Below are 102,856 nucleotides of genomic sequence, written 5' to 3' on the forward strand. Positions count from 1 at the left end.
GTCGTATTGTATGTATAATTATTTGGGTCCAACAGACGGCCAGAAGTCGCAGTCAACATGTTACTTATTTTCCATACTTCCCCTCCTTCACACTTCCCGGCCTTCAAGATAAAAGCATACCAGCAAACCACTATACACAGCAAGTTTGCTACGCCGTATTTCCGGAAGAAGGGAAGACGAGACAGAAGAAGTGCATGAACTCCACCTTGATGCGCCGGCGTCATCCTTGAGTACTGCGCGCAGCTTGACTATACTTGTGGACACAAATTGTTTTGAAACAGTTAGGTTCCAAGTCGGGGGGCATCGCTTCAAAAAGACAGCGACAACAATGGAGCCTGCAACAACCATAAAGGGACCGAGATGACTAGACGATGCATTTAATTTTATTGCGAAAACAATCTGGAAGGTGGCGGCTAAGGGGAACGTGGGTGAGTAGCTTCTCTTTACACACACATACGTGACATAACACCCACGCCGCTGCCAAACTAGTTTGCTTTGCAGCAGCAACAAGCTGCATGGTGCATCCTCTCCTCTGTGGAAAACTGTATGTCATCGCAACATGTGACATAATGGACTGATCAGAGCAGCAACATTTCCTGATGTGCATGGCATGTGTCGCAGTCCTGTCACCAACAGCACAATGCGTCGGTCATGTGAATCAATGCGGCAGTTGTCGCTCTCGCCGTTGCGGGAGTAGAAAGAAGCCTACAAAGAAGCCTTTCAGTAGGCTAAGATGAAATTTGGCACGTCACACGCATGAGGGCCGGTTAGTGCAAATGTATCTGACTGCAGATGGCAGACCACGGTACGGAACTCCCCCTACGCCCCCGGTACGGAACGCCCCCTTGACAAAACGCCCCTCCGGGAACGTCACGTGACGACCCTTGCCTGCCCAGTCACGACACACCCCCATCCTCGCTACAGGAAGTCTCAAAGGACAAAAGGTTTATGGCAAATGCCACATGTGTACTAAATGCTGCATGTATGATCAACCCAAGAAAAACATTTTAATCTGTTTTAAATACTGTATTTATAAAAGCAAATAATCATATACAAAACTACATTATATTTTGCATGACGTTATTCCACTGTTTTTATTCCTTATGCAGGCTTACTATATTTGTCAGCCCCCACCCCCGCCCCAAAAATGGGCATCCAGCCAGGCCAGAGGGTCTAGATAGATAGATATGCAGCGTCCTCGTCATTCGCCTCTCGGGCCATGAGGTGTTCCGATAGTTTTACGTGAAAAGAAAAGAAAAAAGGAGAAAATCTTCTTTTTTTGTCCATACAAACAAAGCAAGAGGTAATAGAAAAGTATGAAAAAGGGATGCGTTTGGCCACGTTATTAAATAAGTTCTTTACAAAACGCCAGGCAAAAAACACTTCTGAGAGAGAACATGAACCAAAGACAGCAAAAAGCAATGAGGACAGCAATAAAAACTTAAATGAACATCATTTTTATTCTTTACTCTATTCTTTGTTTTTTACATTATGCACAACTCTCATTTATTGTGAAATTATGTAATTGTAACATGTATTTGTTACATGTTTTGATGCATTTTTATGCTTTGTAAAACATTTATGTCTGAATTTTGGGGAGCTTGCAACAGATTAGGGCATTTACATGGAAAACGCGTCCCTACCTAGAACATTTTCTACTTAAGAAATTTCTTCCAGAACCAATTAATTTCATAAGTAGAGGTACCACTGTATCCCAAACACATGGAAAAATATATTCAAAGATTTTTTTTTAATCTGTTGAGTTGTAAAGTTTACAAGCCAAAATAATGTTGAAACTTGTGATTCATATCTTATCATATTTATTTAAAAAAACTGGCATTTGAACACCTTAATTTTTCACTTGTTCATTACTGTTGCCGTAGAATGATCTCTGTAAATGATTACTGTATTAAATTTCAAATTTTGCTTATAGGAAAATTTTGGACAAATATTAATAAAAGTGGTCGGCTGGTTAGCACATCCGCCTCACAGTTCAGAGGTCGTGGGTTCGATCCCGGATCCGGCCTCCCTGTGTGGAGTTTGCATGTTCTCCCCGTGCCTGTGTGGGTTTTCTCAGGGTACTCCGGTTTCCTCCCACATTCCAAAAACATGCATGGTAGGTTGATTGGACTCTCTAAATTGCCCCAGGTGTGACTGTGAGTGCGGATGTTTGTTTGTCTCTGTGTGCCCTGCGATTGGCTGGCAACCAATTCAGGGTGTCTCCTGCCTACTGCCCAAAGACAGCTGGGATAGGCTTCAGCACACCCCGCGACCCTTGTGAGGATAAGCGGTATCGATAATGTATGTATGTATGTATGTATGTATGTATGTATGTATGTATGTATGTATGTATGTATTAATAAAAGTTGTTTCATAAGTCTGTGTCCCTTTATGTTACCTCATATCTCAATGACTGCTGAAGATAAGAAACCCCAACTTATACAGTATTTCTCAAAAGCTATTTTTGAAAAATTTGAACACAAAAATTCAAGAAATTAATGTTTTATTCGAATTTTCAGAAATGTTTAAAATGCGAGCCCTTGGTTACATGGCACACATCAAAACAGTATTCCATTTCTTGCCAAACGTGAACAAGCAAATCATAATTGATAGTTGACAAGGTCTTAGTTATCCGAGTCTTCACTTTCAGGGGGATGTCGAGTCCCTGATAGTGTAGTGGTACACACGCCTGGGTTGTGTGCGCAGCGTGGGATCGATTCCCGCTCAGTGACAGTGTCTATGTGTGCCCTGCGACTGGCTGGCGACCAGTTCGGGGTGTAGTCTGCCTTCGCCCATTGACGGCTGGGATAGGCTCCAGCAACTCCCCGCGACCCTGTATAGGATAAGCGGTTTGGAAGATGACATGATGACACTTTCAGGGGCTCCACTGGAAGGTGTTTTGAACTGCTGCGTTGAACACGTGTGCACGATTCATTCTTACCAAAGTCAAAGACACAAAAGGCCTTCTCCTTTTCAGCGAATGGCATTATTAGTAAAAAGTAATGAAATCAGTGCAAACCACATATTACGCAAAAAATAATGATTGTGAAGAAAACTTGAAGACTTCACCTTTCAAGCAAAACGGGTTTCATCTTGCTCCCCCACAGGTAAGATGTTCACTGACAAGGAGGGAGAGTCGTTGGTGGAGGCATTGTTGTCGTCGGCTTTTTCAGGCTTAGTATGATCAGATCAGAGACTTAGTCCCTTATACCACTGAGTCGCAGTTGTGGGCATTTGTGTAGGCGGGGTTCTTGGAAAGTAGGGTGTGGCTTTTCAGGAGGCGCTGGCTTTTATTGTCTGAGAGGTCTATCCGTGGGTGTGGCTAGTCAAATTTCAGCACTTTTTTCACACCCACAACGTCACACCAAAAGCGACTGCTATGAAATAGGGCGGTGATTTTCTTTCAGTACACGCCCATCTTCTCAACCATTTGCGCCATTGGTAGGTGAAGGATCTGGATAAACAATCACTGTTGAAAGATTCCAGTATAAAATCCAGATCATTCTGGCGTATACATTCCCCCTCCCCCCTCTCTAGACCCACGCAGAGTTGTATCTTCACCTTAAAGAACCGGCGTCCACATGGCGAGGTCGTCGATATCCAGATGAAGTTTAAATTTTGCCAGGTTTCACACGGTCGCCTTTATTCCTGTGTGACCCCGGGCACCAGATGGTTTAATACCCCCCAGTAATTCGAATTCAGAGTTCCTAAACGAGAAGGTATTTTCACTCTGTCTTTTATTTCTTCTTTCTTATACAGGCACAGCTGACCCATCTCATACAGGAATTTGAAGCCCCACGTTTCAGAGGAAGTCAAAAGCCAATTCTGCTCCAAAACCTCGGTCAAAGGGTGCTGAACACGACGCAAAAACATCTGATTCTTGCACGGTTCATCCGGGATTGGACCGGGTCCTGATCGGCCCACGTGAACAGTAATGCTCCTCTCGTTGATCATAATGTTCATACCCGCTTTTCTTCCCCTCACCAAGATATGACCAAATATCACTACACAATATCACTAGAATTCGCCGTCCCAATCAGACCTCTCCCCCCCGATCACGTAATTTCTCTAATGATCTATTATTATTTGTTTTAGGGGGCATGTACCTTAGGTGCAAACTCTTTCGAGCAACAACTCTAAGTCATTATTAATCTATTTTGACGTTTATAAGGCCATGAACCTGTGTCAACACCAGCAGCAAGTCGTAAAAATGCCATAAGGGTCTTAAATCCTCGTTAATTGTGACCATTGACCTTACTTGGAACATGAAACCTTGTCAACAACAGCTGCAAGTCATCAATATGCCGTTAAGGGTCATGAATCATCGCTAATTAGTAACCTTTGACCTTCAATCAAAGTTATAAAAATGCCATTGAGGGTCATAAACCATTATTAATGAGTAACCTTTGACCTCAATTGGGGTGTAAACACCAGCTGCAAGTTGTTAAAATGCTATGAAAGGTCATAAATCACCGTTAATTAGTGACCTTTGACCCTAACTGTTGCATAAACCCCAGCTGCAAGTCTTTAAAATGTCATTAAGGGTCATAAATCATCGTTATTTACTGACCTTTTGACAGCTGATGACATCATTAAGGGTCCTAAATCACCATTAATTACTGACCTTTTGACAGCTGATGACATCATTAGGGGTCATAAAGCATTGTGAATTAATGAAACTTTGACAGCGGATGACATCATTAGGGGTCATAAATCATTGTGAATTAATGAAATTTTGACAGCTGATGACATCATTAAGGGTCATCCATCAAATTTTGACAGCTGCTGCCTTGTAAAATCCTCCTTATAGTAAAAATAAAACGAGCACAGTGCTTTTAAAAGCAGTGTTTTCATTTCGAAAACATCTCTCAGCACGTTGCCACAGAGAGTAATGAGGGTTCGTCTGTGTGTCTGTGTATGTGCTCGATTGTGGGCGGTACAAGCTAGCAATTGCAAGAGCAGCGTGTCAGAAAGTGCAATGAGTCCTTCAACATTCTTGTTGGATGGTATAGGCAAGAGAAAGAAGAAAGCACTTCTTCCTTCCAGTTGGCAGTTCATGCTAGGAACGGGCATTATGAAGTTAGCGGTTTTAGATTTTTTTTTTTCCTACATGACTCCTAATTTTATTTAACAGTGCTATTTACTTTAAGTCATTTCAAGCTGTAGTGGTTCTTAAAAGGGGTCCGCAGAGCTGTAGTTTGGTTATGTGCTAAATAATTTGCAACTAAAGGTGGAGTTTGCAGTTTTCCAGGTTTTAGCAAGATTTCAATGTAGCCTCACTTCATTCTTTATTATTCATTATTTATTAGCCCAAATAACCTGCACAAATGTTTCAGACTACTGTTATCAATTTCAGCTTCATCTGTCTTCTCATTTTCTGCAAATGCACACGCTTAATCCACTCTCTCTTTGCATTACCTTCGGGACATACCTGAATGTGTATCTTTAAATTTTGTCGTTAGCCTTGGTTGTTGACAGGAGCTGCACAGTAAACACTCCAGTGTACAGTATATGTGTTTTGTATACAAACCACAGTGCAAGTGGAAGTGAGGCAGGTGCACGGAGGAATAAAGTGCAGTAATTGGGCGTAGATTAATGGAATACTTGAAATTCTGAAATCAATAAGACATAAAGAAAGGGTGATAAAAAAGAGGTGTGCTAGTTGTGGCAATAGCAAACCAAGAATGGCAATTGGGCCTTAATAAGGAGGGAAAGATGGGAGATGAAAGTAGAAATCAACCTGTGCTTTGCTGACACCTGCAAATGCCCCCCAATACTGAGACACATAAGAGAGATAAACATGCTTAGGAAGAGACAGAGGGCTGAAAATAAGAGCGGGGGAGTGGTGAACAATTGAGCAGTGAGGCTGAAACGATGAGGGGAGAACATAAATGGAAGAGATGGGTGAGGGGGAGAGGAGAGCAGTGCAGCTGCAACAAGACTGAAAATAGAAAAAGACCATGGATGTACTGTAGGAAGAGAAGGAAAACTGTCATGTAAGAATATGATTGCAAAAGATGTTGGAATACAGACTTATCATGAAGGTTTACCTGTAAATATTTTTAAGAAGACTACAAAATGTGATGTTTCCATTCCAACTCTGTGACTTTGTGAATGGTTGTGTGTCTCTAATGTACACTGTAGTATGCCTTTCACCAAATACTGTATCAGCTGGGAGAGGGTTCCTGTGACACACAGCGGCATGAATGGTACAGAAAACAGGTGGATGGATGTTAACATATCTACATTAAGTGGAAGGATGTTACAGGTACAAATAACATAAGGCTCATTGCTTGGAGTGTTGCCTAAGCAACATTTGCCTTATTTTGCTACTACAACCACTTGACAAAATAAAATTGAGTAAATTCAACCATCATTTTTTCAGTGTATAAAACAAGCAGAGAGACACATATGCTGTTCACTGAGACATCTCATCTCCTCTTTAGCTCAGCAGTTTACATGTGTTGCCACACTCTTTGTGTCCAGTCCGTTGCTTAAAAGGTTATAGCACTGCAGCATAGATTCCATTTAGCATTAGCATAAAGCTAGTGGACTGAAAGGCTAAGGATGTTTTAAATACAGGAAATGTAATTCTATTTTATTGATGTTCTGTCTGACAGAACTTTAACTGGAAGAGGAGATAACTAGCTTGAAACCAATTCCTACAAGTACTGTTCCATAACAGTATGAAACAGCTGCTTGTTAAGTGAGTAGAGTCACTGCCACCATACAGTGCTCGTATCTAAACTGCGTGCTTGAAAGTAAAAACAAAGAACTGGTTCAATGTTAACACGTGTATCAAAAGTTGAGTCATTTGTATCTCAAGGCATCACTAAATCGATAATAATGACATTTTATAGATATAAAGGTAAACATTTTTTAATTTTCTTGATTGGGTTTACACAAAATAATTTAAAATAATAGAGCTTGGAATCACACCCAAAATCCTGATTTGCTATTGGTGTTGATGTCGGTGAATGAGTTCTGATTATATTTGTATCTTTTGCATTGTTCACCAAAAAACACGACTTAGGCCAACAAATAAAAATTCCAATTTGATCAAAATGGGAAGTGCCCAAAGTGCTTTTCAAAGCATCACATTTACTTATTTGAAAATGTAGCTAGGGAACTCCTGAAACATCTAAAGTTTTCCTTTTGAGTTTAAAATGTCTTACTTTAACCATGAGCCCACATTGCATTGTAGCCAAAGATAGAATCTGGGTCACTTATTGCGCCGATTGGTGCTGTACATAATAGCTAACCCTCATTCTTGCGGGCAGGCTACATCCTATATTCAAGCTAGCTAACCAGCTGGGGAGACAGTCTTTCCTGGGTTGAAGTTGTCAATTCATTTGTTGCTCTGCGTGATGGAGTGAGTGAGTGGCTGGCAGCAAATTAACGACAGAGGTGTTGATACAATGTCGAGATGGGGTTCAATGACCATATATGTAACTGATCACATACGCACTCATCCACTTCCGGGAGTATCACTCAAAGGAGCCCACCTGCCTCCACATGACGCATGCATGGGCATTTCCTTCATACCTACATCACACGTATTGAGCTCCACATTCAAGTGACAACACTCTCAAAAATATTATAAGATTCTTTCTGATCCGAGTCCAAGAATTATGATTTAATGTTCACTTTTCCACGCCAACTGAAATCCCCATTCGAATTACTACCAATTCGAGCACAGCCCTTATAAATATTCCATGCTGGAAGCAGAGTCTGAGATCTCAGAGGTGGGATCCACTATTTCTGGGACTAATTCACTGAGTTAGTTCAAAACACTCCTTGGCAGGGCCCCTGGCTGGATGAGATCTACCCGGAGTTCCTCAAGGCTCTGGATGTTGTGTGACTGTCTTAGTTAACGCCTTCAGCAACATCCCAGTGTTCCCAGAACTGTGCCTCAGAATTAGCAGACTGAGCTGGTGGTCGAGTTTTATAAGAAGGGTTTCAGATAAGTGTTTCAGATCTATTTTGAGGTAGAAAGTCTTGTGTAAACGTCCGTTTAAATAATGGTATCTAGCGGGTGTTTAGGGGAGATGCACACCCTCTGCACTCCAAACACACACACACACACATGCACATGCATGCGTGCACACGCATTCACACATGCACACACACGCGCACCCACACACACCCACAATGGCCCCTCCCTAGCAGATAGCCTACTAGTACAACCTAGCAGAATGAAGAAAACGGCACAATGTGAGGTTGGAACCAGACACTCTGAGACGATAAGGTCCAGGGTGCAATATTACTGGTAAATCCACACCCACATGTAGGCCTGGAATTTGTACAGTGTTTGGCGCTAAGGCTTATGATAAGCACAAACAGCGAATCATTTCCTTGTCCTCACCTTCTTTCAGCAGAACTCCCCTGATTCCTCCGTGAGAAGCATCGGTCTGTACAGTAAATGGAATGGTAGATGGAAGTTTGGACTTTGGAGAACAAGCTCATGACACAGAGCTTCCTTGAGATCCTGGAATGCCCTCTCCTGCTCCTTCTCCCACGTCCACTTAATCTTGCTGGCACAAGTAAGGTCCGAAAGGGATGCTGCACGGGAGGTCCCTCATGAACTGCCTGTACCAACCCACCAGGCCCATTTCACTGACTCAACCCATTTCCCAGGATATGGCCCAAGTGCTGTAATTCTCGCCTGGCCAGAGAATACTTTTTTGGGTTTATCGTTAGGTCAGCTTGCTTGATCCGGTCAAGAACAATTTTCAAATGGCTCAGATGTTCCTGCCATGAGTGGCTGTAAATGATAACATTGGCAAGGTCGACTCCGGAAAATGACTCCATACCTTACAAAACCTGATTCATCAGCCTTGGAAATATGGCAGGAGCGCCATAGAGTCTATATATATATATATATATATATTTATATATATATATATATATATATATATATATATATATATATATATATATATATATATATATATATATATATATATATATATATATATGTATATGGAAGTACTGTATGTATGAATGTATAGTGCGTGAGCTTGTCTTTGCGCAAAACAAAAGCATATTACCGTGACGTGCGTATGTATGTGTTGATGGCCAAATTTTGGTGCAATACATAAAAACGAGCTGCTAATCACACTGTGGCTTTGTCAGCCACTTTTTGAGGTCAAGCCAAGCTGAGTCTGGTCTGTGCTGCTCTGTGTTGACGTAAATGCATAGTAACGTTGTTTAGGCACTTGAAAATGAAAGCATCCTACCAGAGTTTTTCTGTGATGGGCGAACTTGTTTCAAACTATTCGTAACTTGTTTTTATCAAGACATTGTTTTAATAAGTGTTAAAGAAATCGCAACTACTGTGCTAATTTTTTTTTTTAAACTCCACCATTAGAAATCACGTGATGTTTACATTGATCTGCATGTGTCACATCACTGTAAAACAGCTGTTCTGATTAAAGTAGTTGAGCATGTAAACAGCAGATCAGAATAAATCACATGACATGAAAGCAAAGTGTCAGGCGGAATAATTTCAATAACAAAAAAGTCTCCATGCAAACCCGGCTCAGCGCAGTTGTGAGTTATAATTTATAATTTAAACCTCTTTTTCCTGCTTTTGAAATCAGTTAAAACTTACTATCAGGCAGATTTAAGTTGGTTTACTTATATTTACCACAACTGATTTTTAATTTGAATATTTTTCACCATGCGTCAGTGATTAAGGCGCAGCAGTGACAATTACTTCCAACACAAAGGGAGCCACTGATCTACTTCGGAAGTCAACACATTTGTGGGTCAGCAAGCTGGAGCCCAGCAAGTCACGTTCATACCTTCTGGGAAATTTCTTCAAAGAAGAAAACCTACACCAGAACTGGGAGAACATGCAAACGCCAAACAGAAATGCATGGAGGAATCAACTGAAAGTATATCCACATATGGCATCATTGTAACTGAATGTGTTGATGTGTCCATGTCCCAATTTGCAAAGTTTGTACAAAGCACTGCACAACAATGTCATTCGCACGAAAACGACATAAGTCTCTACAGGGTGGTCCTTCACGTTTAAAGATAGCAAACATAGGCGATGCTCAGTTGCCATGGCAACAAAAGAGGTGCAGTTCTATTAATTTGCTAGTGACTGTAACTGAAATGATTTTAAATGTTAAATATGTTATTTTATGAGACAATATTACACATTTTAACTTTAATGCTCGATGCTTGTTTCTCACTGTCTGATATCTATGGGCATATGGGCACAGGTGTCAAACTCTGGTCCTCAGGGGCCGCTGCCTTGCATGTTTTAGATGTTTCCCTCCTCCAACACACCTGATTCATATGATCACAATCATTATCAGGATCCCACAGACCTTGCTGATGAGCTGATTATTTGAATCAGGTTTGTTAAAGGAGGGAAACATCTAAAAGGATAGCGGCCCTCGAGGACCGGAGTTCGACACCCGTGTTTTAGAGTCTCAAGTGATCATTCCGTGACGATGCACATCGGCTTCTTCATCCTCACAGGCTTCCATCTCGTGAGGGGAAATCTTCATGAAAATGAAGAAAAGCCATCATAGCGGTAACAGATTCATCTTAGCAGAAAGCAACCTCCTCTGGAAGACAAATGAGTCGCCCTCTGCATCAAACCTTCATCATCCAGTGAAAACATGACAATCAGGTGTCTCGCAGTCAAAGTTGCTCACAGAGCTGCCACACTCCCCTGCCTTCATCCTGTATGAAAATAAATGTTTGGGCGGGCTCTGCAGGGTATGAAGTCACTTTCTCCTCAAGGGGAGAATTTAGGAACAGTCACAAATTACTAATCAGACTGCAGAAAACTAGGGCTGTACTGGCCTCTACAGGTTCAACACAGGTTATTGCACTCATTTGGCAAGCATTTCAACCTATGATTGATCTGTAGAGGCCACTGCAATGCTGCTTTCAGGCTCTGTGCCACTGAGTGGATTGCTCAGTCAGTGTGGGCTCTCTTCCGCACTACAATTTTTTTTTTTTTCTGCTTTGACGTTTATTAGTATATAGTATCCCATTGACAAATACAGATCTGTGTTGTTTGGTTAAATGATTGCACTGCTGATACCTTTCAATCAGCCAAATCTGTGTATTGATATGAAAAGTCATAAACATAGGTAACTTGTAAGGGTGGAAAGTCATTTCATTTTTCAATGTTGTCCTTGAGTCAACTATATACTTTCATTGTATGGCAAATGTATTGTATTTCAGAAGAATACAAATGATAGAAAATAACAAGACAGGGGGATTTTTATGGCGCTAGTATGAATGTCTGGCATGCATGTTAGAATGCCTTGGTGCTGTTCAATCATGTGTGGTTATTGTGAAGTGATGACAGTGGGGGTCAACACACTGTAAAATAAAATAAAAAAAATAACACTCACTTCCCATATAGCTATTAATACACAAATGTCACAGATGCTGTAAAACATTACTAACACTTGTAGTCATGTTTTCCACCTGATATGTAGACATTCAACGTTCATGAATTTTCAGCAAATAAAATATACATTGTGTTTCAAAGAAGGTCATTAAGATGATGACATAATCCCGGTAGCCTCTATCGTTTCAATAATATGCCTGAACTCAAATTTCTCAGAATCAAGCACAAAAGAAAGGAACTCTTGACTGGAACTCTGCAGTATTTTCTCCTCCCCCCAAGCCACCATCTAGTGGCCATATGGGGCATTCACGTGCTTCGTGTCCGCAATAGTGTGGCCTTAGTGTACAAGTGTATGCACTCTACAGCCATGTTCTTGGGAAGAACGCATATTGATGGGAATTTTTCCTCCAAGGCACTTCAATAATTTAAATAAGTAAAAAAATTGTATCAGTTGTTTTGTGCTGTTCAATTCGAGCTCTGCGATTTGCTGGCAACCAGTCCAGGGTTTACCGCACCTCTTGCTTCAAGTCAGCTTGGATAGCTTCTGCTCGCCCTGATGAGGATAAGCAGTTTAGAAAAGCAATGGAGGAGAAGTCTTTGGGTGAGAGCTATACACCCTGGACTGGCCGCTGGCCATTTGCAGGAGTCACAATTTAATGTCAGCTAAAGTTTTGATGAGGTATGAACAACAATGGCAAACTGGTGTAGAACTGCACTGCTAATTAAAGTGGAAGTCAACCCCCATTTTTTTTTCAAGAGTATGTTCTATGCAGTTGAAACAAGGCATTCTGATTAATATTGCATTTGTGGAATATGAGTTAAGCAGCAAAATCCACCTTTTTTAGCCATCTCCGGGGGCGGCCATTTTGTCATTTTCAGTCGACAGAAGTGCCAAAATGGCTGCCCCCTGAGATGGCTAAAAACGGGTGGATTTTGCTGCTTAACTCATATTCCACAAGCTTAATCAGAATGCCTTGTTTCAACTAGTGTGTCTGCATAGAACATATTCTTTAAAAAAAAGTTTGGGTTGACTTCCACTTTAAAGGTGGGTTACAAATAAAGTGATTACATTTTTTAAAGTTGATCTCAATCGCATTTTTCTACTTCTACTATTCTCTTTGAAGTGATGTAAAATCATCAAACAGAAAGTATATTTCAATTCAAAGACTGTTCTAATAGCTTCCTTTGAACCTTGAATATAATTTTTCTCTTGGAAAATACAACTGTTGAGCAAAACAGTCAAAACTGACTCAGCTATTTCTTATATTCTTATCATAGAAACAATTCTCAAAACTACTCTCTTACAGGTTTTAGTTTAGCACCACACTCCAGCAGCGTTGATTTGCGTGGACCCGTGGAGGTAACTTGAGTAGGGTACTTTGCTCTGAGAGGAGATGCCAAAGACGTAAAACTATTTGAATTTGGCTTTACAAAGTGCGCAAATTGCTTTTGATTTCTCCAACAAGTGTCGAACAAGTAAATTGAAAGTAAAGCCACCTACAGTATGTAGTCCGTGTTTGTCTATCTTCGCACCAGTTTGATTGCCCATGTGGGCAGGGGTTAGAGGTCGCCACAGTACGTGAATAAAACACTGTTAGGTGAATACATTATTTAAAGGCTTCAAATAATTAAAAATAATCTGCAAAGTTAATGGTTTAATTTTGACTGCCCTAATATAGATAGATAGATAGATAGATAGATAGATAGATAGATAGATAGATAGATAGATAGATAGATAGATAGATAGATAGATAGATAGATAGATAGATAGACAGATAGACAGATAGATAAACATTTTGTACATACACGCAAGCAATATTCATCATCGTCAAGTAAATGTTGCCAGATTTTGCTTACCCCTTTGGTGATAACAAATACAGTACAACTTAAATAATTATCTGCTAGGTTGACACTAATTTGTGTCGGCAGCGGTCTTAGTTGGATTTATTACAACATGTCTACCCGGAACAGCCGGTTCATACATATCCAACGACGAGGAAGTGACTGCTTCTTGGAAGTTTCAGTTATGGGGCCGCTGAAATGAGGACATTCCTGTTAGACAGCCTGCGTGGAATTTGAATGGTACAGAGGAACCGCCAGAAGCTGATTGGTCGGGAGCGACATAGTTCCAGCGTTGAGTCATGTCACTCAACCAACTCTATGCCCTGGATTGGCTCACCATGCTGGGGGCGGGACATGTTCCTGGCTATATATATATATTGTGGTTTCACAGCATCTGCAAATGATTGCTAGCTTGCGCTCAGAGGAGGGTCCTCGTTTCAAATGTTTCTTCACAGAGCTGACTTGAACCTTTCTCCTCAGTCGAAAAGAACCTTCCCGAGATAGTTGGAAGTCGGAGTTCGCTGAAGGAACATAATTATGATCAACACCATGGAATGCGACGTTGACGCGCAGAGCTTGATCTCCATTTCCCTCATGAAGATCCACAACTCCAGGACTCAGAGAGGCGGCATCAAGCTGCACAAAAACCTGCTGGTCTCCTATGTGCTGAGAAACGCCAGGCAGCTTTACATCAAGGAGAAATACGCGGAGATTTACAGGATGCAGCAGTACGAGGAGGTGATGACGGTTTGCAACGAGATCCAGGAACTGAACCCGTTGGATCTGGACGCGGAGGACGCCGAGAACGAGGAGCAGACGCGAGCTGCTTGCTGCGATGAAGAAGCGACTATCCACGGCCGCCCAGCGAGCGCGCTCTCCGGCTGCGCCTCTCCGGGGGACGCCTGCAAAGAACCGGAGCCTTCTTACTACAGAAGCTGCTGCATGGAGGTCTCCAACGTGTCACATTGTGAGCAATTCCCCATCAACAACAACGCATACTGCAACAAAACCACCGTGTTGGACTTGGACACGCATGTCGTGACAACGGTGGAAAACGGCTACCTCCACCAGGACTGCTGCTGCGACGCGCTCCAAGCCGGCCAGGGCGCGCAGTCCCCCGGCAAGAAACGAAAGGTTGACTTTGGATGCTGCTTGTGCGACGTTGACGAGGTGCCCGATTTTCCCCTCTCGCGTAAACGGGCAAAACGCGAAGAGTACACGTACTGTAATCCGGACTACACGGACACTTCCAACATCTCCAACCTGATCTCCATCTTCGGCTCGGGGTTCACAGGGCTGCTGAGCAGGCAGGCAGACTTGGAGCAGATCTGTAGCAAACAGGCATTGGCCAGTCTGGGCGCGTGGACTCGAACTATTGTGGCATTTTGAATCAAAAACTTTATTTACGGGAGATCGGGCTCAACTGTATCATGTTCCCCACACATCACAGATGGGGAAATACTGCTAATGCTTATTTATTTGACAACATTGAAAGGTCCCAAATGTGAGTAGAGTGATGTTCCCTAAGGAACAAACAAAACAAAAAAAATATGCAGAGTGGTTCTACAAATGTTCTGTAGATGGAGACATTTTAAAAGGACAGGCTTTCGTGAATGTTCACTGACATCATTATGATGAAAAGTTATCTGGAACCTTCAACAGGTAAATCAGCAGGAAACCATAAATGTTCTTCTGAAGGTTGTAGAACTTAATACAACCACACGATAAAATACCGTGTCGGCCAAGTAGTGTTCCATATATTGTTATGAGTCAGTGGCATCGGATGTGCTTCTTGCAATACATGATGTATGCACCCACAGAACATTCTGTGCCTGATCCAAATGTAGATCCATCTGAGCTACAGATAACATGTATTAAGTTAACAACCACCACTCATAGCCATGTACTACAAGACATTTGTATCCTCAGTGTATTGAATATGAAGGGAAGAAGAATTATACCTCATTTTCATCATTGGTGTATACGGAATGACATCACTCGCACTTTTCTGGTCGCCGGTATTTGAGCTCAATTTCCCCTACAAGGTCAGAGTGGAAAGGACTTTATTTTTGCAGGAAAGACATATTTAAACACTGAGAAATGTATGAATATAGAAGTCGTGTCATATACAGTATCACATGCAGGCGTTCATGTCTTCACATTGGGAGATACACGCACGTGGACGAGTCTGATGGTGGATTGACTTCTGTTGCCTTAAAAACAAATGCACACTATTGCTAGCTATTGTCAAAAATGGCAAGCTTAATGAAAGTGACTGAATGTCTGCTGTTCTCTCTTTTGCTCGCATTTTTTTTTTTTTTAAATGGACCTCGCACATTCTGAGCAATTTAGTCATCAGATGGAACATCACACTCTAAACTCTTCCTGAGGTGCATTGACTGTGATCCAGGCCAACAATCGAATCCTGATAGGAAACAGTTACACTGGGAGGTTGACATACAGTATATCTTTATTAATCCCATTATTTGAAACATTCAAGGTCAAACATGATTCCAAATTGTCTTGGTTTTGTGAGTTTTACTCTGTTTTGTAAAAGAATAATGTTAGACCTTTTGTTTTAAAAAAGGTAAATTTTATTTAGCCATAACCTGAAAACCATGCATTAGCTTTATGAGCACCATGTGTACCAAAATAAAGAGAGTATTCTGCCATTCTCTGCATATTTTGTTGTTATTCTTGTATTTTTGTGCTTAAAAATTGTATATTGCCGGGTAAAACTGTTGCAGAAAGTATTTGTAAAAAACGAAAAACCACAACAAAAAAAACTATAATACCAATAATAAAAAAAATAATCTCAGGTGTGATTGTCAGGACTGTTTTGTTACACATACATCATTAGTCTCAAATATTCATAAAACTACCAGTATTTTAACTTCTTTTATTTAAGGTTTATGACTTGTTCAAAGGGATAGCATGTACCAATTTTTCAGAGATTGCATGCTCTTTTAAAAAGAATAATTATTCAATGAATAGATGGATGTAATACACTTTGTGGTTATCAAATACATATATATATATATATATATATATATATATATATATATATATATATATATATATATATATATATATATATATATATATATATATATTATTTAAGAACTTTACAGCAGGGCATAGTCAATCAAGAAAACAAGCTTTTTGTTACTGATTATTATATTCTAAGAAATTACACAACTAAGTTAACAACTACAATGACTTTAAAAGTTTACATTTAAAAACAGATTACAGTGGGTAGGTATCTCAAACAAACTAAAGTGTTAATATCACTACAGTGTAAGGTGCATTTGAGACTTCCCCTTTTCCCCCCAAAATGAAGATATTTCATTGAACTTCATTGAATTAAAGCGGAGGTCAACCCCAAAATGTTCATTACAAGAATATGTGAAGAATAACTTCTATGCATGCCCACTATTTGAAACAAGGCATTCTGATAAATATTGCGTTTGTGGAATAAGAGTTAACCCACCCGTTTTTAGCCATCTCTGCGGGCGGCCATTTTGTCACTTCTGTCGACTGAAAATGACATCACAACTGCTCAGGGATCAGGTAACGACCAATCACGACTCAGCTTCAGAAAATAGGTCAGCCATGATTGGTCGTTACCTGAGCCCTGAGCAACTGGGATGTTATTTTCAGTCGACAGAAGTGACAAAATGGCCGCCCTCGAGATGGCTAAAAACGGGTGGATTTTGCTGCTTAACACATATTCCACAAATGCAATATTAAACAGAATGCCATGTTTAGACTAGTGAAGGCGCATAGTACATACTATTGCAAAGATTTTTGGGGGGTTGACTTCATCTTTAAGTAGATGCTGTTATATTATTGTGAAGTACTTATTGGTCAACCTCCCACAGTTTTTTATTTAAATAACTGAAATACAAGCAGGCAATATACATGCAAACAGCATCATATGAAAGCTTGCTAACAGAGTGAACAATGACAGGGTGGACATTAATTAATGAGAACATGCTGGACCTTCACTAAGCAACATGATTCAGTCAGAAAGTTGACCGTTAAACAAATATTATATATATCAATTTTCTGAAAGCGTTTTTATATCAATTGATTTAATATGACAGTGTGGACATGTTAAGTTTGACAACATCCAACTACTCACAAAATACACAGAAAATTATGAAACAAGTGCAAATATTTTTTTCTGCAACTGCCTACTGTTTTTGTTTGCATTGAAGAAAGACATAATGCAGTCATAATGTCACTGAAAACATCAGATGATTTTTTAAAGGGGCAGTCAACCCATAATGACAGGGAAAGCAGTTCCAGAAGTAGTGTTAAAATGTTCAACACGACTGGACATACGGAATATACAACATCAAAATGGTTCGATCAAATAACATTTTGTCAACAAAAACAAAACATGTTAAAAAAAGATTGGATATCATTAAAACAACCACTTACATACAGTATAGTTAGCAGAGTGGTGCGTGGAACAAGCTAAAATCACATAAATCCAATCATTTACAAAATGGTATAAAATGAAGGTTTTCACAAGACTTCTCATTGTACTGGTATGTGTGTGGATGTTTGGCCACTTATATAATAAGATGCCAGAGTTTCATTATTCCAATACATTTTCATAATGACTGAAATTGTTCTGATGAGGACACCAACGGCACCTTGCAGTGATATTGACACAAAGAAAAAAACTGCAAATACAGCATAAGTGCTAACTAAAAAAGTATAATAATATTTTTTTAAAAGTAATTCAGTTGCTTCAGCCATGGTTTAACATGGGTGTTTTGTGACCTTTAAAAAAAAAGAAAAAAAGTCGTCCTCCACAATGGATTATAAACAGTATGATGTTTTCTTGAGTTAAGATTCTTCCACACTTGGGTCACATGATGATCATCATAAAAGCTGAGGGGGAAAAAGAACACTCAGATGAAGAGATAGGAACAAACATTACAAACATTGTGTGTACAGCTTGGCAACGTCTTTCCTTAAAAAAACTTAACATGGATAAAATAATGAAGTTGTGATATTTAAAACTCACATAATCAACGTGGAAGTAATTTATTGTTTGTATTGTATTATCATTTATTGTTTTCATGTCAAAACACAGTGGATTTTTCACTCTTTCTATTCTAAAAGACTTTTGTCATAATTTGCATTTCCAGACATTTGTCATAATTATGTTTCCATATACAATTGTTAACTTTAGCAGAACATGTAGAAATGCATAAGACATTTCTCTCTTGCAAAATCTTGGAGTCCTGTTATCTCTGCTCTGTGCCACTTGGTGGTGTTCTTTAAAATCAATTAATGCTGATCACGAGGGCTCTGTATGCAGAGAAGAGGCACCTCTGACAGGCCCTCCCTCAGACTCACCCTCCTAATCTACACCTCTCCTCCTCCCTCTTCCTACTCTCATCCTCCTCCCTCCTCTTGGCTGGTTGTTCTGCTTCTCAAATGGGGACGCTGCGTTCTACCACAACACATCACGTCTCCACTATTGCACTTTGCTCCCTCAGCTGTGCAGTGTTTCCCCAGCAAAACAAAATAAGATAAGAATAAGGATAAGAATAAGAATAGGAACATACAGGAAGGAGAAGAATAACAACATCATCAAAAACAACAACAACAACAAGTGAAAGTGGGTCAACATGGAAATGCAGGTGCTCTTGCTTGTAATGATACCTTATACGTGATACGTGATTCATTCATGGAGCTGAGATAAAAGTGAGCAACTAATGCGCCAAAAGTATACTAGAAGCATTTCATAATGTCATCCTCGACCCTGCGCTGATAAATGTGTGGACCGTGTTTTTGGTTTGTGGTGCACAAATACAGCTCCTCCATCTGGTTCGGAGAAGATTGACACCCACATACATGCACACGCACTGACATTGTTAATTTCAGTTTTTTTTTCCAATTTACATTTCTTTATCCCATAATGGTTACTGGCCAAATATTTTGATTATAGATTACTAAGATATGTGCACATTTTCACATTTTATGAATTATTGATATATATATATATATATATATATATATATATATATATATATATATATATATATATATATATATATATATCCTCCGATGACAAAAGAACAATACCAGGTGGCACAGTGACGTGACGGACGTGGATGGGGGGGTGACTAGCGTTGCTTTGAGGGTGTGTGTGTGTGTGTGTGTGTGCGTCTGTGTGTGTGTGCATCTGTGTGCGTGCGTTGGTGTGTGTTGGGTTGTGTGTGGAGCTGGAGGTCCTGGGAGGAGGGGAAGGCAAGAGAACAGGGAGAGTCTGGAGGGGTGGTGTGGGGGTGGGGCATAGCAGGAGGAGCAGAGGAGGGGGGGATGCTTTGTTAGGAGAGGGGGTAGATGTGTTGGGGGTTGCAGAGACCACATGTGACAGCAGAAGGTGGGTGTGTGGAGGGTGGGGGGGTGGGGGGGGGTTCTGGGGAGCTGCATGGAATAGGTGCACTAGGAGGGGGGAGTCAGACTGTGGCAGCAGAGATCGCACAGGTCATCGGTCTGAGATGTGATGCACACCAGAGCCTTTCTAATGAAAATAAAATTGCTCAATCCTAGAGTTGCAGTGGTTAATGGAACTCTGTATGGAAGAGTATAAAAGAAAATAACACACACACAATCTATCCATTAGGCAAATGACAGGAATAGTGATCAATTATGTTTATTTCCAGTCTTGTTGGTGGCAGTGATGGGAATGCCCGAGTAGGTGATAACTGCTAAGTAACTGAAAGGAAAGAAGTTACGTCCGCCATCTAACATGGATCAGAGTCGATCTAACATGTTCTAATGGCTTAGTATGATTGAAAACTGTAACAAGCTACATAGTCCAAAAATAATAATAATAATAATAATAATAATTATATGTATTCATCAATAACAGTGGCAGGAGGTGCATTTGGTACCTGGGCATTTTTAACACCACCGCAATGCATGCCGCAATTACACCACTAACATGCCGCAATTATGTGGCCATTATATTCGCCATAAAACCTGCAAATTATAGTTATAAAATGGTGTTAGAATGACATAGTACAATCAAAAGTAATGGGTCAGTATTAATCCCATGAGTTATGGCTTGATGCATCTTTAAGGAGCAAATGAATGGGACATCTTCACAGACCGCTTCACTTTGCCACATTCAATATGGCTGTGACATCGACATATGATTCATTTATACCAGGGCAATTGGTTGAGGATTTGACCCAGCATGTTGGGTCAAGATTTTCATCTAACAAGGGGTAAAAAATACTCGTAGAAACTGTGAAAAAGTTTAAGTTAGAGCATAAAGATATTTGCTAGGTGTACATAAAAATACTTCTAAGTTTGCTTTATATGGCGACATGGACCAGAAATCATACGAAGTGAGATATGTTTGTTACGTGGTAGGTTTGTTGAAGAGGTTAATCAACATGTCGGACACTAGACTGAATGAACACATATTTCATTGAGACCTATCTAATAAAAAAAAAATTGGAGCATGCAGATGATGAAAAAGTTGTTGATGGTGCTATCAGGTTTATCTCTAGAAATACAGTGAGCTGTAATTAAATAAATGAGAGAACTTTATTTTGAAATAAGATCAATTAAAATACTTTATTTTGAAATGTGTAAGCACAAATGGTGAAATGAAGTGTTGTGAGAAGTGAAGCTGAGAACCTATATTTTGTTGAAAGATCAGTTTGGTCCTGAGCCGTACGTCATATTGAACTTGACCAGAGCTCAGGGATCAGTGTGTGCTTAGTTGACGATTGGTACTCTACTCCTGGAGATAGATGCTTTCATTCCATCCCAGAGAAAGAGCGGATTATGCTGCTTGTGTCATGTCCGCATATATACTGTAGCTGTGTATTTGTTTGCAATGTCAAATGAAGAAAACAGACAATGCCATAATATACAGCTAAATAGTTCAGGGGATCAACCAGAAACAGCAAACAAGGTGCACACTGGCATGTTATTCCACAATTTTTACAAAAAGTGTACTTACACAGGTTTTGTCGAGTCTCCGTGTGCACGACTGCGAAGAACAGGCAGGCACGTGTGCACTTGCAGTGAACATTTCCGGGACAATGAGTGATTTACAGTTGGAGAGGAGTCATGCCACGCGGGTGACATTAAAAAACAACGCCGTGCCGAGTTTTTTTAACAAGCAAGAAGTGGGAGATGAGCTTAACTGCCTGATGGGGTACCTGCTTTGTCTCAACCCTTTACGATTCCTGGCGGGCGCAGGCAGCAACATTGTGTGTCTGCAATGCGAGTGGACTCTAGGCTCATAAATTAAGCCACTGAGACACCGGACCAAAGCAGCACTCTAACCTTCATGCGGGTAAGGTAGGAGGACATATTATTTAAAGCATTGTCCAATGCGTGTGCAGAAAGCAAAGACATGGCAGACATGGTGCTGCTTGCTGAACTTCCTGGTCTTCTCATTCTCCAAAGTGTATTTTGTGCCATCAAAAGACAATCCGGCGCTGCATTTTTCACATAAAAAGTGCAATCTGACTCGGTAACTGTATATCATATATTGGTTGGTAATGATACGGCTTCATTCTTTCAGGATTAATGCTATAGATGCATTCCAATCGGCAAAGCTGTGTGTGAATATTATTGTGCAGTCTCGTCCAACCTTTACACATACGTGACAGTTATCTAGTAACGTGTTTAATGAACAAGGCGGCCAGTTCTATCATTTTAAAAATAGTTTTTAAAGTTATTAAATGAACATGAAAAATAATGACGATACCAAATCAATTACAGACAAAATAATACCTTTTAACTTCTCCAAATGGTGTACGTATGTGAAGTATCCTTTTAAGTTCTTTTTTGTGTCACTAAAACTCAACTAAGCTCATACTGGTGAATAAAAACTAATTTGTTCCAAGAAATGGAATAGCAGTTTATCATGAGTATAGCTGATGTGCTTAAAGTGAAAGTCAACAAAAAACATGTTTTTTTTCAAAAATATGTTCTATGCAAGCCTACTAGTTGAAACACGGCATTCTGATCAATATTGTGTTTGTGGAATATGAGTTAAGCAGCAAAAATCCACCTGTTTTAGCCATTTCTGGGGGCGGCCATTTTGTCACTTCTGTCGACTGAATATGACATCACAGATGCCCAGGGCTCAGATAATGACCAATCATGGCTCAGCTTCAGAAAACAGGTTAGCCGTGATTTAGCCGCAGGCATATTATATTAACTGAAGACCTAAATTGTTCATAGGTGTGAATATGAGTGTGAGCAGTTGTTTGGCTATATGTGACCTGCCACTGGCTGGCGATCAGTCCAGGGCGTAGCTTGCCTCTCACACAACACAGCTGGGCACCAGCTCACCTGAGGGAATAGAAACTACATATAGTACATGTATGTATCTTACAATGATTTGTAAACATTGGAATGGTAAGTGATAATTGCACCATTATCATTACCGTGTAAAATCCAAAACAGTCTCTGCATTCTGAAGGTGGAGTCATCCATTCATGCTCAAAAATTCAAACCACACCTACACAAAAAGCCCATAACAGGCTGTATGTTGTTGAATATTCAGTAACCGTCTGACACGCCCCCAAACAGAATTTCAAAAACTAGGCCAAGGTCATTTGCATAATTTCATAGAATATGCTTTCTCTCATTTGCATAAAATGAGAACGATGGACAGTATTTCACGACAATGAGGGCTTGGCAAATGCATGATGGTAACTTTTAATGACTGTGTTTTTTGTTATAAATAAAAATTATTAATGACACATGAATACAAACATTAAAATAATTTCAGCAACTGGCAAATCCTACCATAGCACCCTTCACAAACCTGGTACACATGTTGTAATAAAAATTATATTTTACCAGAATTTAACAAGGAGAGAGTTAAAGAGCAAATTAATATTGCTGAGTCAATTTATATAGTGCCTATAAAGAATATCACTTTTTCTACTATTCTTTTGTTGAAGCTGTATTCCAAAATGGTCGGGGAAAAAAAAAATCCCCCATATGTATTTTTCGCTTTGTCATATTGTGTGTAGGATTAAAAATATTTTACATTTTTGCCATATGGCCTATGATGTAACAAAATGGAAAAATATAAAAGGTGAACACTTATTATAGACACTGCAGGATTTTCCATTCTTTGTCTACAAATTACGGTATGTATTATTAAAAACACAGACGTTACCACAGTCTAGTATATTCTAGCCAACCACTGGAGGATGCTGCATCTCTGACAAAAGGCATATTGCTACACTTTGGACAAAAGTAAACAATTGACAGAGAACTTGATGTTCACATGCAGGCTGTCCAAGCTACTTCTCTCCACCATCTTGAGTTTGCTTTGGTATTCTATTTCAGAAACCTTCCTCCAGTGAAATCACTATTTCAAGACCTGACATGTCAGTACAGGTAAACGCAGCTACTCCATTCCTAACATTCTTCCAAAAGAGTCAAAGATATTCAGTCTTACTCAGCTAGGACATTGTGGACCCTGGGAATTCACTTGTTGATGGTGACTCCATTCCTGTATAAATCTACGTAACCTTCTATTATATAAGCTACTTTTGTTGGAAGGCTCTTGCGATGCTTCAGCAAAACCCAATGAAAACCATCCATCAATTTCTATACTCCTCAGTCTGTTTGGGGTTACAGCTAACTTTGGGTTGATGGTGAACTTCACACGGCATTGGTCGACAGTCAAACGATTATACACTGCAACTTCATCAGGAGAAAATAATATTCCAAAGTACAGCACAGGTATTTGTTGCATATTGTGTCTTTCAGAAAGTGATATAAAGTGCATTTTTATGAATTTTGGGTGTATGGATTATAAATTGTTAGTTATAACCATTTTAAGCAACCTAAGGTTTAATTTCTGCGTTTTTAAATTCCAATGCTAGACTCAACAGAGACGTGGTACACTGTGAGCAGAACAACACAATTCAATGTTCCACTGCTTTTTGTGAATCAAAGTGTTTGTGTTACAACAGTGATTTATCTGTAAAACATCTCATCTGTGGCGACTTCAATTGTCTAAATAAGACAACATTTCAATTCCTTCCATTTAAACAATAAGAAATCAGGACTAAGTGGTTGAATTTTTTTCGAAGTCCTTCGGTAAGCTTTGGGCTGCTTGGCGCTCACTGCAGTCTAACTTCCTCTATAAGTGGGGATTTCCACCTCCATCCTTCAGAGGGCTCATTGTATGAAGAAAAAAAACTTTTGCACTGGAATTGTTGATTTGCATTTTGCAGTTTGTAACAGAAGTCACATGCACTACTTTACGGACAAATTAATTACACTTGGGTCTGAACCAGAACCCATAAATACAGGAGAAGCCTCAAATGTATTTATTGCCCGAATTCACTGGTTTGCAACAGGCAGCCAAATTACATTTCGTAATTCGTCTCCATGCGTGTAGCGCATTCCTCATAAGTTACGGTTAAAGATTTAGGGATAGACCAATTATTGGCCGGGCCGATTATTGCCGTTTTGACGAATATCGGCATTGGCCTTCTTTAAAAATCTAATAAATCTATTTAAAAATGGGTTAACTACATGTAACTATTTATTTAAATGTTCAGCTAACTTTATAAGAGATTCTACTATCTTGGGAACACTCTGCACTTTGTATTTGTTTGAAATCAAAACAAAGACAAGTGGAAATTTTAACATTTCTGTCATTTTGAAATTTTGGAGGACTTTATTTACTGTAGAAAATTACCGGTATATGGAGCTCTTACTTAAGTTTTTGTTTAACTTTTGAATACATGCTGATGACCCTGAGAGCTCGTTTTTGGTAGAAGTTTCCAACAAAGCTGTATCGTATATTGGCATAAAATATATAATTACATTTTTTTTAAAAATCAACATTATGCAAATCTGAAAATAATTCAATAAATATATGCTTAAAGACATTTCAACAAAGATAAAGAGTTTTAATTTTATTTATTTTTTTAGATTTTGATGCCAATATTTTCCTTTTTGATGAAAATGAATATCGGATTCAAATATCAGTTATCAGCCTCCTTGACTAATTGGTGTGGACCCTGAAAAAAACGTTTCAGTCTCTCTATATTAAAGACTCATTCACATGCAAACTACCAAGAGTCATCCAATAATGAAATCTAAATCTAATTTGTTCACTTCATCAAACTCGAAATGAAACAAAAATGGTCTGGCAGAATAGTTGACCTGTTTACTCGAATGACATAAGAAGGTGCAGACACCAGTTTATTAAATCAGGACAAGTTAATGCATAAATAAGCACAAGAAACACACAAATTTGGACAATATGGAGTCATTTAAAACTTTGGATTGAGTGAGATGAGGACATTATTAGTGAGATCAGAGGCAGACTAAAGACCAGTTCCTTCAGCCCAGGTTTTATGTACAATACTTTTCCCTATCATTAAAATAAGATGACAAACCAAAAATGATCATGCCTCATTATTCATGATTACTTTTTGTGCCTTAAATGTTAAAGACGAATGGGACAAATAAAAAAAAGTACACTGGGAAAGATATTAAAACGTTTGGCTTTGAAAGCAACACAATGAAAATATCAAAAATCTGTCCAAAAAAAGTATATTCATTTTTTTCTGCCATTACCTGCCTTAAAGGATGCACATCTGAAGTCAGCTCAAAGCATTCATCCAAAAACAACAACAAAAAAACATTTCCTTTCTTCTAAATCAGAGTCTAATCCAAAATGTATCCAGGATATAAATACAATAACAATAATAGAAAGATGATCCGAAAATAACAAAACCACAACAGATGGACGGTTCAAACCTATTCATACCTAATACACAATTTGGGTGCTCAGGCCACAAACTGGCAGCTCTTAGATGAATAAAAGCACAATCCATTGCTACTGATTCAAACATCTGGATGTGGTCAGGAGTGCCCAGTGAAGGACCTCACACAATTTTTCTTCCAATTTGGTTAGCCTGGAATACGACGGGAATGAAGAAGTGCGTATCGCTAATTTCAGAAAGAAGTGTTCTGTTATGCGTAAGGTGCTGATGCCAGTGCAAGTTGGAGCTGTCATGTGCTCAGAACACTCATGTTGCATTTCAATGTGAGGTCCAACAAGCCTTTATGACCACATTTGGGAGAATGACGCTTGTGTCCGGATCTGAGGTGCTGTAAATCCACAACAGGATGCTCGACAAAGGGAAAATGGTCCATCTGATGTGCTGGGATTGTGGTCTTTCCATCATGTTCCTTGGATTCATCCATGAGTGTCAAGGCTTTGATGGCTGGATTGACAGCAGGCTCCCAAATTTGAAGTGCTGGATCACAGGGAACTTGTCCAAACACTAAGAATGGTTGCAGATAGAAAAATGTTAACGGACAAAAAAATTGGGGAGGAAAAGTAAAACAAGTGTATTTTTTGTTGGTAATTTTAAACAGTGTCCTCTACATCAGGGACGGACGGATGAGCAACGGTGGCTCGAGCCCTTAATTAATTCCCCCTCCATTAAAAAAAATATATACCGGTATATATTATTATTTTTTTTTTTTACAAACCCATCCAAACTGATAAACATTCAATATATCTTTTTCATGACAAATGGGAATAAAAATCGCAGGGGGAAAAAGTAAAATAAAATACTGTAAATATATATATTTTTTTCTGGGTATGGAATGATATACATGACAAACCTAGAACCTCAGTAATACTAAAATAAGGATATCTAAATCTCATTTGTTCACTTCATGAAACTCGAAATGAAACAAAAATGGTCAGGCAAAATAGTTGACCTGTTTACTCAAATGACATAGGAAGGTGCAGACACCAAAGTGTATTAAATCAGGACGAGTTAATGCATAAATAAGCACAAGAAACACACAATCTTTGACAAGATGGAGTCATTTAAATCTTTGGATTGAGTGAGATGAGGACATTATTGGTGACGGATCAGAGGCAGACTAAAGACCAGTAATATTTACATTTTGAGTGAGTTGATTTTGTTGCATCAAACCCTTTGTTGTTGGGAAATAGTGGATCTTTTATATATGCATTCAGGTGTTTTATTAAGAGCATGTATTTTGCATGTAGGCACATATTTGGGCCATATTTCAACTGCATTTTTGTCATACTTTGGGTTAGGAATTGTGTTGTCCTATGTGTCCGTACAGTTGAAAGATTGTGGGCCCCTCTAGCATTTAAGTTGCCCATCTCTGCTCTACATTCATCTTTCATACTCAGATTTTACTTTGTACATTATTCTATTATCAGCGTAAGTGGATATTACTCAATTGGTTCAGCTTTCACTCTAAACAATAACCCTTTTATTCCTCGCCCGTATAAAAATGGATGAGTTGCGTCAGGAAAAACTGTGACAATCAAATCAAGTGAGTCAGTCGCTGCGGCGACCCCTGAACAGAGAAAAATCAGAAAGTCACCTTTTCATAATGTTTGTTTGGTGACAGACTGCGAGTGACCACCACAGACCTAAACTGAAATCCATGACAAAAACTTGTTGCATTCTGTTTGGTTACACTTCCAAATAGTACTCAAAAGTTTCTGGTACTTTTGTCCAAGGAGTGAGCTCAAAAGGGACAGACTGGGAACTTCACCTCCCTCCAAGGTTTGTGGAGGGAATTTTCTCAGTTATGTATAAAATTGACATAACACAATTTTATACATAACTGAGAAAATTTCTTCTCATAATTTTCTCAGTTTCAGTTTCTCAGAAAATTCCTTCTCATAATTTTTTCAGTTATGTATAAAATTGACGTAACACAATTTTATACATAACTGAGAAAATTTCTTTTCATAATTTTCTCAGTTATGTATAAAATTGATGAAACTGAGAAAATTATAGTTAAGTATAAAATTGTGTTACATCAATTTTATACATAACTATAATTTTCTCAGAAATTGATGTAACACAATTTTATACATAACAGAAAATTCCTTGAGCGTTTCTTTGAGTAATTCAGCAAAACATTGGGTTTTAATAAAAACACAATTTTCTACATAACTGAGAAAATTATGAGAAGGAATTTTCTCAGTTATGTATGAAATTGTGTTACGTCAATTTGAGAAAATTATAGTTATGTATAAAATTGACGGAACACAATTTTATACTTAACTATAATTTTCTTAGTTTCAGTTTCTCAGAAAATTCCTTCTCATAATTTTCTCAGTTATGTATAAAATTGACGTAACACAATTTTATACATAACTGAGAAAATTCCTTGAGTGTTTCTTTGAGTAATTCAGCAAAACATTGGGTTTTAATTAAGATCAGCTCTAGTTTAGGCAGTGCTAGTGCTAGCTAGAATATGACAATTTACTGCCAAAATAATTATTAGCTATTTTTTGCACAAAAAAAACAAAAGCCATTAATTGTTCAGCCCATAACTACGTTTAAACTATCAGCATGTCTATGTTTGCATCAACCTAACCGTTGAAAATGTAAATTACGGCTGGTATCCAGTCCCTCTTTCAAACTTCAATTACCGGTATTTAAGCTACAGTACAGCGGAAGAGAAAAAGGCTAAAAATAGTCATTAAGCCATTTATCGGTTTATTCATAGCTCTGTCTTGGTTACAGTATATGACATGCCACCTCAGGTCAGTTTATTGCTATCTGGAAGTATGTGCCGAACGCGTGTTTGCCATGGTGAAAATGTCTATCACAATTAGGGTTGGGCATAGTTTGAATTGGACGATTCTGGTTCCGATTCCGGTTCTTTGATTTGATTCCGGTTCCTAATGATTCTCTATTCCGATTCTTAAAAAAAAAAAAAAAAAAAATTGACTTCTTTTTGGGCAAATCATATTAAACTTCACTGTTCATCACTTTCATGAACTTTGTACTATTTGTGGACTTTACCATGGATTACTCAAAGGGCTGTTTTCAACCAGTATATCTATTTTAATACATTTTTTTGGTCATATTATTTCGTATTATTTTTCACAAGAGCTTTCTTTTTGAGAAGTTCAAGACAATACAAGAATGCAGCTGTTACTGAAAGTATGCTACTGAACATCAATTGATTGGCTAACCTTGTCTTGCTTTATAAAGAAAATATGACAAACACAACGCTGCATTTTAAGGGCAAGCAAGTAAAGTATCTAATTCAAGCAGTCGCTGTAACCATATGCTGTATATGTACAGTATTTATGTATATGCTGCAGCTGCGTATGCTATAAGCTAAATATTAGCTGGAATTTTGACCTTAACCCCAATATTGACAGCATGTTTGCATAGTCAGTGGCCGCTCCAACTACAAACAAATACTTATCCCATTGAGTTGACCTTGACCTCAAGGGGCACCTAACCCCGGACCTCATTTTTAACATTTTGAGAAGTCCAGTAGTTCAATTTACAAGGTCTTTGTGTGAGTGACAAGATCTATTGTGGAGTCAGGGTGGAGTTTTTGGGTTAGCTGCTGTGTAGGGTAACACTGGTTATACTGCAGACCTCCAAAGCAGCCCGTGGACCCGTAGTGGTTGGGGACTCCTGATCTATAGGACCATAATTATTGAGTCACTCAATGTGCAAACTCATCATGAGATCATATACAAGGCGAGTAACGTTCAACACTTTGTGGGCAATATGACTCATCTGGCATTCTAAATGTAACCTTCTGGCGCTGTGAATCTCCACTTGGTGCATGCAAGAGAATGTATGTAAAAATCTCCACTTGATTTCAGAAGATGTATTTTGTCTTTATTTCACACAACCTCTTTTTACTGTGTATTGTACAAAAGGCAAAGCAACATGAACAGAAAAGATGATTACCTTCACTTTGTTTTAATGAAACAAGTGTTGGAAAGCTTAGATTATGAATGTGATTTTTTTAAGCATATGACTCACAATAAAAGTACATTACCGCTGAACAAAGTCTGATTGGGCTAAATTTGCCGATAAACTTTGTATTGTGCTGATTTCAATGAAAATTGTAAATGCACTGCTATGATTTCATTGTCAGCTTTGTTCAAGCAAGTCATTTTTCCTGGCTACACATTAATACCCACTGAAAGGAACTTTAATGAGTTGTAAACAGTGTCATGATTACACTTATTCATATTTCCTCGCTGTGGACACAGAAGCTATTATTATCTCTGCTTCAAAATACGAAAACATTAACGTGCCAGCACGGTAGCTACAGAGGCTGGACGGATGGATGGGTGGGTGGACGGACTAACGGACGTACAGGACACAGTCAAGGCTTAGAAAACATTGAGCAATGTTTCTCATTCGCTAGTCTCGTCCACTATTCAAATGTGCAGTTGATTTAATCAGTCAAGCCGGATACTTTCTCCTCCATATTTTTAATGTGTTTGCTCTAATAAAGTTTTGTAAAAATCCGATAGTACAGTACAACAGCTGTGTTTATAAGTCGTGAGCGCAGCGCGCTCCCGGCCGGCCAGCCGGCCGGCACGGTCGATTTAAATATCGCCAAATAAAGGGTTTGTTAGTTTTGTTTTAGGTCGCTTAAAATAGCTTACCTTAACTACAATCCCGCTTTGCAATTTATCCAAAGGACTTTATTGATGTTATTGTGCAAAGATAAAGTTAATGCATGATCCCCTCCTGTGGCCGTGATTCTTCTTCGTTTTTAAATGAAGTATGAGGCAACAAAGGGAAGAGGAAGAAAAAGCATGAAAAGAAGGAGGGAAGAAGAAGCATCCGTTTTTACTTTCACTTTTCACGACGACAAGCGTTTTAAAGTGCAGGTTTGGATAAATTACACTATGGCATTCTAGTTAAGGTAAGTCAATTTTATGATAACAAAACTTGTAATGTAGGTTTTAGCAAACGTTCCGACGTGATCGTCAGCTGCTGCGGTCGGTCGAAGCTAAATTCTAATCACAGCCTGCATCTTGGTATTTATTCTTCATTTTGCATTTTTAAAGTTAAATTGATTGTTTAACAAGTATTTAGAAGTGTGGGAACCATGTCGGGGGTTCACAACAGCGTAACAGAGGTGCAAATCCCCCCCAAAATAAAACTGTACAATAAATATCATATAAAATAATAATAATAATAATAATAATAATAATAATAATAATAATAATAATAATAACATGTCTTTTTGACCTTTTCAGGTTTTGGATGTAAGAAATGATATTTTTTTATGTGTTTGAAGAATCAACACAAAGTGGGACACAACTGTGAACGATTAAAAAAAAAAAAAAAAAAGTTGCGAAATTATTCACCCCCATTTCTCTATCTGCAGCCAATTGACTCCAGAATTTCCCTGATGATTTCCAATGATCCAATGTTGACCTAAATGACTGATGATGACAAATAGGGGCCACCTATGTCTAATGGAATCTCAGTATAAAGAATATTGGGGAGCAAACAGCATCAAGGAACTTTGGAACACCAAGGAACATACCAGTTAGGTCCGGGATAAAGTTGTGGAAATGTTTAAAACTGGATTAGAATGTAAAAATATTCAGCGATCCCTTTAAAAACTTTCAGCCCAAACAAGGAGAGGACTGATCCGAGATGGGAATCTGTCCATAGGACAACTATTAGTTACACACTGCACAAATCTGGCCTTTATGGAAGAGTGGCAAGAAGAAAGCCATTTCTCAAAGACAACCACAAAAAGTCCAGTTTGAAGTTTGCCGAGCCACCTGGGAGACACAACAAACATATGGAAGAAGGCGCTCTCGTCAGATCAGACCAAAATTGAACTTCTTTGCTCTAAGGAAAGAGCCTCCGAGGGGATCGAGCCTTTTCTGTTGCCGGTCCTTCCCTCTGGAATGACCTCCCTTTAAATGTTAGGCAAGCCCCCTCACTGTCCATTTTTAAAACTTGTTCGAAGACACATTTCTATTGCTTTTGACCCGATGTAAGACTGACACATTTCTGCTGTTTTACAGTGTCTACTGTATATAATAATTTGTGTTTTAATTTATTGCTTTCACTGTCTTTGACGCTTTGTTGTTGTATTATTTCTGTTTTGTTAATGTAAAGCGGTTTGTTACAGCTGTAGCTGTTATGAAATGTGCTATATGAATAAAGTTGTACTGTATTGTATAAATGTAAAACGTTATATTGAACGTAAAATTAACACTGCACATCACCCTGAACACACCATCCCCGGGGTCAAACATGTTGGTGGGAGCTAGGGCTGAACGATCTTAGGAAAAAATTGTATTGCGATTTTTCTGACTGATTTTGCAATTTCGATTTACCTGTAATTTGCGATTTTCTTGAAATCAAGGTTCAGTGCAATAGTCACAATGTACATTACCATGTACAAACATGACAAAAAATGCCATTATACCATTAAAAACATTCAATGCTATTACTCTAATAATGCAAGGACACTAAAGTGGTTTTGTTAGGGAAGCAGTCCTTTTTCAAATGTTTTAAAATGGTTCAAGTATTACTGTACTTCTAGCCGTCAAGTATAAATATGCATTTATGTGCAATTGTGTGTATAAAAATACATTTTTAACCCCCAAATGGTTTACATTTTGTACTAATGTACATGTTCTTTGTACATAAGTCAATATTTTTCCCGTAGTTTTGCTAGAGACTTAACTGCTTCAAACAGAGACTGAGGGCTTAGAGTATGGCTTGAAATTAGTGCTGGCAAATTTACCGCGTTAATGGGCGGTAATTAAATTTTGTAATTGATTGCGTCAAAATTTTCGACCCATTTAACACATGCGCAGAATGACCGCCGATGCATAATCCCACTCGGAAGCGCACAGTGAGCAAAGCGGACGCGTGCCGCCCGCGGGAGTATAAAGAAGCATTTTGAAAGAAGATGGCAGCTTTAAATCTCAGAAATGTGAATAAATTGGTTTGCCACAGCGACTGAGGATGAGTAGAGCAGAGGGCTGTCTTGTTTTGTGTGAATAAAGTCAGTTTAAAGGTGGAACACACGACGTGCTGATACCAGCTACAGCATAGCACAGCATAACGCCAAATGAGCCAATCAAATTTGTGTGCCCTTCGTGGACCACTCGGAAAACATAAACTCTAAGAATATAAAGAAGCATTTCGAAAAGAGGGCAGCTTTAAATCTCAGAAATGTGAATAAATTGGCTTGCCTCAGCGACTGAGGATGAGTAGAGAAGAGGGCTGTCTTGTTTTGTGTTAATAAAGTCAGTTTAAAGGAGGAACACACGACGTGCTGATGCCGCCTACAGCATGGGTCACCAACTCCGGTCCTCGAGGGCACCTGTCCTGCAGGTTTTCAATCTCTCCCTGCTGTAACACACCTGTTCAAATGATCAGGATCGTTATCAGGCTTCCCAAGAGCTTGCTGATGAGCTGATCATTTTAAGTACTACTGTACTACTTGCCGTCAAGTATAAATATGCATTCATGTGAAATTGTGTGTATAAAAAATTATTTTTAACCCCCAAATGTTTTACATTTTGTACTAATGTACATGTTCTTGGTACATAAGTCAACAACGCCTGATAACATTCTATATGTATATGGTGGAGGCCAAAAAGTTTAGGAGGACTGAATATTTTCTCAAGGCACTGTATACTTTGGTAGCGAAGCGCTATCAAGCTCATGATTTTTGAGCGGCACACACACAACAGCCCTGTGTGCCAACCTTCATGAATGAATGTGATGTCTTGCACATATCTTCTGTTTTAGCGCTCTAAGCTTTGCAGGGTTCAGTGTTTGAGGAAATATTTGTGGGGTTTTCCCCCCAAAAAATTGGAGGCAGGATTTTAAAAGTTCGCACCTAAAAATACAGTTGTTGAGTAAACATGGGATCCAAAACAGCACAATTTGTACCATATTGTGCAAGCAGCGCCTGAGTCTGATAACACTCCAAACAATACCCGCAGTGTGTATTTATGGCACCACTACTGTGGCCAGTGGAGACACTTAACTTTTGGATAAACTCTTGGAGAACAAGCAATTGGTGTTTCCTGACAGTGATATTGTCAACTACTGGCAAGGTATTCAGACTACAGTAGTGCTCATCATTGTTTTTGCAGAATAAAAGTTTTTCTTATCATCATCATCATCTTCATCTTGTAAAAGTACACGGGATGACCCGATCTCATTTGTTTCCATCCGAGTCCAAGTCACTTAGTCTTGAGTATATTCTTATACTGAGCTCTGATCTCACACCGTATCTTGGCAAATGCATTGAGAAAATAAGAGCAGTTCTAAATTGGCTCAAGTGTTTGTTTGTTTTTTCATTTGAATAAAGGTATATCGACTTGATACCTTTTTAAATGGCTATATGTCCAGTAGCATTAGTTCAAACAAAGAAAGCAAAAATATTTTTGTATCTTATCAGTGGTGCACAAAATAATGATGCAAACAAATTTCATTTAAAAACTTGTCACAAATAAACTCAAATCTACAAAATAAAATCAGAAATTCCACTCAGTATGATGGCAAATATAGCGCTGAACTGGTCAATTATTCCGTTTCATAGAGTTCAAGATTGCACCACTAGCTCGCTTAACTCCATTTCAACCAATGAACACTGTGTCCGTAGTTCTCTTATGCATGTCGCCAAAGGGTGACGTCATCAAGCAGCTTGATTGGCATGCCTGCTAAGAGATGAACACATTTGTACACGGCCTCTTTTCTTTTGTCACCCCATAATACTCCTTTTTTTGGTTCATCTACTTTCTGAAAATCTAGGTTATGTACAAATGGTCTAAAAAGTTGCAGCTTCAATAAATGACAAAGCTTTTTGTGGAACCCCAGCACTCATGTTGGATGTGATTTTCTGTATCTTGTCTACGTTACACCATCACACAAACTCAAAACTTTACTTTGTGCAACATAAAACACAAAGGTTATTGCTGTTACATTCACAATATCCTTGTTCCTCAGGATTGTTTTGCCCCTTTATGACCTTATAAGAATTAAGTACATATATATATATATATATATATATATATATATATATATATATATATATATATATATATATTAAAAAAAAAAAAAAATTCTGGTCTTTTTCACACAATACCAATCCTCTGGAAATTACGTGATCGGAAGACACCATTAAAATACCAACGTTTTGGCAACGTATGACTGTGAACCTTATCGTTATAATGGCTGGACGCTGTGGAAAAGTTTTTGAGGGGTTTGCGTATGCTGGATCTACTTGCAGTTTCAGAAAGACATAGTAAACTGGGAAACAGAGGCACAAATTCACGAGCAGGGGGTCCTTGAAATGAAGAGATCATAGCTCACAAATGAATCCAAATCTTGAAACTATCTCCATCCAAATGTGTCATTTCATGCCTTTAGAAACATTAGCCCCTTTCAGACAGAATAAGTGCTGGATCCGGCTTTCCCCAGGCCAACTAGAACTCTGCCCGAAAACCTTGTGTGGGGCCAGCAAAAGGGAGTGAGGAATGCGAGTCTGCTGATGGTTGCTCCAGGCTTGGAGGAAGGTCAGGAGAGAGGGAGGGGTGGATTTAATGAAGGGAATGGCAGTGGAGAAGGAGAAGGGGGAGGGGGAGGCAGACAGTTTGGCCCCTCAGCTCTTTGGGAAGACTCGCAGGCTGCTCTGGAAAACACAGGATGTGGGCATGCAGGCGGGAGAAGGCTTAGACATCCCCCCCATACCCCACCCCCTACCGCCCACACACACGCACACATGCACACAATTCCATTCTCGCCGTTCCTCTCTTAACCCTTTCCTGCCTCTTCTCTTGCTTGCAGATTGTAAATGTCTTTGGTTTCTCTTAGGTCTTTTTCTTTTTATAGTCAATAGGAAAATACTGCTTCCTTAACGTGATTGAATCAAATCTACACAGACACCTAAATGGAATTTTCAACAAGAAAGAATTACAAATTTTTCTAGTAAAACAATCCAAATAGTACAATAACTATTTGCAGTAACATTCTCTCTCTGATTTAAAACCCAAATACAAGACATTATTCGTGCAGTATTTATATATAGTATTTATATGTAGTGTAAGGTTTATTGGCTGCATGTAAACTTAGTCAATATTCGGGTTAAGGTCAACGTTCCGATTTCTGAAACAATCGGAAAAACCCGTTTACACGTGTAAATAGACAGACGACCACCCACATTTGACTAAACCGATTGAAACGGCAACGCACAGACATGATTGTTAACACTGCTTGTGTATTTCCGGTGTTGGTGTCAGACATAGGGACTTATACACACGCATATGTGTCTCTATGCACATAGTGTCATTTTTGCCGTAGAGACAGAAAATAATGTGAAAACGCCGCAGAGAAATCAATGCATTCAAGTTAGGCTTGCTACGACGAGGATGCCTGGCATACAAGCATTTCGTCTACTACAAAGAGCAAGATTCCTTGTGGTTGAGCATGTGCAGAGTGTCCCATGCAATAGGGGTATTCCGATCGGCGTATACATGCGCACATATTTGGGTTGGAAAATGAGTAACGCAGGCATGATATTCGGAATTTTAAAAACATGAATAAGCACATATTCGGGTTACTGCGCGCGTTTACATATTTATTTATAAACCCGAAAACTGCCCATATTCGTGTTTTATAAGGGTTATTGACTGCATGTAAATGTAATCACTGGCAGTGAGTCTTGGGTGTTACACTTCACACTCTGCTCGTGGCAGTCCGTATTCTGCCTGTTACTACGCCAGAAGTCGGCAAAATCCTGGGACAACTTCGGCCCTCCCTAGCCCTATCAGTACTTACACACAGGACAGAGAACCGGCGAGTTGTGAAAACGCCGGCATTTATGGCCAGAGTTGGGTATACATAGTCAAGTTTCCACCCACTTGCCCAGTTCAGTTTATTTTGCGGCATTTTGGTTGAGATCTGTAGATTCTGGTCAAACTTGGGCTTCCATCACTGGGTGCAGAGTTAACGGGGTGGAGCTAACATCATCGGAACATGTCAATGAATTGTACGGAGAAGGAAAACCCCAATAAGGAGCGGTGCAATGTCGACCAATGAATCGACTGTGTCTAGCTCAATCTTCAATGGCAAACCATAATGCAACAACCTGGGACACTATAAGCTGTATATTATAGCAAAAGAAAGCCTGTAAGATATGCAAACGAAAGCCCTTTCGTGGAATTACATGTTATGTGTGTCTATTACCGACTACAAACATCTTATCCAGTATTTACATGTGGCTAAATAGTGTTGAAGGAGAAGGGCGGCTCCTTTAAGAGAGCGAGGCATGTATGCTATGGGTGAAACCAAAAAAGGGAGGGGGAAGCAGACAGGAGAGCAGAGTGGAGCAGGGAGTAGACAGCTACCAGAAGAGCAAGTCAAAGTTAACAGTGAATGTGAGCACACTCTGGTCTGGAAAATCCGACATTCTAAGTAAAGTGACCTGGAAGTTAGCGCAACTGCCCGTTCAAAGACACACATCAGAAATCTGTGGACTGTTCTTCCTTTGTGGTCATTTCAAGGAAAATGTATTCCAGTAGGAAATCTGATCACGCCTTTGTCTATGTTTCCATTAAACTATACATTTCAGTTCACTATGGTGTGTTTTGGAAACAAAACACAGAAATCTGAGCGTGACATCATACATACTACGGTAGATTTCTAAAGGCTTGTTAAGTGCCCCCCCCCCCCCCAATACATGTACGTATGGAAATGAGGATTGAAAGCTTGAAATGTCTAACTATGGTGCTGTATTCTGCTAACTGAATCAACAGAAGGTACCAGAAACAAAGTATGGGTCAGCTCTAGACCATGTTTCCACCAAGTGGGGCAGTTCCATTCTGTTCCCAATGGTGTGACTTGGATCGGTTAATTCTATGGCAAAACCTAAATGACATTTCAATAACGCACGATGGATTCATTTACTATCTCTAAGATTATGAAATAAATAAAAAAACGACGTTAAATCAGTAAACCCACCTCAGCTTTGTACATTCTAATCAGACCCTGGTTGACTTTAGACCAGGAAGGAACAGCACTGATGTTCCACAGCTGGTTGGAGTGTTCGGCAAATGGACCTGTCTTCATCTAGAAAGAACAATGAAAGATGGAAGACAAAACATAAAACATTGCTGGTGTGGCCCTGATGCAATGCACTACAGTTAATACAGTTTAATTATAACATTTCAAGGAGTGGTGGTTGTTTTGGGCTTCTCTTCTAGGCTTCGTCAAACTCACAAGATGCCCTTCCTGAGGCAACGTTCACATTAATCCGAGCATGGAACAGGTATAAGGTATTGGAGTGCTCTAATGGCTGCGTGTCAGAGAAACGTCCTGGGATACAAACCAGCACTTGGCCTCATACCAGGCAGCGATGTGTACCACTAAACTACCAGTTCCCCTTCAAGCAATGCACAACACATTTAGTGGATGTAAAAATTCCACACACCCCTGTTCATATGCTAGGTGTTAGTGATAAAAATGACACCAAGATAAAAACATTTCAAATGTTTTTCCACCATTAATATGACCAGTGTAGTCACTGCCTTGAAGACCTCTGCTGGTCCAAATACAACCAGAAGTACGAAAGTACAGTTACAACTAACATAAAAGAAGCTCAGTGAAATTCGCTCTCTGCGAGGCTACCACCATTCCAAACGAGGATTCTGGCGTAAAACACGTACTGATAACAGAGTTATCAGCGAAAAAAAATAACAGAAGTTGTCAGTAAGGCAACGCAAGATGGCTGCCCTCTGCCTTCAGCCGTGAGAGCCGACAGGCAGTCCAGGTTATTACATACGCCCGTGGATTAGGTGCGGATGAGAATGAGAACACAAACATGATTGTGAAAGTAAATAGGAGGGAATTTAACTTTATGTTTACCTCTTAGTCCCACAGACCACAATAATATTCCATATTGTAACACTGGAAACAAGCAGCCAGAAACAGTTAACTGTCCAACATTTATTAAAAAACAAGAAACATGTATTTGTTTGGATTCGTTTTTAAAAATGTGCTCATACTCCTACGTAGACTCTTATGTTTATGACTTGAAAGTTAAATTTGAGTCTTTGTACTCTCCTCAGTTGTGACTGAAATGATTCACATTGTACAAAAACAGGAGTTACACAATAATATGTAGTTATTTATGTTTGTTTTACAATTGATAAAATACAAGTAGTACAAGAAGTACTTTTATGCCTTCGCACAGACAGACTCTTGTAAGCAGAAGCAGGCTCAGCTCCAACACAGCTACCAACAAAGGAACTCGACTTTCCAGCGCGGACAAGCACAGACTAGTTGGCTACATATACAGTATGTATTTCAGTCTGAGGCCCTCAACTACTACATCACATAGACTATATATGTGAACCTGGTAATTGTACCACTAAACTGCGGCTTTTTAAAATATACTGAGAGGGTGTATTCCAGGAGCACTTTAAGCAAGCAAAAGCCAGTAAATAAATTCTGTCAAAATGGAAATCTTAATAAACATAAAAAAGTGAATCTGTGAATGAAGTTATATGTTGTTTTGCCAAGTATCTTTCCCCAAGAGCAAAGGAACCCAAACCCAGACCCTGGGGCATCAATCTAACAACCCCCTCCTTTTTCCATTCCACCCCCACCGCTCTCGAGACTTTCCATGGCCTCGCATGAGAACACAAGGGGGGAGGGGCATGGAAGAGGGAGGAAAGGGGGGAGGAGACAGCCCATATTCCCTGGAGGAAGGAGTGATTCACAGCAGCATGTGGGGAAGGAAGTGACTCATGTTTAGGCTGATGCATGCACGCACACACATATCCTTGTGTGTGAATTAAAATCTGAATTTGCGTTGTGTTCAAGTGCCCACGTGTAAAAAAACAGGAATATAGTCCGGTAGACATATGAAGTTTGTATGCCAACAGCCAACAAAGTGTAATACAGGTAATGGACCTAAACAAAGACAGTGATGCAATTTCTTCCTTTTCCACATATAAAGACAGAGATTTAACACTTGGAAATAAAAATCAGTTGCGTTAGAGCATGGACAGTGATTTTAACATTGTACATTCAGGTGATATTTTTAACCTGCAGTAATAGTCACTCTTACAGAGGAACCTCAAGTTATGACATTAATTGGTTCCGTGAGCCCATTTGTAACCTGATATGTTCATAAATGAAGGCAATGTTTCCCTTTTAAATGAGTGGAAATGCAATTAATCTGTTCCCGCCCCCCAAAAAAGTTATACTTAATTTTTTTAAAGTTAAGTACGGTTAAAAATAAATACTGAGATTCATAGATCAGTGAAAACACAATCATAAAGAAATAAAAGACTTAAACATTTAATATCTATTGGTCATTAACTTTAACTAAGGAGAGGGAAAAGGGGAGTAGGACTTGTCATTTTCAGTCCCAAACCCCCCCCCCAATCATAAAGTGGTATGTCACGTCATTTAAAAGGTGTATTCGATAAAAATCTCTTCATCATCTTCTGTTTTCTTAGGAGCCATTTTGACTTTTTAGCGCTTTATGTACTTGTTTGGCAAAAGTTCAACGCGTCGACATGGGACCTACTGCCGCATTTATTCAGAAAACACGGTTGCTTCCACAGGTGGGCATTTTATTAAATTTTGCTGGTCCGTCAATCATTATTGGTCAGTGGCCAGGGTACCAGTCCGGCATTTTTCGTAACGAACCGAATCGTAATCGTCAGTCCGTCAGTCAGTCAGTCCATTGGTCCGTCAGTCAGCCCCCCCAAAAAAAGTCAGAAAAACTAATGGTCCACCCGTGACGGCTGACGGATGCATTTAGTGACGATTAGACTAATGAAAAACCACTTCCGTCTTTCGTCAGTCCGCCATTTTTAAAAGGCGTCCCGTCGTTCGTCAACAAAACGGGCGTTCGTCAGTGACGGACTGACAGACTGACCATCTCTGACTGCTTCTGGCATCTGTAATTGGGGGAATATACGTATTACCACTAGGGTTGGGCATCGTTTGAATTTGGACGATTCAGGTTCCGATTCCGGTTCCGATTCCGGGTCTTTGATTCGATTCCGGTTCCTAACGATTCTTGATTCCGATTCTTAACAAAACAACAACAAAAAAAAAAGAGTTATTTTTGAACTTCTCTGCTCTTTAATTTCATGACCATGATCTGTGGGCAGGATCTGCCCACGCCCAAAGTCGCCGGCGCCGCGGCCCGCGCTTGCAGAGGGGCTGACCGAGAGGACCACGGCAGCTCGAGTGGGGGCGAGCTTCCGTGCTATTGCAACGCAGCTTCAGCGGCAGGAGGCCGGGGGAGGGCTTGCACGCCTTTTTTTTTCTTTTCCCTTTTCCGGTCGTACTTCGTTTCGTAGCTCTTCGGTGCGGCTAACTAGGAATCAAAACTTAGCATCGACATTCTAAAATCTGAATGGTTCCGGGAGAACCGAAGTGATGGATCCGGTTCCACTCGATGCCCGATTCTCGGTGCCCAACCCTAATTACGACTAGGTGTAACTTCCGCCTCTCGACAATGTGCGTGGATGGCTATTTTGACGTGCTTGTGTCGCCGACATTACCCGATTGCTGTCTTAATTACAGATACGCATCATTAAAATACATACACACAATTTTTTTTTATTGGACACACATAAAATTAGTTTTGGACTTCTTTCAACACATTATTCGCAAACCGCTATTAGATTTGTGACAGGATGATCAAGGATGCGCAGGTGGAATTTCCCCCTACACTGCAAATCGGCCATTATTAAAAGTTCGGGAACAGTGTTAAAAACAGAATGGTAGTGTTGCATTGACACCATTCAGTAATAAAATAGCCTGTGTAAACAAGGATGTACGTTGTTAAAATGGAGTGTCACCTGGATTCAACCCTGATTGGCGTCTATTTGAAATTGAAACCACGCCCTTATGCAATGACTGAAGTTGACTGGTTAGAGCTGAGAAAATTCTTCAGCAACATTTTCCTCCTCGTTTGCACGATGGAATGAATTAAACTTCCCTAAGGTAGGCAAAATTTTCACATGATGTTACTTTATGGAAAAAAATGCTTCATTACTTGGTTTCCACTTGAGTTTTCTATTTCATATTGTTTAAAACCGATTGGCCAATAGTTAGCTTTTGTGTGACATCACTTGGCCACACAGGCTATACGGACACTCGGGTTCATTAACACTGTATTTAACGTGTTTTGGTTGAACCAGGTGTAGGCAGCTAGAGTGACGAGGTGCAAGTGACTTTTTTTGGACTGTGAGTAGTCTGCACCTGACTCCATTTAGTCTAAAGTCATTTGTCAGCTGCTTGACAAACAATATGGCTTTTATCCGAAATGTACAAAGTAACATGTAAATAAGCCAGGTGTCCTTAGGGGAATTTGATTGCATTGTCTGTGTTCGTAGGAAAAGTTAACATCGGCATTATCTATGTCCGTAAAATTATCACACTATTCCCCAGTCTGGAAGACAAGACTTCATCAATTTATGTGAGTTTTGAGTTGCAAATAAAAGAAAAAAAAACAAACTAATGATTTTTCATTTGGCCATGTAGCCCTACAGGAAATGGACTTGAGGATTTCATTTTAATTGTTTCGTGTCCATATTCTTCTGTCTGTTTTGCTTCAATTTTAATTTTGTAGGTGGCCCAAAGACTCTAAGATCACTCAACAGCTGAACTGCCATTATGTGATAAGTTAATGTCAATAATGAAACGTTTGGCCAATCAGCTAGTTAGTGAAGTGTCAAAATGAAGGCAACGTTGATGCACAGAGAGATGCTACACTAACCAGACCAGGTGTAAGGGTCTTGTCAAATATGTAATTTCCAGTGTTGCCACTATCTCCTGGGCGAAAAACTATGGAAGTAAATGCCAGAATGGAATGTTTGTTTGTGTGGGTACTGAAAATGAATTCTCTACTTTAAGGAAAATTGTTAACATCTTAATGACGGTACGGCATTTATTTTGACCACAAATGTTATGACTATGGGTTGTGATGACTACCTGAATGCATTTAGAATTGAGGATCATTTGTTCACTGTTATTAGTGTGTCTGACCTGATTTTATGATTGGCAGTTTTTGCGTGAAAATGATGTTAGAACATACTGTACATTGAGCCCTGCTGCTTTTTTGTATGAGCTGCCTGAAATGGATTTGATAAAAGAAAAATGTTTAGAATCTAAATTTTGTAATGCATTTTATTTAAGGTAGTGAGGCGTGGTGTATTTTTCCCCACAAAGTATAGTGTTGGCATGAATACTCAGTTTTAATCCAAACACTCAATAGTGTCATTATTACTGCACTTTCAACACTACATTTTGCTGCTGTAACACATTATTGGGTGTTAAACATTTAACACTTTAGAGAATGTTACTTTAACATCCGGTAGCTAGGATGCATATTGACCAGGCATGTCCAGCTCAGGTCCTCAAGGGCCGCCGACCTGCTTGGTTTTCCATCTCTCTCTGGTGCAACACACCTGATCCAAATAATCGGATCACGAGCAAGCTCTGAAGAAGCATGACAACGATCCTGATCATTTGAGTCAGGTGTGTCGCAGCAGAGAGAGACGGACAACAGGTAGGACGGTGGACCGAGTTTGGACACCTCTGACATAGACACTTTGCCGGTGTTAAAATTAACACAGTAGGTGTTGAATTAGCATCAGGAGCTTTGCAGTGTACATATGCAACGGCTTTCCACCTTACGGCGAGGAGGGATAAAACTAGTTTTCAATTAACAGCAAAGTGTTATGCATGTTGCCAATGATGGTAACCGTATTTTCCGGACAATAAGTCGCGTTTTTTTTTTCTTCTTAGTTTGGCCGGGGGTGCGACTTATATACTCCGGAGCGATTTATGTACGAAATTATTAACACATTATATCGTATCCCTTTCCTTTTCAAGGTCAGCAAACAATACACCAAACAACCACATGAGGGCGTTCTAAGGCTGCATATAAACCTGCATTACATATTGACTTTACAACGGGCAGAATAACCTGTAGTGCAGAGCTGGGCAAACCTGTATATCATTTCACATAAAGAAAAAAGATAGATCCTTGATGCTATTAAAATGCATGGATAATTTAAACAGTTAAATCCTAATATTTTGTTAAATTTTGCCATCCCTGTGGTGTTACACACACGTACGGTGCGGAAACAACAAAGAGATAATTACGACCGAATACATAAATACTTTTGGAGACTTGAAAACATTCTACATGGTCGGCGATAAATAAAATACTTATTTAATCGATCTACGACCGTTTTTGGTGAGTTTAAAGTTATCTTACCTTGTAGTCTTGTAGACACGGAAGAAACGCACCAAGGCGGAACTAAACTTTGGTTCCCCCCAGTCTTTCTGACATACCTGTTGTAAATTCCTCATTAGTGCTTTGTTTATACAGGCATTGGTTTACTGTTTAACTTGTGTGTTTTACACCAGACATGTTTTCGGGCAGCCAATGGGTCCTTTCTTTACGTTGATTTATGTCGGGTATATTGTTGGACAGCTAAGGGGTCCTAACGAGAGACGTTTGGAGTCTATTCGCCGTTAGCGGCTAGCGGCAGATGCGCGCCGTCTTCGTGGTCGTGTGCGAGCCGGGATTGAGCGAGTTGTTGAGCTCTGTGGAATGGATTGGAGTGCTATTAAAGCCACGTTGTTCGCTATCACTGTGTCCGGTCACGCTCTTTGATTCAAGTGACTGTTTGGATGAGGCGCACCGGGGAATCCCCCCAAATTCACATAAAGTCCTAACTTTCTTGTAATTCTACATGTGTGAATGTAAGCTAAATGTTACCATCGTAGCTCAGTGGAAATGATGTGTACTAAGCACACAATTTTATTATTTTGATTTATATGAACACATTTATCAGCGTTACACGACAGAGGCAACTTGGCTTGCGGGTGTTGGAGGCGGGGCGTTGTGTAATGTAACGTAAGCATACTGTTCAGCCTGTTGTTGTCTCGATTCTATTTTTATTTCAAATTGTTCGTTATTTAAATTTTAAATGACATGTCTCTTCTTGGTGTTGGATTTTATCAAATCAATTTCCTTAAAAAAATGCGACTTAAAACTCCAGTGCGACCTATATATGTTTTTTTTCTACTGTATAATGTATTTTATGGCTGGTACAACTTGCACTCCGGAGCATCGTATAGTTCGGAAAATACGACACTAAAATTAGGGTGATACAAAAATGAATACACCATACTGAAAGTCTCTAGACCAAAGCTAAATTTTGATGACGAATGTCTACAGATGAGTAATTATTCATTACACAGGTATCAAGCAGACATTCAACTACAAATGGGTGTTACCTAAAGCAAACCCTTTCCCATCTCATGTGTATATAAAATGTGTTCTGGAAATCCGGCTGTGATGTATGGATGAATCTATGAAAGGTGTTAAATATACAGAGTAACATGGAGGCAACTTCGACACACCAGCAGCACTCTTTCAGAACTGTGAGGAGGGCGGAACAGGTCAAACGGGAAGGAGGAGAGCGAGGGAAGGAGGCAGCGTGTCTGAGTGGGAAGGAGGAAAAGGATGTAGCATGCTTTAGCAACACCCCTCCCCTCCTTTTCCTCCCAAAAACAAAAACAAAGCGTACAGTTCCTGCTCTGGCACATGACCAACAGAATCCATCTGCTCTTCCCTGAATCAATCCCTGTCTCCTTTTTCATGAATATCCTATTTAGCGGTTTCCCTACAATCTATTTGCAACAACTCTATTATGCAGTTTATTGATTTAAATTATTATAAATGATAAAATAAGTCAGTTGGGTGAGGCATTGATGGAATACAAATAAAACAATGTAGATACATGTAAAGAAAGCTAAATGGCATAAATGAATGAATAGGGACCTCTATGTTTTCTGATCCCCATTTGAAAGAGAGTGGGGCGTACCCACCAACTGTGCTTGAGAAAAAAAAAACTGGCCCATGGCTAGGTTTTCATTGACGCATTTGCTGGGCTAAGCGGATTGGTTCTCACAGCAGTCTGGGCGTGCACATGTAGCCAGCATCACAACATTGCAAAGCATTTGCCATCTTCATACCAGTATGCTTTATCAGTTAAGCTTTCATCTTACAGAAAACACACTTGGGCATACTTAATTTAAAAGAATTCAACATGATTTTTAAACAGTTTTGAGCCACTACTGGCATGACCAATGCATATCTGTTGTTCTGTACCTGCAATTAAATGGTGATTCAAAACGACAGTTATTTTATGTGGATTTTATGATTGTTACAGTCATTGATTTTGCCTGTTTTGCTGTCTCTGAGTGCGTGTGCACATGTATGCTCGCAAACCCTGCAGTCTCATGTCCATTTATGGACATTAACAACTTATCTACGAGTATGTTAATCAGAAGAACCTGGCACACACTTGAAATGAATTAGCACAATGACAAAAGAACACAGTACAAACAATTCATCTAGTTAAGAAATCATCACAAATCACTTTGGACATTAAGACCAATGTCCCTTTAATATGACAAAACACACCTATTGAAAACAAATATTTTGCCATAAAGATTATGGTGATGTACAGTGGCTATCTCTCCTGACAATTTCTCAATTTGGGTTCAGGAAAGTTGCAATTTAGCATCATGCTTTGGATGGTGTATTGTTTTTATGAGTGCTCCAGAATATTAGAAAAATAAAGTATGAATATCAATTACCTGACAACAAATCAAGCTACATCTAGAGGAGTACTTCAACGGTGACATGAGTTGAGCTCCTGTACTGAGGTGTAAAACTCTGCCTTAAATATAATTACCGAATAAATTGTAGATTCAAAAATCACACCATTAGCGCATGCTCAATTTTACTGATTGTGGAAATTATTGACAGCTACTAAGGTGTTATTTTGGTCAAATGTGTGCATGCTTGTAAAAAATGAAAAAAAATTCATTGTCCCACCTCATTTATGAACTTGATGCACTCCAGAAACATGTAGTCCTGCTGATATTCGTTTACCACCCGCTCATCAACAAAGTGCCGAGGTTCTAGGGTTGGGTGATCTATGGGAGACAGTGTTGCAATTTTATATATTCGCCATCAGGTGTCACTAGTTACCTTGTCATGCTCTCACTTCAACACTCTTGACACTGCTCAGGTCATGTGGGAGAGGCACAATGCACCAAGTAATCAGAAGCCTAACTTTATCCCCCACATTTGCTCGGTTGCAGCATTATGTTCCCTCATGACTCTACAATCAGCAGCCGATCATGTCATGAGTAAAAATAAACAGGCATTGAACAAGAAGAATATACAATGTAAGAATTTTTAGAAGATGCGACACTAAAAATAAACGCTGGTCCTTCCATTACTTTTGATTTAAACTTGCACCACTTGTGCTGCACATGACTTAGAATGGCACAATAAGTACAGTACAGTAGATCACAGCAAACAAAACAAAAAAAAAACGGGCATGAGGTCGAAGGAACTGCCTGATGGGCTCTGAGGCGGACTGTGGAAGGCACAGACCTGGGCAAAAATCTGCCTTATCTAATTTTTCCACGAGCATAGCAGTCTCTATCCATAAAAGGAAGCAGTTTGTGACAAATTGGCTCTAGAGCAGGGATGGCCAAGATTGATGATTACAGCCTCATAGTCTATGTTCTATTCATCAAGCTTTTTTTTTTTTTTAATAAAATATGCTTAATTTCTTTGCAAGCAGTTGAGTAGTGTTGTACGTTGGTGACTCAAGAGTGAATCTAATAGACACCGGACTTCGGCACACGTCACCATCAAGCAACATTGCCCGTAACCAAAGGACTAAAGCACACATGACGAGGGGATAAAAACGGCAAGAGCGTGCTTACTGTTCTTTTAGTGACGGATTGCTGTACTACCAAGACTGACCTGTGAGAGGCAGCAAGGCCACAGATCATAGAAGCCGTTGGAAAATACTAAAAAATAAAATAAAATACTGTACAAGCTAGGCAAAAATTTTAGCCCAGATGGTAGCTAGATTGCAGTGGCAAATTTTTCCCCTTGTCATTTTTGCGTGAAAATAATAATCATTCTATTGAAGAAATTACATTTCTTCAAGTGGTTGCACGAAATATAATCATCTGAATTTAGATACATGTTTTAAGTAGACAATACATCTACATAAAAAACTATCTGGATCCAGATGATTTTATTTGTGCAACCACCTGACAAAATTTGATTGAGTAAATTTACCATTCCATTTTTTTGTGTAGGTAGTATAAAAATCACTTGTTTTAAGATATCTGGTTTTTTTTTAGCGCAGCCAAATTTTCCTGGTCTCATGGCACATCATTTTGCTATATTAGGTAAAAATGCCTCATTTCCATTTTTTAACTATCCATGGGCCACATTGAGCACAGGTGGGGAATGCAGGTGGCCTGTCGGTTGCCCATACACATGACACTAGGAAAATGCAATATGAACATTTTTAATTTCTTAGTTGAAAATCTTCATACCAACAAATTGTGAGCTACCCCATATGAAAGGTAGAAACTGGAAGTCATCTAGGCCCCATACACCTTGGCTTCCAGCTGGTTCCATTCTGTAGGTCCTCTGAAGTTTCCGCATCACTGAGAGATACCTAGGAAAAAAGACATGGTAAACTGGTCATGTTTTAAAGTGACCAGAGGTAGGTGATGGACTGGGGCATATGAAAGGCAGTAACACAAATGATCGGAACACAATGTTGTTGTTTTTTTATCCCAAGTTGAAATTCTCATAAAAGAAAAACACAATTGGAAGCTGTGGCTATGGTTTATTGTGTTAAATGGAATAATGAAAAACATAAAAAAATAACACAAAGTCCACTGTAACCACTTACTTGTTAAAAACTTTGAAAACAATAGCCAGCTGATCATCTGCTTTAAGAGCTCCAACCTTACAGAGACAGCAAAGGAAAGCAGCAAAAGCAGCTTCATGACCTGAATAGGAAAACAAAACGTGAAATGTGACCAGAAACGTGTCATGTGCAGTTTACTATTATAATGGAGTGATGATATTTTTTTCTTTTACATATTTGTCAGTTATTACCAATGGAGTATGTCATTATTTTCATTTATACACAGTACCAATTTGTTTTATGGCATGTTCACATAAAAATCAAGAAAGGAGGTTCTATGAAACCCTCTTGGTGAACAATGCAAAATCAGTTTATCCAACAACAGTAAAACCCCCAAAGTCTAATTCAATTTGTTCAGATTTTGAAAACATTTGTTTCCCTTGGGAAATAATAAAAATGAAAGAATGTGCCTCCAACTATTCATGATTTCATCTGATTAACCCCAATATTTTTATTAGGAGGAACCTATTCTGTTAAGTCGCCTTTTCAGTTTTTGTGCTATTTCTGAAACACCATAAAGTGCCACATGATGGCACTTGAAGCTCTTTCTAATAGAAAAGTGGTGCTTTGGCGCCATCTTGTGGCATCTTGGTGCCAAGGAAATATGTTATAGTGAAGGGAGGAGCTTGACTCAGACATGCCAAAGACCTTTCTAATAGAAAATTTGTGCGTTGGCACCATCTTGTGGTATCTATAGAAAATTATGAATCTTTTTAAGTGGGGGGGGGGGAAGGTTACTATTTGCAGTAGGGCCGTATCTCCCGCGAACAGCAGGGAGTTAGTCTATTGTGTTTCAGCAAACTGACTCACATAACCTTTAACTGTACTGTGAATCCCAACATGGGGACAGTGGCTGAGACGGTGGGGACTCAGTCTTCCCCACAAAATCAGCAATTATATCAATTGTCGAACCGCAAATACACGGGGGGGTCACTGTGCAGTAGGGTGGTCCTTCCAAGGGAGTAAATTTCAAAATGTATATTTTTTCAGCTCCAACCCCGTGAATTTGTTGGAATAGTTGGGAAAAACTCCTCTGGTGAAAATTTTCCCAGTTCTGACAAGATTTACCCCTATCTCGATGATCTCAAAGTTAAGCGTCATCTCATTTTATGGCTGACAAAAAGACAACATATCAGTACTGAAGTTTAAAATGCTCCTTGTTTCCTCAATCCCACTGTGACCAACTCAATGAGTTAAGGAATGTCAAACAAAACAAGGGTCAGGGTGATGCTCAGGAAATCCCTGAAGAAGTCTTTAAGAAATGCTGCCAATGCCTTAAACATTGTCACAAATGAGGATAAGGCATTCTACAGAATTCCTTTTTGGACTCCAAAAAGAAGAGTTTTGAAGACCATTTAACAGTTTAACATACAGTTTAACAGGCAGTCCGACAACATTTAACAGTCAGTGTTAAAGTTTATCAGACAATCTAATATTTTGATGTCAAAACTGGGGAGGCACGGGGTTCGACTGGTTAGCACGTCCGCCTCACAGTTCAGATGGGTCGTGGGTTCGATCCCGGCTCCGGCCTCCCTGTGTGTAGTTTGCATGTTCTCCCCGTGCCTGCGTGGGTTTTCTCCGGGTACTCTGGTTTCCTCCCACATTCCAAAAACATGCATGGTAAGTTGATTGGATACTCTAAATTGCCCCTAGGTGTGATTGTGAGTGCGGATGTTTGTTTGTCTCTGTGTGCCCTGAAATTGGCTGGCGACCAATTTGGGGTGTGCCCCGCCTACTGCCCGAAGACAGCTAGGATACGCTCCAAGCATTCTCCATGATCCTTATGTGGATATTGGATGGATGGATGTTAAAATTGTTATTTTAATACAAATTTCAATCATTATGTCACAGTTACCTCTAGACAAAAAACGCACCACGTGTGTCTTAAGGGCAAAATTCAAGGTCATTGAGGCAGGGGTAAATCTTGTCTGAAATCGACAAAACTTCAACAGCAGAGTACTTTCAACTATTTCAACAAATTTAGAGGGTTGGTTTCCAACTTTTAATTTTCAGGACCACCCTACAGTGTGCAGGCTATTTTAATTGTTTTAATTTTGATATTCTTATCATAAGAGCAGACACTCAATCTTGACTGAAGTACAAATGACAAAAATGGAAAAGATATGCTTTAACCATAATTATTACCCAAAGTTGAAACAAGTTAATATCAGGAAGAACTTTTTAAAAACACTAATCGTGGAACATTATGGTTGGACATTTGGTGTTGCTTTAGATGCTTAATTGTACAACCTCAAGGGCATTTGACATTTAGAGATCCCATGTTATAACCCATTATAACATTATATATATCCATTATACCACTGCAGTGGCATACATGAATATAATCACACTACAGCGCAGTCCCATAGTTTTGGCACATCAGTGCATTTGTAATGAAAAAAAATTAAAAACAATAATAATACCTGTTCCATAATCTATCCTGGTGGAGTTCCCAACAGACTCTTTCAGGTAGACAGCTATCTCTGGAGCTGCGGCTTGTTTGTCAGCAGGTAGCACTGCTGACACCAAGACTTCTGCTTCCTGCCGACAGCAACAAAAGATACTGAACATCTGCTCAAACCCGAGTGGGTCATTGTTGAGCTTTGTGAATAGGATGGTTGACTGTTTTCATACAAATTTATTAGCCTCATCTAGTTCTGAGGATTCATAAAATCTCTGCTAAAACTATTTGCTGGATGAGCCTTTAGTGTTCCATCAAGCTGGGACATGGCTGTTGGGACATTGCAGATTCACACAAATCAATTGCACGTATGAAAATACTACACAACCACATTTCAGATTTAACTTCTATATATAGTGGTACCTCTACTTATGAAATTAATTGGTTCTGGAAGAAATTTCTTAAGTAGAAAATGTTCTAAGTAGAGACGCGTTTTCCATGTAAATGCCCTAATCTGTTCCAAGCCCTCCAAAATTCAGACATACATTTTTTATAAAGCATAAAAATGCATCAAAACACGTAACAAATACATGTTACAATTAGATTATTGCACAATAAATGAGAGTTGTACATAATGTAAAAAACAAACAACAGAGTAAAGAATAAACTTGATCGTCATTTACCTTTTAATTGCTGTCCTCACTGCTTTTTGCCCTCTTTGGTTCATGTTCTCTCTCAGAAGTGGTTTTTGCCTGGCGTTTTGTAAAGAACTGATTTAATATCGTGGTGACTGTCGATACATTACTGCCATATTCTTTGGCAAGATCAACCAAATGCATCCCTTTTTCATACAGTTCTATTATCTCTTGCTTTGTTTGTATAGAGAAAAAAAAAAAAGATTTTCTCCTTTTTTTCTTTTCCTCGTTTCTAATTCACATAAAACTATCGGAACACCTCATGGCCCGAGGGGCGAATGACGAGGACGCTGCATAGACATCTATCACATACATATCTATCTACCTGTCTATCTACCCGTACACACACAGACACATACTCTAGAGGTCCCTCTTAGCCAATTGGATGCCAGGAAGATGATAGGCAATAGCGAATGGCAAAGCAGCTATGAGTATGTTGCGTTCAGGAAACGCTGGAGCTGCGGGTAGCAGCCCATACTGTATTTTTTACCTTTCGTACCCTGAAATTTCTTTCGTAACAAGAGGCAATATTTTCCTGTTGAGGCGTTTTGTAACTTGAAAATTTTGTATGAAGAGACGTTCGTAAGTAGAGGTACCACTGTAGTTGATTACTAAGTGTAGATTTCTTGCATTAACATAGAAATAAAGCCCAAATTTGTTGACTTATTCACTGCCAACAATTTTTTCATCACATTTCCCCATACTACAAGCTGTTTTAGTTTTCTCACTGATCTTTCCAAATGCACAAAATATTGTGTTCTATAACCTACTTAAATATTATCACAATATAAGATACCAAAAGAGTAAACTCTCTTCTGTTCTTTCACCACAAAAAAAGGACTGTTTTGAGATTAGAAAGGAACGTCAAGCAGAACAGTGAGACGATGGTAAAGAGACAACGATGCACTTTGGTCTTCTTGTCTCATTATTCATCGCTTCTCCACTAATACATTTATAATTAAGAGTGGCTAATTATTTATTTAAATGTGTTTAATAGGTTTTTATATATTATCAATTTGATTAATTACTCTAATAAGCCTAAAATGTCCCTGCTACTCCTCTGTGGAGCATTGACAAGTGAAATTTGTAAGAGGAATAGTATGGAGCCCCATATAAGAAACTATGCAGTATGGGTGAGTGTTTTGTGAGTGTGTGTATGCTGACTAACCTGGTCTAATTGAGCAAACCAGGTTCTGAAGGCCTTATTACCAAAGCGGGATGGCTGGTCAACAGGAGGGGTCTCATTTATCCATCGGTCCAGAGTCCCCAAAAGATCTAGTAACTTCTCCACCGACTGTCATAAAAAAAGACAACAATGACTAAAAAGGTGACCACAATAAACGCCACCACTTATTTGTTCCACATTAAGTTTGGATGTTAGTCTTGTAAAACACAAAGAATGTATCCAAGCCGTAATCCCCAGAACAGAAAATGAACATCATATCATGTCATATCACATCATCATTAGAACATCATAAAACCCATTTCGCTGGTTAAAAAAAGACAGCATACCTCAGACACTTTATAATCACATGTTAGCTTCTTTCCCTTCACACTTTCATTAAGAGTCAGAATGAATCCCACGTAGTCCGCGTAAGCCTGTAATAAAGGATACAAATCTGCAGTGAATACGCAATCAGGCAACTGTCTCTAACAACTGATTATGATAGAAAATCCATTTGCAAAAAATGACATCTATAGCCTCTTTCAAACTGATCATCTGAGCAAGAATTTCCAAGTTGTTTCCGTGTCCAATGTCTATGGGAATGATGTCGGAGTGGGCTTGAGGGGCTTAAATTCACCCAAGAATTTGCCATCTCCTGACAGTATGAGATATGTAACAGAAGCAGAACGCCACCAGCTGCAACCAGTTTAACACTACTATCCACTTAACTGTTCTTGACCCTTTGGGTTAAGAGCAACAGTCACAGTTGCGCTGTGAAACACATTTAATTTCTAATTAATGCATTTCTTGATACTAGTTGCTCCTGTTCTGATGTGCAGTACTTTTCTTTGCACATTGACTTCTGAAATCTTCTTCATGGTGTTGTGATATGCTAGACTTCTGTTGCTTTGTTGTGCTTGCATTGTGTACATTTGGTCTGTATTTACTGCTCCCAATTCTGGGTGGATGATTATCTATTGACAGTTTTCTGTGTGTAATTGTATTGACTTCTTTTATGTTCTTTTATGTTTACTTAAGTATGCTTTGTTCTTTTATGTATACGTCGTTATTGTTATTATGTGAATTGTGCTCCACCTTCCTGGCCAAATCACCTTTGAAAGAGACTTGTCAATTTCTGGTTAGCGAAATGTTTTGATTCATTGAATTAGATTAATGGAACAACCTGCATCGATTGTGTGAGTGTGCAATTTGCTTAAGCGATGTCTGAAAGGGACAGGTGAATAAATACAAGCTCTACTGTTAAGCATCTAACGTGACAATTTACTGGCAATGCTGTCTACCAACAGGACATTCACCTTAGACCGCTTCCACTTGCCCATGTCAGGCACCATGCTAATTTCCTTCTTGGGTACCATGAAGGGCGTTGTAAACTCAAGTGCATCATCCTCGGAAATGGCTCCTACAAAAACATGAAGTCACATTGAAATGTGCATTAATTTAATGTTGTCTGCTTGGCCAATATCATGAGCACAATCTAAAAACATATACTGTGAATAGACTGAATTTTGGTGCTAGTTCATTTAATTTTTATCAACTTTACTCTGACAAGGATCTATGATGGTGATAATAGTGAAACGCAATCTGACAAGCACGTCAGCTTCACTGAGGTTATGGACTCGAACTCAGCACTGACCTTTTTGCACAGTTTGCATGCTCTCCCTGTGTTAACATGGAATTTTTTCGAGATACTCAAAAGCATGCATGACAGCATAATTAAAGACTATAAGATTAAAACAATATAAATAAAATACAATTCAAAGATGATCACAAAGTACAGCTGACATGCTCGTGGTTTATAGGAGACTTTATCTAGACACTAAGCGAACAACTACGATTAACCACTGGTCCACTTGGTATGAGTTACACAAATAGTACTTCTTTAAACATGCATAACGAGGGAGGGGGTGAGCTTTGTTTATGGACTGCCCAAGATTTGTGATTGTAATAATTATACAATGACTTATCGGTCACATTTTGATATGCAATGCTAACATGCTGTGACATTCAGTTTTTCATAAATATTCGAGATACATGACCAGTAGAGAAACAAATTTCATAGATGCTGACAACAAACATTCTACTGAGTTTTACCTGTTTGCTTCTCTGATTCCGCCATGTCGAGGCTGTAAGTCTTCTTCGCGGATTACAAGGGGAGAAAATACTGGAGATATGACTCACTACCGCCATCGTTGTTGGATAAATATACAAAACAAACATTTGACCAATGCTGTTTATCTGACTGCCGTGCATATATTTGAGCATGCACACACATGGCGATTTTTACATTCGTTGTGGTGTTTAGTCATAAAAGTATAAACTCATAAAATAAAAATTAAAAATGTCGCACTGTACTTGTTTCTGGGGTTTAAATATGCCGGAAGTGCTTGGAAAGTGCAATTTCCGTTACTTATGTACCTAAAGCCTGTTTTTGTTTTTTTGTTTTTAACCTGGATTTTCAGTGATCATCATATCTGCATGACATACATTTGCTACTCCCTAGTTGTACTCTGCATAGTGGTTCGGCATCCGTCCTGTGCAGCTGCCGTGGCGTGTTTATAGTTTGCCCTCTCGCTATTTTAACGTAACGTCAAAACAATACTTCACTAAATCGAATCTTTCCGCTGGACTTCGGCCACTGACTTTGATTACTTAGTGGGCATTTCCAAGCCTGAGAATGTGGGGTATTTGCAGCAGAATGGTAAGACACGTACCTTTAGTTGAGTCTTTATCATGTTGCACATCTTTCAGTGATGATCATAATTGTGTGATTGTTTGTGGCATAAATAACACATTTGACGTTCGACTGATGTAGTCTTTGGTCTGTTGCTGGTAGTTTACAGCAATATTTACTACGAGTCGCTGTTAGTGCGTTGGCTAGCAGCAGTATAGGTCAACGCACGCTAACTGGGTAAAAGGTTAGTAGTGGTTATGTTTGTTTGCAATTTTAAACTTCAGCATAGCTAGCATACAAATTGAAACAATTAGAAGGCGTTGCTTTTCTTGTGTGTTTCCGTCTCGCTAACACAAGATTTAAAATGCCTTCAAACTGAGCCGATCCCAAGACCAGAGTTAAATCTATGTTAACATGCACAGAATCTTGTTGCCCATTCCCTCTGGCGGCACAACGCTGTTTATCTGCCAGAATCATCGGTGTTTGTTGTTCAATCCTTACACATATTTGTCAAAAATAGTTAGAGTGGGTTAATATTTACATAAAACCAAGGCGACAAGAGAACATTGCGTTCTTTTTCTTACTTATGTAATACAGTCAACGTCTTTCGTCACTGTTCTTTGATTGTAAGTGCAGTTTGCCCTGGCCTCTACAGGTGACAATTATACAGTAGAGTACTGTACTTCGAAGAAGAAGAAGAAGAAAAAAACATCCAATCAATCAATTTCATCCGTCCATATTCATTTGAATAATAGTAATGAAACATTATGGAAATATCTGTGGTGCCTCATCATATGTTGACCATACTTAAAAATATATGTAAAATACAGCATTTTAGATCTTTGTTTATTGTAATATTTGGATTGCTCAAGGTGAGTTTTGCTGTGTCAACCAACATAAATCAATTTTCAGTCATCTGTATCAACTGACTTTGAGCAAGAAGCGGGATACAACCTGGACTGACGATCCCCAGTCAGCCACAGGGCACATCCATCCATTCACACTCATATTCACACCTACTGTATGGGCGGTGATGTGAAGAGGGAAGGCAACCAAAAGCACACTGAGAACATACAAACTTAAGACGTGCTAACCACAAGCATCACCTTGCACTACTCAGGTGGTCTTTTTATTGATCATAGATTAACATAATAAACTAAATTTGCAAGATAGGTCTCTGGAAGACAATGACCAAGAATAGTATTTTTAAAGTTATGAAGATATTCAAAGAAATGCCTTAGTGTGCTTATTCATATGATCGTTTTGCAGATATGAGGGTCACTAAAATAATGTTTTTTGAACAGCGCAAAAAAAAAAGCAAGACCATGACACGCAACGTTGGCTTTTTCCACATTTTAACTGTAACGTCTACATCTGTATTTGTCTATAAGAACAAGAAATGAAAGTGGATGCATCAAAACTGGCACTTATTTCATCTTATTTCATCTTGCAGGTGAAGGTGGGGATGGCGAAACCGGGTGGCTTGGTCAAACCCTGCCACTTGGTGAAGCCAGTTTCAGCAACCCGGATCACTGGGAGATACTTGACCCACCAGAAAGGGTTGCCTAGTCTGCCTGTTCCCCCTCTGCAGCAGACCTTCGAGCGCTACATAACAGTTCTGGAGCCCATCGTGGAAGTGGATGAGCTGATGCACACAAAGGAACTAGTGGATGACTTTCAGAAACCTGGAGGGGTTGGTGAAAGACTGCAGAAAGGCCTGCAGATGAGAGCGCAAAACACAGACAATTGGGTGAGCTTTTCAGAAAAAAAAAAATGACCAGAAGTTTAAGACATACTTGTTGACAGTGACACTTGTTGTTACCACTATATTGATGTGTCCTATTAGTTGTACAATATTATTGATTTGTGATTAACTTTTGTTTGGGGATCTATCTGCTCCATACAATTTTAAGTGTTTGACTGTGTCTTTCTAGTTGTCAGAATGGTGGGTGCAGGTCGCTTACCTTGACTACCGTTTGCCGGTGGTGATCCATTCAAGTCCCGGGTTGATTCTGCCTCGAATGAACTTCAGTGATAAGCAGGGACAAATAAGGTGATCACACGATGCTTAAAATATTAAAACTGACTCATGCTATCAGTTGTGTTATGAGAGATAGGATTGGGTCAAGTCAGCTTAATCTATTCACAGTGTTATGCAGTATTTATATTGCGAGAGCCACAAATTTTTTATCCACACCGAGAAAAGGCCAGAATGAACATGCACCCCTTCCCACCCCACGAGATGAAGAGACCTCAAACAGAATCGTCACAATGTGGGTCCGCCGTATGCTTTGAATAATTGTGTTCGGACTGAAACATCTAGAAAGAGACAACTCAACATTTCTCCACTCTTGACTGAAGCTATGATTCTTTTGGTCAAATCTTCACTTCTCCATGGGCAGTGAGAGGGCCGGGTATCGCATGCGGCCCGCGTGCCACCAGTTGCCCGAGCTTAGTCTTGAGCTGTTGTTTACTCATTCACTGCCATTGACATTTCCTGAAGAATACACAGATCATTTTTAACTGTGTATGTATTTATTTATTTTTTGGTCTACAGGTTTGCTGCCAAACTGATTGCAGGTGTTTTGGATTTCAAGACAATGATTGACAAGTGAGCACATGTAATGAAGTATCTTGTTTTTATTTGTAAAAAATATTTTTATAGTTTTGTTTTACTACTAAATCCCTTCAACAAATTAAAATTTGTATACTTTTTGTAGCTATAACAATTAAATCAACAGCAACTGTAAATTGCACTCCTTATTAATGCTAAACTGTGGCATACTACTTCTCCAATCAGGGTTACGGTTAGGTTATTTTCGCAAAACATTCAAAAATATGTAGAAAATGTTTAGGTTATTTATATGATTAAATGTGACTTGCTGTTGTCTGAATTTGTTCTTTAATACACACACATTGCCATAAATACTGTGTCCCTGTTGTTGAAATCAACAAGAGCTGTTGTACTTATGCAGTGAGACCATACCGGTGGAGTACCTGGGAGGGAAGCCGCTGTGTATGAATCAGTACTATGAAGTGCTGTCGTCCTGCCGTATCCCTGGTGTGAAGAGGGATGCTGTGGTAAACCATGCAAAAAGCTCTAGGCCCCCTAAACACATCACCGTTGTCCATAATTTTCAGGTGAGGAGCACAAATATGATTTGCTCTCATCTAGGTTTTGTCTACTTGACCAAGTGGGCGCTTCTTGACTCATATTTGTGATCCTGGATGGTTCAACAAGCAAAAAAAAAAAAAAAAAAAAAAATACTCTGCTAAACAGACATTAAAACAGGATTTTTTTACTACAGTATTAGGAAAAAATGTCAGTTTAAGTCAAGCTAAAATAAAAACAATGATTCATTTGAATGTTGTTCTGCATAACATGACTCTAAACTTGATTGCATCGTTATGAATGAGCACATGTTGACCAGTAAGAATCTTAATGGTGCAACTGAGTTGAAGCACAGGATTGAGATTGTCATTTGAAGATGGAACTGCACAGCACCATATCAAGTATCCACTTACATGTAGCCAAATTAGGTAGCACGTTTCTCTCTGACAATATCAAGCAGAACTGAGCAATTTTGTAAAGACAGAACAATTGATTCAGTGTATAAACTGCATTGAGTATCTCACCGTATTAATATTGTTGGCTTTTTAGTTTGGGCCTGTTTGTTAGTTAGATACATAACAGGGTTTTTCTTTCTCTCATTGTGAATTTAGTTCTTTGTGCTGGATGTGTACAACAGTGATGGGACACCACTGACAGCTGAACAGCTCCGTGTTCAGCTGGAGCGGATCTGCAGCTCCTCCCTAAAGACCAACACGGAGCCTGTGGGCATCCTCACCACCCAACATCGTGACACCTGGGGCAAGACTTACGTTGACCTCATCAAAGGTAATACAATGTCAAACATGTGCCCTTTTTTGTTTGTACATAATTACTTGAGAGGTCTTAACTGTTCAGTACTAATATAGCAACTCATCAGCTCAGCCAAGCATGAGAGGGAATAGTGTGAGACATAACATCATTATCATGTAAAGTCTTCCCCTGGATTCCTTAAAGGGCAAACCAACCCAACATATGTTTTTCAATAATATGAACCCAGTAGGCCCACTAGTTGAAACACGACATTCTGATTAATATTGCGTTTGTGGAATATGAGTTAAGTAGCAAAATCCACCCGTTTTTAGCCATCTCAGGGGGCGGCCATTTTGTCATTTCTGTCGACTGAAAATGACATGACAACTGCTCAGGGCTCAGATAACGACCAATCATGGCTCAGCTTCAGAAAACAGGTCAGGAGTGATTGGTCGTTACCTGAGCCTTGAGTAGTTGTGATGTCATTTTCAGTCGACAGAAGTGACAAAAGGGCCGCCCCCGGAGATGGCTAAAAATTAGTGGATTAACTCTTATTCCCCACAGATGCAATGTTTATCAGAATGCCTTGTTTCAACTAGTGGGCTTGCATAGAACATATTCTTGAAAAAAAATGTTTGGGTTGACTTTAAACTTTGACTTCATAATTATTTTGTTTATTTAGATCGGACCAACAAAGAATCCGTGTCGGCTATACAAAAGAGTATATTCACACTATGTTTGGATGGGCCGATGCCTCAAGTGCCAGAGGATGCTTACCGCAGCTGTGCGGCTGTGCAAATGTTGCATGGAGGAGGAAGTTTGTGGAACAGTGGCAACCGCTGGTTCGACAAAACACTGCAGGTGACATGCAACTCTCAAACTGGGCCTTCAGCCTGAAAAAGATTTCCTGTATGGAAGCCTTTAACATGATGTGCTCTCAAATTATGTTAATTGTAATGAAAATGATTTCTTTCAGTTTATTGTTGGGGAAGATGGGACATGTGGGGCCAACTATGAGCATGCCCCAGCAGAGGGCCCACCCATTGTAGCTCTGATTGACCATGTTGTGGAGTACACGTAAGTAGTCTAGTCTATAATTACATTGTCCAGGTGTAACACTGCCTGATTTACTAAAGGTTTGTATGTGCAAAAACAGGCACAAACCTGTTTCCTCATTCAAAGATGCAAGAGCTGATCAACCCAGGATTGCGTCTATCAAGCGCACACATTTGCCTTGTACATTATTGAAGGAGAATATGCAAGTATGTAGACGAAATTAACACATCTAATGTGAGTTAACAAACTTGAAACGAATTGTGATGGCTGATTTTGCATCTCTAAATACCACGTCTAAAAAGCAGGTGCAAATTCAGCAGTGCAATTTTAGAGCTGATTTGGAGCTAGTCAAAAAGAGTCATGCCATATCACCTATGACAACTTTGCATTTCCTTGCATCTGGGTCATTTCAGCGCACTGTGACAATAAATTGGTGCTGGCCTCTCCTAAGTTTTAAAAGCAAAATTACGCGGGATGGAAAGATGCATCCTATTTCCAAACTTTTGAGGCAAGTAAGCTCAAACAAAACATGTTTTTTTTCTGCAGTTGATATTTTGTCTAACTCAGTAATATGTTTGTCTTGTTTGTCCAAATTAGGACTGTACATATTCAAACTTTATTGTACGCTTACTGTACTGTCCCAAATTTTCCTAGGTGTGAATATCATCAGAACTACCAAAAGCAACACCTTCTTTTAAATACTACTGTCTCCTAATGATGGAAAAATGAAGCTTCAAATATGCTTCATGAACTAGTTGTTGTATTTTTTGACTTCTCTAGATGTCACTGTTGGTTTGAAGAGGAAGTTAAACCCAAACATATTTTTCTTCAAAAATATGTTCTATGCAGGCTCACTAGTTGAAACAGAGCATTCTGATTAATAAAGCGTTTGTGGAATAAGTCTTAAGCCACCTGTTTTTAGCCATCACTTTTGTCGACTGACAAAGAAATCACACTTGCTCAGGTAACAACCAAATACAGCTCACCTGTTTTCTGAAGCCGAGCCATGATTGGTCGCTATCTGAGCCCTGAGCAACTGTGATGTCATTTTCAGTCGGCAGAAGTGACAAAATGGCCGCCCCCCTGAGATGGCTAAAAATGGGTTGATTTTGCTGCTTAACTCATATTCCACAAACCCAATATTAAAGGGACGGTGGGGCCGGGATGGCCACGTTTTCACTAACAAGTTCATTTTATATATATTTTTTTTTATCAGAAAAATGAAAAAAGTTGTCATTTTCTATTTTATCAATAAATTTGGGAGAAATTAGGAAATAAGTGACTTTATGAATAACGCCCCTTGTTAATGAGCAGAATGGCCGCGCCCCCTACCATTCTATCCTTGTTTGGCCGGAGTCACGCGAGGGACCGATTCCAAACTCTCCATTGAAATCATTGTACTGTCATTGCTTATAACGTCCAAAAATGGCGATCAATTGGCACCAAAATTTATGTCGACATCTCTACTAATGCCCACTTCAACATATCAAAAGGATTAACCTCTCCGTGGCTGATTTATATGAGAATGAGGAAATGTGGAAGTCAGCAGAGCTACATAGGCTGGAACCAGCGCACACTGCTTCTTTGCTTGAAAAAAAAAAAAAAAACACTGCTTTCTTGCTGATAACGGTTAGGACGGGCGAGGCATTAAATACCAGTCAGGATATTTACAGAGACTGAAGTGGAAATGAAACGTGCACATTTATTTGGATGAGGAGTGCCCCAGATTTTCGGCTTACAACGCGACGTCCAATTTGGAAGGTAACAGCCGAAATGGCACGTTCCAAAGCGGCCACACTCTCACCTGTGCAGTCAGCCTCGCTGGAACTTTTCGTTCGCTGTTCGATGAGGGCTTTTGTCACTCTCAAGCCGCTTCACTCAGGCAGAAGGGGGCTGCAAGCAAAAAGCAGAGACACCGCGCGCAACTGCTTGCAAGGCGACACGAAGACATGCTCATCTTCACCTCCACACGCTGGGCGGACAGTAAGGAGCTAATGTTGTGCTAACGCCTTTTGTTTTAACGGCCTGAAGCTAGTTGTTGCTAAACTTCTGCTGTCCCAATCCTACCTTTAACCGGGGAGGGAAGCGTGGGGCTCCAATCTGCCTGCTGCAAGCCGTGTCTCTCTCCCTCCTGAGACATGAGTTTAGCGTCGCTAAATGTCCGAAATATAACCAGTCGGGGTTCGTGTGCGCTTTCATGCTCTTGTCCGCTTCAGCTTGTGAAAGTGGAGGAGCAATCGCCACGGTATTTTTGATTTTGTGGAGGTGATCATGATGAGATCACGATTTATGTCAATAAATCCAAACTATTGTGCAGAACACTTTTATACTTTCACAGTTTGAAGTGGACAAAAGTAGTAATGTGCATTTGTATTTTGGTGGCGATCGGTCACCGTTTTAGACAACAGAACTGACAAAGCGAGCAATATTACCTAGCATGCCTTCCTCGCGTGACATAGACCGCTGAGACCGAAAACATAAGTGGAAATTTGTTGTAAACCTAATCACAAAAAAGAGACCTTAAATCACTACAGAGTCTTTTGAGGTGGGCATTTTAGTACTAATGTCGTTTTTACATGCAAACCTATTATATAAGTGCCAATGTTAAGCTCACCCAAGTGTCCCTTTAATCAGTAAATGGGTTTAAAGAATGGTAAGTCAGTTTACTTTCACCCCAGTGTTGAACAGAGTGCTATCTAGAGGAATCAAAAAGATACAACTGGTTCATGAATCAAATTTGAAGCTCCATTTTCCATTCCGCTCCATCACTACTTGATTCTCCACCACTTTTCTCCACCACTTTTACACCAATTGCCAACACCATATGCAATCTGTTAGAGTGATTGAATATACAATTTATTGTCCGCTTTTTGGAATCTTAGTAAAAGATTGCAATCGTGATAGACAATTTGTTAGAGCGAACACGCAAATTAGAGCCCACTATTTGAGATTTTAATGAATCAGGCCCTATGATTTGTATCATGTGAAAACAGGAGGAAGCCAGAGATGGTTCACTCTCCCACAGTGCCTTTGCCTATGCCCAAAAAGCTGCACTTCAACATCACACCTGAGCTCAAGAAGGTCATTGATGAAGCCAAACAGAGCATGAATGTGTGAGCATTGCTTTTTCCACTTACTGATCAATAATTATATTTAAATTGCTCAGAGATTCACTTAAACAAATGACTCTCATTACTTTCACTGCAGACTGGCCGATGACCTGGATATGAGGGTTATTGTGTTCAGCCACTTCGGAAAAAATGTTGCTAAAGCCCATAAAATGAGCCCTGATGCATTTATACAGGTGGCATTACAACTGGCTTACTACAGGTGAGGAGCATGAAAAGCTTGATGCCATTAAAGTATTTGAAGCCCTCGACTCAGATATTTCTGTTCAGAGGGTGTTTTTTGTTGTTTGTATCGCCTCTGTGTCTTCCCAAAAAATGCTGTGCCACAACGCTGAATCTTCCCACAATTTTCACATAGGCTACAGCTTGTAATTGAGAGTTGTTGAAAAAGCATACATGATACTCTGTTTTTAAAAGGGAAGTCAACCCCCCCACTCTGTTTTTAAAGGGGAAGTCAACCCCCCCCAAATTCTTTGCAATAATATGTTCCATGCGCTTTCACTAGTCTAAACACGGCATTCTGATTAATATTGCATTTGTGTGATATGAGTTCAGCAACAAAATCTACCCGTTTTTAGTCATCTCATGGGGTGGCCATTTCGTCACTTCTGTCGACTGAAAATGACATCACATTTGCTCAGGTAACGACCAATCACGGTTCACCTGTTTTCAGAAGCTCTCCCATGATTGGTCGTTATCTAAGTTAATCAGAATGTTGTGTTTCGAGTAGTGGGCCTGCATAGAACATATATTCTATATGTGAATATCGGCATCTGCCTTTTTAAAAAATATTAAAGGAACTATTTATTTACATTTTCAGCTGACATTTTCAGCTGACTTTATAAGAGATTCTACTGACCCCGGGAACACTCAGCACCTGTTTTTGTTTGAAATCAAAACTAAAATATATGGGAAATATGGGAAATTTTAACATTTGTCATTTTGAAATTTTGGAGTACTTTATTTACTGTACAAAACTATATGGAGCTATTGTTTACGTTTTCATGTAATTTTTGAAGGCACGCTGATGACCCTGAGCGATCCCTTTTTGTTAGAATTTTAAAACAAAAATGTATAATGGCAGATATAATAATACTTTTTTTTTTTTTTTTTTAATTGTGCAAATCTGAAAAATCAATAAACCTATGGAAGTCACCCCCACTAGTTGAAACACGGCATTCTGATAAATTTTGCATTTGTGGAATATTAATTAAGCAGCAAAATTCACTCGTTCTTAACTTTCTCTGGGGGCGGCCATTTTGTCTTCTGTCGACTGAAAATGACCTCACCACTGCTCACAACAACCAATCACGGCTGGCCTGTTTTATAAATTTGAGCCATGATTGGTCGTTGCCAGCAGTTGTAATGTCATTTTCAGTCGACAGAAGACAAAATGGCCGCCCCCAGAGAAAGGAGATGGCTAAAAACGAGTGGATTAACTTATTCCGCAAACGTAATATTTATCAGAATGCCCTGATCCAACAAGTGGCTTGCATCGAACATATTCTTGAAAAAAAAATGTTTGCGTTGACTTCCCTTTAAAAATGTTTCAACAAAATTAAGTTATTTTTTTTTTAGATTTTGACGCCAATATTTTTCCTTTTTTGCTGAAAATGTCAGTTATCCTTGACTACTAATAATACGTATCGGTACCGTCCCTGAAAAAAACATCGGTCTATTTCTAGTGCTTTGTATTTACATAATGTTGGATTTTTATTTTTTTTTATGATTATTTTGGCAGTACCTGTGCACCTCTATATTATTCTTGTTGCTTTGTAGCTTGTAACAATGTTTTTAAAAAAAACAACCTTTTTTTTTTTTTTTAAAAGAACTATCTTTATTTCCCCGATTCCAATCAGATGAAAATTACGTGTTCGGACCTGATTTCCAATCACGTGATCGGGATCGTGACATCTCTAATTGGCCAGCTAAGCAATAATCCAAAACCTGCTGTATGGCTAAAGGGATCTTATGTCATGTGTTACTGTATGTAAAACTATGTTTTTATTCACTGTTACTTTTTTTCTCTACAGAATGTATCAGCATTGTTGCGCAACATATGAAAGTGCCTCCCTGCGTATGTTTAGACTTGGTCGCACTGATACAATCAGATCAGCCTCGAGTGCCTCTGCTGCTTTTGTAAAGTCATTTGATGATCCAAGCAAACAGGTGTGATATGCTCCCCTATGACCTTTATTCATAAACCTTATGTAACAAGCACTCCCCAAGAGTCGTCATTTGATTCTGGTTGAGGAATTTGTGTGTCCAAGTGTTCCTAATAGTCAAGTTGTCATGGGTTTTATGCTCCTCATAGGGTCACCCACTGGCTAAAATTGGTCTGAGGTGAGCAACCAGAATTATGGAGTACCAAAACTGCCAAAAATAAGTGAAAATAAAAACAAATCTGAAGAAATATAATATAATATAATATTATATATATATATATATATATATATATATATATATATATATATATATATAAAAATTGGGGGGGCGGCACGGTGGTCGACTGGTTAACACGTCCGCCTCACAGTTCAGAGGTCGCGGGTTCGATCCCGGCTCCGGCCTCCCTGTGTGGAGTTTGCATGTTCTCCCCGTGCCTGCGTGGGTTTTCTCCGGGCACTCCGGTTTCCTCCCACATTCCAAAAACATGCATGGTAAGTTGATTGGATACTCTAAATTGCCCCTAGGTGTGATTGTGAGTGCGGATGTTTGTCTCTGTGTGCCCTGCGATTGGCTGGCAACCAGTTCAGGGTGTCCCCCGCCTACTGCCCAAAGACAGCTGGGATAGGCTCCAGCACGCCCCGCGACCCTTGTGAGGCGAAGCGGTACAGATAATGGATGGATGGATAAATTGAGGGTGGCACGGTGATCGACTGGTTAGCACGTCCGCCTCGCAGTGCAGAGGTCGTGGGTTCGAATCCGGCCCCGGCCTTCCTGTGTGGAGTTTGCATATTCTCCCTGTGTGGGTTTTCTCCGGGTACTCCGGTTTCCTCCCACATTACAAAAACATGCATGGTAACTTGATTGGACACTCTAAATTGCCCCTAGGTGTGATTGTAAGTGCAGATGTTTGTCTCTGTGTGCCCTGCGATTGGCTGGCAACCAATTCAGGGTGTCCCCCAACTACTGCCCGAAGCCAGCTGGGATAGGCTCCAGCAAACCCGCGATAAGCTTTGTAGATAATGGATGGATAAATAAATTGATATTTAAGTGTATGTATTTATGTCGCAGCTTACCCGTATGACACTCCCAAGTTGAGCCCATGGGCACTGTGATGTCATTTTTAGTCAACAGCAAGTGGCGATACAAGGCAAAATGAGATCCTGAGATTTTTCTGCTTAATTCATATTCCACAAATGCAATATTACCATATTTTTCTGACTACAAGTCATATTTATACTGAGGTGCCACTTGTGTATATTAAAATTAGAACAGGGTCTGGGATGATGGCAGCGAATGAGTTCGGGTTGGATTCAAAATCTCCGCTTCTAACTACGGAAAGGTTTGACTTTTACGTTTAAAATGGCTTATACTAAATAGAACCCTGCATCGCATTGTGGCCAACGTTAGAACCCTGGGCAGTTATAGCCCTTTTTGGTGTTATACACCGAAGCCGAGCCATGATTAAATACACCGCTAATATTTTTTGTTGAATTGACAGGCAGTTGCACGAAATAAAATCAACTGGACCCAAATACATTTTATAGTACTTTTTTAGTCTACTTTACCACTTTAGATGTATAGTCTACTTAAAAGATGTATGTATGTATGTATGTATGTATCTGGATCCAGCTGATTTTATTTTCTTTAACCACTTGACGAAATAACATTTTGTAAATTCAACACCATTATTATCAGTGTGGCAAATCCTTGTCTTGGTCTCGTTTTTTGTAAAAGAAATCCGTGATGTATTGTGTACAGTTAAGATGGAACACTGTCATCTTTCTCTTACATGCAGAACACAGAGAAGGTGGATCTCTTGGAGAAAGCTGTTAAAGCGCACAGGTCATATACAAGCCAGGTGAGTGATTCCATTGCTTTCACAGTTCCTGTTGAAAATGATTTGTTTCAGTTATGGACGTTTAATTGGCACTGTTGTTGCAATATAGTATTTTTTGAATGGATCGTTTACATAGTTTCAAATGTGAAATACAGGGTTCGTACGGGTGCTAGAAAATCTTGAAAATGCTTGAATTTTGGGTGAAGTGATTGGAAATGTTCATCATATTTCTCGGCAGTTTACCTCAAAAGGTTAATTACACAATGGGAGGAAAAAATGAAATAAGCCCCTCAAGATTAAACGTGCATTCCGAATAAATTTTTTTTAAAAAACATACGAAGAGCAGGGGTCTCAAATTGTGTCTTGACGGTGCCACTCGTCTGTGGATTGTTTTTAGCAGAAAAAAAGTGACTCAAAAAGAAAAGACTTTGGGCTCTGTTGACCCAGGACATTTTTCATTTTGGATTCCCACCACGCTTCTTCGCCACGGCGTCACCTTGCTTTCCGAACGGCTGAACGTCACTGTCAACCGGCCGTGTGCGCGTTTGTCCTCACACGATGGATGCGGTGGCGGGCCAAAACAATCCAACATGTTGAAGATCCCCGATTGGAGGTCAGATGTCTTCCCGAGCGGTCGAGATCAGTCTGAGCACACCAGACAAGGGCAAGATTATCTGATAAAATGATCTTTGGAGCCATTACGAGAATCGGGCCGACCTACGATTGTCGGGACAGGAGATTCTGGGCTAAAATTAGGCCGATTATCCTGCTGTGTAAACCTGGTTTAAGGTAAACACTAAGTGCCATGGCTACCCTGCAGCTAAAGCCTGGTTGACACGGCGGGATTTTTCAATTGTTTGGCCGACTTCCAAACTCTTGAGACCCCACACGTGACCCCCAAAAAAATCACGAGTATTACAGTTTTGAACGTACCACGTTCATTCACAGATATTCTCACGTCAAACAGAAAATCTCGCAAAACCCCTCGAGATTAGATAAGACTTCGTAGTGAAGAAACATGGTGGATGAAAAGGCAGAAGGGGTCACAGGTCGTGTCCTGACAGTGGCACTAGTTTGCGAATTATTTTGAGTGAAATGGAAAACAAGTTACATGAAATGAAAAGACGTTGGGCTCTGTTGCAGCATGACTGTGTTCATTTTGGATTCGCACCGCGCTTCTTCGCCGCCCGATCACCTCGCTTTCTGATTGGCTGTACGGCACCGTCAACCGGCTGGTTGGAGCCGGCTGCTCGTTTGTCCTCGGTGCACAGCACACAGAACGAAGTCGGGCCAAAAAAAATCTAACATGTTGAATATCTTTTTTGTTTTGTTTTTTTGTTGACTACTTAACTTGTCTGGCTACCTTAGTGAAAGTAAAAAAAATAACTATTGTCTTTTTGTTAGTTACGTGAAAATGGTAACATACCCGGTAGTCATTATCATAGCCACAGTTATAAGGCAAGACCTGCTTAATGAAAGGTAACTGATGAGGTATTTTGAAACAAAGAATTTTCCTTTAATACCTTTCCTCATATTAATACGGAACTGTTTTGTTAATAAATGAGTGAAATTGACATTTTGAGGGTGCGTATATCACATTATGCAGTTTACAAACAGAAATACAGTGTGAATCAATCTGTGCTGTTCGATGTCATTGAGTGTTTAAAAAAAAAAGACATTTGATAAAACAACTCACGGTGACATGTTTGTAAACACCAATGACATTGAGTAGTTGGACAACAGGAACTGTTTCATTGTCTATGCCACAATCAGTTAATGATAACTGCTGGTTCAATGTTAATGAAAATTGATCTTGAAAGATCTTAAAAAGTGCTTGAATTTAGCCATGGAAAAGGTGTACGAACCCTGGAAATAGATGAGGGAGATGCTGCCCTAACTTACTTTCTGAACTTTGCTATTTATGTATAAGATAAGTAGAAGTGGGCATTCCATCTGTCCATCACCGACGGACGCCCATTTTGCTGACGTTAATACGATGATAGATGGGAAACAAAAAAGACTGACTAAGCACAAGTGGATTTTTTTCCGTCTGTGTAATGATCACTAATCTGGTCAAGTTCGAACGGACCTCGCAGTCCATTTTTGACGGTCGCCCGTTTTACTGACGAGAGACGGAAACGCAACCCAGACTGCATTAACTGTATACGTACAGCAAGTGGCGGTATGCACCAAAGAGAGAATGATGAGTTACTCAGGCTGACTAAGAAGTAGCTTTGAATACAGAGACAGTTTTTCAGAGAAGTTCTTGGGAGTTAAGTTTTACATTTCTATTTTAATTTTTAGAAAGAGTGGGGTTAGGAGGTTGTGAAATCGTGTTTTGCAGCACCCACACTCGATTTCAGAAGGTGGCAGTAATACACCAAAAGTTGTTTGCCAACTATTAAAAGACAGAAGAAAAAGAAAACTAATTAGAAGAAAATAACATTCTTTTATTGTGAAGGGTACTTTATTTCAGTTTGCACAAGGACTAAGAAGCATTTTAATCCACCAGGATTATACTTTTGGCAACAATGTGACATGGGATTCTGGTTAAAGTAAGGGTTAAAGCGGCAGCAGGCTCCCACTTGACAGTTCAATAGTTTGGCAAATAAGTGTAGGCTATGTGAAATGTCAAATGTAAGCGTAAAGCTGTTTGAGCAGCAAGCCAACACATTATGATGTGCACTCCATTTTAGAGATATGTTATTTTCAGGGCCGATACCGATTATGAGTAGTCAAGGAGGCCGATAAGCGATATTTGGAGTTGTTCATTTTCAGCAAAAAGGAAAATATTGGCAAAATCTAACAAATTTAAAACTCTTAACTTTGTTAAAACGTCTTCAAGCGTATATTTATTGAACAATTTTTCAGATTTGCATAATGTTGATTTATTTTTATATAAATGTTTGCCACTATATATATTTTTGTTGTAAAATTTTAACAAAAAGGTAGCTCCCAGGGTCATCAGCATGTGTTCAAAAGTTAAATGAAAACTTAAACAATAGCTCCATATAGTTTTCTACAGTAGATAAACTCCTCCAAAATTTCAAAATAACAAATGTTAATATTTCACTTATTTTTTTTAACAAAAACAAAAACTGCAGAGTATCCCTACTCCATTTACCATTTTAATCAAATATTTCATTTGTTGGACCTTTTTTTCTCCCGGATTGACGGACTGGTGGACCTTTGATTTTTACTGACAGAAGCGCGGTCAAAATAACATGATGGACTGACCGACAGACGGTTACAGTTTGGTTTGGTTACAGATAATTACATAGATTGTAAAAAAATCGGCTTCCGACTATACTTAGTCCGACTATTTTTTTTTCCTGTTTCAAGTTTATTGCCACCAAAATGGGCCTCCGTCATAGGCAGATAGGCGGACTGGTCCGTCACATAGGCGGTATGCCCAGCTCTGCAAAATACCCCATGTTGTCTTGTGTCATCTCCTATCTTATGTGCTAGGGATATAGGAGGAATTGCACATTCTACTTTTGTATGACTGCATTTATGATAAATCAACATGGACAAGTGAACTTTGTCTGCCTTGCCAGGCAATAAGTGGTCAAGCCATTGACCGGCACCTACTTGGTCTGAAGATGCAGGCTGCTGAAGAAAAGATCTCAATTCCTGATGTCTTCAAAGATCCCTCCTACGGCAAAGCTTTACACTACCGTTTATCTACAAGTCAGGTATATTTTGTCAGGATATATTATCTTAAAATATGAAAAGGAAAAATGTTCATACAGTACTGTGCACAGGTCTTTGGCCAGCGTTCAGTTTTTTGTTTTGCAATGCCATAATCATCACATGTAATTGTTATTTAGACATATGGCCAAAGACTTTTGCAAAGTGCTGTATATCAAGATCTGGAATCGCCATCCAGGCACAATTGATTGCTACTTCATAGATGTAATTAGTCTTTGATTAACCAATACAAAGGGACAAATAACCCAGCCACAAAAACTTTAATAACTGATGGCCCCCAAACTTCCTATAGTACCGTTTCAGGCGTGCCTACACCACAAACTACAATCCCAAAACACTTTCATAAAATGTCAAACTCATCTTACCCTTAAAGTGCTTACTGGGGATGTCACGATACAATAATATCACTATGAATCTCATGATACAATAATTATCACGATATTGTGGGGAGGTTGGCGATGTATAAAAAGCTCATCGTACTACTATAAAAGCTCACAATATTATTAAAAAAAAGAGCTCATATTAAAAAAACAAAAAAACATCACAATATTCTGTTTTTGTACATAACATTCACAAAGAAATAGGCTTAGCCAGTCATGGGCTTCTACTGGCAATTAGCGTGGGTCTTAAACATAGGTGGCATCAAATTAAACTGCACTAATAAACTAACCAAGGGTGCTACTACTGCACAAATGGAAAACAACTTGGGCTTTTAAACAGATTTTCTGATATTTATTATCGTGACATGACGACAATAATATACAGTATTGTGGCAGTTTCGATATTGCAATATTGCCGATATTGTGACACCCTATTGCTTACATGTCGTTTGATTGAATAAAAAAATGTAGAGGAAATTTGAGAACTAGCCTTTATGCTGCCTTTGCAACCTGTAAAAATACCATTGTCAAGCAATCGCGACACTTCGCCCGTTTGTTAGCTTGAGCTTTTTAATAGCAAAGACATGCATGTGGCAAAGGCACTCCTTAATGTTTGCTAACAACCCAGGCTAAACTAAGCTGGGCCCCATCATAAAAAGATCTTAGGACACGTAAGGTGTATCACTTCAACATACATCCTTGACACCAATTACTACTTTCCTTTTAGCACCAGGGTATGGTGCTATCTTGTGGCATCTTGGATATGTTTCACAGGAAAAGAACGCAAATAGGTGGATTTTTGAATAGCGAAGTGCAAATAGGAGGGGGTTACGTGTACTGTGCTTTGCATATTTGGGCTTCAAAAACACTTCATTATTTTTTCCAAAAGGTGCCGTCCAAGACTGACTGTGTCATGTGTTTTGGCCCTGTTGTACCCAACGGATATGGCGTCTGCTACAATCCCATGAACGACCACATCAACTTTGCCGTATCATCTTTCAATGGGTGTAAAGAAACAAATGCCGCCCATCTGGCTCAAGCTGTGGAAAGCGCACTTGTCGACATGAGGACACTGCTGGAACAAACTCCAAGAGCCAAACTGTAATGCTTGCTCTAGAACTCATAGATACAGACCAGGTTTAATGAGAACTGAAATAACTTGAAGGAATTGGCCTCATTTCACAGGTATTAAAAGTACATATTTTTTAGAGATGTTCTTTAACATATCATGAACCCTGTCCAACTCTTTGACAAGAGTCAAATAATTCATAACCAGAGTCAAATCATTGCTACAAAATATAAAATAATTAAATGAGATTAAGTAATTTAGTTGTGGTTTGGCTGTTAACCCGGGGGGGAGGGGTGTAAAGTACAGTCAATCAACCATGGGGTACATAGAAATCCACTACTTTCTGCAAGACGTACCTGTCCTCTGCAGATACGTTAGGCACTGGTGGTCAAATAGTTTTGTTTTTTCCCACTTTCCCTACTTAAATAGAAGATTTTATTGTCCTGTTTGTCAATTTTAAAACATTCACAAGACTTGTGCCTTCACTTATGTTGTCACTTGACACTTTGGCCCATCCATGGACAACAGATGGATATTTATTTTCAATGGTCAGTTGTTAGTTTTTTTTTGGTACAAGATGTATGTTTGATAAGATTGCGTAAAAGTGTTTTTTGATGTGTCGTGATCAAGAATTGAACTCAATTAAAATACTGTATTTAATGATCAATTGCAATGTTTTATTGTGAAGGAACGTAGTTCGATGTGAAAGTAGTCTATATACAGTACCCTTTAAATGTGTAGGAACAGCAAGGTCAATTCATTTGTTTTTGTTGTATACTGAAGACATCTGGGTTTCAAATCAAAAGATGAACGTGACGAAAGTTCAGAATTCCAGCTTTTGTTTATTTATACCTAGATGTATTGAACAACTCAGAACAGAGCCCCTTGTGTTTGAAACCATCCACCTTTCGAGCGAGAAAAAGTATTATAACATGTGAGTTGTTTCTGGATGCTCAGGTGTTGCCTTTTAGATTGATTGCTTAAACATTAGATTGTGCTTGTTTTTGGTTTCACCTGTAAAAACTGCATTTGCTGTCAAGCAAACATGAAGACCAGAGCGCTGTCTTGAGAAGAGGGAAAATCAATCAGAGCTCTTGCACAAACATTGGGCATAACCAATACGGTACAACAATTTGGAATGTCTTGAAAAAGACACAAACTACTGGAAATGTGTTTCCAGGGGTCTCACTTATCAAAGAGTGCATAGAATTCAAACGTGTACGTGCGCAAAAAATCCGAAAATGGCGTACGAAAAACACGCACCTGTTGGACATTTTCCCTTGATAAATCACTGAACTTGGGAGGCCGAATGTGCCGCCCTCTACATGGCCAAATCTATCCATATATGGTCAGTGCAAAAGCAGTTCATGAAAACGAATGAACCATGCTGGCCAATGCTTTGTGAAAGATGAATTTTGACGACAATGCTTTTCAGTGGGGTGGAAACAAGGAAGAGAATCTTGTTTGGTGGCCTAAGTTGGCATCGTACAAAAAAATATCAACAAACACGACCGAAGGACAGAAAGAAATACAAAGTGCTCGGACTTAAATGGAGATGATTATACAATTGCGATTAGAGTGACCAGATCCAAACTCACCAGATGTGAGACAGGGAGTATGCTTGTGGGGGACAATGTGGGGCGCAGCTGACGCTCGTGACGCACACCAAAAGTGCAGAAAAATCAGGGTGGGCTTGGATATTTCTCTCACTGAGCAGACTGCTCCTATTCCGACACATCGTACTTTCAAATAAAATGACAAACTGAATAATATGAAGTTCAGATCTTCCCTAGACAAAGAATGTTTGTTAGTTTTGAGCTACACAAGTATTAAAGTTACAAGAAACTATAACTAAAAGAACATTTGGGACGTGACAGGTGCTGCAGTACCGAATAATTACTGCTGTGCAAGGGATAAAAAGAGTCATCAAAAAGTACAGTCAATGTCAACGAAGTCTTCTAGAGCTTACTTAAAAAAAAGAAAAAGAAAAAAAAAAGATGATTAACTTACAATGGTGAAGTCATAGGCAGCATCCAGGACTTGGTAAACTTAGGAAGGGTTCACATGATGTTTGACTCCATGTTGGAACAACATAAAGGTCTGCAACACATATGGTCTTTCCCTGTGTAACATATTGTAGACAAGATATCAGGCACTCAATTACAAAAGTATAAGACAAAGCACATTTAGAGAACACATTTTCTATTATTTTTTTCGCCTGTGAATGGGCAATCTGCTGAATGAGGCCTAAGCAAGCATTTCCTGTCAGCAATTGAAAAAAAAATGGTTGAAATTGTTTGGCTTTTTTTTATATGTCAATTTGAACATAATCCAAAAACATCAATCTGTGGATGGTTTATTTAATTTCATTGTCCATCCAAAGGTTGGCACGCATCAGAGCAGCTGTCTGCATTTTCACTATCAGTTTTTTTACTGGCTTTTTAATGTCCAAGACAGTCAAGTTGATTAAAACACACATAAAAATAATTTTAAACAAAAATACAACGTAGCACTATCTTATCTGGTACCTTATGGATGGCTTCAATATACTATTCAATAATACATAACAGCTGCTGTTGGGCAGAATGTAATTCTAGTGTCCATCAAGTGTCCACAGATGCATTTTAGCAGGAAATACACAAACTAGCATTACCTTGAAATGTAATTGCATTTTTTTGTGTGCTGGAGAACTTTACAGAGACGAGTAGGTTTAGATTAGGGGCAAACCGGGCAGTGTATTTGCAGCATTGAGTGCAGCATTGCATTGCAAACTTAACATTTCCCTGAATGATAGAATGATGCATCTGCAAAGAGTGAATGTTCAAATATAGTGAATATAAAAATATATAACGTGGCCATTGCACTTTACCGTTTGGTAAAACGGCATGAATTACAGACATGAAGTCTGACTCCAATGTGGAAATGATTGACGTCCGAGGAACTTAGACTTCGTATAAAACAACTACCTGTTTGAGGTCCTGATGACAAATGATGACAACATATCGAATGACATTACAATAATGAAGCAAAAAAGTTATACATATGTCCTTTGCCAACAACACGGCATTCTCACGGAAACAGGATTAAATACACGCAGGTAACGACAACCAAAGTTATTTTTGATAATGTTACAATCATAAACAGTCATTTTTATAATTTGCTTAATCTAAATGTAATATACAACATATTTTCACAGATCACAAAGCGTCACTTACCGTTCTCTCAGGGCGTCGTAGTCTTTGACCGCTGATACTGAGAAAGTGACCCGCTTCTGTTTGCAGGCAGGCCACTGTGTGTTGCCTGCTCTCAGCACACAGGAGTTTAATGAAAAACAAGATTTTAGACGCACGCTTGAAAATTGGTGCTTGCCGATCGGACAAGCGGGACAGCGAGTCAATTTGCGGGACGCATCAAAAATCATTAAAATGCGGGACAGTCCCGCGCAAATCGGGACATATGGTCACCCTAATTGCGATGGTGCGACCCACGCGAGACTTAATTGTTGCTCCATTGTTATGGATGGCAGGCGCAGGTGTGCGCTCAGACAGGGGGACACAACTTGGGAATGCAAATGTTGCTGCACTGAAAAAAGTAGCCTATTCAATTTATGTAATTAGTGTACATTGGTTGCGCATATGGTTAAAATGTGATAAACTTGTTTATATTTAGGGGTGTAATGGTATGCTAAATCACATTTCGGTTAGTTTTTTTTGGAAACTTCGGTTCGGTATGTTTTCGGTACAAAAAAAATATATATATATATTTTTTTTAAATATGTTTATTTTGAAAAGATGACAAGTAAATGGCACATTTTTTTTAGAAAAAAATTAATAAAAGCGAACCATTCGGGTGATATTCTAAGAAATTACACCAGAATAAAAAATACACTAACAATAAAGATCTCTTAATTTTGTAAATTATTAACACACTGTAATCTTTAAACACTCAGCAGCAATAGCCTATGATACACCTAAGTATTCAAGTTAAAGACAAGTTGTCATTATGTATACAGTTTTTGTGATAAAAAAAAATACATACAATAACAGTTACAATTATTGCTAACTATATCAAAAACTCATTTTTTATAATGAAAAAAATACAGTAACTTTAAAAAGTCTATGAATTTGTAAAGGCATCGAAATTTTTGAATGTTCAACAGCATATTGTAACGAATTGGGTTATCCGTGTTGTGGTCGGATTTGTGTGTTGTGTTTTTCCGAGGTTCATGAATGCATCGTACGGCAAGCGAGTGGAGCAACAGAGAAAGAAGAGCGCGAGCAGTTGTAATTGGATGAATAAAAACGTTATAATTAAACTACGTCTGACGGCGTGTTCTTGGAAGACGCTACAATATGGTAAATCTGGCTATTTAAGTGTGACGTTTTGGGCTAAAAAGACTGCGTGCTTCCTCTTCTAAGAAACATTCACAGTCGGATGATGCCGTGCATGTTAGACGTACTAGCCGCAACATAGCCGCCGATTTCATGTAGCAATGTCGGCACACAACTTTCGGACCTATCCACGCACCTTTCCCCATCGGCGATGGGGAACAGGAAAGCCAGAATGTTCCGAAACAGGAGACCGCAGTGTACGTGGGGACCTTCGAGTTCTGGCTCTCACTGTTGTGCAACAGGAAAGCCAGAATGTTCCGAAACAGGAGACCGCAGTGTACGTGGGGACCTTCGAGCTCTGGCTCTCACTGTTGTGCCGCCACTCTCGTGTCCCGCATGCAAACAGTCAGTGAGCGTCCGTGCGTAAACTCGTGCTAATAAGTGGACCGAACTGAACATGCCATACCGAAACGTATTAATACACCCGAGTGTTCCGTTACATCCCTAATATTACAGTAAAATCTAGAATATTACAGTAAAATCTAGAAAGAAAAAAAAAAGTGTTGGCTGGGTTGGTGGCTGGGATGATTTAGCTCAGCAATCAGCGCAATTTGGTTCCCAGCCAGTGACTCGCGCGTGAGTGCGGCTTCGAACCCCAAGCGCGAACCAGCAAGTGTAGCCGCGCTGCAGGTGGACTGAGCAGCAACACCATCCGCTAACTGAAAAATAAAATCAATTTGATATATTTAACTCGGAGATGTACATCGGTTGCACGTGACAAACTTACACGACACTAAAACGAATATATTGTAACGTCTTCCAAAGACACGACATCAGAGGTATCTTAATTATCTCCCTTTTTATTATTCCAACACGGCTACTGTGGTAACTGTGGGCCAAAGCCGACTCCAACTACGGTGCAAAATCAGAACACCGTCATAAGAACACACGGATCTCTCTTCCTTCTCGCCTTCCGCTAACTCCTCCTTCACTCGCACACATCTCCCTTGCAGCGAGTCACGCAATGCAATCAGGAACCTCGGGAACACAAGAACTCTATCAGCAAAACACAAATCACAAAACAGATAACCCAATTCGTTCGGCGGTCGACTGGTTAGCACGTCCGCCTCACAGTTCAGAGGTCATGGGTTCGATCCCGGTCCCGGCCTCCCTGTGTGTAGTTTGCATGTTCTCCCCGTGCTTGCGTGGTTTTCTACGGGTACTCCGGTTTCCTCCCACATTCCAAAAACATGCGTGGTAAGTTGATTGGACTCTCTAAATTGCCCCTAGGTGTGATTGTGAGTGCGGATGTTTGTCTCTGTGTGCCCTGCGATTGGCTGGCAACCAATTCAGGGTGTCTGCCTGCTGCCGAAGACAGCTGGGATAGGCTCCAGCACGGCCCGCGACCCATGTAAGGATAAGCGGTATCGATAATGGATGGATGGATATTTACATATTTTTAAGAGTAGACATTTGTTCGTTATCCGTCAGTTATTTTTATTCATGTGCAACCGTCCGAATTAAGTAAATCCAAAGTCCCCTGAGTATGTTTGTTTTGTGAGACATTGTTGCAACTTCAGTCATCGATGCACGATCAAGAAATTGAAGCACTGTTCAGTCTTTCATTGACAATATACAATAAATGCAAAAATGATGATAAAACAATAGACTGGTTTTGTGTCCTTTGTTTTTTTCCCTCAACAGTTACGAGATAGCAGAGTTGCTGAAGGGTGCATTTTTTTTGTAAATTGTTTAACAAAATAGTTTTGTCATCATCAGTAAAGACAAGCGAGCCCATTCTAGAAGCAGCTATGTAAGCCCAAGCCATCACATTAGCTCCACCATGCTTCGTAGATGAGCGTGTGTGTTTTCAACAGGGAAGGCAGCCTATTTGTGTAATATTGACCACGTTTATAAGGCTGAAGATTATATTTTGTTATTGTTCAAGTAAAGAATTAAGGAAGTGAAAAACTGAACTAATGCTACCAATGTTTGAGCCGTAACCACATGGAAATGCAGCCTTCTATTGGAAGTGAGATTCAAAGAAAGAGAGGAAGGAAAGAAAACTTGACAGCCTGCATAAGGAGAAAGTGAAATGCCCTTGAGTTCATTAACAATAACCACCCATTTTCTATCCTGCTTTTTTTCCCTCATCACGGTCATAGGGTGAGTTGGAAAATGTCACACAAAAAAAACTACACAGAATGCAAACTCCAACAGGAAGACCAGGGTTAAGATCAGAATCCCAAACTGTCAGGCAGATGTACCCACCACGAGCAACAACAATTCAAAGGAAGCGCCTTCAAAAAAAGTGAGACGTCAAAGTGTTGAGGCCCTGAGCCAAATCTCTGTGGACGTGATGAGGGCTGTGTGTTTAGGGGCCCATTTTTAAGGGCACCTGGACACTGCTCAGGAGAAGCAAAACAATTGCAAACTACCATGACATAACAGTTTTACATACTGTAGAAAGATAAATATTTTTTTTGTCCTCTTAAAAAAAATGTCCCTGTCCCTACTGTTGACCATTGTGCACAGCCTTTGTAGCCTACTGGTGTACTGCATGAATTTGGAGTATGTTAATTCCTGCCCTTGTCTATCACACAAAACTTTCCATATCAGTGCCACAAACGTGTTTCAGCCTTCTCCAAGTATTCAGTGCCTTGCTCACAGGGACCGCAACAATATGTTAGGAAGGTAACTAGCATATCCCCAACAACAACTTGCTCTTTTTGTTTTTCTACAGCTGCCCCAAACTCTGCCAAATCCCATCCTTGGAAAACATTTTTCTTCCCCACCGAGGCTCACCCCACTGCAGACTGTGTACGTCATTTCCAAGCATTGAGAGTTCATGTCTTTATCTGGCCAGCATGACTAATGGTTACCAGAAAGTAGCTTCTACATTTCCTGCATTCCTATCCCCATGGATTTCACAATCATTAGAAGGTTAGCCAGCAAATGGACTCGAGTGTGTGTGTACCACAGCTTGTTTTTGATGCCAGCGTTGCTACAGGGACAAACTGGATTTTTCTATTTGTGCCTTTATGATTCTTTTCTCACTCTTCTGGAACTAGTTTCTCAGGTGTGACCTTTTGATTTACCAAGGTAATTATGTCACCTTTGATGACTGACACTAAAAATGTGTTTCTAAATGTATTTCTAAAGCTACCAGCTTCAGCTAAAGACAAATAAGCGCACTGACTCCATGGAGATTAACTAAAAAAATTCTCCATTCAGGAATCTGGCCACACAGTCTCACCATCATGATCACATGGCTGTTACTTGTCTCATTGTTCTACAACAGCGCACAAGATGGACATTTAAAAGACAGTGGTGAGTAAGCCAAGCTCTAACTTGTTATAGCTTGCAGTTATTAAGTATTCAATGTCAAACGATAACATGCTTTTTACATGCTCTGTTGCTGTTACTCCAATCAAGCAATTTTTTAACACCCACATCAGTAGGACCTCTTTTGGTTGTCACAAATGTTAACTCACACAGCTACGTTTGTGCCTACCTTGTCTATATATTTGAGCATTTACTAGGTGGCTTTTTTTTTTTTTATTCCCTGTGTAAGAGCTAAGACATGTTGTTGCTAAACTGGAACATCACTGTAGACAATATGTAGTAAAATGCCCAGCTCTGGGAAAATTTGTGGGTTTGAGTCAAAACATAGTTGGATGTTCAGTTGAACAAGGGGGTGTCTGGTAGCAGGCGGAGTTCACAGCACAGGCCTGGAAGGCAGGGTGCAAGATAATCTGAAACTTCATAAACAAAACCAGGGTCAAAAGTCTGGAATTACTTGCGCAAGATGGTGGCTGGATGCACAAACTAATTAGAGGGTGTTGATCTGGCAAGGAAGCGGTGTTTGGGACCATCTTATATATGCCACTGATTGCTTGCACCTGCTGCAAGCACCAGGTCCCTGCACCAATCGTCCCTTCAAACCTGCACAAAGACAACCACACGCGCAAGGGAAAAAAGGGGCGGGGCTCAAGAAGCAGAATCAGGTAACAACACATGGACGTGTTTGTTCTTACAAACGTGATTGATCTGCCAGGTATGATCAAAATGCTTAGCATATTATAGCCTTTTAATAATATGAATGAACAATGGTGACACAACGGTCAACTTGGTGACTTACATGAAATGGCTCTTATAATCCACCTGTTGCGTCCAATTTACGCCAAGGCAGGCGAAGGGAGTTGAAACTGATGACGCACACGCCAACTGTTGCACTGGCTGGCATGTTATTTAATGACACAGCATAGGAAAAGATGGCACTTACTTCATTTGCTGTGCAGGGTGCCTCTTACAGAGCAGCTCTTTTCACAACATGAACTTGGCAGTGACGTTTCACAATTGCGTTTCGCAGCTGCGCTTAATGGTCAGCAAAAAGTTTTGTTTCCCACGCTCACCCCACCACAAGATTAAATAACTACCCACAGGTGAGCGCATTTACTAATAAGGAAGACCACTCCCCCCGGTGACACCGCCAATCACTGTGAAAGTGGAGCGTGCGTGCTCTCGGCTCGTGCACGACACACAAGCACGCAGCCCAAAAAGGAAGAACCCACTCACAAACACTAAGGCTCCTACACTCATGTTCATCTTGGTGATCTTAAAGATATACTAAAAATTGTCCTTTGTTTGGATGGACCATTTTTGAGTTAGAGCGCTGCACGGAAATGGCTAAGGAATGAAAATGTTTGCCTGCAACAGGACCAACACCAGTGTGTTCAGGGCAAAAAATGTAGTCAGAAAAAGTGTGTGTGTGTGTGCGTGGGTGTGTGTGTGTGTGTGTGTGTATGTATGTGTATATATATATACATAAGTTATATATATATATATATATATATATATATATATATATATATATATATATATATATATATATATATATATATATATATATATATAACTTATGTATATATATATATATATAACTTATGTATATATATATATATATATATATACACACACACACCCCCCCCCCACACACACACACACACACACAGTGTTGAGCAAGTTACTTCCAAAATGTAATATATTACATATTACTAGTTACTTGCATGTGAAAGTAATACGTTCCTTTACAATATTACTCTATTTGTAGAGTAATGCGTTACTCAAGTTTAAGTTACTTTTAAGTTACTTTTTCAAAAATCGGGGATTAATTTATTTAATAATGATTTCAAGACCTTAAAAGGAAAATGCAAAATTTGCTGCCATACTCTGCCATAGCTGGTTAAGTTAATTTATGAGCATATTTAACTACATAGTGTGGTCTATAATATTAAATGTTTCGACTCTATGGTGTGGTGGGACATCACTACCTTTGATCAATATTTGTATCAATAAGATTTATTTTTTAAATACAAATATTGGAACTGATATTTTGTCCAGTAAATAAATAATCACACTGCAAACCACAAATGAAATCATCTTTATTCTCAAATTAATTTACACACTGGGGGCGGCATGGCTCAGTGGTGGTTTCCCAACCGGCAGGTTGTGGGTTCAATCCCCGGCCATTGTGACCATGTTGAAGTATCCTTGAGCAAGATACTGAACCCCCAGTTGCTTCCGATGCTGCGTCATCAGGAGGTAGATGAGGTACAGTGTGAAGCGCTTTGAGTACCAAAGGTAGAAAAGCGCTATACAAGTGACAGTCCAATTGCCATTTACCCACAAATAATAGTGATGCATAACATATAATCGATAATTGGTCTAACAAGATAGATAGATAGATAGATAGAAACACACGGACAGGGCATGTGCAATAAAAGCAAAAATATGTATTGAAGTCAAAACTGACCTGACTAAATGGTTTTTCCTTTTTCATTATTATTTTTTCTATTTATAATAATTGAAAGTTCAGTTAGTTCTAATTTTCTTTTACTACATGGAGACAAAGTTTCGAGGTGATTTGATATAAAAAAGGTAAGTAAGAAACGAGTGCATCAGACTCTAATAATGGCGTCTACAGTAGTTTGTCCGATTGATGGTGCCGTAGCGTGACATCATTTATCACTGGCAGATGATTTGCATTTTGATTGTGAACAGCCAATCAGAATCACTACGTTTTACGTATGGGAATTGATGGCACTAAGTTCATTAAATCATATCTAAAAAGCACAGTGACTTATTTTTTTGCAGTTTATTCGCTTCGTTTTACTTAGGTTTGTTCCTGCTTGTATTTTGTGTCTATGATTTGCATTTTATTTTATGAAACCGTGACAATGACAATGACAAGACAATGACAAGACAAGCCCTCTTAGGTGTTGACAATGGATTAAAGACAATCAAATTGCTTGGCCGAGCATTAACTCGCGCACTCACATCGTTACGTGAAGCGCCAAGCGCGACAAGAACCTATTATTTCAGTATTGCTGGAAGTAATGACTTATGATCAAGTGATATCATGAACAGACCTACTTTGGAAATTATGTCAACATATGTCTTATGGACCTAAAATTTGTTACGCGTTACCTTTCTCAGTAACTACGTCGTCGTTACTGCCTAAATGTAATGTATTACTGTAACGCATTACCCCAACACTGTATATATATATATATATATATATATATATATATATATATATATATATATATATATATATATATATATATATACAGTACATACATACATACACACACACTTTGTGTTTGAAAAAAAGAGAAGGGCAAACATAGATAACACAGATTCAACGTTAATTAAATTTTCAATCTTTTTAATTCAACCAAAATACAAGGTAGCGTCAACTGCATCTTTCCATCACAAACTTCAGTGCTGACACAATTGTGTTGAACCAATGTTGATTTACTCTCAATCTTCAACTGTAACCAAAAATCAACCGTAACCCAAATTAAACATTGATTTAACATCTTTTGCGATCTGGGTATTATATTTATGAAAAACAATAAATAATGCTGAACGTCTACACTCAGTTTCAGATTTGAGGTTTTTTCTTTTTACTGTGGAGACAACAGTTAAGAGTAGATGCAAAACCACAAAAAACAGAGAGGTGAAAGAGGTGAAAAACAAGCAATTTGTCAAGCTGAGAGAAGATGGATAATCAGTCATTCATTCTATAAACATTGGCCATAACCAATACGCCAATTTCAAATGTCCTGAAGCCATTTGTGGGAGCTGCAAAGAAGGCCCCGAACCACTGTTAGTGACATCAGTAAAAACCTCCAGCAGGCAGGAACAAAGGTAATAAAATGTCAAATATTGAATATGTCATACACTACTTCAACATTCTACATAGGCCAGTCAAGTTATTCCACATTAAACTCATGCAGCCGGCCTTGCATGCTGGAACGGGAAAAAGGCCTTCTCCAGTCATAGACAGACAGAAATAAAAGAATGATTTGTCCCTCCACGTAACACATTTCCATTTTGCATAGTCGGCCACGCACTTTATCCTACTCTGGTGTTGTGATTTAAAGCTTAATTGCCTTCAGCTGCTAGACCATGTACACCCATGTCATTAAACTCCGCGCACACAGGGCAAGAGGAGGTTGCAAACTCTTCATTTTACTGAGTCAGCATAGTAACTTTTGTTTAGTGTGTGCATCAGCACTTTGCAATCACACACCGGGATTAAAGTGGTTTGCTACTACAACTGTGCTGAGTGGTTCTAAATGCTTCTACCGGGCACAGTTAAACATTGAGATGAGATTATATATTTTTTGCATTGATGAGCTCCACTCTTGCTTTCGAATGGACACAAATGTTTGTTAACAAGTAGCGCTAGATAATATACATCTGTTGGATTAGTTTGACATTCAATTTGATACTGTATGGTTGCGATGAAAAGTTACACTTCTTTTTAGAAATCCCAAAATAAACAAAAACAATGAATTGAAGTTATGAATAAGGGTCAAGTCATATTGACTTTGCTTATTTTCGACATTAAATACTTTTTATGCATTTATTGTATGTATGTATGTACAGTATGTATGTACTGTATACAGGGTGGGCCATAATTTTCCATACATATGGTATGTATACCTAGGATACCAGGGTATCTGAAACAAAAAAAATGTACATTATACAAAGGGTGTAACGAAATCCCATTTAAATTGGAAAATTGGTTTTGATTTAACTGAACCAAATCAAATCATTACATTTTAAAATGTAGCGTTCTTGAATGGAAAGTGTAGTTCATTGATTATATTACCAGTACACATATACTTGTTTTTGTGAGCATGCTTGTACATTTGACAGAGTTCACAAGCCACACTTATACTTGTGTTAGGAGGAGCATGTTTTGTTTTGTTTGTTTTGTCTCTACTTTAGGATCCTTTTTTCTATATAAATAACCTACTAGTGTAGTAATTTGATATGAGATATATGAAGAACGAGGGCTAGGACTCTATATAAGTTTTTGTACTTCTTCCTACTACCTTTGAACATGTAAACCGCTTTGTACTATGATATCTTTTGTTGATTTTTCTCTTTCTCCCAATTTTTATTTTTACCTTTTAATGTGTTTATATGTTCAATCAATCAATCATTGTAATGATTGAATGTACCCACCTTCAGAGAACTTCAGGAAAACATGCCATATTTTCATACACACAGACATCTGGTCACCCTTGCTTATATTGCCTTGGACTTTTAATCGAGGCTCACAGATCCAGGGGACTCTCTGTAATCAACATATGTTTATTTTCCATCAGGTGTTTTTCGCTGTGGACCACAGAATATAACAATTACCCCTTCAGACCACATAATCCTGTTAACATGGGAGGATGAGCCATCATGCATGTCAATAATTCATGTGCTGACGTATGAACTGCAGGTGCTCGTAGCTGACAAGCCAGTACATTATGTAAGTTTTGGCTGGCAAATGTTTGCCACAAATCTGAAATATTAAGCAAAAGTCTTTACTTGAATTTTTTGTTGTTGTTCTCAATGTTTAGGAGGAAGTCGCTGTTACACCGGATCAGATAGGATCTACTCATTCCTGGAACTGGTCACCCCATTTACCATTGGAGTGCGCTTCCCTCACACTAAAGCTAAGGTCTCGATCCGAAAACCGGACAAGCCAGTGGAAATGGGAGCAGATTATTCCTGGTCAATAATACTAATCTACTTCTCATTATTTTCACATTCACAGTATGACGTCGTCACATATTTGTTGTCATCAGATGTTAATGGTGTTCTTGTGTTATTTAACAGAAGGCGACATTCACTCCCTTTCGCCAGAGGTTTATCCACGAGACAAGGTGTTTCAAGTTGGCAGTAAAGCTACCTTCTGCTGTGTTTTACCAATGGGGCAAGTTTTCGAAAAACTATATGTAAGAGGACACAGCAGCACTAACTGGAACGTTTGCAAGATCAGCAATCATACGTATGTCCTGACTGTTGACCTGAACAAAGCTTCGGTGACCAGTTGCACTGATATCATTTGTGAAACAAAGACATCTGACAATGGGGCTTGTGCTTACATTGGATGTAAGTTGCAGAACAATATATTTTTCCTCCTTAAAATTGAGATGTAGGTGAATTAATTAGCTGTTACATTCATGAATAATTATATTTTTCAACTGTTTTAATGCTTGACCAGATCCACCTGCTGATCAGGATCTCACCTGTGAAACTCGGGATTTCCAATCGGTTGCGTGTCTGTGGACAGTGGGACGAAACACACACTTGGCTATTGGGAGTCCAACAACCTATCAACTACTTGGGAGGTATTGAAAATCTTTTTTTTTTGTCTGAAAAAAGTTGCACCTGAACAATTTGTTCAGATGACGGGAGGCTGTATGATTTCATTATTATAAAACTTGATTATGTTGCATTTTTTTATGGTGTTCAGTGGTGGTAAAAGTACTCACACTGTACTTAAAGCGGAAGTCAACCCAAACATATTTTTTTAAGAATATGTTCCCAGCAGGCCCACTAGTTGAAACACGGCATTCTGATTAATATTGTGTTTGTGGAATACGAGTTAAGCAACAAAATCCACCAATTTTTAGCCATCTCCGGGGGCGGCCATTGTGACACTTCTGTCGACTGAAAATGACATCACAACTACTCAGTGCTCAGGTAACAACCAATCACATCTCAGCTTCAGAAAACAGGTGAGCCGTGATTGATCGTTATCCGATCCCTGAGGGTCTGTGATGTAATTTTCAGTTGACAGAAGTGACAAAATGGCCTCCCCCTGAGATGGCTAAAAACGGATGGATTTTGCTGCTTAACTCATGTTTCATATCAATCATATTGCCTTGTTTCAACTAGTGGGCCTGCATAGAACATATTCTTGAAAAAATATGTTTGGGTTGACTTCCTCTTTAAGTAGAAGTACTGATACCTGTGCAAAAAAATATATATATTGTGGTGAAAGTAGAAGTACTGATTCAACTCCTGTACTTAAGAAAAGGTAAAACAATGTAGACTGAAATATACTTAAGTACAAAGGTAAAAAAATAACCAATAAAAAAAAAAATTAATTACTCGTTTTGATAACTTGTCACAATGTCTCCACCTGAATAGTCAAATCAGACTGTTGAGGTAGCAGTTGAGGAGAGAGACCACATACCCTGTTCATACACCTCACCACAATAATTAGAGTTAGGTTTGGGATAATAATCAAATGCATTTCTTGGGGGACCACATACAGTAGATACTACATACCTTATGATGTCTTAATTATGAGGGGCTAGTGTAAGCCGAAAATACCCATGCAATTGTTTTTATCCCGTCAGGATCTGGTCCACCCCAGGATGATAATTGCCCAAATGGTTGTCCTGGTGCTCCTAAGATCCACAATTACCTCCTTGTATATCTGTTGTCAGAAGCAGGGAGTACAATAAAAGTAAAAAGTAATTGTAAAATAAATAATCAATTAAAGTACAGATGTCAAGTATAGTAGAAGGTGTTTGTACTTCATTACTTCCCACCATTGCTGCGTTCAGTGGGCGTCTGACATTCCACAGAAGGGCTCAAATGGTGCTGATAAGCATGTGTCATCATCAACAGTTGAATTGTCCTTTTAAACTTCCTCATTTTTAAGTTTGCACTTTGACAATTTTGTGGTTGCAAAATTTCAGATTTTTTTTCTATTCAACTTTTGAACAAAAGTAAAGCTACTACTGAAATAGTAGAACTCCCACAAAAACAGTTAATTTCTTTTTTTCAGGCTCTTGTTATGCTACAATTTACTACTTGCCTGGATGGTGATGACGTTGTATTGGTAGACTCACACCCACAGGCAATGAATACACTTTTATCTTTATTTAGTTTATTTTCTCTGAAACATGTAAAGGATGAAAAAAAAAAAATCAAGCACATACAAGTCAATGAACAATATTATCAACAGAGACAAATGATGCATCGATCATCACATACATTTTTTCCTTTTGTGTGCCAGAAAAGTGGCATCAAAGATATCAACGCATTTCATCCATTGCCATCTTCTTTGTACCATGTATGTATTCTAATTGCATATAACAATATACCAAACAACATCAGATTAAATTATATTCCATTCATTACATATTACTGTGCATGATATATCTTGGAACATCATACATAATTTGAATTATTTAAAATCAAGTGGATCTTCACGATGGTTCTGTCAAGAAATTTCAAGATTACAAACGTCAAGTAATGAGCTACTATAATTAGCGCAACGGTGTAAGATTGTCATTATGACACGGCACAGGAATGTCCAGTCAATTACCAACAAATTTACTGTTTTTCATTTGATTGTTTTGTATTTATGGCATGGAAGGTCTTTTTTTCCACACAAATGTTTACTGTAATTAATTAATGACTTTACAACTTTACAACTGGATGAGAAATTCAGATGAGAAAAAATGAGAAATTCAGATGAGAAAAAATGAGAAATTCAGATGAGACTAATTTGTCATTGTAAACCTGAATCTATATACAGGTATTCAACTTCTGCTAAATGTTGCTGAGGGATAGTGCATGGCCCAAGGATACATCCCATTACATTTTGGTGCCGATCCAGATGAAATTGCAGAATGTATTTTCACTTCCCACACACCTGGCAACTAGATCGTCAGTTCCAGCAGATGGCGCAATAGTTCATAGACAACAACAAAACGTTCTCTGTGTGTGACAATTAGCACCTACTTTGTTTCATGTCAGACTGCCACCTAGAGAATAAGAGTGGAATTCCATGATCTTGCATGCCATGCAATGTTTGCCCTTGCATTATGTGCACTCTGTACACTGAATAAAAACATCGACGAAATGTGAAACAATGTACTTACTTTACATGTGTCAGATTAAAAGGTATATTCTCTTGACCTTTCTGTTCCAGTAATTGTGCAGAAGGGTCGAATGGGAGATGCTCTCACAAAGTGCGAGTGGATTTTGGAGAGAGGAATTGGACTTTAACAGCACAAAACCAACTTGGTACAATCAAGCTGACAGATAGAGCAGACCTGACTAAAAGAGGTATGCCCTTTGCACAGTTAAAAAAGAAAAAAATTATAGTATACAAGATCTTTATTAGATTATCCTTAAATTAATTATTTTTTGTTTTTGTCATTTCAGTGCACATGTTTGCCCCACGAGAAGTTCAAGTCTCATCAGTGAATGCCAGTAGTGCCAGACTAGAGTGGATTTGGGCAATACAAATGTACGACGATCTCAATATAAGATGCCAACTAAACATTCGTGATGGTGAAACGCGTGCAGTAGTAAGTTTGTTAATTTACAAGCAAGTATCAGAAAGGCGTTGTTCAAAATGACAAAATAAAACTATTCATCCATACTGTGATCCTAGTGGGAACGTGTTGGAGTTGGTCTTAATTCAGCAGTCTTGAATGACTTGATTCCCAACTGGCCATACAAGGTGATGATGCGATGTGGAACATCTGAGCATTTCTGGAAGTGGAGCGAGTGGAGCTCAAGTGTTGAGTTCCAGACAATGGGCGATGGTTGGTATTTAATGAAAATGGGCAATAGACAAAACAAATGCAAATTATGAGTACATATTTTTGCCTGGTAATTGCACCCAAGTTGATTTGCCTCAATATCCCACAGTTCCTGAGGCTCTTGATATATGGATGCAGGGAAAAGACAGCCCAACCATAATCACTTGGAAAGTAAGTGTGTACTTGCCCTTGCATTTTTAATGTATATTTTTAACCTAAATTCTGAAAATTATAAATAATCTCCAATGCAAAATAATCACAATCACCACTAACCACTTTAGAATAAATAATAGCATATTGTTATTACATCAATTTCTGCTCTGCTTCACAGAATACCTAATATTAACTTTTTGTAGGTACCACTGGCCAACCAAAGCCATGGTGGCATCATAGATTATGAAATTACCTGGGAAGCAACCTCTGAGAGCCCCAAAAAATCCAGAGTGATGCACCCAAAGAACAGTTTTGCTCTCAGTCTGGATGCCATGGAAGACTATGTAGTCAGTGTAACAGCCAGGAATGAATATGGAAACTCTTCTCCTTCAACTATCACCATCCCTATCCTCAATACAGGTATGATGAGGAGCTGTAAAGCCCCATTGTGTGGCATATAGCCAAGAGTTATAAATGATTTTAATTTATTCCAATATCTGTCTATCTGTCTATCTGTCTATCTGTCTATCTGTCTATCTATCTATCTATCTATCTATCTATCTATCCATCCGTCCGCCGAAGTCAATGCACAAATATTCTTTGCAATAATATGCTCTATGCAGCCGCACTAGCCTAAACTTGATATTCTGATTAATATTGTGTTTGTGGAGTACGAATTAAGCAGCAAAATCCACCTGTTTTTATCCATCTCAAGTGACGGCCATTTTCTTACTTGCTGTCGAGTGACATCACAGTTCCTTAGGTAACAACCAAACATGGCTCAACTTCAGAAAACGAGTGAGCCGTGATTGGTTGTCACCTGAGCCCTGAGAAACTGTGATGTAATTTTCAGTCAACAGTGAGTGACAAAAATGTCCGCCCCCTGAGATGGATAAAAATGGGTGGATTTTGCTTCTTAACTCATATTGCATAAACACAATTGTAATCAGTCACAATCACAATTGTGTGTTTAGACTAGTGCGGGCGCATACAACGTATTATTGTAAAGAGAATTTTGGGAGAATGAAATTATTCACATTCATTATAGCGTTCAAGTGGTCATTGTAGTTGGTCTGTTTAATTCATTTAATTACGACAACACTAACTTGGAACACCTGTTTTCTTTCAGGAAATGGTAGAGTTAAGGCTTCAAAGACACAAGGCAGTAACGGTGGTTTCAACCTGTCTTGGTCTGCCAGTCCGATCGCTAGCTGTGGCTATATTGTGGACTGGTGCCCAACAATTGGGCTATGCACAGTAGATTGGTTGAGGGTCCCTCCTAGTGAAACTAATGTCAGTATATTTTCAAGTAAGTAAAATTTTCTGCTGGTAAAATATCAACAGTTGTACAGCATCTACAGAAGGGCATGTTTGTGTCGTAAAGCACCTTTCGTCTGCTGTGTGTTATGTCTTCACCAGAAAACTTAAGAGAAGGAGTTAGATACTCGCTGTCTATATATGGCTGCACCCATGGAGCTCCAGTGTTACTTGAGAGAAAAGAAGGCTATGTCAAAGAAAAAAGTAAGACATTTTGAAGTGCGACCTGCCTGTGGCATACTTATCTCTGAATAAATAGGTCATAAACTAAGGGTTAGAAAATATTGCTTTGTGTGTTAAGGGTTTCCCTGTTTCCTGTGCTTTTCCAGTCATACAAGACGGTCTTTTTAAAACACTGAAATGGATACAGAGAGATATGGATGTTGAGGTATCCTGGGATCCTGTAGCTCTACAAGAGCAGACTGCTTTCATCCAAGGCTACATTTTATATTATTGGGACACCAATGGCAGTGTCATGAATATCAGTACAGGTAAAGTTGAACTCAGTTGTTTTTCTTAGATGGACACAGCTAACACTTTCAACAAATCGACACACATACACATTCTGACCCATCACACACACACACACACACACACACACACACACACACACACACGTACTCCCGCTCCTCCACACACACACGCATAAGCAATTATTTTCTGTGTGCAATTTACCTTTGAGAGAGCTGTTAAAGTATTAGTTTGAGGGAGGAGCTACATTTGACTGATGGGTGTTGTATGTTTGCAGTGATGGTAAATTATGTTATTGTATTTTTATTTTGAGATAAAAATAATAAAATAGAAAAACAGCCAGCAAGATTTTGCTCCCCCCAAAAAAAGTTTTCCCTTTTTGCTCACCAGCCACTGTGCCTGCCAGAGTCACTAGCCACTCAGCATTTTCACTAGCCACTATTTTGTTGTTGGATAACAGGGTTTATGCACAACCAACTTCTGCATTTGGTAAGACAGAAGAACAAATACGTGACTTAATTGTTCTCCCTCTTCAATACAATTCTTTTCTTCGTGCATGTACGTGCAGTTGTGTGGGTACACATGTGTGTGTGTGAACAAAATAGGACCAATTGCCAAGTGCACACAACATAGGATAAAAATGTACACCGATAATCAAAATGATGTTAAGGCAGCAACTTCTGATGACATCAAATACTCCACTTCTCGAGTCAAGTGAACTAAACCTTTCACACATTAGTCAAACATAAGTTAAAAAGAATATGTTCTATGCAGGCCCACCAGTTCAAACACAGAAAATATTGCGTTTGTGGAATATGGGTTAAAGAAGCAAAATCCACCCGTTTTTAGCCATCTCAGGGGGTGGCTATTTTGTCACTTCTGTTGATTGAAAATGACATCACAGATGCTCAGGGCTCAGATAACGACCAATCATTGCTCAACTTCAGAAAACATGTGAGGTGTGATTGGTCGTTCCCTAAGCCCTGAGCAACTGTGATGTCATTTTCAGTCAACAGAAGTGACAAAATGGCCACCCCCGGGTGGATTAACTCTTATTCCACAAATATCTATTATATTTATCAGAATGCTTTGTTTCAACTAGTGGGCCTGCATAGAACATATTCTTGAAAAAAATATGTTTGGGTTTAACTTCCACTTTAAATTATAGAAATTAAAATACTTCCTTAAACAATGAATGACTGTAGATTTGTTTTCACTATGTACAGTTAAGTATACATTACATTTAGAAAAATGGCCAGTAGGAGGAGCTACGCTACACTGCCGAACCCCCCAAACCCCCACCCCCAATTGGCGGGTGTTGATATCAAGCCTTTCTTGTGGTATCAGTGTCAAACTCTCTCTTATTTCAGACAATCCTCAGGACACCTTCTTAACAGCAAGAAACCTTCAAATCAACTCGTACACATTCACAGTGAAGGCAAATACAACTGTTGGACAATGTGGTGCTACGTCCATCACTGTCACCTTGAATTCATTGAGTATGTTGCTTCTTCTTACTAGCTAGAAACTAGGTGCGAAAGTCATTAAAACTATTTATGCAAAGAAATCATACATCAGAACACTCCTCATCTGGGCTGTTTGTCTTCCACCAGCTGATAACTTGATCAAGGCTGTCGGCATCACCATCGCTACTATTTTTGTTCTCCTCTGCTTAATTGTTACCCTTTGCTACAGGAACTGGGAATGGTGAGGAATATAACACACATCATGTGTCACTTTGTTGCCATATTTTGCTCCTTAAAATATTGTTTGTGCAATGTTACTTTTTTTAGTATCAAACTGAAGGTCTATCCTCCAATCCCAATGCCAGTCTTGAAGGACAAATGGATGACATCACTGGTAAGCATTTTTTACAGGTTACTTCTTACATATGAAACTAACAAATGTCAATGAACTTTAAATAACCTAATTCTGCTGTGGGAAAAAAAACGGGTTGGAGTCGCATAAATCCATCCATTTTTTTTTCTTCAATATTTAACCTGAGAAAAATGACCGGTACTATTGGACATTACAAAACCTCCCCCCTGAGCTCTCACCTTATCGTGGTAACTAAATTGTTTGGGGCTTTATGCCCCTGACACGGTAATCCTGGGAAAACAGCTCCTAGGTGAGGAACCAGACAAAGCATGGCTACAAAACAACACATACATTGTGAAATTATTGGGACTCGCTTTGATGTGGCTCACCGGGTTTCCCCTTTCGAGCCAGTTGTGGAGGTTGGGCTTAATGCGAAACGCCTTTGTGTTCATGTCATCGGACTTGCGAGGAGAATATGTTGAAGACCTTCTCGATTACATCCACAAGCGAGGAAGCGGAGTCCGAGGACTTCGAGGTAGGCTCTCCTACCTCTGGGGTTGATGTCACTGAAGTGGCTAGAAAGCTCCTTGGTGGCAGGAGGCAGGTGGGTGTTATGGGACTATGGAGTACTGGATCCCGTGATATGGGCTCTTTGGTCCGTGTATGACTAGTGTCAAAGTTTGGTCCACATTGCTGCCAGTAAGTCACATTTGTTTCCATTGAGGATTGGACTGTGACAATGGCGTCCTCTGTCATCAATTCAGTGATTTTGTTGCCTTCACCAAACATCAATCTTCAACTTTTGCTAGAGCTGACTGTGATAGCAGTTGGGATAAAAATCAGTGCCTCCAAATCTGAGGCCGTGGTCAGGGATGAGATCCTGCCTCAAGTGGATGAGTTCAAGTATCTTGGGGTCACAAGTGAGGGAAACAATACAGTTGCAAATGGATAGGCATATGGTATAGTGTCTGCAGTGGTGAGGATCGTTCTGTCGTAGCGAAGAGGCAGAGAACAAGAAAGAACAAGATCATTGCCACAAGCGGCCTAAATGAGTTTTACCCGCAGTGTGTCTGGAGTCTCACTTAGAGATAGGGTGAGAAGCTCAGAGATTCCGGAGTGGCTCAGAGTTGAGCCACTGCTCCTCCGCTTCGAGAGAAACCAGATGAGGTGGCTTGGGCATCTGGTTAGGATGCCTCCTTGGACGCCTCCCTTGTAATGAGTTCTGAGCATGTTCCACTGGGAGGAGGACCCTGGATCAACCCAAGACAGCAGCAGAAAATGGATGGATGGATGAATATTATACAAGTACAAGACTACTTCTACTTAGCATTGCTAGTAAACGTCTGTTAAAGATAAAATAACCCCCACACAATGTAGCTGCATATCTTAAAAATGATATTTGCCCAGAATCCTTATCAACAATCTACAACGTTTTTAGGGGATTGTTGAGAAGGGATGGGTCTTTTCATACTGAGGCAGATGAGACGAAACTGGGGTGTATGACTTCAAGTCGCAGTGTAAAACCAGTACAATAGCGGAAATTGACAAATGTCTCAGGAAAATGTTTCAGATTGTCCCATAGTGAAGTCTGTGTTAGTAATTTTGTCTTTTTTCCAGACTAAAAAAAGTTGCCGCCCTGTTTTTGTGGAAATGAGTCACCACACTGAGGCAGAATTAATGGCCATTCCAGAGCTGCACTTCAAACCAGAAGCACCAGTGACGGATTGTGCTGACCAGGGAAATGTTGCTTCAGAAACAACAAGTGGATGCTACAACGGGCCAGTTGAAAAACTCACCACACATTGCTCTGCTGTTCCATGTGAGTTACTGCTATTACCGCCACCACCATCATTATCATTGTCACTTGTGAAGGATGGACATCTCAGCCCTTCATTCAACCTGACCTCAACAGACTCTTTATTGGCAGGTTCCAATGGATATCAGCCTCAGAAGCAAAGGGAAGAACTCCAAGAAACTCCAGATACTCCTTTGCCTTGTGTCTTAACTTACATTTTGTTACCACCGTTACCTTCTGAATAGTTGCTGCACACTCATTTTAATGATAGGAATGACAACGTACTGTAAGTATGGAGCTATAGTAAAGACTCTGAATAGCACTTTTGTAATTTACAGACCACATAAAGCACTTTACAACGCACATTACAATGTTCCCCTGAAATGTTATGCGATGTTATTTGACGCAATTGTTACATTAAAAGTAAATGCCTGCTGTTTTTTTTTTTTTTTTTTTTTTAGATTTCTACCTTGCATACAGTATATCTAAATGAATCAATACATAAATAACGGTACATCAAGCACAGGAAAACGCAACCCTGTTTTTCTCCAAATAAATCAGTTCAGTATGGGAAACTTAATTGATGGAGAGAGACACAATTTTTCATTCAACTTGTTCCTAATTTCATCCCAACTAATTAAAAAAAATAAAAATAAACATTGTGAAAATGAATCGAAGGGCCACTCAGAGTGTGGGCGTGGGCCAGCTGCCCATGCCTGAATTAGTTAACCTAATGTATTTTGATATACTGTACACCATTAATGGAATCTAGATTTGAAAATAATTTCTTAGTATTTTTAATCGCAACATGTTCATGCGAAAGATATGCTAACGATGGGATTTATGAGAATGTGAGGCGATTCCACGTTTAAAACCAACAACATAAAATGGAATCGGGGAAGTAGGCGCTGACCTTCAAGTAAAACAAAATGGTTAGCAAAGCCTAAAAGACCATGGTCCTCAGTTGGAGAAGGGTGGATTGACCTCTGCGGGTCAGGGATAAGATCCTGCCACAAGTGGAGGAGTAAAGTATCTTGTGGTCTTGTTCACAAGTGAGGGAAGAACGGAGGTGGAATTTGACAGGCGGATTGGTCTGCAGTGATTCAGACTTTGCATTTGACTGTTGTGGTGAAGGACTCAAGCGGCCAAATTGCGTTTAAACCACACACAACTGAACATGTTTAGTTTACATTAATTGACTTTATGTGAATGCAACTTGCTAACTTACTGCCACTTGTAGAAAATTGACATGAATAATCGAATAGTCGACCACCGTGCCACCAATTCAAAAATCAACACATTTAAATACTTTAAATAGGATTTATTTTATTGCAGGATTTCCAACCGTTTGACAGGGTATAACAAACAATATCCAACAACATTTTTTCCCCTTGTAACTTGGCATTCAAAACAAGCTGAAACAGGATGTAAACTTCAAAACACTGTGGTGCACTTGCATAATATAATGAGATCCAAAGCCAAAATGCTTTATTACAATAAAGATCTAGGTGAAAATATAAACATGTTAGCTAAAATACAATCATATATATGATACGAAAAGGTTAGAACAAATGAAATAGACAAAAATACAAGACAAATAATTCAAAAATATATGAAAACTACACAAATACAAATATGCATTGTAAACTGCAAAAATATTACAAAATATTATCTGGATATACACTAGAAAAGATTACAAAAACAACATAAACAATATACATATTGCATATAAGAAACAATCACTGTCATCATCAGTTAAGACCACTGGATTTTTGCAGGAATATATTCACAATTCGCCTCTTCAGACTTAAACTGTAACACAATAAATAATCACCTTTTCAACATTTTTATCAAAGAAAATCAGTTAAGGTAACCTGTAATTTTTTTTAGACAATGGTTTACACAAGTCCTCCAGCAGAGGACGACACAATCTCACTTTTGTACTGCACAGACTTGCTGCAGCTGCAGCAATCCGTTAGTATGCCCAGCAATGCCATTGCTGTATATTCACACCACTTGGTTGTTAGTCTTGTGCTACGGTGGAACCGTTGTTCTTCCGTCTTATGACATATCAAATGTGACTACGTACGTGATCATTGTCATGGGAACTTACCAGATTTCTGCATGTCATCAGATAATAATGTGCTAGTCCTGGCGACTTAGTGTATTCTAGAATGCAATCCATTGTGCAAGAACAGCTGCACACAATTCTTGGTAACTAAAGAATTCATATTCACATTTTAAATGCACCCCTATAAACAACAAAGAGTAAGAAACATTTCAATTGCCCTTGCAGGGATATTTATAGTATTTATTTATTGTTATTAATTATTTATTTATTCCTACATAATTTCCCCAAAGCATTGAAAATGTTAAGAGTTTAAAATGTAAAAATATCTGGAAATGAATAATCAGCCATTGAAAAGGTGAACCAAAGTCTATGTTTCTCCTAGGCATGTTTCTCTGACATCAGCCTTTAACCGACAAACATGGTTGGCACTTTATTTTCTTCATGCAAATAGAAGTTGTTTTTTTTCTACAGATTTGAACTTTCCCTCCGGTTGGGAATGAAAGGGAGTGTAAATGCAGCACCAGAGGGGGCTTTCACCGTGTACTATACTGTATGAGGTTCAATGGGAGAAAGCTCGCTAGTGTGTGATGCAGCTAAAAACCAACAAACTTTTCACCGTGGCCATAGAATTTACACCAATTTCCCACCTTTGATGAAATTGTTGACATGTGTCTCGTGTCAGATAAATCCACTTTCGAATACCATACTTGTTTCCCTCGAAATGTGGCAACACAATCAAACTTTGTGGCTCCAATGTTAACATTTTTATCCTTGAGCAGCAAATAACATGTAAGGCATGTTATTAATAAACCTAAAAACCATTTTAATTGTTGGAAAAAGTGCAGGAACACTACCATTCACACTCACATTCTGACCTAAGTGAGAATTGAATCCATGCTGCCTGCACTGAAGTTAGGTGAGTAAAGCAGGATACAGAGCAAAATGTACAACCCTGCTGCCGAATCAATCTGCCAGAGTCAGCTGGGCTAAGCTCCAGCTCATCCGTCACCCTAATGAGGACAAGGCGGTATGGAAAATGGGTGGATTGGACGTTGCTATCTTGATAAATGTTAAAATATTAGCAGTTCTGTCTGGAAATAGTACCGAGTCAGAGGGCAGAGTGTAAAATTATTGAACTGCCTTACCACTTTCAGGCTGCTATGTTAGCATACTAAGTGTTTGCATTTGTGTGTTTGCATTATTGTTAGTACCTGACTATATTGTATTGTGATCATGTACCTTATCTATCCTTATCAATCTGTCATAGCACTTATGCTGCTATGTATTATCATGTTAGAATTGATCTCACTCAACATAGTACTTGGCTACCTGGAAGGATGTAAAATCTTTATTGAAATTTCTTTGGACTTTTTGCTCTCAGGTCGTAATCTTACCATGTTTGTATAACTGCTGGTATATTAACAGAGCTGGGCATTCCATCCCAGGGGGCGGAACGGTTCCTCCATCCGTCCCAGATAGACGCGAATTTTTGGGACGGAGGACGGGGGTGCGACAAGTTTTCAAAAGGTGCGGACTAAGCAGGGTCGGAGGTGGATTTTAGTCCGGCCCACTAATGGTCCCTCATGCGTGTGACGTGGTCGCGAGGCGGCCAAAGTTCATCTCAAACTACTCTGCGAAATGAGCAAACGACAAAAATTGCCTCCGAACACTTCAAATGCGGCACTAGTTACACAACTGCGCAGGACGGAGGAGGGAGGATGGATTGGCAAAAAAGGGTCAAGTGCCCAGCTCTGTACATTAGCATTTTAAAATTGTCACTTGAAATAGTATCTCACTTAAGGACATGATGTAGTAAGTTCTCTTCTCAGGTTGCTGTCCTGCTGTGTGTTAGCATCCCAACTGTTAGCCTGTTGCAACTGCAACAGTGATTTGTAACAGTGACGTGCATATACAGTAATTATATTCTTATCAAATATGAATAAACATTTACACAATGATTACATTTTCTATATTCACTTTTCTAGTTCAATTTTTGATGGAAAACTGTAGCCTCTTCCATTGGACCCAATCAATGACAGGGATTACAGATGATACAGCTCTTATGTCGGAGCTAATGTGCAAAAGTTCAGAATGCTGTGGTTTGGACTTGCTGCATATGGCTGTGTTCTGAATCATTCCCTATCCACAATATAATACACTACATGTAGTAATGAGTTTGCCATTTTGTACTGCTGTTGGAATGTGAAGAGAATGTCAATGTATCGCACAATGCATCTTGAAAAGTAATCAATGACAATGTTCACTCAAAAATCAAATACATGATATGAAAAATGATTTTCCTTTTCCGTTCCTGGGGTATAGACCCGTCATTTTACCCACATTGCTTAGATTCCAGCACCATATTTGATGGCCCGCACGCAAACAAAAACACAAAGAGAAGCCTTATCCATTGTTGGTGTTATCGGTCATGTAGAAATTTATATATATATTTTTATATATATATATATATATATATATATATATATATATATATATATATATATATATATATATATATATATATATATATATATATATAAAATCAGTGAATGATGATGAACACAGCCTTTGTCATCGACAACTGAACAATTTAAAGTTGTGTTCTTACCTTGGTTCACCCAATAACGAACTTAACAGTGTTTTGCCAAAATAATGGTTTGGTCCCAATTGCAGTAACTCCTCCCCTGTGTCTATGTTAAAAGAGACATTTTCTATGTTACTTCTTTGACTGTGAAAAAAATCATTTCCACTCATGTACCAGACTTTGTGATGTGAAGTGTGCTGTCATTCTCATCAATACTGCCATGAAATGGGCAGAAATAATTATTTTAATTGTTGAAATGGAATACTGTAGGAAAGTATGGCATAGCAAACAGATGCTCCTCAATTCTATTTACACCATAACAACATAATTCCTACCATTCAAACAATATGTCTGATAACAAATAAAAAGGAAAAAGAAAAGTGCTCCACACTAACTCTTTGTTTCCCAACAATATCATTGTGATTGACACTGCAATGCACCGAGCAGTCAGAAGACGGCCTATGGCTACGTGGCCATCAAACAAACATCAAGCAACAAATTGGACCTGAAATTCTGCTCTATGACAAAGTGATTTAGCCTGAAAATTGTGTCAGTACTATTACAGTATTAATGTCGTCATGTGTTGCAAAAAGTCGTTGATGTCGTGGTTTATATTTGTTGTGTTAAAAACTAGTTGCAACCAAGACGTCTGTCAGGCAAGAATGACGCTGTCTTCTCTATTTTTGCGACTGGCATAACTACGGCACCATGGGAGGCGTATCTCTGCACTGAGACGGATTATACCTGTGTTGGTAATTTCTCAGACAAGGGTGGGCTGGCAGCTATGCAAGGTGGAGGACTGTACTGCTGTGGGAGTGGTCACAGCAGACTTCAATCATGGCCAATCAAACCAGCTCCGTTCATCCCCTTTAAATACGAGTCTTGTAATGACGGAAGCACCTCCATCGTGAAATGGGCATTTGGATATCGACCCCCATCCACAACAATTGCTGTACCCACACCACACCACATATATATATATATATATATATATATATATATATATATATATATATATATATATATATATATATATATATATATATATATATATATACCTGTGACTGCAAATAGCTAATTGCAGCCTATATATATATATATATATATATACCTGTGACTGCAAATAGCTAATTGCAGCCTTAACCGAAGTGAAAGGAAAAGGCCTAGTACATCATTATCTACTTTGTCAAGTATGAAGAGAACAGCGGAGTTGATGGGTTAATGATGATGACGGCAGAGAGCAAAAGATTCAGTGCTTTAAAATAGGAGTGAAATCAAGTCAATGCTTTAAAACATGTAATTTCTTTTGTATTGTAGTGTGTAAAGAGCAAGAGGTTTTTTTTCATTTACTCTCGAGTACTTTTCCATTTAATTGGAAAAGTTGAGAGAAATAAGAACTTTTGAAAGTTATTTTTGTATTACTCACCTTTGTCTATCCTGTGGGCAAGACCAAAAGTATTAAGAAAAGGATGAGGACCAAAGAGCAACCCCCAGGTTCTCTGGGCACCAAACAAATATGTTATTTGCACCCCTCGACTCTCAAAAGTCACACAACTGTACACACAGCAGTAACCCCCATGGTGCATTTCTTTTTGTCTTCATATATCCTGTCGCCTTTCATTTCTTGCTCCTGGCTTAGCTTTCAGATGGAGATTTCCTGGAGTTTTCAGATGAGCTTTCCCTTCAAGCCACTGGTGTTCCTGCTGTGTATTAGCATGAGATCAGACTGCATTGTGATGCTGCACAGATTACAAAATACCCATTTCCACCTCTGATTGTCCCCTCAATTGTCAGGTGGGGTGTGGGGGTGCTGGTAAAGGACAAGAAAGAATACAAAAATAAGGACACCAGTATTACTGTATATTTAGATTAGCAGAAATGGAAAAATCATTGTCTAAGGCCCTGTCTACACATAGCCGGGGTTTTTGAAAACGCCGGATATAAGCCTGCGGTTGGCCCTATCATCCCCGGAGTTTTTTCAGTGAAAACGCAAAACCCCGGCCGCAGTGGGGATTTGCGGATATCTCCGGATATCTCCGAATGCGCGTTTTGCTGTGGACGGTTACACCCGCAGATTTACATCGTCACCATGCGACAACAATGCTTTGACGTCATTGCGCGACTTGTGTTTTCATGCGAGTCAACATGGATTCTTGCAGCGCTGCGTTGGTTATAGCCATTCTTGATGCGCTTTTTGCTTACTTACAACCACTGCCTCTCATTGAAAGGGTTAAAAGCAATTCTGACCTCTTGTTGGTTCTCCCGAACGAGTTTGGCGCCGTGTTTTTGGTTTCGTAGAAGTGACGTCAAAGGATGGAAGTTCCTTCTAAAT

At 39.2% G+C, this 102,856-nt stretch overlaps 4 protein-coding genes and 2 long non-coding RNA genes across 13 annotated transcripts; 3 read left to right on the top strand and 3 right to left on the bottom strand.

Moving 5' to 3' along the window:
• Window positions 1-2,486: 2,486 nt before the first annotated feature.
• LOC147135146 (uncharacterized) lies at window positions 2,487-3,165 on the bottom strand. Its single transcript, XR_015089766.1, has 3 exons — window positions 3,070-3,165; window positions 2,942-2,969; window positions 2,487-2,833 (listed from the first exon to the last, which is right to left on the bottom strand). It is a non-coding gene; the product is annotated as an uncharacterized LOC147135146 (long non-coding RNA).
• A 10,449-nt stretch (window positions 3,166-13,614) lies between these two features.
• ier5l (immediate early response 5-like) lies at window positions 13,615-15,909 on the top strand. The gene has a single exon (XM_086054486.1). It carries the CDS (start codon window positions 13,766-13,768, stop codon window positions 14,615-14,617), a length of 852 nt encoding a protein of 283 aa, XP_085910612.1. The 5' UTR covers window positions 13,615-13,765; the 3' UTR covers window positions 14,618-15,909.
• A 9,530-nt stretch (window positions 15,910-25,439) lies between these two features.
• Window positions 25,440-55,331, bottom strand: ptpa (protein phosphatase 2 phosphatase activator). Its single transcript, XM_086052808.1, has 10 exons — window positions 55,270-55,331; window positions 54,474-54,577; window positions 53,505-53,591; window positions 53,161-53,286; window positions 51,320-51,437; window positions 48,879-48,978; window positions 48,514-48,638; window positions 46,982-47,082; window positions 38,056-38,163; window positions 25,440-26,556 (listed from the first exon to the last, which is right to left on the bottom strand). The coding sequence occupies exons 1-10, from the start codon at window positions 55,292-55,294 to the stop codon at window positions 26,482-26,484; spliced, it is 969 nt and encodes a 322-aa protein (XP_085908934.1). The 5' UTR covers window positions 55,295-55,331; the 3' UTR covers window positions 25,440-26,481.
• Window positions 55,332-55,474: 143 nt separating this feature from the next.
• Window positions 55,475-73,725, top strand: crata (carnitine O-acetyltransferase a). 4 transcript variants are annotated; one of them, XR_015089752.1, is made up of 16 exons: window positions 55,475-55,876; window positions 57,303-57,599; window positions 57,784-57,902; window positions 58,407-58,460; window positions 58,825-58,990; window positions 59,573-59,747; window positions 60,394-60,572; window positions 60,688-60,788; window positions 60,868-60,973; window positions 61,181-61,275; window positions 63,761-63,880; window positions 63,975-64,097; window positions 65,929-66,064; window positions 67,329-67,400; window positions 67,857-67,919; window positions 71,456-71,522. XR_015089752.1 is itself a non-coding variant. In XM_086052805.1 (16 exons), the coding sequence occupies exons 1-16, from the start codon at window positions 55,853-55,855 to the stop codon at window positions 73,092-73,094; spliced, it is 2,112 nt and encodes a 703-aa protein (XP_085908931.1). In that variant the 5' UTR covers window positions 55,505-55,852; the 3' UTR covers window positions 73,095-73,725. The 4 variants fall into 4 exon arrangements, 3 of the variants coding, with proteins under 3 accessions (XP_085908931.1, XP_085908933.1, XP_085908932.1); XM_086052805.1 differs by lacking the exon at window positions 67,329-67,400 and adding an exon at window positions 72,879-73,725 and having other exon boundaries at window positions 55,505-55,876; window positions 71,456-71,593; XM_086052806.1 differs by lacking the exons at window positions 55,475-55,876; window positions 67,329-67,400 and adding exons at window positions 55,965-56,093; window positions 72,879-73,725 and having other exon boundaries at window positions 71,456-71,593.
• Window positions 73,726-79,659: 5,934 nt separating this feature from the next.
• On the bottom strand, window positions 79,660-81,790 carry LOC147135150 (uncharacterized). The gene is made up of 3 exons (XR_015089753.1): window positions 81,531-81,790; window positions 81,189-81,334; window positions 79,660-81,120 (listed from the first exon to the last, which is right to left on the bottom strand). It is a non-coding gene; the product is annotated as an uncharacterized LOC147135150 (long non-coding RNA).
• LOC147135151 (leukemia inhibitory factor receptor-like) lies at window positions 80,152-96,306 on the top strand. 5 transcript variants are annotated; one of them, XM_086052802.1, is made up of 19 exons: window positions 80,156-80,491; window positions 80,624-80,719; window positions 86,077-86,228; window positions 86,320-86,473; window positions 86,579-86,854; window positions 86,967-87,093; window positions 89,697-89,833; window positions 89,933-90,078; window positions 90,165-90,318; window positions 90,425-90,486; window positions 90,672-90,888; window positions 91,598-91,777; window positions 91,888-91,989; window positions 92,115-92,276; window positions 93,627-93,755; window positions 93,870-93,963; window positions 94,050-94,116; window positions 95,692-95,893; window positions 96,002-96,306. In XM_086052802.1, exons 2-19 carry the CDS (start codon window positions 80,650-80,652, stop codon window positions 96,112-96,114), a joined length of 2,544 nt encoding a protein of 847 aa, XP_085908928.1. In that variant the 5' UTR covers window positions 80,156-80,491; window positions 80,624-80,649; the 3' UTR covers window positions 96,115-96,306. The 5 variants fall into 5 exon arrangements, with proteins under 5 accessions (XP_085908926.1, XP_085908928.1, XP_085908927.1 ...); XM_086052800.1 differs by having other exon boundaries at window positions 80,152-80,491; window positions 95,692-96,306; XM_086052801.1 differs by having other exon boundaries at window positions 80,325-80,468; window positions 95,692-96,306.
• The last annotated feature ends 6,550 nt before the right edge of the window (window positions 96,307-102,856 follow it).

The sequence above is a fragment of the Filicampus tigris genome, chromosome 15 (assembly GCF_054856515.1).
Source record: "Filicampus tigris isolate MCC_2025a chromosome 15, RoL_Ftig_1.0, whole genome shotgun sequence".
Classification (NCBI taxonomy): domain Eukaryota; kingdom Metazoa; phylum Chordata; class Actinopteri; order Syngnathiformes; family Syngnathidae; genus Filicampus; species Filicampus tigris.

Excerpts from the sequence above, each read along its gene's own strand:
- ier5l (XM_086054486.1), top strand. The coding sequence starts at position 13,766 with ATGATCAACACCATGGAATGCGACGTTGACGCGCAGAGCTTGATCTCC.
- LOC147135151 (XM_086052800.1), top strand. The coding sequence starts at position 80,650 with ATGATCACATGGCTGTTACTTGTCTCATTGTTCTACAACAGCGCACAA. Across the intron at positions 90,487-90,671 it reads CAACCATAATCACTTGGAAA|GTACCACTGGCCAACCAAAG; the intron begins GTAAGTGTGTAC and ends AACTTTTTGTAG. Across the intron at positions 94,117-95,691 it reads ACAAATGGATGACATCACTG|ACTAAAAAAAGTTGCCGCCC; the intron begins GTAAGCATTTTT and ends TCTTTTTTCCAG.
- crata (XM_086052805.1), top strand. The coding sequence starts at position 55,853 with ATGTGGGGTATTTGCAGCAGAATG. Across the intron at positions 67,920-71,455 it reads ACAGGTCATATACAAGCCAG|GCAATAAGTGGTCAAGCCAT; the intron begins GTGAGTGATTCC and ends CTGCCTTGCCAG. Across the intron at positions 71,594-72,878 it reads ACCGTTTATCTACAAGTCAG|GTGCCGTCCAAGACTGACTG; the intron begins GTATATTTTGTC and ends TTTTTCCAAAAG.
- ptpa (XM_086052808.1), bottom strand. The coding sequence starts at position 55,294 with ATGGCGGAATCAGAGAAGCAAACAG. Across the intron at positions 53,592-54,473 it reads GCAAGTGGAAGCGGTCTAAG|GCTTACGCGGACTACGTGGG; the intron begins GTGAATGTCCTG and ends CCTTTATTACAG. Across the intron at positions 26,557-38,055 it reads TTAGAATGTACAAAGCTGAG|TGTTTGGACAAGTTCCCTGT; the intron begins GTGGGTTTACTG and ends AACCATTCTTAG.